Genomic DNA, 108,227 nt, shown 5'->3' on the forward strand with positions numbered 1-108,227 from the left:
TTTGAACAGCATTTGGGAGGCTGTGGTTGCTGCTTAAGCGAAAGTTGATCGTGAACAGATCAAGAAACTGACAGACTCCATGGATGGAAGGCTCATGGCAGTTATTGAAAATAAGGGTGGCTATATTGGTCACTGAATATTTTTGAAAGGCCAAAAATATTATAGAATTGTCATTTTGTGTTACTTATCTGTTACACTTACTCTAAAAATTGAGAATCAATCAAGTGAGTTGAGAGAAATTATTTTTGTAATTTAGTTGCCTAATAATTCTGCACACTAATAGTTGCCTAATAATTGTGCACACATATATTTTCCTGAGAAAGACAAAAGTCACTTTTCCTTTGTTAAACATTTAGGTTTGAGGTTCAATAACATTTTGGATTGACTGAGAGCATTGTGTTTGTTCAACAATAAAATGAATCCCGAGGAATACAATTTGCCTAACAATTGTGCACCCAGTGTAGTTTTCATGCAAATGTTTTCACTTGAGAAATACTGCACCAAACATCTTAGTTCAATGTAAAATTGCATGACTAAGACCTTGGCAAAAAAAAGTCCAAATTAATTGATTTATCTTTGATTAATTCGAACTATTATGAGGAAGTGTATACTGGCTATTTGTTGCTATTGCGTCTCAAGGAGGGACAAACTGTAATATTGCTGCTTTCAAAATTGTCAAGCGAAGGTCTTAAGGGAGTATGCGAGGCACTTCTCCAAGCCGAGTTCTGCTAGGAGCAAACCAAACCTATGTATTCAGCCTCCTTAATGCCACACTTCTGTCTATGATAGGTATAACACCAAAACTAGACCAGCGGCATTGCGTGCGTGTTATACGTCATTGTAAATACGAAATTGTTCTTAACTGACTTGCCTAGTTAAAAAAAGGTTCAATGACAGCTTTGCAGATATCTCAACCAGCTTCATGAGGTAGTCACCTGGAATGCATTTCAATTAACAGGTGTGCCTTGTGTTTGAGCCAATGTGTTGTGACAAGGTAGGGGTGATATGCAGAAGTCCATACTATGGCAAGAACAACTCAAAAAGCTAAGAGAAATGACAGTCCATCATTACTTCAAGACAAGGTCAGTCAATACGGAACATTTCAAGAACTTTTAAAGTTTCTTCAAGTGCAGTTGCAAAACCATCAAGTGCTATGATGAAACTGGCTCTCATGAGGACCGCCACAGGAAAGGAAGACCCAGAGTTACCTCTGCTGCAGAGCATAAGTTCATTAGAGTTAACTGCACCTCAGATTGCAGCCCAAATAAATGCTTCACAGAGTTCAAGGAACAGACACATCTCAATATCAATTGTTCAGAGGAGAATCAGGCCTTCATGGTCGATTTGCTGCAAAGAAACCACTACTAAAGAACACCAATTAGAAGAAGAGGCTTGCTTGGGCCAAGAAACATGAGCAATGGACATTAGTCCATTGGAATTCTTTCCTTTGGTCTGATGAGTCCAAATTTTAGATTTTTGGTTCCAACCGCTGTGTCTTTGTGAGATGCGGAGTAGGTGAACGGATAATCTCAGCATGTGTGGTTCCCACCGTGAAGCATGGAGGAGGTGGTGTGATGGTGCATTGCTGGTGACACTGTCAGTGATATATTTAGAATTAAAGGCACCACAGCATTCTGCAGCGATACGCCATCTCATCTGGTTTGCGCTTAGAGGGACTATCATTTGTTTTTCAACAGGACAATGACCCAACACACCTCCAGGCTGTGTAAGGGCTATTTGACCAAAAAGGAGAGAGATGGAGTGCTGCATCAGATAGACCTGGCCTCCACAATCACCCAACCTCAACCCAATTGAGATGATTTGGGATGAGTTGGACCGCAGAGTGAAGGACCGCAGAGTGAAAAGCAACCAACAAGTGCTCAGCATATGTGGGAACTCCTTCACAAGACTGTTGGAAAAGCATTCCTCACGAAGCTGGTTGAGAGAATGCCAAGAGTGTAAAAAGCTGTCATCAAGGCAAAGGGTGGCTACCTTGAAGAATCTCAAATATTACATCAATTTGGATTTGTTTAACACTTTTTTGGTTACTACATGATTCCATATGTGTTATTTCATAGTTTTGATGTCTTCACTAATTTTCTGCAATGTAGACAATAGTAAAAATGAGTACGTGTGTCCAAACTTTTGACTGGTCTGTATATATATATATATATAAAAAACATTGGAATTGGAAATGATGCAGACAATTCCAGTCATAGAAGCCACAAACCATCTACAATATTAAAGGCTATCCACCTTCTTCCCCTCTCATGTCATCTGGAGATGTTTTTCTTCAATAAGAGAGCCTCCCTTCAAGTGGACCTTTATTTCTTTCATGTTAACAATTTCTGGAACTCCTGTAATAACTCCTTTCACCCACTGCCGTCCAGTTTGATCCGGCATGCTACTGTCAACCACACGTTTACATACTGTGGCAAAGAAGGGGGTCGAGTGATAAATGGCAGATATGTGAGAGCAGAACTAATAAACGGCTCTGCCCGATCACTAAAATGGCCACCCCGATCAGAACTACAGATCACAAAATGGCCGACTGCCAAAACTACAATTCCCAGAAGCAAGGGGAACCCTCAGAAGGTGGAGCCGACCCACAGATAAAAGGTCAAGAAAAACCAGGAAGAGGGAGAGAGGGCGGGAAGGATCTATGAACCATAGAGAAAGAGACAATCTACATTGGCTGGATTTACCGTGTACGAGCTGGACTGTTTTGGACTTACCTGTTGGCGTTTAGACCTGGACCTACCGAGAACCAGATTTGTGTACCGAACCCTGCTATCCTTTACCTTACCTGCGGCCTGGGTGGACCAGGACAGCGAAACAAACACACAGGTACTGTCATGTTCGAAAGAACTTTCATTCTGGGCTGACTTTGGTGACAGTTTCCCACTTAATTTGTGACAAACGCTCCTAACTTTGAAGAGGTTTGCCACACGTGGTGGAGAATGTGGGCACTGGATTAACCATACTGCTGGTTAGGTAGAAAAAATTTAAAAAATGTAAAAAAAAGTTTAGTTAGCACTCCAAAGGGGAGTCAGGTTTTTTTTGTGGCTTTGTTTGGTTAGGACAGTTTTTCAGGAAAATGAGTATGGAGGGAGCCATACAGGCCCTGTTACAAGCGGCGGCCGCCCAACAAGAGGCAACTAGAGCTCAACAAATAGCTCATCAGGATGCAATGCGAATGTATCAGGACACGTTACAGGTCCAGCACCGCACCAACCAGCTGCTCAGAGAAGAGCAAGAGAGAAACACCCGGGAGTTAAGAGAAGGCCTAAAGGGGCTAGCGGACCAAATTGGGGCTCAGTTACCAGCTGCAAATCCCCAAAGGTGGGCCAATCATTTTCTTCAAAAAATGACAGTGCAGGATGATGTGGAAGCATATCTTACCACCTTCGAAAGGACGGCAGAGAGGGAGAAGTGGCCGAAAGAAGAATGGGCAGGGCTTCTGGCACCATACCTGGCAGGGGACGCTCAAAAAGCATATTTCGACCTGGAGTTGAAGGATGCACAGGATTACAATAAACTCAAGGGAGAGATTCTGACTAGACTGGGAGTGACCGATACCGTGAGGGCACACCGCTTCCACCAGTGGTCCTACAGACCGGAACAACCCCCCCGAACACAGATGTTCGACTTGATTCACCTGGCACGGAAATGGTTGCGACCGGAGACCCGTTTGTCCGCCGAGGTCGTCGAGACCATCGTACTCAACCAGTTTCAGCGAGGTCTACCCCAAGAAGTGCGACGATGGGTTGGCCAGAACGAGGTACTTTCCGCCGACCATCTCGTGGGCCTGGTTGAACGGTATTGTACGGCAGGAACAGCTGAGCAGGCGCAGGAGGAAAGATTCCCATTCCCCAGGCCTGGGCGAACCAGCGGACAGGGTAAGACTGTCCCAACAGGGGGAGGGGGAGGAGAGCAGCGTGGGGCCATGAGGAAAGAATCAGAATCGGGCCGAGACACTAAGGGAAAAACCGGAAACCGGGACTGGGGGTCGAGGAGGTCTCCCCTTCGGAACCCTATTATCTGTTACAATTGTAATCGACCGGGACATATTGCAGCCTACTGCCCTATTAAAGAAGAGCCAATGCAATGTAACCTCGGTGAAAAAGAAGATGAGATATGGTATGCATGTCCCGTGGTAACCACTGTACTTGAAAGATCAAGAAACAAACATATGTGCAGGGTGAAGGTTGAAGGGAAGGAGGTTGAAGCACTACTGGATTCCGGCAGTATGCTAACCCTGGTAGTTGCAAACCTAGTGCCGACGCATAAACTGGATACAAGTCAGGATATCAGTGTTACGTGCATTCATGGGGATACCCGTCTGTACCCCACAGCATTAGTGAGCATACAAACAGAGGACAGTCTGCTGGATTATGAGGTCGGCGTGGTCCCAAAGATGCCATGTGATGTAATATTGGGTAGATACTTTCCTAACTTTGCGAAATTAGGTCAAAAGAATGGCATATTTGAGAAGCCAACAACCCTGACCAAGCAGGAAGAAGCATGGGGCCTTCAACCAAGGCCAAGAAAAGAGGTCTCCCAGGGGCCAACATCACAGGTACTAGTAGGGGAGGATGAGGATGAAGTGGCAAACCTCGTTGATAATGAACAGCCCAGTACTAGTGGGGCTGGGGTCGATCTGAATCTAGAGGACGACTATCTAGAACCAGCAGACCTGGCAGGGTCCATGACTAATTTCGGGACGGCCCAAAACCAGGATCCAACCCTGCAGCAAGCCAGAGCAGACGTGCAGGTCGTAGATGGTACTCCCATAAATGATAGGATGATGCCTAATAGTTTTCCCCACTTCATCATGAAAAATGGTTTGGTGTACAGAGTCTCAAAAATAGGGGTTGATGTGGTGGAACAGTTGTTGGTCCCCACCCGGTACAGGAAGACAGTACTGGATCTAGCTCATGGGCACATTCTGGGTGGACACCTTGGTATCAATAAAACCCGAGACCGGATTGTAAGGAGGTTTTACTGGCCAGGAATTCAGGCTGAAGTGGCTCGGCATTGTGGAGAGTGCCCGGAGTGCCAGGTAACAGCTCCCCGACCAGCGTTTAGAAGCCCGTTAGTGCCACTCCCCATAATTGAAACGCCATTTGAGAGGATAGCGATGGACATAGTGGGCCCACTACCCAAATCTGCCAGAGGGCACCAATACATTCTGGTCATTCTAGATTATGCCACTCGCTACCCAGAAGCCATTCCCCTTCGGACAATTGCTTCCAAAAATATCGGCAAGGAACTAGTGCTATTGTTCACCAGGGTTGGGGTCCCAAAGGAGATCCTTACTGACCAGGGGACCCCCTTTATGTCCCGCCTTATGGCGGACCTTTGTAAATTGTGGCAGGTGAAACAGTTGAGGACATCGGTTTACCATCCACAGACGGACGGGCTGGTTGAGAGATTCAACCGGACCCTGAAGTCAATGCTCTGGAAGGTAATCGACAAGGATGGGAAAAACTGGGATTGCATGTTGCCATATCTGATGTTTGCCATTAGAGAGGTTCCTCAAGCCTCGCTGGGGTTTTCTCCCTTCGAGCTGGTATATGGGAGGCACCCCCGGGGAATCTTAGACATCGCCCGGGAAACCTGGGAACACCAATCCACCCCGTATACTAGTGTCATAGAGCACGTCACGGCAATGCAAAACAGGATAGCCACAGTCATGCCCATCGTCAGAGAGCACATGAGACAAGCACAAGAGCACCAGCGGCACACTTATAACCGGCAGGCTACCCTGAGGGAATTTCAACCGGGAGATAAGGTGTTAGTGCTGATCCCCACGGTAGAGTGCAAACTACTAGCCACATGGAAAGGACCATATGAAGTACTGGAGAGAATAGGAGAAGTTAATTATCGGATCCGACAGCCAGGTCGACGGCCCCAGGAACAGATCTATCACATAAACCTGTTAAAAGCATGGAGAGAGAGAGAAACACTAATGGTCACGTACCCCACACACACTCAGGAGACAGCTGAAGTAAATATTTCACCTACTTTGTCCCCAGCACAAGTACAGGAAGTAAAGACCCTGATCCAGAAAAACAGAGATGTGTTTTCAGAAGTACCCGGCCGAACTGAGGTTACAGCTCATGATATCGTTTCCCTACCAGGGAGAAAAGTGAGCATGAGGCCATATCGGGTACCCGAGGCTCGACAGGCAGCGATTAGAGCAGAGACGGAGAAAATGTTGACAGCTGGAGTGATCGAAGAGTCACATAGTGAGTGGTCTAGCCCAATTGTGATGGTCTCCAAGCCCGATGGGTCTTTGCGGTTCTGTAACGACTTTCGGAAGGTAAATGAAATCTCCAAATTTGATGCCTACCCCATGCCCAGAGTAGACGAACTACTGGAGAAAATTGGTAAAGCTCGGTACATTACAACCCTGGAACTGACAAAAGGGTACTGGCAAATTCCTCTGACCCCCAGGGCCAAAGAAAAGACAGCCTTTGCAACCCCTGACGGTTTGTTTCAATACACCGTCATGCCATTCGGCCTACACGGGGCCCCAGCCACCTTTCAACGGCTCATGGACAAGGTCCTAAAACCGCACCAAACATACGCCGCAGCTTATTTAGATGACGTGGGGATCTACAGCCCAGATTGGGAATCCCACTTACCCCGGGTACAGGCGGTGTTAGACGCCCTTAGAAAGGCAGGGCTCACGGCGAACCCTGCCAAGTGTTATGTGGGGTTAGAGGAAATGGAGTCTCTGGGATACACAGTGGGAAGAGGATTAATCAAACCCCAACGTAAGAAGGTGGAGGCAATTAGAGAATGGCCGAAACCAGTAAATAAGAAGCAGGTTCGAGCCTTCCTAGGGCTGACCGGATACTACCGGAAGTTCATCCCAAGTTATGCCACAGTGGCCGCCCCACTCACCGACATAACTAGAGCCAGAGGGCCAAACATGGTCAAGTGGGATGAAAGGGCCACCAAAGCATTTAGGACATTACAGGAGGCCCTCTGCTGTAATCCAGTGCTGGTGGTACCAGACTTTGAGAGAGAGTTTGTGGTTCAGACGGATGCTTCAGAGGTCGGCTTGGGAGCAGTGCTGTCCCAAGAGGCAGAAGGGGTGGAACACCCCATCCTGTTTTTAAGCAGGAAGCTGGAACCACGGGAAACCAACTACTCAGTTGTTGAGAAAGAGGCGCTGGCAGTAAAGTGGGCTCTGGAAAGCCTGAAATACTACCTGCTGGGGCGCCACTTCACCCTCATCAGTGACCATGCACCACTCACCTGGATGCATAGGGCTAAAGAGAAGAACGCTCGGGTGATGCGGTGGTTTTTGAGTCTCCAACCATTTCACTTTGACTTGAAACACAGAGCAGGAAAGGAAATGGGAAATGTGGATGGGTTATCCCGCATGCACGCATATTTTGCTGCGGTAGCCCGACCTAGGGGGTCGGATCTAGGGGGGGGAGATGTGTGGCAAAGAAGGGGGTCGAGTGATAAATGGCAGATATGTGAGAGCAGAACTAATAAATGGGCTCTGCCCGATCACTAAAATGGCCACCCCGATCAGAACTACAGATCACAAAATGGCCGACTGCCAAAACTACAATTCCCAGAAGCAAGGGGAACCCTCAGAAGGTGGAGCCGACCCACAGATAAAAGGTCAAGAAAAACCAGGAAGAGGGAGAGAGGGCGGGAAGGATCTATGAACCATAGAGAAAGAGACAATCTACATTGGCTGGATTTACCGTGTACGAGCTGGACTGTTTTGGACTTACCTGTTGGCGTTTAGACCTGGACCTACCGAGAACCAGATTTGTGTACCGAACCCTGCTATCCTTTACCTTACCTGCGGCCTGGGTGGACCAGGACAGCGAAACAAACACACAGGTACTGTCATGTTCGAAAGAACTTTCATTCTGGGCTGACTTTGGTGACAGTTTCCCACTTAATTTATGACAAACGCTCCTAACTTTGAAGAGGTTTGCCACAATACCTTTTGAGTTTGAGCTCCTTCTCATGCTGTTCAGCACTGATACACACCACCGCCAAACTTCCGTCACGAAGGACCTTAGCAGACACAACCTCTCCTACTTTACTCTCCAAATCCCTCGTCAACATGATCGGACTCAGCGCCGTGACTCCACCCTCATCCCTCGCACCTCTCTGATTTAGAGAGGTTGGATTAAATGCAGAAGACACATTTCAGTTGAAGGCATTCAGTTGTACAACTGACTAGGTATCTCCCTTTCCCTTTCCATCCTTAAATTTCACTAACACCTTGAACTCCACTTCTCTCAGTACAACACTGCAAACAGAACTTCCCTCATCACTACTCTCCTCTGACAAAACCTGCAAAGGGTCCTCAGGCTTCTTCTTCTTTACTCTCACTATTCTACCTCCACCTTTTTCCACTCCACTCCATCCCATCCTCAACTCATTATCCCCCTACCTTCCCATCCATCTCTGCGCCAGTCGCAGCCCAGTGTTGCTCCACCACAATAGAGAGCAATAGCAATGGTGTCTTTTTGTTGCCACTAACTGGGTCATTCGTACAATCCGGTGCATTTTGGACCTCATAATTTTTGGGAAGAAATTTATATATTTTTCATTTTAGAAAAAAAACATGTTTGACTATCAGAAAAACATATTGGTCAAGAACAAGCACTGAAATCCCTGTTCGGTGTATAATCCCATACAATCATTTCATAATCCTAACAGAGTGGAATTTAACAGGGTAGAAATTTGGAGCCCATTAGCCATAGCTCTGTTGGTGATTGAGATTAAAAAAGCATAATGATAAACACTTAAAAAAGTGTTTAACTTCTATGTAAAATGTGTTTTAACATTGTAAAATAAAAATAAATGGCTCTATAATTTAGCCTAACAGGGTGTAAAATATGAGTGAGGCAGATTAGCATCATGAAACACGGAATAATAGATAAAACAGAGTGTTTATATTTATTTAGCTTTGCACCATTGTTTTACCACAAAGACAATGATGACACTTCCTGAACATGTCACTGTGGTAAGGGGCTGTTTTCTTAAAGGAAAATTACTATAAACTAACAGGGTGGAAAATGATATCAGGGACACACAGAAAATGTTAAATACAATAATAACAATAAATACAATAATCATGAAAAAAAAAACATTTTTGATGAGATATTTTAACTAGGACTATAAAATAATGAAAAAAGGTTTTATATAATTATTTCTCTTAAAAGTTGACGAATAAGACCTGGGGAGGTGGCAAAAATGCCTACATCCACTGAATAAAATATTCGAAATGCATAACATTCCCCTTCAAAATCCATATTTTGTGTTTTCAAGGTAAAGGATAACTGGCCTTATATTTAAAGCGTTTTAGAATCCAAATTTTAAACTATTTTACAGTAAATAAGAAGTGATATTTCCTGGGGACAGAAAAGGCACTGCATGTTAGGAATGACACAACTCTGCCATGGTTTTTTGGGCAAAGCCTATGGAGAAAGAGCTGTTGTAGGGTTTTAGATAAACGCTGAAAATAAGGTCTGTGGTAAACATAGAACAAAACATATAAGATTTCCTAAACCTATGAGATAATCTTCATCAGAAGACATCTCGTTTTAAGAATATGTCATAAATAATATCACATAAATACTTCATAATTCAAAGTTCATGTTTGCCGACTGATATTATCTCACAGAACAAAACATATAAGGTCTCCCTAGCCTGTGTTAACCTCAGACCTTACTTTCTGTGTTTATCCCAAACCCTTTTCTTTCCCCATTCATTTTACCGATAGGAATGGCTGAACGAACCACAAGTAATCCATTTCTGGATTTTAGGACTACAAGTTGGTGGGCTCTATATAGAGGTAAGAAAGAAATCGATTTTGAGACCACGTAATATTTTCATACTTTAGTATATGCTTTTCATATTAATGCAAAATTCCTCTAAAAAACAAGCATACCGCAAGCTTTCTATTTTCAAAGCTTTTTAGATTTAATTCAGTTTGTGGCATGCTAATTTAGCGACTCGCGGAAACACCTTTTTACATGACCACCACCACCACATGTAAAATCCGCTGTGAGAAAGCGGCACCGCCCCGTCAACAGAGCTCAGTGCTTATTATCGGATGTACTACATTATGAAATCTGACTTTTTGGATAATGTTAATGATATGTTAGAGAAAGACCCCATTTAACAATTCAGAACATGAAGAATCATATTTGTTTTGGTAAAATATATTTTATAGCATAAGGAAGTGAAATTTCACATCGCGTTCAGCCAATCAGGTTGCAGTAGTCTTTTGTTTATCCCTGGCTGAACACTGGGTGCAACATCAGGAAATAGCATTCCTAGGCATTAGCCACTCCAGCATGGTGGTGGAAATGGTGTTTTATAAAGCAGGTACGCATATTTTCCAAGTTTTTTTTGTTGCCTTCTCGCCATTAAATCAAGGAAAGGGAGAATGATTTATGTTGGAACCGGTTGCCGGGGGACACGTGTGTATTACCAGCTTTGCACATCAAGCCCAGACGATAGTGAAAATAAAGCCCACTAGCGGCTAACCTGCTAGTTTCAGGTGTGTTTCCACCTGCCCCAAAATTAATATAATTTATTCACAGTTGATTTTGGTATTTTGTCCTGATCGTGTCTGGTGGGGATTGACAAAATCAACATGCGCACGTGCACGGTCGGTGTACTGATCATATAAAGCAGGGAGCAGTATTCTGATTTGACAGCTCCAACACAATTACAACTCTGACATCACCTAAATAAAAACAATGAAACTGCTATAGAGTTGTCGGTTACCGTGCATTAAGGCAGAACTGATTGAATATAGCCCTTGCTGACAGTCTTTGAGTGCAAAACCAAAAATCAACATACAAACAAAGTATGTTCTTGTGATCGTGTCAGGTTGAATGTGTTTGTACCTGGTCATGTCATTATGGGGGTAGAGACATTTGAATGGCACTTTTACAAATGTCTGTACATATTACATTAATAACAGATGCCCATAGAACCCACAGGAAAAAGATTTCTAGAACAACATAGGAACATTAAGTATAACATAGAAGAGCAACAATGATCCACTTACAAAATGGCAGCAGTTCAAATGATCAAAGTTTATAAAAAGACGATGGACGAATGAGCACCGAGTCAGACATTCTTTTGCTCTGAGTGACAGTGATTGTGTGTGTGTGTGTGTACACGTGTGTCTAGATTTCATTATTCTCCATCAGACTTGGGTCAGCTAGTTGGAGAGTTAGATCTGAAAGAGAAAACACAACAGAAACTGGAATTAATACATAAAACCAAGTAATAAAATTGGCTGGGGATCAATAAAGTTAATTTAAATGTTATATCCCATGACTGGAAAGGTCTCTCGGAGGTAGGAGGCACCATTTCGTAGAAATAGAACATATGTGTAACCTATATCATATGTATTACATATCTGTATGCAAACTTACCTCGGAGAGCAGGTGGAGGACGTGTGGGCTTTATCAAGTTACTCTGAGAGAGAGCCTGCGCCATCCAGGAGAGGGCACTAGAACAGTACTCCACCTGGGAGCGAGACAGAGACAGGGAGACAGAGACAGGGAGAGAGAGACAGGGAGAGAGAGACAGGGAGAGAGAGGGAGGGAGTGAGAGGGAGGTTGAGAGAGACAGTGAGAGAGACAGTGAGAGAGACAGTGAGAGAGACAGAGAGAGAGAGAGAGAGAGAGGGAGGGTGAGAGAGACAGTGAGAGCGAGAGAGACAGAGAGAGAGAGAGACAGGGAGAGGGAGGGTGAGAGGGGTGACCATGATGGATGGACTCTATACAGTGCTGAGCAGGCAGATTCAACAGCTACAGTCCAAATGTTGAGGGTGAAACCAGGGGAGGCGCATTGAGCCCCCGTTATGCACACACACACACACACACACACACACACACACACACACACACACACACACACACACACACACACACACACTAAGCCCCCCCCCCATTAAGAACCACTGAAACTTCAGACACGTGTCTCGTTGCCACTGCGCAGATAAAGCAGGGTGTGTGTGTGTGTGTGTGTGTGTGTGTGTGTGAGAGAGGGAGCTGCGGGCAGCAGCCCAGGCTGACACTGACCTCTGTCTCCAGCATTCTGAGCCTGTGGCCGTGGTCCCGGATCTCTGCCATCTGCTTTAGGACACTGTCCACCCTTCAGACACAACCGCAACACAGATTAGCGGTCAATTCACTTCTCAGTCAATTTAGGAAGTGTAGTTTGATTCATAAATGTAAAATGTCATTGACCCGATACCTAACACTGGAAGACAATCAATCTACACCATTCTATTCATAGGCCAGATCAAGCCGAGCTGTTAACTGAAGCTTTTAAATGAATTTGGCATTTAGTCGATGACATAAATAAGTGGACGAGGGTGAGAGATGGAGTGATGTCTCACTTGACAGAGGTGCGTTTGAGTCTCTCTGAGTCTTTCTCTCGCTCTCGTTTGTTCTGGGCAGACAGTATATTCTCCTTCTGGATGGCCTCCCATGTGTTCAGTCTACTGGCCTGCCTGCCACGGATATCCAGAACTGAAGGAGGGATAGAGGAGGAGGAAAGAACAAAGAGAAAATGAGAAAAATACTCTTGAAGGACAATGGAAGTAGACTTCTAAAATACTGGAAGTTCAATACTTGAAGTGAATTATCTGATCATTGGTCTCCCTTCCTCTGTCTCCCTCCCCCAGTCTCTCACCAAAGTGTTTGATCTTGACAGAGGGGATCCTGCGGATGTGTCTCTTGATGAAGAGGTGGAGGTGGGAGAGGATGATGAAGGGTGGAGCCAGACAGGGTCTAGAGTGGTACTCTGCAATCAAGTTGTAGCGCTGGAACTTCCAGTGGGTGTCGCTGTGCTCCTGCACTTTGGAGAATGTGTAACTGCAGGAAGGAAGGAAGGAAGGAAGGAAGGAAGGAAGGAAGGAAGGAAGGAAGGAAGGAAGGAAGGAGAGCGAGAAGTGGTTAACAGGCAGAATATCAGGGAATAGGTGACTCCCACTCATATAACAAATTATTGATTTTATTATACTTTTTGGTTAATGATGTTTTGGGCCCCAATGACACACATGAAAGAAGAGCCAGAAAAAGATATGGCATTTTGACAACACTGAAACATGCAGGGCTAGTATCAAATACAACAACAGTAAGGAACTAGATAAGATGAATTCAGCCCACGGATTAAAGAGGCCTACTGAATGAGTGATGATCTCTCAAGGGGAACACAAATAGAGTGAAAACAGGCATATTGGGGGGGGCTAGATGGGAAAGAGGGACAGAGTATGAAAGAGGGACAGAGAGTGAAAGAGGGACAGAGTGGGAAAGAGGGACAGACCGAGAGGGTCCGTTACCTGAACATGGCAATGAGCAGGTTGACCAGCAGGATGTTGGTGACCAGCAGGAAGATGACCAATAAGATGACCACCAGCCAGTTAGCATAGGTACTCGTGCATGGCTCTGCCCCTGCCTCGATCAGGGTGACGTTATTGGTGCACTCTATCCCCTCCTCCAGTTTATCAGCTACGGACAGACAGAGGGAGAGGAGGGAGGGAGACGGTGAGAGTTCAAAACAGATGGGAAGAAGCAGGGGGAGGGGTGTGCAGAATAAATATTTAAAATGGTACGACAAAGTGGGTAGATTGGGCAGGGGTTGGAGTAGGGAATTGAGATGGGATACAGAGATAGAGGAACCGAGAAAGAGAGAGGCAGGTATACACACACACACACTGAGTATACAAAACATTAGGAACACCTGCTCTTTCGATGACATAGACTGACTCGTGAATCCAGGTGAAAGCTATGATCCCTTATTGATGTCACCTGCTAAATCCACTTCAATCAGTGTAGATGAAGGGCAGGAGACCGGTTAAAGAATGATTTTCCAGCCTTGAGACATGGATTGTGTGTGTGTGCCATTCAGATGGTGAATGGGCAAGACAAAAGATTTAAGTGCAATTGAACGGGGTATGGTAGTAGGTGCCAGGTGCACCGGTTTGTGTCAAGAACTGCAACGCTGCTGTGTTTTTCACACTCAACAGTTTCCTGTGTGTCAAGAATGGTCCACCACCCAAAGGACATCCAGCCAATTTGGCACAACTGTGGAAAGCATTGGAGTCAACATGGGCCAGCATCCTTGTGGAACACTTTCGACACCTTGTAAAGTCCATGCCCCGACGAATTCAGGCTGTTCTGAGGGCAAAAGGTGGGGGTGCAGCTCAGGTGTCCTTAATGTTTAGTACACTCAGTGTGCATACAGGTATACACAGGTAACTGCCAAAAGAAAGGAAACACCAGCATAAAGTGTCTTAATAGGGCGTTGGGACACCACGAGCCAGAACAGCTTCAATGCACCTAGGCACAGATTCTACAAGTGTCTAGAACTCTATTGGAGGGATGCAACACCTTTTAATCCATGAGAAATTCCATCATTTGGTGTTTTGTGGACACACACACATTAAATCTCCTATCCTCCTTTCAGACCCCTCTTTCAAAGTCACAGATCTCTTCTAGCCATGGTAGCCAAAATAATGGCCAACTGGGCATGTTTTAAGTATGATGGGATGTTAATCGTTTAATTAACTTAGGAACCACCTACTTTCAATATACAGTACTTTGTATCCCTCATTTACTCAAGTGTTTCCTTTATTTTGGCAGTTACCTTGACTATGTTACATGCAAACCACATTCGTACACAAACATTAACACACCATCCATTTCATGAATGGGGATATGTCCAAATATGTGCAGGTATGGCCTGTAGAACACTCGGCGGAAGATCCAACCGGGACGAGGATCGTAGGAGTAGAGCAGTGCCTGATTGGCAACGCCATAGGCCATGAGCCACACCGCCAGGAAGAAGAGGAAGAAGAAGACGTCCTTCATCTGCCAATCAGGAGGGGAACAGAATATCAAGGGGAGAAAATGACATTGACTGTTTTTTCTAGTGCAGTTTTTAAACTTGTTTTTGGATATTAGTTGTCACTGCCAAAACCAGCACCTGGATCTAGACCATAGACAGTGCTTTGCAAGTATTCAGACCATTTGGATTTACAAAGTGGGATTGAAAAATATTTATTTGTGATTTCTTGTCAACAATCTATACAAATTACTCAAAATTTTAAAGTGGGACATTATTTTTTTTTTTTAAGATTAATAGAAATTATATATATATATATATTCCACTTTGACAGAGTATTTTGAGCAGATTGTTGACAAAAAAAATACAATTAAATCAATGTTAATAAAATGTGAAGAAATACAAGGGGTCTGAATATTTTTGCTAGACAGGTTGGGGACTCTACTTCCCAAAAGCCCGTTTTAGCATGGCAGCGCCAATATGGACTTTCACCATTTTTAAGTAGTCAAATGGGTGGGACTTCCTATGGGTTAATAAAGGATTACATGATTCCATCCGGGTATTAGGAGGGATCAGACAATGAATTATACTTGTGAGCAAATATTCCATAACTGCAGGTGGCAGTAAATCGCAAACCTTTTTTTATTTCACCTTTATTTAACCAGGTAGGCTAGTTGAGAACAAGTTCTCATTGCAACTGCGACATGGCCAGTTGCTGTATACTTGTTCAAACAACAAACTCAGGGTGGTTTGTTTGCACCCTTTCAGTTTGTTTGCTAACTCATAGAAGTTGCAAAAATTGGAAATTGACTTCTTCAAAATGGAGATGGCCTCAATGGCGCTGCCTATGCTATCAGACTCAATAATGACACACACACACACACACACACACACACATACTTCGGTATTCAAACCCCTTGACTTTTTACACATTTTGTTACATTACAGCCTTATTCTAAAATTGATTAAATGAAAAGAAATCTACACACAATACCCCATAATGGCAAAGTGAAAACAGGTTCTTAGAAATGTTTGCAAATGTATTAACAATTAAAAACAAAAATATCTTATTTACATAAGTATTCAGACCCTTTGCTATGAGACTCGAAATTGAGTTCAGGTGCATCCTGTTTCCATTGATCATCCTTGAGATGTTTCTACAACTTGATTGGAGCCCACCTGGTGTAAATTCAATTGATTGGACATGATTTGGAAAGGCACACACCTGTCTATATAAAAGGTCCCACAGTTGACAGTGCATGTCAGAGCAAAAACCAAGCCATGAGGTTGAAGGAATTGTCCATAGAGCTCTGAGACAGGATTGTGTCAAGGCACAGATCTGGGGAAGGGTACCAAATCATTTTTGCAGCATTGAGGGTCCCCAAGAACAGTGGCCTCCATCATTCTAAAATGGAAGAAGTTTGGAACCACCAAGACTCTTCCTAGAGCTGGCCGTCCGGCCAAACTGAGCAAATCGGGGGAGAAGGGCCTTGGTCAGGGAGGTGACCAAGAACCCGATGGTCAATCTGACAGAACTCCAGAGTTCCTCTGTGGAGATGGGAGAACCTTCCAGAAGGACAACCCAAGGCAAATATAACTGAACTAAATGACTACCGCCCCGTAGCACTCACGTCTGTCATCATGAAGTGCTTTGAGAGGCTAGTCAAGGATCATATCACCGCCACTTTACCAGTCACCTTAGACCCACTTCAGTTTGCATACGGCCCCAACGGGTCCACAGATGATGTAATCGTCATCGCACTGCACACTGACCTATCCCATCTGGACAAAAATAATACCTATGTAAGAATGCTGTTCATTGACTACAGCTCAGCATTCAAAACCATGGTACCCTCCAAGCTAATCATCAAGCTTGAGGCCCTGGGTCTCAACCCCTCCCTGTGCAACTTTAATACTTTTCGAAGGCACTGTATACACATGCATATATACAATACCAGTCAAAAGTTTGGACACACCTACTCATTCCAGGGTTTTCATAATTTTTACGTTGTAGAATAATAGTGAAGACATCAAAACTATGAAATAACACATATGGAATCATGTATTAACCAAAAAAGTGTTACACAAATCAAAATATATTTTATGACATTCTTCGCCACCCCATCTCATTTTTTTTCTCTCAAATTGTAGCAAACTTGCTTTAAAATTGCAACATTTTCTCTACGCCCATGACAAAATATGTAGAATTGCAGGAAATGAACTCAAACTAAATTTCGCTAGGGCTCCCAAAAAGCTTTAAGGCAAGGACTTTGACTGCATGTATGTGGGTACGCAGAGCCCCTCATTACCATTTTTTTGTGGCCCTCACAACCATGAAAGTTGTCCATCCCTAATCTAGACGTACTGCAGTAAAAAGGGTTTTATCCCTCTTTTTAGAAAGCCCTCACCATTTTTTCAACGATGATGATCTTGGGTCCCAGCTGTTTGTGGATGGCGAATATGTGGATGAGACGGAGGGTAAACACCATGTAGTCCACAGCCATCACAGTCCGGCCAAACTCATAGGACCATGGGAACATTCTAGAACACACAACAAACACCTGGTTATAGTCGGTTCTGAATGAAAGTTGAAAATACTTAATTTATAGATGTCTATGTTTGGGACAAATCAAGGCTGGTCCAGATCGGACAAAATCTGAATCAAACATGATTGGTTCAGATTTGGTCTGGATGATGGACGTTGAAATCAAGGCTGGTCTGGACCGCAGGAAAAAAAGAAATCGGATAAGGCATCGGCCCATGCTTACTGAGGTGTAGCCTACAGTGTCCCCTGACATTGAATTTTATGAATGCCCATCGATGTGCTAAGCCTACTATTTGTAGAACACCAAAATAATACATCCAAAACATGTTGGCTTGTGCTTACCGGGTTGTTGCCTACCATGTCAACAGCAATGGAATTTTATGAATGCCCATCATTTGTAAAACAGGCCATTGCATTGGATTTATTAGTCCTGATTCCTGTGACTAATCAATTTGGCTATTTAAGCTCTGAATATCAGCTACCCAACTTTATCAGGATTTATCGTGAGCCTATTTGCAATGTGTTTACACAGCGGGAAATGTAGAAGTATTTTCTTTTTCGCTATGATCAGCTTGTCGAAAATACACATTTGAAAACCACTAATCATGACAATGGGGTGAAACTCCTGAACAACAGCTGTAATTGTCCATTCCATATGATCAATTTAACTTTGAACTGTCCTGTTTTTAAGATACGTTGTTTGTTAACATTTTTTATTTGATTGGGCGCCATTTAGGTTAGGCTATTTTATTGGAGAAACCAGCATGATGTAAAAAGTGTCCGTCTCATTACATAGTCATAAATGTTCATCTCCAGTCTGTAGGCTACAGAAAAGGCCACATACTCTTTCTACCATATCCTATATCTTCTACATAATTTATGTTAGGTCATTTTTTGACGGAATCGCAGCGATGCATTTTTTGACGGAATCGCAGCGATGCGTCTCTCCAACAGGACCCTGAAGAGGCGCGCTGGGAATGGACAAGCACCCCTGCCTTTGACAAAGTGGGCACTGTTTATCACAGTGTGTCATCAGCACTCACCTAAAAAGCCCATATACCACTGGTTGAGAGAAATTGTATTTGTTTTTGGGCAGAATTAAAATCAAAATGTTGTCACATGCGCTAAATACAACAGGTGTAGTGGAATTCTTACTTACAGTGGAATGCTTACTTACAAGCACTTAACCAACAAAGCAGTTAAGAAAATACCAACAAAAAACAAACAAGTAAGAGATAAGAAAAACAAATAATTTAAGAGCAGCAGTAAATAACAATAGTGGGGCTATATACAGGGGGTACCGGTACAGAGTCAATGTCAATGTGCAGGGGCACCGGTGTCGAGCTAATATGTACATGTAGGTAGAATTAATAAAGTAAAGGGGGGGCAATGCAAATAGTCTGGGTAGCCATCTGATTAGCTGTTCAGGAGTCTTATGGCTTGGCTATTTAGGAGCCTCTTGGACCTAGACTTGGCGCTCCGGTACCGCTTACCGTGCGGTAGCAGAGAGAACAGTCTATGACTAGGGTGTCTGGAGTGGACAATTTTTAGAGCCTTCCTCTGACACCGCCTGGTATAGAGGTCCTGGATGGCAGGAAGCTTGGCCCCGTGATATACTGGGCCGTACGCACTACCCTCTGTAGTGCCTTGCGGTCGGAGGCCGAGCAGTTGCCATATCAGGCAGTGATGCAACCAGTCAGGATGCTCTCGATGGTGTAGCTGTAAAACCTTTTGAGGATCCATGCCAAATCTTTTCAGTCTCCTGAGGGGTAATAGGTTTTCTCGTGCCCTCTTCACGACTGTCTTGGTGTGCTTGGACCATGTTAGTTTGTTGGTGATGTGGACGCCAAGGAACTTGAAGCTCTCAACCTGCTCCACTACAGTCCCGTCGATGAGAATGGGGGCGTGCTCGGTCCTCATTTTCCTGTAGTCCACAATTATCTCCTTTGTCTTGATCACGTTGAGAGGTTGTTGTCCTGGCATCACACGGCCAGGTCTCTGACCTCCTCCCTATAGGCTGTCTCATCGTTGTCGGTGATCAGGCCCACCACTGTTGTGTCATCAGCAAACTTAATGATGGTGTTGGAATCATGCCTGACCGTGCAGTCATGAGTGAACAGGGAGTACAGGAGGGGGCTGAGCTCGCACCCCTGAGGGGCCCCCGTGTTGAGGATCGGCGTGGTGGATGTGTTGTTACCTACCCTCACCACCTGGGGCGGCCCGTCAGGAAGTCCAGGATCCAGATGACGAGGGAGGTGTTTAGTCCCAGGGTCCTTAGCTTAGTGATGAGCTTTGAGGGCACTATGGTGTTGAACACTGAGCTGTAGTCAATAAATAGCATTCTCAAATGGGTGTTTTTTTTGTCCAGGTGTGAAAGGGCAGCGTGGAGTGCAATAGAGATTGCATCATCTGTGGATCAGTTGGTGCAGTATGCAAATTGGAGTGGGTCTAGGGTTTCTGGGATAATGGTGTTGATGTGAGCCATGACCAGCCTTTCAAAGCATTTCATGGCTACAGATGTTAGTGCTACGGGTCGGTAGTCATTTAGGCAGGTTACCTTAGTGTTCTTGGGCAGAGGGACAATGGTGGTCTGCTTGAAACATGTTGGTATTACAGACTCAAACAGTGAGAGGTTGAACATGTCAGTGAAGGCACTTGCCAGTTGGTCAGCGTATGCTCAGAGTACACGTCCTTGTAATCCGTCTGGCCCTGCGGCCTTGTGAATGTTGACCTGTATGAAGGTCTTACTCACATCGGCTGCAGATATCTTAATCACAGTCATCCGGAACAGTTGATGCTCTCATGCATGTTTCAGTGTTACTTGCCTCAAAGCGAGCAGAGTGGTTATTTATCTTGTCTGGTAGGTTTGTGTCACTGGGCAGCTCTCGGCTGTGCTTCCCTTTGTAGTCTGTAATAGTTTGCAAGCCCTGCCACATCCGACAAGCGTCGGAGCCGGTGTAGTACGATTCGAATCTTAGTCCTGTATTGATGCTTTGCCTGTTATGGTTTGTCGGAGGGCATAGCGGGATTTCTTATAAGCTTCCGGGTTAGAGTCCTGCTCCTGGAAAGCAGCAGCTCTACCCTTTAGCTCAGTGCAAATGTTGCCTGTAATCCATGGCTTCTGGTTGGGGTATGTACGTACAGTCACTGTGGGGACGATGTCCTCAATGCACTTATTGATAAAGCCAGTGACTGATGTGGTGTACTCCTCAATGGCATCGGAAGAATCCTGGAACATATTCTGTTCTGTGCTAGCAAAGCAGTCCTGTAGTTTAGCATCTGCTTCATCTGACCACTTTTTTATAGATTTGTGATTCCTGCTTTCATTTATTTATTGGGAATAGCATGGCTTGCCGGGTCCTTCATATAATGTCACACTCCACAAAAACATTTTCCAATATTGACTTTGGCACTCTGATCGTTTTTTTTTAATAACTTGAAAAATAGAAAAGCGACGTGTAACTTCATATTGAGACTATTGATATGTATACTAATGCAAATCCATATGTTACATGTGGTTACGTTTAAGCTACCTACCCTTTAAGTTGGAAGGTAAAACCTAATGGTATATGGATGTGGCTGTAAATACTCATCATTCTCCATCAGCCATTGTTTTCAATAGGACACAGTGGAAAGAGTGCTACCCTTTGGAATTATAGTGTAGTGTAGAATGCACTGCTGAAATAACTGGGTTGTATATAATATATTCCACTCATTATCTGATGAGCTGGTGAATTTCAAGCAGAGAGACAGACAATACTGAATCAGTTGACAAGTCACATAAAAAAGGTGATCTTGTACAATGTTTCATGGGGCAGAAAAGACATACATCATCATTCTACGTTTTTACAGTAGCCAACTGCGTTACAATACCCCTATTTCTGATGATTTGTCCTACGTATGTACTGTATAAGAATAATGAAACTAAGTCTGACATTTCTCAACATGCTCAAAACCTGCCATTGGATACAAATGATTGTAAAAAAAAACAGTGCAATGTCAAGTTAGTCATATATTGTATGGAAAAAAAAGTTTTCTTCAGTACTTCAAAAAGAACAGTTTTGAAATGTTTATCTTATATTTTTTGCTATTGGATTAATGGTAGTTAAAATGACTAAATGGTGAGCCTATCATTACCTGATAAGCTGGTGACAAAAAAATGTAATGGTATTTCACGGACAAACTTTGATTTTGCATGAATGACTCAGGTGTGAAAGATGTGTGAAACCCCAATGAATGCTCAATCAAAGGTTCTGAACATAAGACAGGGAGAATTACAACTGTTATCAGTTTGGAGTTTTGTACTTACCCGAGTTTTGAAAAATATACCACTTACATCAAAAATGTGCCAAAGTGATTGAAAAAAACGAATATTAGAAATAAAAAAAAGCTGTGTTTACATCGACACAGAGACACATATACATGTAAAAACACACACCTGCAGCACATGCCCAGTGCAAAGAGTGAGATGGCTGTGATGTCACACTTATTCCACATGTCCTGGATGTAGAGCTTCATCCTCTGATATAAAGTAGTGCTGCCCCTGAAGAACGTCTGATAGATAGAGAGAAGGACAGAAAGGGAGGGAGAGAGCAATACATTTATTTTATTGTCACCTCCAAAATTAAATGGCAGCCTTGATAATGATGACCAAAAAATACATAGAGCTATATATACACAAAGTGCTAAGAAAAAGTATGCCTCCTTTCAAATTTTCTTTACTTTTGCATATTTTGGATGTTGAACATTCAACCAAAAGATAATATTAGGGAACCTGAGTGAACAAATAACAACAATTACATACTTATAAAATGTATTTCATTAACAAAGTTATGCAACACCCAATGCCCCTGTGTGAAAAAGTAATTGCCTCCTTACACTCAATAACTGGTTGTTCCACCTTTAGCTGCAATGACAGCAACCAAAAGCTTTCTGTAGTTGTTGATCGATCGCTCACGTCGCAGTGGAGGAATTTTAGCCCACTCTTCCATGCAGAACTGCTTCAACTCAGTGACATTTGTGGGTTTTCAAGCATGAACTGCTCTCTTCAAGTCCTGACACAATTGGGATAAGGTCTGGCCATTCCACAGTAATAACCTCATACCAACGGTCAAGCATGGTGGTGGTAGTGTGATGGTTTGGGGATGCTTTGCTGCCCCAGGACCTGGACAACTTGCCTTAATAGAAGGAACCATGAATTACACTCTGTATCAGAGAATTCTACGGGAGAATGTCAGGCCATCCGTCTGTGAGCTGAAGTGCAGCTGGGTCATGCAGCAAGACAATGATCCAAAACACACAATCAAGTCTACATGAAAATGGTTAAAAAGCAACACATTTGAAGTGTTGGAATGGCTTAGTCAATGTCCAGACCTAATCCCAATTGAGATGTTTTGGCAGGACTAGAAACAAGCAGTTCTTGCTTGAAAAAAACGTAAATGTCGCTGCGTTAAAGCAATTCTACATGCAAGAGTGGGCCAAAATTCCTCTACAGCGATGATCAACAACCACAGGAAGCATTTGGTTGCAGTCATTAAAGGTGGCACAACCAGTTATTGAGAGTAAGGGGGCAATTACTTTTTCACGTAGGGGAATTGGGTGTTGCATAACTTTGTTAATTAAATAAATAAAATAAGCATACATTTTTGTTGTTATTTGTAAACACAGGTTCACTTTATCTAATTTTAGGTTTTGGTTGAAGATCTGATAACATTCATTATGAAAAATACAGAAAATCTGAAAGGGGGCAAATACTTTTTTACGGCACTGTAGAGCGAGCGAGAGCAAGAGTGAGAGCGATTCAAGTTTTTCGGTGTCCACATCACTGAGGACTTAACATGGTCTTCTCAACCCAGCAGGAGGCTGAAACGATTTGGCATGGCCCCTCAGATCCTTTTATAGCTGCACCATCGAGAGCATCCTGACTGGTTGTATCACTTGCATGGCAACTGCACCAACCTCGACCAGAAGGCCCTACAGAGGGTGGTGCGGATGGCCCATCGCATCACTGGGGGACGAGAAAGGCCCCAAACAATTGCTGAAGACATATACACACACTCACCACCACGCACACACTCAGCCACGATGTATTGTACCCTTTTTGGTCCACCAGCTTCAAACAGCTGTAAAAACTATATTTTGTGCTATTGAAAAAATATTTCACAGCGATTTAGGTGGTACAATCATTTTCACCAGATAACACAGCCACAAAGTCGGAACAGCTTTCCCAGTTTGACAACAGATGCCACTCTGGTGGGAGAAATGAATAGGCAAATATCACAGCCAATCACAACACTGGCGGATAAGTAATACTGTGAAACACTATCATTCCACTATTACCAGCAGATACAGTATATTATGGACATTTTCTGAAATTACAATGCAAAAATTCAACAACAAACAAATCCCGTATAGCACCTTCTACAAGTAATACAACAAAATCTCAAAAATAACCTGTCAAAATGATTGGCAATGGTCGCTGTTTTCAATACTTTGTGCACCCCCCGTTGCGAGGATAACGGCACTTAGCCTTTTTCTATAATGTTTTATGAGATTGGAGAACACATTGAGAGGGATCCATCTTCCATACAGAATCTTTCTAGAACTTTGATATCCTTCGGTCTTTGCATAAGGACTGCCCTCTTCAATTCAAACCACAGGTTTTCAAATGGGGTTTTCAATTAACCATTTCTTTGTGGAATTTTGATATATGCATTGTCTTGATGGAAGATCCCCTTACAGTCAAGTTTCAGCCTCCTGGCAGAGGCAACCAGGTTTTTAGCTACAATATCATGGTACTTGGCAGACTTTCTATGATGCTGTTGAACTTAACAAGGGAACCAGGACCAGTAGAGGCAAAACAGCCCCATAACATAAAAGATCCACCGCCATATTTTACAGTAGGTTCTGCATATGCATCCTTCTTTCAAATCAAATGTTATTCGTCACATGCTTCATAAACAACAGGTGTAGACTAACAGTGAAACGCTTACTTATGGGTCCTTTTCCAACAATGCGGAGTTAAAGATCAAGAAAAATATATATATATTTTTAAATACTGACATGAGGAATCAATTCACAGTGAATAATAAATAACAATAACAATTAAAAATAACAATAACAAAAATAACATGATACAGTACAGGGAGTACCGAGTATGTGAAGCAGTAGCAGCAGCGTATGTGAAGCAGTAGCAGCAGCGTATGTGAAGCAGTAGCAGCAGCGTATGTGAAGCAGTAACAGCAGCGTATGTGAAGCAGTAGCAGTAGCGTATGTGAAGCAGTAGCAGCAGCGTATGTGAAGCAGTAGCAGCAGCGTATGTGAAGCAGTAGCAGCAGCGTATGTGAAGCAGTAGCAGTAGCGTATGTGAAGCAGTAACAGCAGCGTATGTGAAGCAGTAGCAGTAGCGTATGTGAAGCAGTAGCAGCAGCGTATGTGAAGCAGTAGCAGCAGCGTATGTGAAGCAGTAGCAGCAGCGTATGTGAAGCAGTAGCAGCAGCGTATGTGAAGCAGTAGTAGCAGCGTATGTGAAGCAGTAGCAGCAGCGTATGTGGCGAGTGTAAAATTTGAGCATACAATAGAGTTCAATATTTGCGTTATTTATTTTGCTAATCTTTATCAATGGTGCCAATAATTTTTGAACTGACTAAATATGTATATGTTTTAGTGTGTGTGTGTGTTTACATGCGATGCGTCCTACCTGTCGAAACTCCTCACAGACCAGGGTGAAGACCCAGAAGTAGAGAACAAACTCTAAGGTGGACGGGCCGTGAGGGGGCGGGGGCTTGAAGTCCAACAATAGAACGTAAGCAAACAGGCTGAGGAACAGGAAGTACATCAGCACGTTGCCTAGAAACGCTGTGACGGGCGCAAACCAGAACTCCCTCCAGCGTAGCAGTATAAAGGGCCTCTTAGGATTGGAGGAGGGGGCACCTTTCAGATTGATCCTTATAGCAGCATTTTCCTCAGCATCCTCATCCCTGAGAGGACAAGAATGAGAATAATTACTTTTTGTGTGTGCATGCATGTGTGCGAGCGTCCATGCGTGTGTGTTTACATGATGTCGGTGAGGGAGAACATGGTGGCATCGACTCCGTCCAGACTGTCTGTGTCTTGACCATGGGGCACCTGCTCAGTCTTCCCCTCTTCCTCAGGATCCCTGAGAAAGAGAGATAGAGGTAGAGATAGAGAGAGCTGATAAACCGACAGACAGACATTGCGCAGAGGAAACCTTCCTTCACCACCAGCCTAATTTCTCCAATTCACACCCTATGAGGAAAATAACGAATGCTTTACATAATGGCCATTTGCCACATATTGGAAACTTTTTTCCCCTTCACCACCAACCACATGAAAAAATACTATAGTTTACTATAGTGTAAATCTTTAGTATTACTATATTTCTATAGTTATTGTCATTGCAGACTGTATACTGCAGGGGTTTTCAAACTGGGGTCCGTGGACGTACTGCAGGGGTCCGCGAAAATAAAAAATGCCCATTTGAAAATGTTTTTTTATGAATATCACTAGCTGTAACAGAATACCACCGTGGATAAAAATGGAATGTCTCTGTGTCCAGTATGAAGAAAGTTAGACGTAGTTTCACAAGCCAATGCTAACTAGTGTGTGACTGGACGTCTACAGGAACAGTTAGCATGCTAGCTAGTCCTGTTCATCCAACTCTGGCGAAGTAGATACATATATTTGTAATATGGAGAAAATGACTATCATTGGAATTAATTACAGGTTTTTTTCTGAATAGAAAATTCTTATGCGGGCCGTCTAAGTGGTAATTTACAGATGGAAAAACAGTTTGTGTCTATTGAGCTATACTGCATATAACAATCAAATAAAAGCTAGACAGTCAGGGAGAACAGAACATTCAGGATACATACCCATTGATTTTGTTTTGCTGGAGCAGAGGAATACAGCATTAGCTCCATGCCAAACTGTGTAGAATTGCTGGAAATGTGTTTAAAAACTGCAACATTTTCTCTCAACTCAATGAATTCAGTCGATTTGCAGAACATTTTATTTACAAAAGAAAAATGTTCTCTTTGCCGCCAAGATACCCTTCTAGCTAATAGACTAGGTTAGAGTTTACACTTCCTCTTCCAATGAACTGTAACATTTACTATAGTGTTTTTGTTTCATTACCTTTGACATTGAAGTGGGGGGCTTTCTCCTTGAGGAAAACTACTGGACAAATACTAAAAGAGCACATTTTCCAAATCCTCTATGTAGGACTGGGGTCTGAATGGATAGTTCATAGCTTCCGCTCTTTTCTATAACCTTTAGGGAACACAATATTGTCTATACTTGGTATGTAGGTTTCTTACTTATGGGTGGCACAAATTGGAATTTGGGGGAATGGGCAGGTTATATGCAAATTAAATGCTGTACTGGCAACTAATTAGCTAAATGAAACAAGCAACATTGCATTTATTCTGAGAAGTCCTCCATCAGCTTCAACGGTGATTGATGACTAAGAAAGCGGTAACTGGGTGCGCTAGGCTACTATAGCATGACAGGAGCCAAGTCTCGTAACCCTTCTTCACCTCTGCAATCGTTCACACCCCCTCAACGATTTAAAAGCAGTGGATTGGTGTAACTGTATTGGTATACATTTAATCTACACCTACCCAATGCTTTTACATATTTTTGATCACTTTTCATGTTATTCTATACAGCAAATAACCAAAGATCAAAGCAAGCAAATTACACCGGCAATAGAAGTGTGAACCTCGTTATGAATGGACAGAATGTTAGCGCCATAACTTTTTGACTATATGAAAATTGGACAACTTGCATTCATAACTACATCATTGATTGTAAATGACAGCTTTTATAGTACTGCATTACTAGATAGCTAGCTTGCTAATTATTTTGTGTCCAAACCAGCCTGATTTCATTGATCTGTAGCATGTTATCTTGATATCTACTTCAGTTAGCTCATACCCCTGCACAACCACTTGGAACTGGTACCCTGTCTATATAGCCAAGTTATTGTTACTCATTGTGTATTTATTACTTTTCTATTTTTTCCTAGTCTTAAAATAATTATTATATTATTTTAAACATTTTCTCAAATCTTCTTTTTTTCTCCCTTCATTGTTTGGAAAGGCCTGCAGGTAAGCATTTCACTGTTAGTCTACACCTGTTCTTTATGAAGCATGTGGCAAATACAATTGTATTTTATTTGAGTGGCCCAAGTCAGCTGCAACAAATGGAACGTTTGAGCTAGAGTATTCACATTGCATTGGGCATAATACAATGTTTTTTAAAAACTTAGAAATGAACTGTTTCACTTCAGTAATCATTAAATATATGTACATTATAATTAAATAAAAGGGTGTGAAGTATTAGAAACCACCAAAATAACAATTACTACAAAAATGAATTTTCATTTAATTTAGGCTTTTTCCCTACAATGGTTATTGTAGGCCACATCAAAAGCATCTTAAAGCTAAGTTCATCGTTGGAACCTTGTTTTTCCATGATTCCAACAGTTCACCCAAGTGTTTTGATCTAAATCGCAAGTCAAATCGCAATTGTAACATTTGGTCAAAAATAAAGCCTAGATTATTTTTGGTTGAAGTTTAATTGAACAGTATAAAACAAATCAGAATGGAGACACATTCTAACGCATTTCAATGGATGTGTTGCCACAGTAGTGTCAGGTACTACTCAAAGCAAATGTAGTGGGGACATGTTCCCCCTGTTCCCTGGCTCCTACGCCCTTGGTTGAGAGCTACTTCCAAAATAAATGGTACATACTCACAAAAGTACAGTAGATGGGGTTAGTTAAATTAAGTTTTTAAACAAAAATGAATGGAGCGAATTTGGAGTGGCAGTTATTTTTTCCTGTCAGCGGTGAGTGTTTTTAGCGAAGCGGGGGAATGTGGACGTTAAGCGATGAACGGGATTTCCGACCGATCAATTCCGCTCACATCCTCTGTTAGTATAGTATTCGACAGTATAGTAAAGTTAACTACAGTATTCTATTGTAAGTACTGTAGTATTCTATAGTAAACTGTAGTATTTGTTCAAAGTGGGCAGCCAATCTTCTCTATATCTTAATGCTTAATGGATTGGAAATTCTCAGACAGGTAGCCACTAACCTGAAGCTGATGAGGTTGGTGTAGATGAGGGGGGGTAAGAAGAAGGTGAGGATCAGTTTCCAGACTTCCGTGCTCCTCTCCATGTCTCCCCACCAGATCTGAGACAGCAGAGACTGCCAGGGGAAGAGGTAGGAGCAGAGTTAGTCCTGAGAAACTTCAATTAACCACCCTCCACATTCTAATACACACACTCTGGAAATCTGGTTAGTTTTATAAAGATGAATGTGAGCATACAGATCACACGTACACACAGATTCACACACATACGCACGCGCGCACACACACACCTTCACCTCTGATCCCTTGGTTTAATACAGACCTGCAAGCCATCGTGACCGAAGAAGAGGCGGGCATCGGCTGCGGTGGCCATCTCCAGACAGGTAGCTTCGCCCCACACCAGAGACTGCCTTATAAGGAGGTTGAAAGAGCGACTCTCACTGCTCTGATAGCATTCACTGAACACATCTAGAGAGACAATTAAAGGGTTAATACTCAACACTCACTGAACAAGTCTAGAGAGGAAACGGGTCACAGGTTTTCACATTAGGTTTCCCATTAGGAATAAGGGGTGTGAATTGGTTTGCTTCCATCCTCATCCTACAGGCCATGAGTGTGAAAACATTGCAAATGGCCCCAGACTTGGATGCCCTACAGCAGACTTTTCGAACAGGTGGTCCCTTGCATTCTGATCCGGAGCCGCTACTAGGCATTATGGGGTATAACTTCACTCACAAAATACAAGATGCTCACTTGTATGCAAAACAGATAAATGCCCATAGGCATTACATGGATACATTGACTGTCTAGGCTTTAATTGGGGAATCAGGATGTCAGGGAGCAGCCCATCACATTAAGTGTCAAACTAGCTAAACATTTGGAATAAGGCTAGCCCACCATTGGCCAAGTTCTCAAACTTCTGTGCTAGCTCCTTCATAGAGAGCTTGGCCGCCGTCTCACTCTCAAGCTTAGACAGCTCCCTCAGAATCTTACAGCCTGCCAGAGCACTGAGGACAGACTCCCCTGCCTAGAGAGAGAGAGAAAGCAAGAGCGAGTGAAAGAGCAAGAGAGAGAAAGAAAAAGGGTATTGTTTTAACATCAGTAACATGTCAGAGTTTCTGTTCCGGGGGCATGCATTGAAACGCTTGGCTTTCTTGTGGCTTTCTTTTTTCAAATAATTGTCAACACATACAGTATCATCACATTAAGGTGTGGGACATTCACTGTATTACAAGGAACAATAGCAGGTCTATTTCGCTCCAGCAGCTGGCATATTCTGTCTGTTCACAATTCACCTGTGGTAACATGGTGGCTTTCAACACCAGAAAACAAAAAGAGTTGGCCACTACTATCTGAGAGATTGATTATGAGGAAATAACCATCAGCCCTCAAGCGAGGGGGGGGGGTGGTGGATAGGGAGGGGAGAATTGTTCACAGTGGGGTTTCTGGGTGGGGAACCACTAAGGGGGGGGGGCTTCCCTGTGCGTCCTGCTTTTTGTTTCACATTCATGGATCTTATTAACACTTAATTTTTTAACAATGGCAACACTAGCTCTACTCTCTTGGAATCTGGAAGGCCCAAACTGTCCTATTAAACATTCCAGCTGTCTTGATATCCTAGCAACAAACCATGTTGATATAGCAACGCTCAAAGAAACACACTTTTTCCAAAAGGACTCACATAGAATAGAGAACCATTTGTACAAACTGGCTGCTTTTTCATCAGCCCCAATCAAAACTAAAGGTGTAATCATAATGATACATAAGAAACAAAACATTACCTTCTTTGAGTAAAGGCGAATCACTTTCCTTAAATGTATCCATAAAGATAATTAGTATTGTATTCACATCTCTCCTAAATGAACCTTTGTAAATGGCTGTACTAATCATTTTGAGCAATAGTGGACCTAATTGATTCAAAACCATTGCCAGAAACTTTAATAGAATGCTCAAATCAATTCAATCCAACTTCAGTAGATTAAATAATATCCCAGTCTCTTTAACTGGCAGAATATCTATAGTCAAAGTGAATATATTGCCATGGCTGAATTTCCGTAGTTCAATGCTTCCCATGGCACCCCCACCCCTTAAATCAGTTAGGCACATTCCTTCATAGGACATGGGAGTGCTCTCCAGTTAAATGCTTCTGGGGCAAAGTTACAAAAATGAATTCTAACTGTTCACTGTGTCCCCTAAATCAGTTAGGCACATTCCTTAATATGATGTGGGAGTGCCCTGCAGTTAAATGCTTCTGGGGCAAAGTTATAAAATTTATTTTTAAGTACATTAATTTAAATATTCAATGCATTGCATGTATTATGTTACTTAACAATGATAGCCTGGACAAATATACTTGACTCTGTAAAGAACAATCTCAGCTAAAGCCCCCTATCTACCCATCCATCCATCCATCCATCCATCCATCCAGACTTTTGTTACTTTCTTTGCTTTCAGGCCCATGGGGAAGGCGTGGTACGGGTTGGGGGGTCTCTGGTCATTGTGCGGGGAGGGCGTGGGGGATTGGGGGGATGTAAGGGGAGACTCAGGGGATGGATGGGTGGGAGGGAGGGGGACTGATAAGCAACCTCGGATGCTGGGTGGGAACTGAGGTGGGGAATGGTTTGGGGTTATCTTTGTATGTATTTCTTTAATTGTTGTTGTTGTTTTTGTTGCTGCCTGGACCCATACATTCTTAACTGACATACCTCGTCAGATAAAAGTTTAATAAAATCATGAATTAATAAATTACCATCTCCCAGAAGTAGACAGCCATCTCACTGCGGTTCTGCAGCAGAGCCCAGATAAACAGAGAGGCCCAGGGATAGACACAGCGCTGCTTCCTATACGGACAATCCCCCAGTAACAACTTATTCACTTGCTGAGAGAGGGGAGAGAGGGGAGAGAGATACAGTACATAAAGAGAGATAGGGTGAGAGTAAATACAGCTTGGTTAGCACAGCAGTCACAGTTACATTCTATGGCCAGTGATAAAGTGGGTTCACCGTAGCAGTGTTGATAATTCAACTATATTGGTGGAGTCTACAGGCCTAGTAAGTAGGCCTAGTTAGTACACATCACTGGACCTTGTCATTGACAACAGATGCATTTGTAATTCATGTGCTCTTGTAGTGCCCTAAACACTCTTAGAAAAAAAAAATCTATATATTCTAATCAAATGTTTTGTCACATGCACAGAATACAAGGGGTATAAACTTGACCGTGAAATGCTTGCTCATGAGCCCTTACCGAGTTTTTAGAGTTATAAAATACACAAATATGAAGCGATATACTGGGTGTAGAAGTATCATATTACTGTGCAGGGGTACGAGATATGTGTGGTAGATATGTACATGAAGGCAGGTTAAAGGGACTAGGAATCAGGATAGATAATAATAAGGTATTTGAGGTAGATATGTACATGAAGGCAGGTTAAAGGGACTAGGAATCAGGATAGATAATAATAAGGTATGAGGTAGATATGTACATGAAGGCAGGTTAAAGGAACTAGGAATCAGGATAGATAATAATAAGGTATTTGAGGTAGATATGTACATGAAGGCAGAGTAAAGGAACTAGGAATCAGGATAGATAATAATAAGGTATTTGAGGTAGATATGTACATGAAGGCAGAGTAAAGGAACTAGGAATCAGGATAGATAATAATAAGGTATTTGAGGATGATATGTACATGAAGGCAGGGTAAAGTGACTAGGCATCAGGATAGATAATAATAAGGTATTTGAGGTAGATATGTACATGAAGGCAGTATAAAGTGACTAGGAATCAGGATAGATAATAATAAGGTATTTGAGGTAGATATGTACATGAAGGCAGAGTAAAGGGACTAGACATCAGGATAGATAATAATAAGGTATGAGGTAGATATGTACATGAAGGCAGGTTAAAGGAACTAGGAATCAGGATAGATAATAATAAGGTATTTGAGGTAGATATGTACATGAAGGCAGGTTAAAGGGACTAGGAATCAGGATAGATAATAATAAGGTATTTGAGGTAGATATGTACATGAAGGCAGAGTAAAGGGACTAGGAATCAGGATAGATAATAATAAGGTATGTGTGGTAGATATGTACATGAAGGCAGGTTAAAGGAACTAGGAATCAGGATAGATAATAATAAGGTATTTGAGGTAGATATGTACATGAAGGCAGGTTAAAGGGACTAGGAATCAGGATAGATAATAATAAGGTATGAGGTAGATATGTACATGAAGGCAGAGTAAAGGAACTAGGAATCAGGATAGATAATAATAAGGTATTTGAGGTAGATATGTACATGAAGGCAGAGTAAAGGGACTAGGAATCAGGATAGATAATAATAAGGTATTTGAGGTAGATATGTACATGAAGGCAGGTTAAAGGGACTAGGAATCAGGATAGATAATAATAAGGTATTTGAGGTAGATATGTACATGAAGGCAGGTTAAAGGAACTAGGAATCAGGATAGATAATAATAAGGTATTTGAGGTAGATATGTACATGAAGGCAGAGTAAAGGGACTAGGAATCAGGATAGATAATAATAAGGTATGAGGTAGATATGTACATGAAGGCAGGTTAAAGGGACTAGGAATCAGGATAGATAATAATAAGGTATTTGAGGTAGATATGTACATGAAGGCAGAGTAAAGGGACTAGGAATCAGGATAGATAATAATAAGGTATTTGAGGTAGATATGTACATGAAGGCAGAGTAAAGGGACTAGGAATCAGGATAGATAATAATAAGGTATTTGAGGTAGATATGTACATGAAGGCAGGTTAAAGGAACTAGGAATCAGGATAGATAATAATAAGGTATGAGGTAGATATGTACATGAAGGCAGAGTAAAGGGACTAGGCATCAGGATAGATAATAATAAGGTATTTGAGGTAGATATGTACATGAAGGCAGAGTAAAGGGACTAGGAATCAGGATAGATAATAATAAGGTATTTGAGGTAGATATGTACATGAAGGCAGGTTAAAGGAACTAGGAATCAGGATAGATAATAATACGAGTAAAATAAAGAACAGAGTAGCAGAGTAGCAAATAATGAGTGTGAAAGTGTGTGTGTGGCATCACTATACACACATGTGTGGGGGGAGGGGGACGTATGTGCGTTTGTGTGAAAGTGTAGTGTGTGAGTGTATATACAGTACTGCGTATATACACAGTGTACAAAACATTATGAACACCTTCCTAATATTGAGTTTCACCCCCTTCTGCCCTCAGAACAGCCTCACTTCGTCAAGGGATGGACTCTACAAGGTGTAGAAAGCGTTCCACAGGGATGCTGGCCCATGTTGACTCCAATGCTTCCCACAGTTGTGTCAAGTTGGCTGGATGTCCTTTGGGTGGTGGACCATTCTTGATACACACAGGAAACTGTTGACTGTTGTGCCTGGCACCTACTACCATAACCCGTTCAAAGGCACTTCAATATTTTGTCTTGCCCATTCACCCTCTGAATAGCATACATACAAAACACATGTTTCAATTGTCTTAAGGATTAAAAATCCTTCTTTAACCTGTCACCTGCCCTTCATCTACATGGATTAAAGTGAATTTAACAGGTGACATCAATAAGGGATCATAGCTTTCACCTGGATTCACCTGTCATGGAAAAGCAGGTGTTCCAAAAACCTGTTTTACTCAGTATACAGCAGGGGTTGGAACCGGTTTAGGGAGCAGAACAACATTTCTCAAGCAACAGAAATGGAGCCTGGAACAACAGTGATCTATACTGCTCCAGAACATAACCGTTATTTTAAAAGCATGGGAACCGGTTAATATCATTATTTTATGTTCCAGGCATTTTTTCTAGTCCCACAAAAAAAACACAATAAAGCACCTATGCAAAACCCTCAGTCACTCATAAACTTATTCCAGTGTCTGCTTGCAAGCTGAAAATTGTCAGTGTGTGTGCGTGCGTGTTTAGGCTACAAACATTACAATCGTGATTCAGAAGATAGGGAAAGAGATTTTTAATTCGCTTCTGATATAGAGGTCCTTGATGGCAGGGAGCTCGGCCCCAGTAATGTACTGGGCTGTCCACACCACCCTCTATCGCGGTTGAGTGCGAGCATTTGCCATACCAAGCGATGTTGCAGCCAGTCAAGATGCTCTCGATGCTTCAGCTGAAAAACGTTTTGGCCCATGCCAAATCTTTTCAGCCTCCTGAGGGGGAAGAGGCTCTGTCCTCTTCACGACTGTGCGGGTGTGTGTGGACCATGTTAAGTCCTTAGTGATGTGGACGCCAGGGAACTTTAAACTCTCAACCCGCTCCACTACAGCTCTGCCAGCAGTCTTTTTCCTGTAGTCTACGATCAGCTCTTTGGTCTTGGGACGTTGAGGGAGATGCTGTTTTCCTGGCACCACAGTGCCAATTCTCTGATAATGGTGTTGGAATTGTGCGTGGCCACACAGTCATGGGGGAACAGGAAGTACAGGAAGGGGCTGAGCACACACCCCTGAGGGGCCCCCATGTTGAGGGTCAGTGTGGTGGAGGTATTGTTGCCTATCCTCACCACCTGGGGCTAGCCTGTCAGGAAGTCCAGTTGCAGAGGGAGGCGTTCAGTCCCAGGGTCCCGAGTTTGGTGATGAGCTTGAAGGGGACTATGGTGTTGAACGCCGAACTGTTGTCTAGGAACAGCAATCTCACATAGTTATTTACCCTCTTGTCCAGGTGGGAGAAAGCAGTGTGAAGTGCAATTGAGATATCGTCATCTGTGGATCTGATGGGGATGTATGCAAGTTAGAATGGGTCAAGGGTTTCTGGGATGATGGTGTTGACGTGTGTCATGAGCAGCCTTTCAAAGCACTTCATGAGTGCTACAGGACGATAGGTATTTAGGCAGGTTACCTTGGAGTTCTTGGTAACAGGGACAATGGTGATCAGCTTGAAACATGTTGGGATTACAGACTGGGACAAAGAGAGATTGAAAATGTCAGTGAAGACACTTCCAGTTAGTCTGCGCATGCCCAGAGAACCCGTCCTGGTATTCCATCGGGCCCGGCGGCGGTTTAAAAGTGTTACTCATATTGGCAAACGAAGAGCAAGATCACTATAAATTCCAATAGGAATTACACATCACTTTACAAGCCAGCATAATGTGATTTGCAGGCCTAATGTGGCCTGTAATCCAGGAGCTTCAGACCACTGTGTTAGGGTATATAGGCCCTCAAAGTAAGGCATTATGATATACAGCATGTAATGTATTGTCAAAAAGAGGTGGTTCATTTTAAAGGCTAATAAGGCTGGTAGAACCGTTCAAAGATAAAAGGGTTCTAGGAAGAACCTTCCCACTGGGGAAAAAGTGGTTGAATCAACGTTGTTTCCACATCATTTCAAGAAAACAATTCTATGTGATGAAGTTAAATCAAATGGGAAAAACTGATTGGATTTGCAAAAAGTCATCAAGGTAAGGGAATTTTGTATTTTTTTCACCTTACTTCTAATCTAAATACAATGTCATAGTGACATTTGTTCTTGATTTTACGTTGAATTCAAGTTAGTTGACAACTCAACCAAATGTAAATCAAAAATAGATATTGAACTGACGTCTGTGCCTAATGGGTTTAGACGATAAAAGGGGTTCCTGGTAGAACCATTTATTTAACGGTTCTAGATATAACCAAGAAGGGTTTCCATATGGAGACAAGCCGAAGAACCCTATATGATTCTTCTTAGCAACTTTTTTTCTGAGAGTGAATAGGGGATAGAGTGCTATTTGGAACGCAACTATGGCAGCCACTACCTTCATTGTTCTCCAGGTGCTGGTGCTCTGGTCCAAACCCAGAGGACTGTAGTAGAAGGGCTGACACACATCTCCCAGGATGTCCCATAGTAGCCGTGACACCTGGAGGGAGAGGCGAGTCACATATAACAGAACAAAACACCTAAATTAGAGGAAATGCGCCTCAACTCCACACAGAGCGAATGACCCCATACCTCCCCTCTCACCCCTCCTATTTGACCAATTCACCATGTAATTTCTCAATAAATACCAGGTCATTTCTGTACCATGTATTAAAGTGCAACCCCTCCTCACCTCATACAAGCTGAGCTCTTTGGCAGAGGAGGGTCCTGATATGGGGCTCATAGGGCTCTGGGGCCTCTTGAGGGGTGTAGGCTCGTCCGGAGTGCAGGGGACAGTGGGCACAGATCTGGCCAGGCTCTGCCTCTCTGTGAGGCGTCGCTGGAGAAGCGTGTAGGCCAGAGAGCTGTTGGACAGCGAGCGGTACAGGCCCTCCAGACGCTGGTAGGTCAGGTAGTCCAGGATGTTGAGGCCGTTCTCGTTGAAGAGACGTACAAACTGGGGCTTGTTGTTGATCAGTGCGTCCGTCATGGAGTCCTCCAGGTCCTCGTACTGCGGGAGGATGGGAGGGCGTTTTTATAAACAAATCTATCTCTGTCTGTCTGTCAAAAGTGAAACAATAACATCCTGCCGAGTGAGAAAATAAAGAAACGCTTCACAAATTGCAAATTGTTCTGATTTCCAACTTCCCTTCACCACAAGCCTACTTTCTCTGTATTGTTCCAACTTCCCTTCAACACCAGCCTACCTTCTCTGTATTGTTCCAATTTGTGAAGCTGTTCCTTATGTTCCTCACGTTATCAGATACAGAGAAGTTGGAAAGGTAAAGTCTGTCTGTCGTTTTGAATAGAATAATTGCCCTGTCAACTAAATAACATAAAAGAAAAGAAATGGAGTTAAAGAGTGGCGTCAGAAGTGAGGAGCAGCTCACCCTCCATTGGATGTCTCCGTTGAAGAGTTCACTGTTAGCGATGTCCACCCTGTTCCAGGCTACTGCAAGCTTCAGCTCCTCTGTGTACTCACTGGCGTCACTGGACACACGTTTACTGGCTGACAGACATTACATTGAACGAGTGAATAGTTTGACCAGGATCATGTTCAACATATTTGTCAACAGACAGCAAACGCACAACTCACGCACACCTACCTCTGACCAGAGCCTTCAGTAGCACAGTGTCAAAATCATCAGGACTGTCCTGCTCCCCGTGGAACACTGTGATCAGATCTCTGTTCTGATAGATACTCAGAGCCTGGGGAAAGAAAGAAAACAAATGAGAGAGAAAGAGGAGAGAGAGACAGAGAGGGGAGAGAGACATAGAGAGATAGAAAAACAGAGGAGAGAGGGAGAGAAATAAGCAGTATGATGAAGTGATCACACTCCCCACCCATCCCACACGCACCCTGTCCACAAGCTTCTCCCGGTCTGCCTCGGCAGGGAAGTGCCTCTTGACCCTCTCACGGGTCCTTTCGCGCAGCTCCGCGCTGGGGCTCTCGCTCCCCTCACCCTCTGGTGGGGGAGAGGTGCAGCTCATGGGCACAGCTGACAAGGCATCCAGCAGCTCACAGATAAGGTCTGCCGCTGGACCAGAACCATTCAACACCAGCCAGGGAGTAGCCTTCCTCAGAGAGAGATCCACCCTCTGGAGGGAGGGAGAGAGAGAGATTTGGGGGGAGAAGGGAATGTTCTGGACATGGACAGTAAAGTTAAGTGATGATAGTGATGTTGTAATAGCTTACCTTCAGCATGGCAGCTTCCCCTGAGATGAGCATACACAGCACAGGAATCTCTATACTGCCACTACCTGGAAGATAACAGGTACAGGGAAGGGGTGTGGGGTGTGGGGAGAAATCCATCAAATTATTATCAAGTTTTTAGTCATGAGTCATTGATCAGATGTCATAGTGAATGTCCATCATATTAATGTCAATGTGTGAATGTTTCATGATGTACTACTCATATGAATATCCACAAGCATTGTGGGTTTAGAACAGTTAGTTAAATGTATTTCCTTATTAAAAAATATGTTTTAAATTGTGGCGCTTCACGGTAGTGCACGTTATGCTTGCGCAGAGAATTTTTTTGCAGTGAGTATTATTATTATCATCATTATTTTCTTCAGGGGATCTAATAATTTGGCCAGGTGAAAATGTAGCTATTTCAACATGCATATCATGATCTGACATAATGGTAGCCTCATTTTTGGGATTTACATTTGAGATGTGCGCATATTTTCAGAATTTCAAGCATTTTGAATGAGGAGCCATTTGGAGCTAAATGATGCGGCTCTTATACAAAAACGGAGCAAAATAACTGCCCATGACTAGGAGAGATTGCAAGTCAGAAGGGCAGTGGACTTGAACCCATGCCAACTCTGTTCGCCTAGGCTGTGGATGTGTGCCGGGGTCCGCGGCTTTAACCGTTGGACCAGACAGGCCATGTGATGTGTAATTCCGGCCAGAGTGAGACTATACAACAATTGGCACTTTGAATCACCAGCATTGAGAATGGCTGCCAGGGCAAGGAAAATGTATGGAGACTACCTAAATCATATAACTGGAACAGCCATCTCAGAAACAGGTGCAAAAAGTCCAATTACTAACAGATTAGGTTCGTTTAGATATTTGTTTTTATGTTTGTGTAATTAACCAATCAATGTACATGCAAAAACACAGGTATTGAAAGAAAAAACATCTGAAAATCAACCTGCAATAGAGCATGCTGGGAGACACTGTATGATAATGATAGGCATGGTTTTGAGCAAACATACATTTGTAATTTTACTCAACAAGCTTGTTCAAATTCTTCTCGCTTCAAATTTGTTGATTGAACGTACAATTGTAAGGCAAACAAATGAAATGTTATTGGTCACATACACGTGTTTAGCAGATGTTATTGCGAGTGTAATGAAACAGCTGCAATAGGATTGTGAGTTTGCTCAACATTTGGGCATACAGTATAGCTGAATCAACATACAGTGTTGCCTACCAAAGGCAAATATGAATGTAATTTTACTCCAACTTTTTCAAATTCAGCTCACTTTGAACAGAGTTTGTTGAGTAAACAAACTTTATTAGCTCAAATTCTTGTCCATTTGAAGTCCACTCAACTCACAGAATAACGCTGTTGGTTACGTTGGCTTTTTTACAGTGTATAAATACAAGGAAATCTCCTCTTCTCTTTTGTGACCGATCCATCGGGGCACATATTAAAATTGGATTGATACAGAGAAGATTAGCATGGTCTTCCTGCGCATGCACCAGAATGATGTGCTCTCCCCACTATTTATTGTTTCTGCAGTGATGATTCACCATCTTCAGACAATGATTGTGTAACTTATTTGTAGATAATCGTTGTTTGAAGATCAAAAAGCAGTAGTAGCAGTATGCAAATCAGAGAGCCAATTGAACGTCTTTTTCACCAATGAGATTCAATTCCCGACGTTCACCAAAAAGAGCCTTTCATTCGCGAACGACCATCACTAATCTCTCCTACCTTTCCTGTCTCCTCTTCACTATCCGATCTCAATAAAAACAATCCCCTGTCCCCCAAAAAAGGAATTACACATCACTTTGCTTAATGTGACTTGCAGGTTTGTTGTGGCATGTAAACCAGGACTTTCAGACCACTGCATTAGGGTGTAACTGGGTCTTCAAAGAAAGGCCTTGTGATTACAATGGGAAATATGCAAATAAAGTAGAATAAATTCTCAAGTTGAATTGTATATTCACTCAACCTAAAATTCCAAGTTGAGTGAATATACAAATAAAACTTGAGAATGTATGTTGGTTCAGCTATATGCCCAAATGTTGAACAAACACAATCCTATTGCAGCTGGTTGCCTTACAATTGTATGTTGAATCAACATAGTTTTTCTTTACAGTGTAGCCATGATGTCAACAACAGAAACTCCCATTGGTTGCTCACCAGACATTGTTAGTCAAACATTGTTAGTCTTTCTTACTGAAATATATAAATAACCCACCGAATATAATCAACACAAAAGCGTTACATGAGCATCACTGAGTATTATAGGCTATGTCATATCGCATAGGACGTTGGGTGTGAAATGTAGGTGAAAACTCGTACTTGAACGTTACGAGAAATAAATCAGGTTTTATAATTGTAAACACGTGGGAATAGGATAGGGGCTTTAGATGGCAGATAATGACCACTCCATAGACAGCATAACTTTGGCTTACCGTAACCTCACACTTGCATGCTGAAATCTGTGCACTAGAAACATGATTGCTGATTAAAGAAAAAGTCACACTGTGACCTGAACTTAGTACACCTTCACTGGGCGGCTTGAACATGCTGCAGTTCACCTGTACACCTGCAATATATTTTATAAAGTTTTAGGAGATGGGGGCTAGTCTTACCAGTATGTATGTATTTATTTTATCTTTATTTAACTAGGCAATGACGGCATAGGAACAGTGGGTTAACGGCCTTGTTCAGGGGCAGAACTCAGGGCTTTGATCTTGCAATCTTTCGGTTACAAGTCCAACGCGCTAACCACTAGGCTACCTGCCGTGTGTGTGGTGTGTGTGGTGTGTACTGTGTCTCACCCCAGATGCCGGTGCGCTGGTGGGAGATGTAGTCTTCCATCTTGGACCTGAAGGCCGTTTCCCCTCCCCGCCGGCCTACACTCCCATCATCCACCAGCAGGAAGGCCTGGTAGTTATTATCCAGGCAGCACGAGTCACGGGATGCGTTCTGGACATAATACCGCGCTGGGAAACTACCCTGAGAGAGGAGAAGGAGGGGGGAGGAGATGGAGAGAAAGAGAGGGGGTGGGAGCAAGGGTAGAGAAGGGGATCAGTGAAGGTAAAGCGAGAGGGGAGGTGGAGAGAGATCAAGGTAGAGAAAATAAAGGAGGGGAGACAGAAAAAGAGAGATCAGTGTGATTACCATCCATTGTGTATTACAATGTCCTTGTTGTTACTAATTACATTTCCTGTGGTTTTGCTTGGCTGAGTGAGAGAGGGTGAGAAGAAAAGAGGGGAGAGATGAAGGAAAGTCAAGGACATTAATTTATTTGTATTCAGTGTACAGTAGTGTGTTCCTGTGCCGCCTTATGTGTGTGTCTGTGCACATTTAATTCTGTATACATTGAACATTGTGTGTGTGTGGTCATGACATGTGTGCGTCTATTCGTGTGTGTGTGTGTGTGTGTAAGTGTATTTGTGTCTCTGAGCGTGTACCTGTGTGTTAACTAGCTTCTCTCTGTTGTGCACCAGCCCCCAGGGGGCCACGCCCACAGCAATGACTTTCTTCTGGGAGAGGGAGGAAGCCGCCGCTGCATGATCTCGCACTGCCTCCCCAACACAACAACCCACCCCCTCCCTCAGCCCCCCCGTCACTATCCACGCCCCTGGGAGAGAGAGAGAGGGAGTGAGAAGAGAAGAGGAGGGAGAAATGCAGGGAGAGAAGGGGGAGGGGAAGAGAGGGAAGTGAGAGAAATGTTAGTGACACAATAGGTGCATACATTTTTAGAATGAGTCTGTAATCCCTGCAGGAATTGAACCCACAACCTTGGAATAGCAAGCACCACATGCTTACCAACTAAGCAACATAGAATCATAGACAATAAACAATATACAGATAAGGAGCAGGAACCTGTTGGTTAAAATCAAATTTTATTAGTCACATGCGCCGAATACAACAGGTGTAGTCCTTACAGTGAAATGCTTACTTACTTACGAGCCCTTAACCAACAATGCAGTTTTAAAAAATACGGATAAGAATAAGAAATAAAAGTAACAAGTAATTAAAGTATAAAAATATGTGAGATGCATCCATCCTTTAAAAGTCAATTTGTCCGTTTAACGGCAGTGAAAGACGTATTGGAATCAGGCCTAGAAAGGGTTCTTTCAAATACTGAATTTGAATGCTCACTTATGCCCCTATATGAAACTACTGTTCAGTATATCCTGTTCCTTCTCTGGATCAGCTGTCATCTGACCTACTGGTTTGCCTCTCACCATTGCTGTGTCTGCAAACTTTATTATGCTTTATGGCTGAACTTGCTTATTTCCCGGCCTTGATTTAATGAACCTGGCCTAGGTGGTCATGTGTCCTGTGAATATCTAACCAGTACAGCTAGAGGAAGAGGAAATGCAGAGCTTCAAAATGGTACAGTATATCATACTGTAAGGCGTCTGTGTGTGGCTGGTGAGATGAGTCAGGCCCAGGACAGCAGATATGAGTAATGAAAGCAATTTTACTCAATAATATAACAATACACGTCGTATAAATACAAGGCCACAAATACAGGCCGCAATACAATAAACAATTACTCACAAATAAACATGGAGGAACAGAGGGTTAAATAATGAACAAGTAATTGGGGGATTGAAACCAGGTGTGTAAGACAAAGACAAATAGAAAATGAAAAGTGGATCGGCGATGGCTAGAAGGCGGTGACGTCGACTGCCGAACGCCGCCCGAACAAGGAGAGGGACCGACCTCGGCGGAAGTCGTGACACATACACTGTAGTTGGAGGAAAAATGGGAAAGTTATGCTACTTTGAAAGATAATAAACCTGTAAATCCACTTAGGAGACATGTAGGAGAAAAAGCCTTTGAAAGTCTCTTCTTTGTTCACGTCCCTTCAGCATTGTTCACGCCTGCATTGTTCAAACCGCACTTAGCCCCAACCACACATTAGTCCGCATGTGAGTCAGTGTAGTAGAGTTAAAATGGTTATTCCAGCAAACTTCAAATTATTAGAATAGTACACAACGCAGAACAGAACAATCAGGTTGAGGGTCAGTGGCCAAAGCCCGCGAACAGGAATATTCCAAGTTCAGACAGAAGGGGGGAGTCAGATCGCCAGGAACTTAACTTTTGGTTTCTAATTTTAATTGTTGCGCTACTGGTGATGCCTGTTGATGTTAGGTAGGCAGCTACAGTAGCTGAATGATGTTAACATCTTCAGGTTTTGTTTCATTAAATGTATTTTATTTTGTCTGGGTGCTTACGTCACCTACTAACACCCTGGTACTACCCTTAGCTCCCGCTCTCCTCAGTCTGAGAAAACACTGAGAGAGAAAGGTACGGGTTGCAGATTACTCCTTTGTAGAAGTCCGTAACGTGAAATAAATAAAACGTCCCAAGGTTAATGCTGTAGATATTGTTATAAGGGGATGTGAGACTATCGAAACACGTAACTTTCAGAGTTTTATTGTTGTTATTAATATAGTTACAGAGTGCTAAAAGTGTTGCTAGCTAGCATGACTTTCTGTGATGCAGAAGGCTAGCTGAGCTGCCGACTAGTGATGGTGGTGCATTATGGGGGATGTAGTTTTTGCCCTCTAAGGCGATTTTACGTTGTAACTTGTTTGTGTTGCAGTGGTTTTGTACATCGAGTTGTTGTATTTTGCTACTATCAACACTGAAAGTACCTAGCAATGTATTGGGGATGTGAGACAGGATATGTGTTTTACCTTTCTTCATGCTCCTGTGTAGAACAACTTGTCAGGCGTTGCATTGGAGACTGATGTGTTCCTGTCCTGTCTTTTCATAATACTATTGCAGGTATGGTTCTATTGTCTAAGAATTAAGATTATACATTCTTTGTATTAAGGACTGGTTATTATTTTATACTATACATTATGGCTTTATGTATGAGTGTGATTGTGAGAGTCTGAGAAAACACTGAGAGAGAAAGAACAGCTTGTCAGGTGGTGCATTGGAGACTGATGTGTTCCTGTCCTGTCTTTTCATAATACTATTGCAGCAGATCAACATAAAAGCCTTAAAGACAGCCGTGGTGTCGCTCTTCAATTCTGGGTTCTCCTGTGGTGCATAAGAAACCCGGTACAGATTGGTGCCGTGACCCGGATCAACAGATCAGCTGCAGCAGATCGTCGGGGGACTCCTACACAGAACTGGATCGACATCACACGTTTAAAACATTTGAGGGCAAGGTGAACTTTGGACAATATGTTGCATATGCCTCAGTTGTGTGAGATTACAGAACAGGAGAGAGAAGACATATCAGGTGTTGGTGATAACAATGTACATGTTACTCCGGTTGGTGTTACTGTGAGAGGTTCACAAGGTATGGCCACTGGGGTGGGGCGGGGGGCTCAGTTGGCCAGTATGGGGGAACATAGTGCTAGAGCCAGTCCTCTTAGATACCCAGCAGTCGACACTAGAGTGCCAAGTGTCAGTAGTAGCCAACCAGAGCATGTTAGCAGTAGCCAACCAGGCAACGATGACAGTGAAGAGTCCCAGAAGGCCATAGGGGGTGAAAATGAAAACCGAACCCAATTGCAAGCCCTAGCAGAGTTAGTCAAACAACTGGGCAGTGAAATAGGTAATCAAGTTGCCGCTAGTCTAGCAGGGGCTGGTCCAAGCACTTCCCCTCCCCAACCAATAGTAGAAATACCTGATTGGTCAAAGGTCAACCTAATTCTGAAGTCAGACGTCAGAGAACCACCCCACTTCCGGGGTGATAGCACAGACCGGTGCACAGTGACTGAATGGCAAGAACTAATGCAAGCTTACTTGAAAAAGAAGGGATGCAGTATATCAGAACAGGGACAAGAAATACAGGACAGACTAATGGGGCGGGCTAAAGACATAGTCAGAATTGGGCTCCGTGGAAACCCTCTTGTTAACATAAGCAGAGATCCTGAAGCCATATACAATATCTTGAGGCAGCACTTTGGAGAGGCAATCTCATCAACAATCCCATTAGGATACTTCTATGAAACCTTACCAAGACAGTCAGAGAGCTGCTTGGATTATTGGGTTAGACTGAACAAAGCAATTGACCTTGCCAATGAGTGCTTGCAAAGACAGGGAAAAAGAGTGGATGATCCAGGTCACGAGGTGACCATGATGTTTGTTAAGCACTGCCCTGATCCGGCACTATATGCCGCTCTTAGGTGCAGGCCTATTGAAAATTGGACCGTTGGAGATTTGCAGGCAATGATTGACAGCCATCACCGAGACAAACAATCAGCCAGACACAGGGCGCAAAGTACTGCCAAGGTAGAAGTTGTGATGACCCCCGACGCTTGGTGTATGACTCAACAACAAGCAGTCGGTCAAAATTATTCAGCCACACCCACTAACAGTGATCAGGCTCCATTGAACAAAGTGATTTCTCTCCTGGAAAAGCTCCTGTCAACCCAGGAACAAAATCAAAGGAGAACTTCAGCCAGAACGCCACAAACTAATACTGCTGCTGGTCCCTGTAGAATTTGTAAGGCCTCAGACCATTCAACTCAGTCGCACTGCTTTAAGGAGGGGTTATGTTTCAAGTGTCACAGGACAGGCCACAGAGGCTTTGAATGTCCAGCAAGAAAACAAGTTGGAGAGGCAACTGCCGAGGCTCCCCCTGGCCCCGCTTTAAACTAACATGCTCACGCCAAGAGGGGGGCGGTGTGGGCGAACATGTTACACCTCCACAGAACACTACAGATATAAGGACTGGAAACACAATGAAAACTGAGGTGATTTATCCAAAAATAGAGAGTAATGACAGTCTTTTCTATGTTCCAGTAATGGTGCAAGAAATTGTAGAACTTCAAGCTCTGATCGATAGTGGGTCTATGACCTGCACGTTAAGTGAGTCAGCTGAAGACACACTTCTGAGATGTAATGTGATAAAACCAGAGTCTAGAAAGTCAACTCAAGTAGTTCTTGTAGGCTGTGGGGGCAACCAGGCACAGCCTAAGTATGAATATGACTTGAACATTGATCTTTTAGATTGCAAGATGGCAGTGTCTGTTTTAGTTGTACCTGGACAGACAGATGACATGATAGTTGGATCGAACGCCATAAAACACATAATGCAACAGGTTAAGAAAACAAAGTGGTATTGGGACAGCCTCTCCAAACCTGCCAAAGGAGATTCACATGGACTTTTACTCAGCATGCTAGCCAACGTGAACTGTTGGCACGGTGACAAAATACCAGACAAAGTGGGAACTGTAATGCTCAAGCAGAGTGTGACTCTCATGCCTCAACATGAACATTTGGTCTGGGGAAAACTGAAAGAAAAGGTGCCGCTATCAGTCGGTAGTACTGTAGTCATAGAGGCCACTACAGCACGATCTGCACCAAGAAATGTCCTAGTAGGACGCACTGTATGTCCTTTGAGGGGTGACAAGTGGGTCCCCATGAAAGTGATCAACATGTTGGACCACCCTATTATTCTCCGCCGTAACACCAAGTTGGCCGATGTGCACCCATGCCTAGCCCTAGAAGACCTAGAGCTCTATGCCAGCCATGCTGAGAACCCCAGTAAGGTCCAGTCTGCCCTTCAGAATGTCACCCAAGCTGGGGAAGAATGTTCAGTTAGTGGGAAAAGGGCAAAGAAGGAGTATCTACAAAAGTTGGAAGAGTTGGGCTTAAAAGAAGTTGACATAGGGTCCTGTGAAGTGTCTGACATGTGGAAAGGAAAACTAGTGGACCTTATTGCTCAGTATGAAGGCATCTTCTCCAGGGACCGACTTGACTGTGGAGAAGCGAAGAACGTCATCCACCGTATCCGACTCAAAGATGAAAAGCCTTTCCGGCTGCCGTACAGGAGGGTCTCTCCATCCGACTACCAGAAACTGAGACAGACGCTGGAGGAAATGGAGGAGCGGGGCATCATCCGAAAGTCCAGTAGTGAGTGGGCCTCCCCCCTTGTCCTGGTTTGGAAGCCGTCAGGAGAGTTGAGAATTTGCACTGATTTCAGATGGTTGAACCAGAGGACAGAGAAAGATGCATACCCATTGCCCCATCAAGCCGATGCTCTCGCTGCTTTGGGGGGGAACTGCTTCTTCAGTACTATGGATTTGACTTCGGGATTCTACAACATCCCCATACATGAAGATGACCGCAAGTACACAGCGTGCACAACACCCACGGGTTTATTTGAGTACAACAGAATGGCTCAGGGGTTATGTAACAGCCCAGCAACATTCGCCAGAATGATGACCTCGATCTTCGGCGACCAGAACTACTTGTCCCTCCTATGCTACTTGGATGATCTCCTGGTTTTCGGGAAGACTGAGCAGGAAGCCCTGGACCGTCTCGAAATGGTGTTCTCCCGCCTTAAGTAACACAACCTGAAGCTAGCGCAAAAAAAATGTTACCTCCTCAGAAAATCTGTCAAGTTTTTAGGCCATATCGTCACGGCAGAGGGCATTGCAACCGACCCAGGAAAAGTGTCTGCAATCAACGACATCACAGCAGCTGACCTGATGGAAAATGATGGGAAAACACCTTCACCCACCAAGGTCAGATCATTTCTTGGTATGGCAAACTATTATTCCCACTTCATTGCGAGTTTCTCAGGTTTAGCCAAACCACTGTTTCGTCTGATTGCAGGACAGAAAAGTAAGCGGAAAGGAGAAAAAGGAAAACCTCATGGCACGGCCCATAAACGTCTGAAACCTGAAGACTGGACTTCTGAATGTGGGGAGGCGCTGGAGAAGCTAAAAGCTGCTGTCTCCCAAAAAGCCGTGCTGGCTCACCCAGACTTTAACAGACCATTTCTCCTATCAACAGATGCATCAATGGATGGCTTAGGTGCAGTACTTAGCCAGACATTTGAGGGTGAGAGTAGACCCAGACCAGTAGCTTTTGCAAGCAAGACTCTGTCGAGGTCCCAGTCCCGTTACCCAGCACACAGATTAGAGTTCTTCGCTCTTAAGTGGGCTGTGTGTGATAAGTTCACCCATTGGCTGAAGGGGAATAGATTCACAGTCCTAACAGATAACAACCCCCTGACATATATAATGACGAAACCAAAGCTAGATGCCTGTGAGCAGCGGTGGGTCTCTAAACTGGCCCCCTTCGACTTTGACTTGAAGTACATCCCCGGGCCCCAGAATGTCCCAGCAGACCTGCTTAGTCGACAGCCGTTCATTGGAGCTAGGAAGGCAAGTGAGTTCCCAGAGTATGTGACTTCAGAGTCCATCCAGGACGCATTCAAACTGTCAGTCAATATCCAAGGTGGTGAGATCCTGGCTCAAGTCTCTTCTGAAGGAGTGAAAGCAGTTTTGGAATCCTGTCTGGAGTGGGATGCGAGTGTGCCAGTGCGCAAATTCCAATTAGCCCAGTATTCTGCCAGCATCCTTCAGCATGAAGGGGGAGTGGCTACTCTTCCAGTCCTTTCTCCTGATGTGATACGGAGAAAACAGAAGGCGGATCAGGTGCTGGCCCGAGTGGTGTACTTTGTTGAGAGGAGGAGGAAACCTTCGCGGAGAGAGAGGGCTCATGAGACTGCCCAAGTGTTGAGAATGCTGAAGCATTGGGAAAAACTCGAAATCAAGGATGAGATCCTCTACCGAAGATCTAAGGACAGAGTTGTCAAGAAGAGGTACCAGCTGGTGGTGCCAGACTCCCTTAAAGCCATCGTTCTGAGGGGAACCCATGATGAAGCCGGCCACCAAGGCCAGACTAGAACACTCCATTTGGTACGTCAAAGGTTCTTCTGGACTGGAATGGAAGGGGAAGTGAAGAAGTATGTCTCCTACTGTAAGCGCTGTGTGGTTGGCAAGACAATGGAGCCAGAGGCTAGGGCACCGTTGGAATCTATTCAGACCAGCACAGCGTTGGAACTGGTGTGCATAGACTTCTGGTCAGCAGAAGGAAGGGATGGAGAGAGCGTTGATGTACTCGTCATCACAGATCATTTTACGAAGCTGGCACATGCGTTTCCTTGCCCGAACCAGACAGCAAAGGTGGTTGCCCAGAAGTTATGGAACCAGTTCTTCTGTGTCAATGGGTTTCCCCAGCAGATACACTCTGACAAAGGAGCAAACTTTGAGAGTCACTTAATCGCAGAATTGCTACAAGTCTCAGGAGTCAAAAAGTCCCATACCACTCCATATCATCCTATGGGCAACGGTCAGACGGAAAGATTCAACCGCACGCTCGGAAACATGGTCCGATCATTGCCAGCGAGAGCAAAAGAAAGATGGCCCCAGATGATACAGACGCTCACCTTCTCGTACAACTGTACCACACACGAAACGACAGGATTCGCACCGTTCTTCCTGATGTTCGGCCGAATTCCACGGCTGCCAGTGGACATCATGTTTGGAAGTACCCTGAAAAACGAAGACGTGTTGACTCATGACGAGTATGTTGACTCGTTCCAAAAGGACCTGCGAGAGGCTGTCAGGATCGCTCAGGCCAACACCACTGACGCTCAGAAAAAGCAAGCAAGGCAGTATAACAAGAGAGTGAAGGGTACTGTCCTGGAGATTGGGGACCGAGTTCTCTTGGCAAACCGAAAGGAAAGAGGAAAAGGTAAACTTGCCGACTTGTGGGATTCAACAGTCTATGTGATCACATGGAAAGACCCGTCTGTGAACATCTACAGAGTCGAAGATCCTACTACCAAGAAGAGTAAAGTAGTTCATCGAAACTTCATACTGCCAGTGAACTTCCTGCCGGTGGGACAGACAGACGAGATGTCCACAGTAGCCTCTACTGCTTCAGAGGAGGACATAAACGCAGACAGCGGTGACGAAAGACCGGTATTCGATGTGGATGAGGATTCAGAGGATCGAAGGACTGCTGTCTGGATTCTCGAGGGCCAGAACCCTGAGGGGCCCACGGAAGCTGAAGGTCAAAAATCTTCGGGACCGGAAGATGGCGTGAACATGAGAGAAGCTGCTCCTCAAAGCCCAGCGAAGGACATGATCTCAGGACAAGCAGCTAAATCAAGCACAGGAAGCTCCTCAATGATGCCTGGTGATGATTCAAGTGATCCTTCTGAAGATGACACAAGTAGAGAAGCAACGTCAGTGAGCAGTCTAGATGGCATCAGCAGTAGAAGTTCATCATTCAGCGGCTCTGTATGCATAAGATCTACTAAGAAGAGAATGAGTAACCAGAGAGAGGTAGAGCGCAGAAACAGCCAGACATCTGAGCTCACTGATACAGTCCTGAGACCAAGTGAAGGCACTTTGAGAACTCGAACTGGAAGAGTTGTGAAGCCTGTCAGAAGACTTTTAGAGTCAATGAGTCAAGTGATTGCTGAGCCGGACAAAAGAGAGCATCTAGCCGCCCTGATCCAAGCCTTATCAACTTTTGTTGAAGTGACAGTACCCCAGTGACACAGAAGCCAGAGGATAGATTAAGGAAATGAGAAATACTTTATTAGGGGGTCATAGGTTGTATGTATATGGGCATATTTCTACCTGGCAAAGTCTCTTTGCTGTCCTTCTGGACGACTCTTGGTCAAGGTTACCCCTGTGGAGGAAGAAGTCTTACCTTATGTCTTAAATTTTGCTGAAATCAAGAAGGGGTGAGTGTAGTAGAGTTAAAATGGTTATTCCAGCAAACTTCAAATTATTAGAATAGTACACAACGCAGAACAGAACAATCAGGTTGAGGGTCAGTGGCCAAAGCCCGCGAACAGGAATATTCCAAGTTCAGACAGAAGGGGGGAGTCAGATCGCCAGGAACTTAACTTTTGGTTTCTAATTTTAATTGTTGCGCTACTGGTGATGCCTGTTGATGTTAGGTAGGCAGCTACAGTAGCTGAATGATGTTAACATCTTCAGGTTTTGTTTCATTAAATGTATTTTATTTTATCTGGGTGCTTACGTCACCTACTAACACCCTGGTACTACCCTTAGCTCCCGCTCTCCTCAGTCTGAGAAAACACTGAGAGAGAAAGGTACGGGTTGCAGATTACTCCTTTGTAGAAGTCCGTAACGTGAAATAAATAAAACGTCCCAAGGTTAATGCTGTAGATATTGTTATAAGGGGATGTGAGACTATCGAAACACGTAACTTTCAGAGTTTTATTGTTGTTATTAATATAGTTACAGAGTGCTAAAAGTGTTGCTAGCTAGCATGACTTTCTGTGATGCAGAAGGCTAGCTGAGCTGCCGACTAGTGATGGTGGTGCATTATGGGGGATGTAGTTTTTGCCCTCTAAGGCGATTTTACGTTGTAACTTGTTTGTGTTGCAGTGGTTTTGTACATGAGTTGTTGTATTTTGCTACTATCAACACTGAAAGTACCTAGCAATGTATTGGGGATGTGAGACAGGATATGTGTTTTACCTTTCTTCATGCTCCTGTGTAGAACAACTTGTCAGGCGTTGCATTGGAGACTGATGTGTTCCTGTCCTGTCTTTTCATAATACTATTGCAGGTATGGTTCTATTGTCTAAGAATTAAGATTATACATTCTTTGTATTAAGGACTGGTTATTATTTTATACTATACATTATGGCTTTATGTATGAGTGTGATTGTGAGAGTCTGAGAAAACACTGAGAGAGAAAGAACAGCTTGTCAGGCGTTGCATTGGAGACTGATGTGTTCCTGTCCTGTCTTTTCATAATACTATTGCAGCAGAGCAACATAAAAGCCTTAAAGACAGTCGTGGTGTCGCTCTTCAATTCTGGGTTCTCCTGTGGTGCCCGAACAAGGAGAGGGACCGACCTCGGCGGAAGTCGTGACACATACACTGTAGTTGGAGGAAAAATGGGAAAGTTATGCTACTTTGAAAGATAATAAACCTGTAAATCCACTTAGGAGACATGTAGGAGAAAAGCCTTTGAATGTCTCTTCTTTGTTCACGTCCCTTCAGCATTGTTCACGCCTGCATTGTTCAAACCGCACTTAGCCCCAACCACACATTAGTCCGCATGTGAGTCAGCATGGCATTGTCCTCCAGAAACTAGTCTCTCCAGTTCCTACTCTAGTCTCCAGCTAATTTATTACCTGATTTACTTAACAAAAGGCACATCTCCAAAAGTGGTCCAGGTGTAATCTGACATGGCACAAGTGGGGGGGGTCCTCTTTTGTTCTCTATTGCTCCTCTATTGTTCCTCAAGCAAGGGGGGATGCCAATGACATCAGAGGGCACCATCAGGCCAACTCCATGAAGTTTGTACTTTTGTCTAAAAAAACACATTTTGCTCAAAACATATATTTATTTTTAGCTTACTCTATAAGTGGGATGTTGTTTTAAAAAAAATAGCTGGACTGCATCTTTAAAAGAAATCAGAAATACTGTTAGAATGTTTTTCAATTGACTGCCATAGGCCCAAATAAAGAAGTAAACTTTGGCTATTAATAACATATTTTTTTTCACATGGTTGGTGTCACGACAAGGTTCAAATATAAAAATGGGGCATTGGGCCAAAAAAGTTTGAGAACCTCTGTACTATAGTATTTACTGAACTGTTTTTACAGACTAGTACGGTAGAGTTTTTGCAGACAGTAATCTATGTACTGTAGAGTTTTTGGGGACATAAGTGTAATGTAGTAGGGGGCTTTCTCCTTCAGGAAACCTACTGGACAAATACTACTCTGAACAAAAATATAAATGCAACATACAACAATTTCAAAGATTTTACTGAGTTACAGCTCATATAAGGAAAACAGTTGATTGAAATAAATTCATTAGGCCTTAATCTATGAATTTCACATGACTGGGAATACAGATATGCATGTCTTGGTCACAGATCAGGCGTGGATCAGAAAACCAGTCAGTATCTGGTGTGACCACCATTTGCCTTATGCAGCGCGACACATCTCCTTCGTATACAGTTGATCAGGCTGTTAATTGTGGCCTGTGGAATGTGGTCCTACTCCTCTTCATTGGCTGTGAGAAGTTTCTGGATATAGGAAGGAACACGCCGTCGTACACGTCGATCCAGAGCATCCCAAATGTGCTCAATGGGTGACATGTCTGGTGAGAATGCAGTCCATGGAAGAACTGGGACATTTTCAGCTTCCAGGAATTGTGTAGAGAATTGTGCGACATGGGACTGTGCATTATCATGCTGAAACATGAGGTGATGTCGTCGGATGAATGACACGACAATGGGCCTCAGGATCTCGTCACGGTATCTCTGTGCATTACGATTGACATTGATAAAATGCAATCATGTTCATTGTCCGTAGTTTATGCCTGCCCATACCATAACCCCACCGCCACCATGGGGCACTCTATTCACAATGTTGACAGCAACAAACCGCTCACCCACACGATGCTATACACGCAGTCTGCCATCTGCCCAGTACAGTTAAAACCGGGATTCATCCGTGAAAAGCACACTTCTCCAGCATGCCAGTGGCCATCGAAGGTGGGCATTTGCCAACTGAAGTCAGTTACGATGCCAAACTTCAGTCAGGTCAAGACCTTGGTGAGGAAGACGAGCATGCCGATGAGCTTCGCCGAGACGGTTTCTGACAGTTTGTGCAGAACGTTTCAGTTGGAGAAACCCACAGTTTCATCAGCTGTCCGGGTGGCTGGTCTCAGACAATCCTGCAGAATCTGGATGTGGAGGTCCTGGGCTGGCGTGTTTACACGTGGACTGTAGTTGGGAGGCCGGTTGGATGTACTGCCATTTTTTTTATGTGGGTTTGTAAGGAATGATCTGTTTTTGATCACATTCTCAAAAATGCACCACTAATGTTCATACAGTGAGCCTGTAGAAGGGGCTCTGGTCTCAATTACTCTGAGAGGCAGGCCTGTCGTGACCAGATTTAACCTCTCATGGGCCAGGCCCAGAGGGCCATGGTCTATGGGTAAGGTTGATGCATTTCTCTGTTTACCTGGGTCAGGAGATCCGTGCGTAACGGGAGTTTCCAGGGCTCTTTGCAAAGCATAAGAATGATCTCTGCTAGCCAGAGCTTGCCTGGCCATTGAGGGGCTACCGGGATAAGGGAGAAGCCTCCTTCCTTCATTAGGGCTGTTGCGTTGACTGTATTACCGCCACACCGGCGGTCACAAGTCACGAAGGCAGTCACGGTAATTAGGCTTCTCCAAGCTCTGATGCCCCGCTGTCCCTCTAATCACTGTAAATGTAATCAAAAATCTAATCAAACACTACATGAGAGCCCATGAGCTCAAAACGGCCTCCATTAAGAAGAGGAGAATCCCATCAGCTTTCTATAAGCTAGGCCTACTATATTTATTTATCAACTTTCCTAATATTAAGCACATTGCTTATCTTTACAACAGGACTATAGCTTACCTGGCTGGCATTCGCTATTTAAGTGCAGAGATGGCATGTATTTTTCCCCCTGCTTAAATACAGGTGCATGATAATGGTCCATTCTAAATCAAAACGAATTTCACAAACTCATCAACCAAAAAAAAGTCCCTTTTTCAGGACCCTGTCTCTTTCAAAGATAATTCGTAAAAATCCAAATAACTTCACAGATCTTCATTGTAAAGGATTTAAACACTGTCTCCCATGCTTGTTCAATGAACCATAAACAATTAATGAACATGCACCTGTGGAATGGTTGTTAAGATACTAACAGCTTACAGACGGTAGGCAATTAAGGTCACAGTTATGAAAACTTAGGACACTAAAGAGGCCTTTCTACTGACTCTGAAAAACACCAAATAAAGATGCCCAGGGTCCCTGCTCATCTGCGTGAACATGCCTTAGGTATGCTGCAAGGAAGCATGAGGACTGCAGATTTAGCCAGGGCAATAAATTGCAATGTACGTACTGTGAGACGCCTAAGACAGCGCTACAGGGAGACAGGACGGACAGCTGATCATCCTCGCAGTGGCAGACCACATGTAACAATACCTGCACAGGATCGGTACATTCGAACATCACACCTGTGGGACAGGTACAGAATGGCAATAACAACTGCCCGAGTTACACCAGGAACGCACAATCCCTCCATCAGTGCTCAGACTGTCCGCAATAGGCTGAGAGAAGCTGGACTGAGGCCTGTTGTAAGGCAGGTCCTCACCAGACATCACCGGGAACAACGTCACCTATGGGCACAAACCAACCGTTCCTGGACCAGACAGGACTGGCAAAAAGTGCTCTTCACTGACGAGTCGCAGTTGTGTCTCACCAGGGGTGATGGTCGGATTCGCATTTATCGTCGAAGGAATGAGCGTTACACCGAGGCCTGTATTCTGGAGCGGGATCAATTTGGAGGTGGAGGGTCCATCATGGTCTGGGGCAGTGTGTCACAGCATCATCGGACTGAGCTTGTCGTCATTGCAGGCAATCTCAAATCTGTGCGTTACAGGGAAGACATCCTCCTCCCTCATGTGGTACCCTTCCTGCAGGCTCATCCTGACATGACCCTCCAGCATGACAATGCCACCAGCCATACTGCTCGTTCTGTGCGTGATTTCCTGCAAGACAGGAATATCAGTGTTCTGCCATGGCCAACGAAGAGCCCGGATCTCAATCCCATTGAACACATCTGGGACCTGTTGGATCGGAGGGTGAGGGCTAGGGCCATTCCCCCAGAAATGTCCGGGAACTTGCAGGTGCCTTGGTGGAAGAGTGGGGTAACATCTCACAGCAAGAACTGGCAAATCTGGTGCAGTCCATGAGGAGGAGATGCACTGCAGTACTTAATGCAGCTTGTGGCCACACCAGATACTGACTGTTACTTTTCATTTTGACCCCCTCTTTGTTCAGGGACACGTTATTCCATTTCTGTTAGTCACATGTCTGTGGAACTTGTTCAGTTTATGTCTCAGTTGTTGAATCTTGTTATGTTCATACAAATATTTACACATGTTAAGTTGCTGAAAATTATCACAGTTGACAGTGAGAGGACGTTTCTTTTTTTGCTGAGTTTATTATTTAGTATATATAAAGACAAGATTAAATCAAGAATAATCTGATGGGTGACAATATTAGCCAATCACTTGTGAATTCTATATTATCACTTATGAATGATGCCCAGCTTAAGGCAAGAATAAAAAAAAAATCATAATCACACACCTCATGTAGCTTAGCCCATAGGCCTATAATGTTTTGACAAAGTTTGTATCACAACTAAAGTGGCCAAATAACTCCTTAAAATTAAGCACATTAATCCACTTTACAAGGGGTGTAGAGCTTAACTGACATACATAAGCACCGCGTGAGTTTCAAGTTTGTGGAAGATCATTTTCACGATAAAAATGCACCTTTATAATAAAAGCATTACATGCATAATTGCATTTGCAGTCACTTTTGATAATGGTGTTTTTCGCTAACAGAACATTCATGTTTATAGCCTACTGCCGCGTGCGCATTGCTGCGCTTATAACGTGAAGAAATAGCCTAATAGTTTATCAACATTTTACGCTAAACGTTCTGATCTGTTGCGTCAGCCTCATTGCATAAATTTTTTTGTTGTTGATGCTAATGGTTGTATTGATTTGGGATCTATCGCATTCCACAACTGTCCCAGACTATGTTTGGAATATTTATTTCTCACACAGAATAGGTCAACTTGTGTACTATGCAGGATAGTAGATTGACATAGGCTTGTGCTTTTGCTGTTCGTTAGGCCTACTCATCTCGTTTGCTGACGAAAATTAAATGTGGACAGTTCTTCCAATATCTTCAATATGCACCTCGGAATTGGATAAGGACACGCCCAGTTATGTCCCTGATGTGTCGGTCTTCACTTGTAGCCTGTGAGAAAGACCCGATCACGTGATGGAGAGCCTCAGGGAGAAGGTCTACAAAAGGCATAGATTTTTTTTAGGGTGCATTATGGCCACACAAAGGGGCTGCCGCCGGGATATTCGAGGCATTATCAAGTGCTTCTCAAATTGTGAATGAGAGAATGACGAAGTGTGTAAAGCCTTCAAATCATCATTAGAGTCGCATCATGCAGCCTTGCAATGTATTAAAAATCTAAACATATAGCCCAATGTTTGTAGAACAACTAAAGTTACATTAATAACTCTAAATCAGTGGTTCCCAACCTTTTTCGGTTAATGTACCACCAACTGAATTTTGCTCTGCTCGGGGTACCCCCTGAAGTACCCCCTCATGTGCATTTTAACAGGAGGTCTATGGTATCTTGAGTCTTCTCAAGTACCCCCTGTGGATAGGCCAAGTAGTACCCCTGGTTGGGAACCACTGCTCTAAATTAAATCATATAGGAGTACCTATTTCTTTGTTAACCTCTCTACACAGAATAGCTGAAAGTGTGCATTCCCTCAAATCGTTTGGATAAAATATCCTTTCTATTTTATTCAGCTTTGTTCAATTGCATTCTTCATACTATAAAATAATGGCATGGAATTCTAAGCAAATCTTGTCTGCTAAATGAACTAGTGAAGCCAACAGCCATATGGCATAGCAATGGTGGAACAAGCTCCCTCACGACGCCAGGACAGCGGAGTCAATCACCACCTTCCGGAGACACCTGAAACCCCACCTCTTTAAGGAATACCTGGGATAGGATAAAGTAATCCTTCTAACCCCCCCCCCCCTTAAAAGATATAGATGTACTATTGTAAAGTGGTTGTTCCACTGGATATCATAAGGTGAATCCACCAATTTGTAAGTCGCTCTGGATAAGAGCGTCTGCTAAATGACTTAAATGTTAATGTTAAATGTTAAGATCAGGAAAACTCAGACTAGACTACATTTTCTTCATATCATGTTTCTTTAGACCTGTCTAAAATAAATAATGGATTTATTGTGATGGCGTAGGCTATATTACATGGATTTATTAGACTTTTTAAAATGTAGATGTTCCAAAGGTCTGCATCAGTGGCTTGTAGGAAGACAGGAGATGCTAAATGTGTTTATGTTAATTAATGATCAATTACCGTGAGACCGACAGTTATTTGCTTGACAATCACAGGCGGACAAAATGTCTTGACCGCCACAGCCCCATTGGGGAGTATGAGTCCTGTAGGGGGAAAAGCGTTGAGCAGTTTGAGAGAGTCCAGTCCTTGAGGTGCATAACCTGATATCGCAAAGAAATACGGGTAATGTGCCTTTTCATGCGATGCAAAGAGATCTACGGATGCTTGTCTGCATTTCTTCTCGATTCCCTCCACTACTCGGGAATGGAGTTTCCAATATCCGTAAAGGGGATTCCCTCTGGACAATAAGTCCACTCCTACATTTAGTACATGAGTCGCGCATAAGGAGTTTTGCTCCACAGAATAATTGTCTTTGCTAGGCTGTGAACAAGTGCAAACCTGGCAATTGACAGTACTGCGTGCCAAGTAGTGTTGTCACAAAACCAGAATTCTACATAATTTGACTTTGATATCAGGTTTAGTACACCAAAACGATACCACGGCAAAAAAGGAAAATTAGCCAGACAAAGTGACAGAATGGCACTTGATCCAGACAGATCTTTTGAGGTCAATATTACATCATGTACATTTTTCAAAGATAGCCATGTATGCATTAATTATTCAATTATACCATCATATAATCCATTTGACTTTGTTTATTACAAGGTAACTAGATAACATAATGGCAATTGAATTTAATTGTAAATAGCTATTGATAAACTGGGTTAATCCAGATGTAGCCAAGGCCAATTCACAATTATTTTTTTCTTTAACCTTAATTTAACTAGGCAAGCCAGTTAAGAACATTAAGAACAAATGCTTATTTACAATGACAGCCTACACCGGCCAAACCCAGACAACACTGGGCCAATTGTGCACCGCCCTACGGGACTCCCAATCACGGCCGGTTATGATACAGCCTGGAATCAAACCAGGGTGACTGTAGTGACACTTCAAGCGCTGAGATGCAGTGCCTTAGACCGCTGCGCCACTTGGGAGCCCAATACAGGTGAATGCATTTTCAATAGGAGTGTGTTCATGTATTCAGTTATTCAGCTTGTTTTGGCTGATTTCATTGGGTTACAGATGAAAAAGTATCTATTTCCTTTCCATTTGGGACTAATGTTATTGTGCTGATCAACAACATTTGCATTGCTTCTTCAATCTCTTCTTTTATAAAAGTGTGTGCTGTCTCTAAGACCTAATGACATCATTCACACACACACAGTGAGAGAGATGGGAGGTGAGGGCATAGACATTAAAACCAGTAGATAGTGATAGCGTTGATGTCATCCACGTATTCCTATAGATAATTCCCGATGGCGCATGAAGCCGAAAGTATTTGAATTTGAAGCGCGCCATATTGCTGAATGGGGCTGAATGGCAACCAAAAACAAAATCGCTAACGATCATGGTGAAAGTGGCCATAACTAGCAAAGGATCATGGTCGATGTAGTCGATTTCATCCTGCCTGAGAGAGTCAACCCAACCAGGCAATCACAGGCCTGCCAGCCTGTGATTGGTCTGTGTCAGCACGTGGTCCTGTGTGACGACAAATGTAGTAGTCAGAACGGATCACTATTTAATTAAATATCACGATTTGTAGTGAACTTTATAATAATTCACTGTGGGGACCAAACTTGATCATAATAAACACATTTTAGTGGCCAAAATGGCTTCAAAATGTTTTGTTTGTTTTTAATCGTAATTTACATAGGCTTTCGAGAGCAGACCAGGGCTTGCTACGCAGTAGCCGACCAGCACTTCAGAGCTCAGGACTTCGCGCTCCAGACCAGACACTCGGGGCTAGGGAGAACAAGTGAAGGAATAGGTATTTTGTCAATGACTGTATGGTTTTTGGTGACAATCAGCTTTGAAATCAGCATACTTGCATTATGGTACTTAGTTATCGCAAACAAAGTTCTAGAATAGTGAATTAACGTTAGTGTCACGACTTCCGCCGAAGTCGGCTCCTCTCCTTGTTCGGGCGGCGTTCGGCAGTCGACGTCACCGGTCTTCTAGCCATTGCCGCTCCACTGTTCATTGTTCCATTTGTTTTGTCTTGTTTCCCCGCACACCTGGTTTACATTCCCTAATCACACTACATATATATATATTCCCTCTGTTCCCCCCATGTCTTTGTGTGGAATTGTTTTTGTTATGTGTTTTGTGTGACACGCCAGGCTGGTTTTTCTCCGAGTACCGTGTTCACCCGTAGTATGTTTATTGTTAAACATTTTTGAATCATTGTGACTTTGTCGCGCTTTCACTTTTCCTTTTGGCTGGAGGTTTATTTGACGCAGTTGCATCCGTCTGTTGTTTGCTTCTGCCAAATAAAGTGCGCGCCTGATCACAACTCTGCTCTCCTGCACCTGACTTCTACACCAGTAGCGCACAACCTGACAGTTAGCTTCAGTTGTAAGTTAGCAAGGAAAGTTAACCTACAAAGCTGGAAGCTACTGGTATCTTCTGGCATTGTAAAGTGTTGTAGCCTGTAATGGACATTGTTTTGCGAACAGTAATTAAAAGTTGAAACATTTTTACATGCCGTGCAGCATTATTGAAGTGTGTTAACATCTGTGCAGCATGAGTGGGGAGCTAACATGATGCAGCCCAGACTCCCAGTGAGTGCAGAGGTTCCTTGGGACAGGCTTGAGCTAGCAATGACTAAGTGGAGCAGGCACGATGCGCTTACCCTATAAGGGGACATCGGCAGCGCTGCTAGAGAGACTTGATCCTCTCTCAATCAGTAGATGACATGAGACATTTGACAGAATTACCAAAGGTTTAGAAAAATTCTAGTACCATGTTCTAGTATAAACAAAAAGTACCGAAGTTTCGGTATACCTTTCCAGAATGCCGTTGAAGGCAGGAGGTCTCATTGCAAACTGCAGTCTGTAGCCCTTGGTAACTGTGGATAGGATTCAAGGTTTGACTGCACATGCGTGCCAATTGTCTACTCTCTCGGCGAGTAGCCAACAGGGAGGCTGACTCTCACTCACCAGTGGTGCATTGTATTTTTGCTCTGTTTCCTTGGCAAGATGCCTGGTTGTGACAGGTGTTTTATTGAAAGAGAGTGTAGTGACACTGGGAACAGGTGACAATGCTTCGAAGCAACTGGTAATTTGTCTTCCTGCCTCGGCTGAAAACGAACGAGTGGAGGGGAGAGCTGTGGCACGGAGGGCACCCGGGGGTAGAGTGATCTCCCTTGTGTGCAGAGTCTGTGCTCCACCCAAGAAGGAACAGTGCAGGGAACCGAATGCCTCGTTGACTGCCCCTCTCTTCCGCAGGCGGCGTACCCATAGGTCTGACACCCCTTCTTCTTGGCAGGAGAACCAGAGGGGCGGGACTTAGACGTGGCTACAGGGGATGGCCGTTTGCACCAGTGTCACATGCTGTGTTTCTGGGGGCTTCCCCATTCCCCACCTTGGTTAGTGGAGGGCTAGCCCAGATTGCCACAGTTCCCAGGTCTACAGGGCAGACAGAAGTTGAAAGCTTGACTTTCCTTCTTGCAGAGTTTGCACTTCTGCTGCATGTTGGCAACAGAAGGCCCAAACAGTACCTTAGGCACTACTAGAGTTTCAAGGAAGTCTTCTTTGTCCTTGTCAGACCGGTTGAGCCTCAAGGCTCTCTTTCCTACCACCGCAAGATTCATGACAGCATTGGATGGGACCTCTAGAGGCAAGGAGGTTGAGCTCTGTGATGGCATTGGGGTTGAGGTGGTAGGCCAGTGAAAGCTCAAATACCCAGGTCCTCCATGTCCTTGACCTCCATGTTGGAAAAATGCCTGGTTTGGACCCTGGAGGTAAAGGGATTGACCCAGTAGCGCTTGGGTTCCGGCAAGTAGGCTGGGACAGCCAGGAGGAGCTGCGGTCACACTTTATTTGCATAGTCCGGATTTTCTACAGATGGTCAAACTATCAACAAACTGTTGATAAGCAACTGCTTGCTAAAGTTAGGGTTAGGTATAGAATACAGATTAGGGTAAGGGTTAAGTTTAAGGTTAGGATAAGGGCTAAAGTTAGGATTAGAGCTAGGATTAATAGATAATTAGTTGAAATGTTACTGATAGCCTGTAGAGCCTCTACAGATGGACTATCCAAATAAAGTGCTACCAGAGGTGCTTGCCTGGGACAGCACGAGAGGAGAGACGCCTCCCATCGTAAAAGTCCCCCTCTGCGTCTCAGTCACCCACGGGTTCGGCCCACTCAATGTCGAGTCTGGCCGCTGCCCATTTGCAGACATTGAGCAGCGAATATTTGTCGTCCACTATCGATGCCCGCTAAGGACGGAAGATGATCTGTCGGCTTACGCCTCATCTTCCATCTCGTCTTCCTCTCCTGCGTAGAGGAGTCTTATCCCGTCATCATAGGGCGGGAGGTCCTCCTCCCAATGGGGGTCATCACGAAGCATTTAAGGAAAATGTCAATTTTCAGTGTACAAACTTAACATTATGAACAATTATGACATTTACTCAAACAGGTGGTCAAAAATAACTATCTGAAACCCACGGCCCCGATAAGCCACACCTCTCCAATCTTCTAATAGGCTGCCACCTCTACAATATATTATTAAAAATATTCAAATTGTACCCCTCCCATTACAAAAAGGTTCCAGTTTGAACCTTTACACTGGGGTTCCTCAAGAAACCTTTTTGAACTGGAAAGGTTCCCTCTGTGTGGCAATTTTTTGAATCCCAAAAAGGTTCTTCCAGGTTCCTTTACTTCTAAGAGTGTATGAATTAATTATATTTTAAACAAATAGATGAAACAGAGTGGGCGTTGTCCTCAGCTGTGCTCTGACCAGCCTCAATCACAGCACACCATGGTATGTGTCACAGTTGTCATCGGTGAAGGAGGACCAAAACGCAGCAGGTACGTGCAGGCTCATCTTGACTTTTATTTAACTTTCAAAATGAACGTACAAAAATAACAAAACACGAACGATCAACAAAAACAGTCTGGTAAGGCACAAGGCGAAACACAGAACAATCACCCACACCAGACTAAACATAGAAATACATGAAAACCAAACAGTGCCCAAAAACCCCGGAATACTTATTCAAACACCCTTTTAACAAACACACCACCCTGAACCACATAAAACAAATACCCTCTGCCACGTCCTGACCAAACTACAATACTAATTAACCCTTATACTGGCCAGGACGTGACAGTATGTCTGTTTGTGTGTATGTGTGCGTGTGTGTCTCACCGGTTCTCTGTGCCGCCTTGACCAGCCCCTGTCTCAGCACCTCCCTGACCCAGGTCTTGACCTTCTCACACCCCCCACCCCCCACAACAGAAACCACCAGGTTGGGGGAGGGCACCCCCCAGTGGGCCGTCATCAGACTGTACACGATCTGAGGTGGGGTGTCGCATGACAGACGCAAGAACTGACCAATAGGAAGAGAAAAGGAGAAGAGGATGGGGAAGGGTCAATGATTATCGCCACACAAAAAGTTATGATGCTCAAGAGGCTACATAAAGTGCTGCTTGCTAGTTGCTTGTTTTGCCTATATGGTGTAGCTAATCGAAAGTGAAGAGATATCAGTACAGGTGAGAACATTCGGCCCACCATGGTTCCATAGAATGCCAGACACACGTTCTGCAACATACAGCCCAACCAGACCTGATGTAGATGAGCAAAAGACTGAAATGAACTACATTCACATATTTGTCATTTAGTGTCAATGAATGGCTATGTGACGTATTCATTTCATAACATATAGCATCATGAGATTAGCATGAACTCAATCTCTCAGTAGGATCATGTGGTAACATAGCTGAGTCAATTGATAGTTATGAGTTGACGGGCACTAAGCCAGCTACCTAATTTATGAATCAGCCAGTCACCATACTGACAGATATGCATGTGTGTGTCCTAATGTTATTTATACTTTAGTAATACCCTGGGCTGATTGATTGAGTGCGGGACACGGCTGAATAAACACACTGTCCTCCATGAGGTCATCAACAAGGGCCAGAGGCCAAACCCAAGACACCAGTGTTGTGTGTGTGTGTGTGTGTGTGTGTGTGTGTGTGTGTGTTAGTTTGCCCTTGCATGAGTGTGTGTGTGCTTGCATATGTGCAAGTGTATGCACGCACGTGTGTGCATATGTTGCTATGTGCATGCTCTTACATGTGTGTGTTACTCACATGGCTGTGTCTCCTGCCAGCCCCTGTGAATTCCAGCTCTCCGAAGGCGTCGGTGGGGTACTCTGAGGAGTGCTGGGAGCTGTCCCACTGGCTGACGATGGCGGCTCCGAAATAGTCTCCCGTAGCGTTGGAGCCGTGAGTCTCCCGCATGCCCCCACACTGACACAATGCCCCATTGCTGACAGGGAGAGAGAGAGAGACACACACACACACAAACAACACACACACACATTTGCATAGACCAGACACATTTTGCATTGTAACTGTAACTATATTGTGTCAGATAAAGGGACAACTCAGTGACCCAGAGAGAGGCTGTACCTTAAAGAGTCCTCTACGAATGTGGTGCATACTCTCTTCCTGATGATGTTGGGGATCCAGCTCTGGGAGAGAAAGAGTTGATTAAGAGTAAACTCTCTCGGCTACAGATGTTGAATTTTTTGTGAAACTGGATGTATAGTAGCAATTAGCAAAAAGCCAAGTCAACTCGATAAAAAAATAACTAACTAAAAGCCACGACTCCAATACAACAAGGCCCTGCATTACAATATTTAAATAATGTCACTAAGATAGCACAGGTGGATTCGTCATTGTACACAGCATATTCTCCAGTGCTGAATCAACACAGTGTTATATTTCAGCAATAAGGCCCGAGGAGGTGTGGTATATATGTCCAATATACCACGACTAAGGACTGCTCTAAGCACGACGCAACAAGGAGTGCCTGGATACAGCCCTTAGCCGTGGTATATTGGCAATTCACCACAAACCCTCAAGGTGCCTTATTGCGATTATAAACTAGTTACCAACACAATTAGAACAGTAAACAAGTAATTGTGTGTCATACCCATGGTATATTGTCTGATAAAGCACGGCTTTCAGACAAATCAGCATCAAGGATCCAAACTACCCGGTTTATAACACTGTTCCATTGTCTATAATATGGGTCCACACTTTTCAGTGTTAAATTAAAGGTTGAGTAAGTTAGAATTTTGTCCACAAATGTATCCAATTTTCTATGTCAATAGTATATGAGTAAATACCATAATGCAGTTATTTTGTTTGATACTTCTCTTCTTAGCTTGAATCATATTTTTTCAGCGCTAGCTGTTTGGTCCGAACACATTAACAAATCATAGGATTTTATCATAGGAAATTAACACCTGTAATAAAGTAGCCTCTGCTTCCAGGCCTCAGCACATTGTTCAAGAGTCTGGGGAAGTTCATATTGGAAAGGTAGGTATGAGTGGAACACTGTTTACCAGCGGCTGCTGGCTAAATTGTCTGTGAGAAGCACAAATTATCCAGATTAAGATAATTTACGGTGCTAGCATTGTTGGCATACTATATATTGTTTTGAATAAATTTTGTATATAATTTCCTTGAAAATGACACTACCCCAAGTGGGCACCAGTGAAATTGATTGGCTTTTCGTTTCGACTCTCCGCCTTTGTTCATAGCCATTGTCACGACTTCCACCGAAGGTGGCTTCTCTCCCTGTTCGGGCGGTGCTCAGCGGGGAGGGTTTGGCCAGGGTAGGCCATCATTGTAAAATTTTACTGACTTGCCTAGTTAAATAAAGGTTAAATAAAATTTTAAAAAGGCCTGCATTGACTCTTTTTTGCACTAACTATGCACACACACGGAACTCTGCCCACAAACTTACACTGACATCCCAACACACATACATCCAAACACTTTCACACTCACCACATACGGTGCTGTTACTGTCTATTATCTATCCTGTTGCCTAGTCACTTTACACCAACCTATATGTACAGTTGAAGTCGGAAGTTTAAATACACTTAGGTTGGAGTCATTAAAAACGTGTTTTTCAACCACTCCACAAATTTCTTGTTAACAAACTATAGTTTTGGCAAGTCGGTTAGGACATCTACTTTTGTGCATGACAAGTAATTTCTCCAACAATTGTTTACAGACAGATTATTTCACTTATAATTCACTGTATCACAATTCCAGTGGGCAAGAAGTTAACATATACTAAGTTGACTGTGCCTTTAATAAACAGCTTGGAAAATTCCAGAAAATGATGTCATGGCTTTAGTGCCTCTTTGTTTGACATCATGGGAAAATCAAAAGAAATCAGCCAAGACCTCAGAAAAAAAATGGTAGACCTCCACGAATCTGGTTCACCCTTGGGAGCAATTTCCAAACACCTGAAGGTACCACGCTCATCTGTACAAACAATAGTACGCAAGTATAAACACCATGGGACCACACAGCCGTCATACTGCTCAGGAAGGAGAAGCGTTCTGTCTCCTAGAGATGAATGTACTTTGGTGCGAAAAGTGCAAATCAATCCCAGAACAACAACAAAGGACCTTGTGAAGATGCTGGAGGAAACAGGAACAAAAGTATCTATATCCACAGTAAAACAAGTCCTACATCGATATAACCTGAAAGGCCACTCAGCAAGGAAGAAGCCACTGCTCCGAAACCACCATAAAAAAGTGCCCATGGGGACAAAGATCATCATTTTGGGAGAAATGTCATCTGGTCTGATGAAACAAAAATAGAACTGTTTGGCCATAATGACCATCGTTATGTTTGGAGGAAAAAGGGGGAGGCTTGCAAGCCAAAGAACACCATCCCAACCGTGAAGCACGGGGGTGGCAGCATCATGTTGTGGGGGTGCTTTGCTGCAGGAGGGACTGGTGCACTTCACAAAATAGATGGCATCATGAGAAAGGAAAATGATGTGTATATATTGAAGCAACATCTCAAGACATCAGTCAGGAAGTTAAAGCTTGGTCGCAAATGAGTCTTCCAAATTGACAATGACCCCAAGCATACTTCCAAAGTTGTGGCAAAATGGCTTAAGGACAACAAAGTCAAGGTATTGGAGTGGCCATCACAAAGCCCTAACCTCAATCCTGTAGAAAATATGTGGGCAGAACTGAAAAAGTGTGTGCAAGCAAGGAAGCCTACAAACCTGACTCAGTTACACCAGCTCTATCTGGAGGAATGGGCCAAAATTCACCCAATTTATTGTGGGAAGCTTGTGGAAGCCTACAAAAAAACGTTTGACCCAAGTTAAACAATTTAAAGGCAATGCTACCAAATACTAATTGAGTGTATGTAAACTTCTGACCCACTGGGAATGTGATGAAAAAAATAAAAGCTGAAATAAATAATCCTCTAATATTATTCTGACATTTCACATTCTTAAAATAAAAGTGGTGATCCTAACTGACCTAAAACAGGGAATTTTTACTGGGATTAAATGTCAGGAATTGTGGAAAACTGAATTTAAATGTATTTGGATAAGGTGAATGTAAACTTCCGACTTCAACTGTACATTCTGTAGCTACCTCAGTTACCTTGTACCCCTGCACATCGACTCAGTACTGGTACTTCTTGTTTATAGCCAAGTTACTGTTATTCTTTATTGTTATTCTTTATTCACTGTGTATTTATTCCTTGTGTCATTATTTCTATTTGCATTGTTGGAAAATGACCCGTAAGTAAGCATTATTTCAATGTTGTTTATGAAGCATGTGTCAAATAAACTTTGATTTGATTTGTTGGGAGTGGCAAACAGCTTGGATACACTCCACCTTCTTTCAGCCTCTCAATGACAAGAAGTTCCACAGGCTTTATTACCGAAGAGGTGAAAGCGTGGTAGGGACTAATAATCAAAGGTACTATCTTGTCCCCTAAGGTGCACTATTGGCTGTTTTGCGGTCACACTGCAAACTTACAATTATGTAGGGGAGAGTTGGGTAAGTTGAGCCATTTTTTACAATCAGCATCACTATGTCAAGAGAAATAGTGTCTTTTTTATAAAGAATACTATCTACATTAATTTTCGGATGTTGTGTATCCCTGGAAATAATCACAATTGATGTAAACATAACAGTTTTGAAAACATAGCTTGTCAAAAGTAGTCTCTTGAAAAAAAATGACCTCAGGTATGGGGTAAATTGAGCATAGAGAAAAGGGTAACTTGAGCCACCTTGGTGTAAGTGGGTGATGGTGTTCTGTGACAGTGGGTGATGGTGTTCTGTGACAGTGGGTGATGGTGTTCTGTGACAGTGGGTGATGGTGTGCTGTGACAATGGGTGATGGTGTTCTGTGACAATGGGTGATGGTGCTGGTCGGTCAAAGTTTAATTAATGGATTGGGGGTGTGATATATTGTGCATCTTAAAAGCATGCCTATATTCATATATAGATCTCTCTGTTCAATATCACTTATCCTTCCATTTCTTGAGCAGTTGTCTGGGACAGGGATGTTGTTTTGATGTGCAAATTTGTAGGCAAGTTCTCTCCATAAAACTAGTCTGCGAGATTCTTGACATGTTTATCAAGCTCAGACTCCATGTCATCAGATAAGACCTTGTGTGCCTCTGCTACTCTATCATAGCTCTCTTTCACACAGGTACATGGTGCTTTTCTTTTTTGTCAATAGACCATTCAATCTATTTTTTCCATCTCCTGCTGCTGCTGAATGGACTTCTTCCCTTCTCTCAATTCCTTAGGGGGCTAAATGTGCTGGTTTTACATTTGTATACACTGGGCATGACGATGTCTACTCTTTAACAATAGTTTAAATGCATGATACATTGCATAAAACTGACAAAATGTTATAATTTGTATGGTCTATGGTGGCCATTGGCTCAACTTACGCCAAGGCAAACATATTGACTATATTAGCACATACATGATACACTTTCATGATAGGTTTAGGATCTCACATTGTCGCTTGATTTACAATTACATTTTTTTTCATATGGTTTAGATACAAACATCCTTAAACCTATAACACAATATATTAATTTAACTATGAAAATCTGTTTTTTGGACCCAACTTGCTCACCACTTTTTCCATGTTTTCTTCCTTCAAATACTCCATGGAATGATTTCCTATTTGGTGTATGGACGGTTTCCCAGAAACAAGGGGTGGCTCAACTAACTATTTGGGTCAACTTACCCCACTCTCTCCTACCTATAATTAATGGTACAGTGGGCATACCTTACAGGGTACCACTACAGTGACAAGCATTTGTACCCCTTTAAGTATAATGTGCAACCTTTTTTTCTGAGACTGTGGGATACTGTAAGTGTTAAAACAAACTGTAGACCAATCAAACTGGTAGAACCTGACTAGCAATAGCTGCTGAAAGGGGATTGGCATTCAATTCAGAACTCATATCCCATTGACCCACACCCTAGTACCTGTCATAGCATGCTCAGTGCATATAGAAGTTATACTGTACCAGAAGTGCATTAAGATGGCTAGTCTCTCTCTCTCTCTCAAACTTACAGATATTGTTATGATGAGAAATCAGGCCTGGGCTAGAAAAACGGACTCTAGCTGATTGGCAGCTTTTCATGCAATTGAGAAAGAGATGTACTACCTCAATCCAGAAAGCTAAATCTAGCTGCTTCCTAAATTCTATCTCCGACTCTACTGGTGATCTGTTAGAATTTGGGAAAACAGTAAATGCACTGAAGTGTGGAAATTCCTCTCCTTCCCTTCTTAAGCAAGTTGTGTCAAACTCTGGCATCATTACTGAGAAAAATAAGAATTTATGTTTTTAATCAGTTCCGTCAACTTCTAGTTAATCTTTGCTTTCAATACAACAGCTTTGGACTGGTGATGTGCTACACACCTTGTGCAAGATTGATGTAAAAAAAATATTAAAAAGCCACAGCGGCTGATTTGCTTGATCCTTTCTTACTGCAGCTTTCTGCTGATCTGATTGCAGAATCTTTAACACTCCATTTTAACCTAACAATTATTTCTGGTATCATCCCCAGGGTCTGGATTATCACCCCATTTCAAATGATCTTGCCTAGCAGCAAAAGTGATAGAATCCTTTGTAAATATTCAACTTAGATCCTTTTTAACTATGAAATAAAGTACCTTCGGAAAGTATCAGACCCCTTGACTTTTTCCACATTGTTATGTTAGCCTTATTCTAAAATTGATTAAATAATAAAAATCCTCAGCAGTCTACACAATACCCCAGTATGACAAAGTGAAAACAGGCTTTTAGAAATATTTGCTAATTTATTAAATATAAAAAAACAAATACCTTATTTACATAAGTATTCAGACCCTTCGCTATGACACTGGAAATTGAGCTCAGGTGCATCCTGTTTCCATTGATCATCCTTGAGATGTTACTACAACTTGATTGGACATGACTTGGAAAGACACATACCTATCTATATAAGGTCCCACATTTGACAGTGCATGTTAGCGCAAAAACCAAGCCATGAGGTCGAAGGAATTGTCTGTAGAGCGTTGAGATAGGATTGTGTCGAGGCACAGATCAGGGGAAGGGTACCAATACAATTCTGCAGCATTGAAGATCCAAGAACACAGTGGCCTCGATATTTCTTAAATAGAAGTTTAGAACCACCAAGACTCTTCCTAGAGCTGCCCCCTCGGCCAAACTGAGCAATAGGGGAGAAGGGCCGTGGTCAAGGAGGTGACTAAGAACCTAATGGTTACTCTGACAGAGCACTAAAATGTTATTTGTGGAGATGGGAGAAGTTTCCAGAAGGACAACCATCTCTGCAGCACTCCACCAATAAGGGCCTTTATGGTAGAGTGGCCAAATGGAAGCCACTCCTCAGTAAAAGGCACATGTCAGCCCGCTTGGAGTTTGCCAAAAGCCACCTAAAGACTCTCAGACCATGGGAAACAAGATTCTCTGGTCTGATGAAACCAATATTCAACTCTTTGGCCTGAATGCTAAGCGTCACGTCTGGAGGAAACCTGGCACCATCCCTACGGTTAAGCATGGTGGTGGCAGCGTCATGCTGTGGGGATGTTTTTCAGTGGCAGAGACTGGGGTACTAGTCAGGATCGAGGCAAAAATGAACGGAGCAAAGTACAGAGAGATCCTTGATAAAAACCTGCTCCAGAGCGCTCAGGACCTCAGACTGGGGCGAAGGTTCACCTTCCAACAGGACAATGACCGTAAGCACACAGCCAAGACAATGCAGGACTGGCTTCGGGACAAGTCTCTGAACGGCCTTGAGTGGCCCAGCCAGAGCCCGGACTTGAACCAGAACAAACATCTCTGGAGAGACCTCAAAATAGCTGTGCAGCGATGCATTTGTGCAGCAGTACACATCATTGCATTTTGTATCAGAAAGTAGGCTGACCGTCCTTGAAGTCTAAGAGCGAAACATTGTGCTCTTTTTGTCTATAAAGCCCTCTTGCATATGCTTCCGCCATACCTTACCTCAGTGTTAACCTTCACACTTATAAGTTACCAGACCCGGACTCAGGAATGGCCAAACCTTGAGATTCCTTCAATATGCTTCACTCTCCTTCCAGACTCACATTAAGCATCTCCAATCCAAAATTAAATCTAGAATTGGCTTCCTATTTCGCAACAAAGCATCCGTCACTTATGCTGCCAAACATACCCTCGTAAAACTGACTATCCTACCGGTCCCTGACTTTGGCAATGTCATTTACAAAATAGCCTCCAACACTCTACTCAACAAATTGGATGCAGTCCATCACAGTGCCATCCGTTTTGTCACCATAGACCAATATACTACCCACCACTGTGACCTGTATGCTCTCGTTGGCTGGCCCTCGCTTCATATTCGTCGCCAAACCCACTGGCTCCAGGTCATCTATAAGTCTTTCCTAGGTAAAGCCCCGCCTTATCTCAGCTCACTGGTCACCATAGCAGCACCCACCCGTAGCACACGCTCCAGCAGGTATATTTCACTGGTCACCCCCAAAGCCAATTCCTCCTTTGGCCGCCTTTCCTTCCAGTTCTCTGCTGCCAATGACTGGAACGAATTGCAAAAATCACTGAAGCTGGAAACTAATATATCCCTCACTAACTTTAAGCATCAGCTGTCAGAGCAGCTTACAGATCATTGCACCTGTACATAGCCCATCTGTAAATAGCCCACCCAACTACCTCATCCCCATAATGTTTTTTTCTGCAGATCTATCACTCCAGTGTTTAATTGCTAAATTGTAATTATTTCACCACTATGGCCTATTTATTGCCTTACCTCCCTAATCTTACTTCATTTGCACACACTGTATATAGACTTTTCTATTGTGTTATTGACTGTACGTTTGTTTATTCCATGTGTAACTCGGTGGTGTTGTTTGTGTCGCACTGCTTTGCTTTATCTTGGCCAGGTCGCAGTTGTAAATGAGAACTTGTTCTCAACTGGCCTACCTGGTTAAATTTAAAAAATCCACCGATTTAGGTTAATTTGCTTTTAGTTTTTTGCGCCTCTCATGTGGAATGATCTCCAAACATCCTTAAAGTTGGTCCTTCTAGGGCAAATCAGGCGGTTGTTAGAGGGCATTTTTACTGAAGAATGTGTTTGTTTCATGATTGTATTTAGGTGTTCGTGTTTTGTGTTTGCTTTTCCATGTGTATATACTGTAGATATGTACAGTATAGTGTAATCATTTGATGTTTTCATGCTGGGCTCATCTGAGAAAGAGGAGCGCAGTTTCAGCATGACTCCATGCTTAAATAAAGGTCAAATAAAAAAAAAACACACACACACCCTCTCTCTCTATATATATATATATACACAAATATTGACTGTCCACTCATTCAACAGAGTACATTAGAGAGAGGAAAATGAGTGGACAAGATTAAAGGTATCACTAGACAAGAGAAATACCTTCCTCTCTCAATAGGCAGGTTTCCAATGACCCAGGTATATTCAACAAAAACAATGTCGCAAAATAAACTTGTGACACGTGTAATGGAAAGGGCAACTAAATAGGAGAAAGGTTATAAAATATCCACAAAATGTTTATCTGTTTGACAGGAACTTTTTTTGTAGTGACAAATGATGGAAAAGTGTTTCTCTAATAAATAATGAATTATATAACACACTTATGTTCTTAAAATGCTCATAAAAGTGCAGTAAATGTATGTACACAAAACAAGCTGCTCAGTTACTACTCTGCCAGCAGGAGCTCCGGGTGCCCAGGCTGTGCGCCCAGTGCTTGGATTGTTTTGTCAGCTATTTGCTATGAGGGGGGACTGCAAAGTAAATGGACATCCTGGGGTGCTGAAATGTGCGCTCAGTTCTTCTGGATCTGGCCTATCAGGTAGTCAACTGATGGCGCTAAAGAGCAAATTGTACTTGAATTTTTATTTTAAAAATCAGAAAAAGTAATTGGGAGCCTGCTGGATGGAATCTGGGACTTGATAAACTGGACAGCCACATCCAACAACAGTCGAATAACAGTCAGAGGGATACACTAGCTAGAATCTTCTCACAGACCAGGTAAGACAAAAATGCATGACTCTGTGAATACCCAATTCACAACACCGTATTTTGTTTCAGATGCTAGGTAGTGGACAGGGTGTGTTAACTAAATCATTGTAATTGACATAGGCTACATTTCCATTTTCCATATTTTAGGGGTTTTGTTAGTTCTCCTTGAAATGGTCAAATAACTTAAGCATAGATTGTTAACTTTTTTTCTAATTTGGCACACAGAAACTAGAGGACATAGTAACTTGGTCAAAAATAATGGCACCGATTGGCCTACAGGGGTCGCTGTTATAAGCAGTCTCACAAACCCTCATATCTGTTTCCCCGTTTGACCTAGAGACTTTAAACTTTGTATGTAGGCTGTTTCCGCATGCTGAATACATTTGCCACAAGGACTCATAAGGTCCATCAGGATAGATTTTCCTCCATCTTGGATATTTTGGAAAACGTATTCTCATGAACCAAATAGTATCAAATTTGACAGTTTGATAAAAGCCAAAGGGATTGGTAAAATCTATCAGTCCCAAGACCCAAGCAAAGAAAATATTATAATTCTGACCTTCATATCCAGACCTTATATTTTGCCTCACAATGAACTGAACTGTTTTACCATTTTCTTTTCAGGACAACCAGGACTACACATAGAACACAAAACTATATCATGAGTTTTATTGACAAATGTCAACAACAAAAAAGGTCCGCCAAAGCAAAAACCTGATAAAAATCTATTTATTTGAATGCTGTAGTACAAAAATTGTTTCTTCATTGAGAAATTAATATCCAACTAGTCACTGACAACTGTGTGGAGTTTGTGACAGCAACTACGTGAGCTTATTAATGTATTATAGACACTCTGTCCCGGGATTTCCTATGATATTCTATGTTGAAGAACCCCTTACCTTCTAACAACTATTGTGTAGCTTGTGAGCGTCATAGAGCAAAACATGTTACACGTGTTCATGAGAGTCTCAGCTTTTTCATAGATAGCTACAAACTATTAAAAGCGCAAACCATTCTTACTCTACAGGCGTTTTTGTAAAAAAAGACCCGGCCCGGGGCCCCTTCTGGGTCCGCCCTTGTCTCACAAAAACTGCTCTAGCTCAGCCCCTTTCAATAACACATAATGGTTGTTACCAACTGATGTAGAATAAATAGACAAATCCAAATGGTACAACCCAGCGGTATGTAGCTTAAACACACAATGTTTAAAAGGGGTTAGAAGCCCTAAATCACGCCGGCCTTAAGGGTCGGCTGAGTTATCGATAAATCAGGAAGTCCAATTTTACGTGTCCATTTAAATCCTTTGTAAATCCACTCCAATGGCCTGTCAACTTGAAACATTTTAGGGTCATCAAAAACATTACCATGTCATAGCATATGTTTGGCATTGATATTATAAAAAAGGAGGAAGCTTAACAACTCACTTTTTTGACTACGAAACACTTTAAAATAATCATAAAAATCTTCTTCTCTTGGACTAAGAGTCAAATTCACTCCATATGTGTTCTTTAGACTCATCACAATAGTTCCTAAAGAGTTTGAAAAAATAACATTGATGCATTCAAAGATGACCACACTATACCAGTAGATGCTTATTAGCACATACGCTAATATGCAAAAAAATACTTCTCATGAACTATAGGACTAAATGGCACAATTTGGAATGTAGGCCTTTGGTACGTCTTAAATTAGCTTTTCTCAAACTAAGGGATTGTCCATTTAAACCACTGTAAATCCACTCCACAGTGGCCTATCAACTTGTCTCATCACTGTTATGGCCAGTACCTAAGATGAACCACAATGAATTTGCTATTGACATAAAAATAAACAATTAACTACTAAATCATATATGTAACGCTAATACTCAAAATCATCTGCAATCATCATCTTCTCATGAACCATAAGTCAGATTCACTCCAGATTTTGTATTTAGACTATTACATCAGTCTAATGGTTTTGAGAAGAAAAAAAACATACATTTTCTTCTCATGAATGATAAATCATATTAACTCAATGAATTTGAGAATGATTAGTTGCTGCATTTTAAGTGGGCCACGCTACACCACTAGATGACACCAAGGATATAAGAACTGAACCGAACAACATGGGGCCATGAAATTTGGTATGTAAACCTTATGTATATGTACTTAGAAGCTGTGTGAATATAAAGTCACTGCACCCTTTGATGGCTGCACTATGGATGTCATTAGTATCCCACTTAATTCTTTATTTAACTAGGCAAGTCAGTTAAGAACACATTCTTATTTTCAATGACGGCCTAGGAACAGTGGGTTAACTGTCTTGTTCAGGGGCAGAACGACAGATTTTTACCTTGTCACCTCGGGGATTCGATCTTGCAACCTTCCGGTTACTAGTCCAACACTCTAACCACTAGGCTACCTGCTGCCACTGGTGCCAGAGCAATGACTATTGTCTAATGCAAAAAATATATATAAAATATGGGCAAGCCAAAATAATTATTGTGATGAGTATATCTGTATCAATCAAATAATAGAGCAACTATGTGGTATGAACATAGTGAAAAGTGGATCTATTATTCAGGAAAATTAGAAACCCGGAAGTCTGCGTATTACAGCTGTGAGATTGTATTGATGTATTTTGGAACGCTGATGTGGAGTGTATCAACTGAGATTTAAATCATTTACACACAAATATTGAATTCCTGGACTTTATTTTGTCAATGATGACCACAATATAGCTATATACACACACTAATGCTGAAAATATTTCACAAATCTTAACGTAAACCATTAGTCAAATTGACCCCAGAATTGCTATATAAACTCATTACATTAACTAATGACTAAGAATGATTACCTGTTGCATTCAAAAATAACAAACCTACAGCACTAAACTAAACTTCACTTGCATCATCCTTGTGGTATTGAGATAAACATGGTAAGGATTTCACATGATAGTTCCTACATGATAGAGTGCTTTCTTTGATAACCAACTGATACTGTCCTTTCTATCATCCTGTGAACCTTGTTGAAGAGGACTTATGGACTTAAATTATTGTGCAACATCATGGGTAAGTTCTGGCCATTGTCTTTCAGCTCGAAAAATAGGATTTCTACTGCTGTGAGCGTTTCAATTCTGCCTGTTCAATGTATTTCCATCACATTTTCAAACTGTAGGCTACTGATGGTTTTGTCATAAAAACTGTTGTGTTAATTAGCAAATTATTAGATTATTATGGACAAGAGCAAGATTATTTATATTTGTCAAATGGCTGCCAATCATCGATCATCATGTCTCCTGTGAAGTTCATCATAACTTATTTCCTCTGTAGCATAATAAACCACATGCTTTTCCGAGTTGTAGTGGGAGGACCACATAACATACCATCATGTAACTCCAAGTTTCCTTTAACGTCATTCATTTTACCGGCAAAAAGATCCCACCATGTGGAATGAACAAATTGTCTGTCGACATTTATGAAATGATCTCCTGTTTCCATCATCTTATTCTTGGCTTTTTTTATGCTTCATATAATTTATCCGCATGGGGTAATCGTCTTGGTAGCCAACTTGATTCTTCTTGCATGTCCTACTGAGGTGAAAAAGCATTGGATTGGTGTAAACATGGGCGAGAGAGTTTCCTTCCACCAGTCTTAGCATTATTATTTTTGAATCCAAGTCACATTGAGTTTGACTTCACATTTAAAGGGCCAATCAGCAGTTGAAACAAAAACAAAGCATTATACCCTTCTAAAATAAGCTTGGTGCACATAAATGGTCAATTTTCGCTTACATTTTCAAGTATAAAATTACATTTGTTTTCATTGCTTTTTAATAATAAATGTGCCCACTCTGGTCTTGGCACATGTGGTCCAGACAACAGTTCACAGATAAAGTGCCGATAGGCTAGCCTACATGATGAGATCATAATGCATAAAAGAAGAATATTTGTATTTGTCAAATGGCAGCCAAGCAACATGCCACCCGGGGTCTATTTATAGTCCCCAGGTCCAGAACAAATTCAAGGAAACATACAGTATTATACAGAGTCATGAGTGCATGGACTTCCATTCCATCTTATATAGCACAAGTGACCAGCAAACCTGGTTTCCAAAAACAAATAAAGCAACACCTCGCGGCACAACACCTCTCCCCCATGTTACCTACTTGTTGTGTGTATGTAGTAACATGTGTAACTGATAGATGCACACAAACACACTACATGTTCATGTTTTTAAATGTATGTAAATTGTAAAGTCTTTGTCTGTAATGTCTTTTTCGTTATATGTCGGACCCCAGTAAGATTAGCTGTTGCCATTGGCTAATGGGGACCCTAATAAATCAAAGCATCGATCATCATGTCACCAGAATAAGACCCTGGGTATTTATTGGAAAAGAGCACCAAGCTCATCACTGTGCACTTTCACCACTCTGAAGTTCATCATAACATAATCTGTAGGGTAATAAATTGCATCCAAGTCATAGGAGGACAACACATATAATCATGTGAATCCAAGTTTACTTCAATATAATGCTTTTATATCAGTATTTGCACATAAATGCATTTTCCATAGCCATTTCATGCGGATTAATTTTACAGACACAAAAATATTTCTCCATGTGGAACGAACAAATTGTCACATTTATATAATTATACCGCCACTTCCTGTTTCCATCACAGCTGTTGTGATTTTCTATTCGGTATGACAGTAGTCCCATAGAAACTGTGGATGGAAACGTGGTCTTTGTCTCTATTTGCTCTCTCTTGAACAGAGTTTTGTCCAGTCTTATCTCTCCTTTGTTTCTATTTCTCGGGAACAATGAATGTAATGCATAGTACTACCATACCAGCATGTGGGCTATCATGCCTTATCTTTTGTGACTGACACAAATTGTGTAATTTAAATTCTCAAGTTTAGTTTGAGAGGCTGCATATATATACAGAACTTATGGGACAATTGTCACACAGTTTTGCTTTTTCACTCCTTTCAAATAGGGGTAGAAAAACCTTTCAGCTTTTGTATGTCAAGAGACCAGAGGACACTAAAAGTCATGTTTTTTATAAACTACTTTGTGGGACAGTTGGCAGCTGCTGTACAACTTAAATTAGTCGTATGTCCAACCTCTCGTCCTATCAGTTCATGCATGAAAAAGATGGACTAGCCTGCCCTGATGATTCGAGACGCGCGTGTCACAACAGCGTTATGTTTTTACAACAACGCAGACATTATCCCGTCATTGCCACTCAAAAACCGGTTAAACGTCAACAAAAAAATGCAATAAAGTCATAAAGAACCTTGTTAGAAGGTATGAACAAAACAGCAAGCCTACAGTAGTAGGCCTTGCCTACATTGATGAGTAAGTAACTGTCACAAGGATTGAGAATTCAGCTATTCTTGTCTCCCATTTGCAGTTGTGCAGATTTATTAAAACAATATTTGCCAAACGCAATAGCTTTATACTCTAGAGCCTTGAGGAGGTAGATTTTTGCCAATGAATATAAAGCTACTGGCATTGATGAATGTAAAGTTACTGGCATTGATGAATGTAAAGCTACTGACATTGATGAATGTAAAGTTACTGGCATTGATGAATGTAAAGCTACTGGCATTGATGAATGTAAAGCTACTGGCATTGATGAATGTAAAGCTACTGGCATTGATGAATGTAAAGCTACTGGCATTGATGAATGTAAAGCTACTGGCATTGATGAATGTAAAGCTACTGGCATTGATGAATGTAAAGCTACTGGCATTGATGAATGTAAAGCTACTGGCATTGATGAATGTAAAGCTACTGGCATTGATGAATGTAAAGTTACTGGCATTGATGAATGTAAAATTACTGGCATTGATGAATGTAAAGTTACTGGCATTGAGTAATGTAAAGCTACTGGCATTGATGAATGTAAAGCTACTGGCATTGAGTAATGTAAAGCTACTGGCATTGATGAATGTAAAGTTACTGGCATTGATGAATGTAAAGTTACTGGCATTGATGAATGTAAAGTTACTGGCATTGATGAATGTAAAGCTACTGGCATTGATGAATGTAAAGCTACTGGCATTGATGAATGTAAAGTTACTGGCATTGATGAATGTAAAGTTACTGGCATTGATGAATGTAAAGTTACTGGCATTGATGAATGTAAAGCTACTGGCATTGATGAATGTAAAGTTACTGGCATTGATGAATGTAAAGCTACTGGCATTGATGAATGTAGGCTATATCAAGATTAGGGTACAACAGGTTAGGTGGAACTGTAAGATCAAGATTAAGTTACAAGTTTACTGGTTCTGTAACACTTTAGCCTACTGAATTTCAGCAACAGAAAAGAGAGCAATTGGTTAAATAAAGAAATACCAGGAAATGGAGAGGAATGACATAGGCTACTGCAATTTTACATCTAAATTGATTTATTTTGTGATAAACGTTATTTATTCTATAATAAAAGTCAGTTAATACTATACTTTCTGCATTCAGTGAAATATTTAACACAGAAACAGAAAACACTTTCTGCATATGCTATAGTAGGCTACCGTTCACACACAATTTTGGCTTGCCAATACCCAAAGAAGAACAAAAAGAACACCTTATGGCACAACGGGGACTGATGAGACATTTCTATGCATTTTGTATTTTTTTATAAAAAATATTTTTCACCTATTATATTTCGCATTTGTATTACATAGCCTATGTGATATGTGGTTGGGATACAACTGTGATATGTGGTTGTCTCACCTAGCTATCTTAAGAAGAATGCACTAGCTGTTGGTCGCTCTGGATGGGAGCGTCTGCTGAATGACTAAATAATAAATGTACACTACATGACCAAAAGTATGTGGACACCTGCTTGTCGTACATCTCATTCCAAAGTCATGTGCATCCATATGGAGTTGGCCCCCCCTTTGCTGCTATAACAGCCTACACTCTTCTAGGAAGGCTTTCCACTAGATGCTGGAACATTGCTGCGGGGACTTGATTTCATTCAGCCACAAGAGCCAGGTCGGGCACTGATGTTGGGCGATTAGGCCTGGCTCACAGTCGGCGTTCCAATTCATCCCAAAGGTGTTCGATGGGATTGAGATCAGGGCTCTGTGCAGGCCAGTCAAGTTCTTCCACAGCATCCAGAGTGGAGCAGTGGCCCAAGGCTGTGCCACTAGACATCCTGGTTCAAGTCCAGGCTCTGCCGCAGCTGGCCGCGACCGGGAGACCCATGGGGTGGTGCACATTTGGCCCAGCGTCGTCCATAAGGGGAGGGTTTGGCCGGCAGGGATGTCCTTGTCCCATCACGCTCTAGCGACTCCTGTGGCGGGCCGGGTGCATGCACGCTGACACGGTTGCCAAGTGTACGTGTTTCCTCTGACACATTGGTGTGGCTGGCTTCTGGGTTAAGCAGGCATTGTGTCAAGAAGCAGTGCGGCTTGGTTGGGTTTCGGAGGACACACGGCTCTCGACCTTCGCTCTCCTGAGTCCGTACGGGAGTTGCAGCAATGAACCAAGACTGTAACTACCAATTGGATACCACAAAAATTGGGGGAGAAATAAATAAAAGTTCCTCCACACCAATCTCGACAAACCATTTCTGTATGGATCTCGCTTTGTGCACGGGGCATTGTCATGCTGAAACAGGAAAGGGCCTTCCCCAAACTGTACTATAGAATGTCAATGTATGCTGTAAGATTTCCCTTCACTGGAACTAAGGGGCCTAGGAAGAACCATGAAAAACAGCCCCAGATCATGATTCCTCCTCCACCAAACTTTACAGTTGACACTATGCAGTCGGGCAGGTAGCGTTCCATCCACCAAAACGCGTTTCCAGAGTCCAATGGCAGCGAGCTTTACACTGCGCATGGAGCATGGTTAGGCTTGTGTGTGGCTAATAGGCCATGGAAAGTGATTTCATGAAGCTCCCCACAAAACAGTTATTGTGCTGACTTTCCTTCCAGAGGCCGTTTGGAACTCGGCAGTGAGTGTTGCAACCAAGAACAGACAATTTTTATGCGCTTCAGCACTCGGCAATCCCATTCTGTGAGCTTTTTATTTATTTATTAATATTTTTTTTTTTTTACTTTCATTTAACTAGGCAAGTCAGTTAAGTACAAATTCTAATTTACAATGACGGCCTACCAAAAGGCCTCCTGAGGGGACGGGGCCTGGGATAAAAAAATAAAAATGAATACAATATAAATATAGGACAAAACACACATCACAACAAGAGAGACAACAGAACACTAGTAAAGAGAAACCTAAGACAACAACATAGCAAGGCAGCAACACATGACAACACAACATGGTACAAACATTATTGGGCTTGTGTGGCCTACCACTTCGTAGCTGAGCAGTTGTTACCCCTAGACATTCCACGTCACAATAACAGCAATTACAGTTAAACTGGGCAGCTCTGGCAGGGCAGAAATTTTACGAACTGACTTGTTGGAAAGGTGCAGCATTGAAAGTCACTGAGCTCTTCAGTAAAGCCATTCTACTGCCAATGTGTCTAGGGAGATTGCATGGCTGTGTGCTCGATTGTATACACCTGGCTGAAATAGCCGAATCCACTCATTTGAAGCGGTGTCCACATACTGTTGTATATATACAGTGTATATTTATGTATATTTTGTATTTGATATGCTGTTTTGTTCACTTTTTGGTCCACGGGAAGAGTACCGCTGCCTCAAAAGCAGCTAATTTGGGATAAAATAATGCTAAAAAGACACGGGCTATTTAATGTACGAAATTACGTGACACGTGTTTGGAATAGTAAACCAAACCTGATCTTTGTCGGATGTTCTTCTTCCCGTTCTCCCGTCGCCTCCTTCATGCTCTTTATCCGTCATTACGCACTCTTGCCCCCTCCCTCTCGCCTCTTCTCTGGTCATGTCTAGATGGATTACAGCTTTTGTCAAATTGACGTCAAAGTACTTTTTTGTGCATTTTAGCTAAACCTAACCCTTCTCCTAAATGCTATGAAAAGTAAATTTTTACAAAAGCTGTATCCCTCCTAGACAAAACCCTCTTCTCCGGCAAGGGGCAAAAAAAATCTCGAATAGGTCCGACGCCAGGACAGTAACAGTTAAAACCTCCTTTTTAAATTTGAAGTTGACTGCTGAAATTGCACCGCATATAGAGCTAGAGCTGCGCTCCCCCACAACCACCGAGCTTCCTAAATACGTTTACAGAGAGCTCCATGTAGCTGTGTGTAGACCTATGTAGCCAAGCCCACGACAAGTATGTTGCAGACACGGTGTAGAGATGCGATGATATAGAGTGGGAGGAGACCAAATGGTAAATTAATATTTAGGAAGTCCACCATTCTAAAACCAACTGAATCACTCTACAAACAAACCACAGGAGGCTGTAGAGGGGAGAACGGCTCATAATAATTACCAGAATGGAGAAAATGGAATGGCATCATACACCTGGAAATCATGTGTTTGATGTATTTCATAGCATTCCACTATCACCGCTCCAGTCGTTACCACGACCCAGTGCCACCAACCTCCTGTGAAATAATAGCAAAATATGTTGATAATGAAGTTTCACATGACCTTCCCCTTGTACTGTAAAATAAATTGCACCCCCCATATAATTGATTTAAAATTATGTTTACGACCAGAGATAACAATAACTAGCGACCCTGCTTATAAACGTGCATATCGACTTTGCCACTTCAGCATACTTTTGTGGCACAGTCGATGTCACGCAGGGCTACCGGCCAGAAGGTGGGGGTTTCACCGACCTCCATGGGCGAGCTCACTCTCGCTCCCTGTTTCATTACACTACGATGTATTACACTACGACACTACGGCTGCAGACAATGATCAGCTAGGGGGAAATCAGATTTAACATTTTGATGCCATATTATTATTATTATTATTATTTGTATTTTTTAACTAGGCAAGTCAGTTAAGAACAAATTCTTATTTACAATGACGGCCTATTTATAATTATATAAAATATATGCAACACATTTCCCCCCAACAACTTTCTGTGGCAATGGCAACCAATAAACAAAGCATACAGACTTCGGCCACTTCAGTATCATGGTTTGCTTTCTCAACACCACAACAAATAGACTATGTCAATTTCGACAAACAGAAAGTACTTCCTCCCCTACCTTGTAGGCCTACGCAGTATCGAGTCCTTGCCTTGACAATCTTTGAATGTTATTAAACTTTTAGTTTTTTTGTAACAGATGTCGCTTTCCATTCATCAGATGGCCGTTGCACAGTTTGGATTGATTGATAATTGTGACAGGTAAAAAAATACGTATACAGTATACACAAAGTACAAAGATTGTTGTGACGGGGATTGCACAATAAAGTCGGGAACTTATTTCCATTGTGGTCCCTGCTTTTTCTGTACATAAATACATATATAATTACATAGATACAAACAAATTACAGAGGTACATACCAAAACATGCTCGACCTCAAGTTGACTATGAGGGGGGAGTTTAAGAACAATTCTTACAAGCTTGTTTTGTCTGGCCTGTAGCTTATTCTTTACATATTTGGGGCTGCTGGTGAACCATGATCTTCAGGCATAATCAAAGTGACACTGGACCAACACATTAGCCAGTCTGTAATAGGTATGAAGGTGTCTGGTCAGAGTTCCTGACAAATCGTACTGGTTTTATTCTGTCATTTCTGTTCTTTTTTCTTTTTTTTCTTGTATTTTTCCTGTGGCGTTATCCAATTTGTATTCTTATTTAGACTTGAAATATTTGCTCTGTACAACCAAAATGTACCTTAACATGTGAATGTAATTACGGCCTTTGTAAAGACAGCAAAGATATATTTTGTATGTTTAGTACATGTTCTTTATATGCTCTTGCAGCGTTGGCTCTTGAATAAAAATGTATGAAAGAAAGGTATGTGTGGAAATACGTAGTGCACATAAAGTTAACTTCTGCTGTTAAATTCCCATGCACCGAATAAAAAACAACAAGTTAAATGGGTTTCCATCGCATTTTTAACTTTAGGCCTACTGATGGTTTTGCCACACAAAATAATGTAGCATAGGTATAGCGAATGTGGCCACTCTCGTACTGGCACCTGTGCTCTAGCCAACAGCTCACATACAGAGTGGGTATAGCCAACATGAGACTATTATGGACAAAAGTGCAAGATTATTTTTATTTATCAAACGGCACCAAACATCGATCATCATGTCACCAGAATAAGACTATCGATATTTATTGAAAGGAGCATTAAACTCATCAGCATTCACTTTCACCACCACCCTGTGAAAGTCATCATAAATGATTTAATCTGTAGCCTAATAAACTGCATGCTCTCCCGTGATGTCGTGGCACTCTTTACTCGCATAAAAAAGTTGGATGGAAACCTGGTTAATGTTAAACCATTTTGAGGAGGCTGGAATCATATTTGTAGGTTATATTAAAGTGTTAGGTTCTATGTGCACGAGGAATAGACCCTTGGATTGGAGAGGAGACAGAGCGCGCATTAAGTGTTCCTGAATAACTGGACCTACCAGGAAGAACGCTGATCTGCAACAGACAGCGAGTCTCAGTATCAAAAGTAAAAATACACCCAGACTGGCCTGCTACCGCGCCTTTCGAGACCTTATAAACGGTCTAGAGTAGACTCACAACTGATCCAAATGCAATGAAACATTCAAATCACAGGCCTTTGTCGCCGTTATTCAAATGGGATTTTCACTGCAGCCTAGAGTAGAATTTTGTATTCGCTTGAAAACAGTAATGCAATTACAGGTAACCTGAAACTGGCCGAAACAGGTAACCCTAATCGAGTCTTGTATTATTCCACGTCCTTGTTCAAGGCATAGACCAAATTGCACAGTTCTAAGCTATCTTTTTACTATAGAATTTCAAGCCAACCCCATGGCCATTTCATATAGAGGGTTACCTACTGATCACAGCATGTTTGTGTTAGAGACTATCTGAAATCCCACAGCTGTGGTCTTGGGCTGATTCATGTAAATATCAGAAGTTTGATTTCGAAAACGGATCTTATTGAAATTCTGGCTTCTCAAACTAACTCTGACATTTTGTTAATTACTGAGACTTGGTTAAAAAGGTATGTGCCAGACTCTGATATGTCTCTAAATGGATATAATGTTTAAAGATCTGACAGTGCTGGCAGAAGTGGAGGTATCTCCAAATTCATGAAGAACAACTTGAATGTTACTGTGTGTATTACCACCTTTGTCCCCAAGCAATTTGAATGGATTGTCCTAAATGTGGGCCTTTGTCATAATGCCCAACTAACTTTATTGGGAGTTTATTGCCCCCCAAATTGCTCTTAGCAAATTATCGGACTTGCTGACTATACTCATTCTGAATTCTGAATTTTGGGTGATCTTAACCTGGATTGGTTGATGCCAGTATCAGTTAGACTGACATATATTTGTACTGAGCTAAATTTAACTCAACTGGTAACTAAATCAGCTTCCCCCAACTTAAAACACCCTGAGAAATCAACTCTTTTGGATATCATTCTGAAAGTATAGAGCTAATGGAATCTTTGCTAACAAGCTCAGTGACCATTGTCCCATTGCTGCATTAGCGATACTAAGCTACCTAAATCATGTACACGCATTATTAAAAAGAGACATTATAGAAACTTTCAATGAACAACATTTCCTGTATGACTTGGGGTTGCATGATTGGGAGGGTGTGTCCTCTATCTCTGACTCGGATCAGGCCCTTAAACGTTTTACCTCTCTATTTAACGCTGTTGTAGATAATAATCCCCCACATAAGAGATGAAGGGTAAAGGACATATGTAACCCATAGTTCATGCATGAATTGTCAGAAATATTTCATGAAAGTCAATCTAAGGCTAGATTGACTGATTCTTCCTGTGACTGGCAGTTCTTCAGACATTTGAGAAATAGATGTCTTACTCTGGTTAGATAAGTAAAGTCAATATACTTTTTGAATTGTGTATCTGAGTGTGGTGGAAATCCAGGTAAATTCTGGAAAGTGGTAAAGTCTTTGAGAAAAAAATCCATCCCTCACTACCCAAGCAGGTTATGACAGCCTCTGGACCCATTTGGAAAGAAGTAGAGGGTGCTCAACCAATGTGAGTCGAGGTGCAACCTAAAAATGTGTAAACATCATTGGAAAGGAAAAGGCGCAAGGCTCGCTCGCCATTAAAAATTCCTACTTTTATTAAGCAAGTTTAAAAGATTTACGTTTTCGGCCTTCAATGGCATTTTTCAGAATAATCACAAAGGGAATGGACAAGTTCATATGGGGCATGGGGCAGACAATTAGGGAGAAAACTCTTAAACTGGTGGTGTTAATGAGAGATGGTGTGGTAGACCATACAGGTTGATACTCAGGGTGTGAGGTACTGTGGTCAATGTCTCCACCTAGTGATGAACTACACAAGTGGAACCAGTAAAAACTGGTTTCAACTGCAGTAGAGAAACTGGTTTCAACTGCAGTAGGTGTAATTGATATACAACCTTTACTATATAATACATGTTCAATATGTTGGGTATTGGAATATAAACAACAGGGCTAAGCAAAACTAGGGATAACAACAAAAAACATCAAAAGCTTAGGAAAAGAGATCTAAAACTGGTTTGGGGGGTTGTCACTTGACAAACAAAGGGATGCAGCCCTTCACAAAATAATACTATAGTCCTTCTCTAGGTTAATACCTCTGGGGACTAAAGTATCTAAAGAATGGATTCAGATCATCTCTCTGGAACTTCCGTGTTAGTCAACATCGGCACTGCGTTTGTTTTTGCTGACTTGTTCAATTCCAAAGTAGAAGAACTCACTAAGTGAGTGTCCTCACTCTTTGAAATGGAGGGCCACTGGGCTGTTGGGGTCAGCATGTCAAAAGGCACTTCAGTGCTCATACATTCTAGTGCAGGGATCATCAACTAGATTCAGCCACTTGCCAATTTTCTTTCTTAAGTGGAAGGTCGGTGGGCGGAACAAAATGACAAATAATTTGTGCATTGCAAATTGCCTGCAAGAAGCCCAAACAGATATAATGTTTGACTAAAACATTATAATTTTAAACCTTGTTTACATTTGAGAATACTTGGGAACAGATTTCTTAAATTAAAATGACTTGGAGCTGATTTCCTGGTGTTTTTACAGTCTTTCATGCCCCCAAAAATAATACAAAAAAAATATATAACAATTTGTCTCAGAAAGATTGGGGGGCCAAATAAAACCACCTGTGGGCCAAAATCAGTTGGGGAACCCTGTTCTAGTGCGTAACTCCCTTGAGGTTCTCCTCCAAAAAATAGGCCGCACAGGCAGCGAATCACGTAGATCACGTTGCTAGAATTGCAATTGATGGTACTTTAGATTTCTATATCTCAAACCGATCTGGGGTGGAAGAAACTTTTCACATGTTTAGTGTACTGGCATTGAGTATACAATGCGCAATAATTTATAAAAATCTGTTTTCACTTTGTCATTATGGGGTGTGCAGATTGCTGAGTGGATTTATTTATTTAATCCATTTTAGAATAAAAAATTTGGAAAAATTCAAGGGGTCTGAATACTTTCGAAAGTACTGTATATACATATATATTTTTTTTTTGTTCCCTGTTTTGAATGTTATTTTGTCATTAATACGTGTCACATATCAGTTTGCAAACAATGTAAAAATGTAAAATCATTGAGTTAATAAAGCAGCATGCAAACTTGGTCTCTTTTTTGCTTTCTTGAGTAAAGCAGCTCCAAAATGCAGGTGTTTCAGCCTAGCTGTGTGGCTCAGTTGGTAGAGCATGGTGTTTGCAATGCTGGGATTGTGGGTTTGATTCCCATGGGGGACCAGTATGGAAAATGAAATGGATGAAATGAAATGGATGCATTCACTACTGTAAGTCGCTCTGGATAAGAGCATCTACTAAAATGTAAAATGTAGCTCAGTGCTTTCTGTGGTGGTTGGGCAGCAACTGAAAAATACTGAGCATAGGGGTTGGTAGTGTTCTCTAGTTGCTGTGATTGGCTCAGTGTTTTGTCACTCATGGGGACACTACGTCACCGCCAAATCTACTGGTAGAGCTAGAAAATTCAAGCCCCTTGGGTGCTGCCATAGAGTTACATTTGAAGTGCCCATCCAAGAAGGCTCAAGGTCATTGGCCACAGATAAAATGATGTAAAATCACATATCTAGCGTATCTTTATTGGACTGATCATGTCAACATCAGACTTTTAAAATCTTAGCTAGCAAGCTAGGAGTTATCATCATGAATCAAGTCGACAATCTACTGGCAAATCCTTTTCAATCCTTATCATATGAAATTGTAGATAAACCGTATCTGTGCTCATCGGCCATTGGACATGAACATTACACAACAAATTGGAAATCACAAATTCACCAATGAGTAGTTTGGCAGGAATCAGTGGCTAACAGCAAGCATTGCAAAGAAATCACTAGCCTGCTATTCAGTGGAGTGGGTGTGTGGTCCAAGTTTTCCAAGCTTAAAAGGATAAACACTCAACGTTGGCCATGCTGTCAATCCACCCTAATAATTTGGTCCCTTTCCCCCTCATAATTTAGCCTACTGTTCTGACTTGGTGTACAGGCCTATAGCCTGTTTTAGCAAAATGTCATAATTGAATATTGTAAGAGCTTTCATTGTCTGCTTATATGCCCCCTTTATTTATCCTACGGTTCTGACTTGGTGTACAGGGAGAATACTGTAAGAAAGGTCCATGTTCTGAATTCTGTTGCTGTACATTTCAAAAGTGCTGAGCAAATAGTTATATTGACTACGTCCATCCTACCTCGTTCATTAATGTCAATCAAATTACGGATTGCCTCTTGTTCGCTCGTCATCCCCTTATGCCATAGTTTGTACATCTCAATTGTCAGTAGAAACCACATTTGTTTAAGCAAGTCAGCCATATAAGATGTTTTTTTTTAAAGGAAGTAAATGAGGCTGAATTAACTGTTTCGCTGCCAAACAAAGCTCCGCTGAAAGCCAGGTGTAGCAGTGGTAAGGTGTTGGGACAGCTTTATGTAGGCTCTAACAGTTTGTTGGCACCATTTGTAACCGTTATAGTGCATTTAATGTATTGTTTATTGTTGTGTTGTGTAGTGGCTTTGCTGGGATGGATCAAAAAAAAAAAAAATGTTGTTTGCCCCACCAAGATTTGCATGCTAAAATCGCCACTGCACTGGACACAAACTGGTTGAATTACTGTTGATTCAAAGTTATCACATTGCATTTTTTTGTTGGTGAAATTATTCAACCAGTTTGTGCCTAATGGGCACAACATTTTCGATGACCGAAATGTAATACTGTGTGTACAGGTATGTCTGAGTGGATGTGTAGGGCTTTGAGTGGATGAGTAGTGTTGAGATATAGCGACTGAGAGTATTGAGTAGATATCTGATAAATCAGTGGGAATAAATTTGCCTAAAGCCAATGCGTTGCATTGTAAATCTATTTTTTTTAATTTAACTAGGCAAGTCAGTTATTAAGAACAAATTCTTATTTACCATGATGGCCTACACCGGCCAAACTTGGACGACGTTGGGCCAATTGTGTACCAATCACGGCCGGTTGCGATACAGCCTGGATTCAAACCCGGGTGTCTGTAGTGATGCCTCAAGCACTGAGATGTAGTTCCTTAGACTGATGTGCCACTTGATGTATAGTGACAACAGAGTATCTAAAGGTACTGTCTGTGGTGCAATGAGGATGAATTGATGGTGAACAAAAGGAGTTGTAGGATAACTGTACAGCTAACTATAGTTAGAAGAACATACTCATAGTGCCTACTGCCTCAGGTACTGTTCTTGTTGCTGCTGTGCTTGTTGCTGTTGGACCTGTTGCTGTTACTGTTGCTTCTGCTCAGCCAGCATCTGGTTTGGTCTCGTGCCCCAACTTGGTCTCAGTGCATTTCGTAATATTCTGTATGTAAATCCGACACACCCCTTTAGTGTGATATGGTTCATATGGTATGTATTCACTTGTGGATGTCCACGTTATGTTATATGTTATGAATTTGCAAAACACACTATATGTTACGAATTTGCAAAATGCAGTATATGTTACAAATTCTAGCTAGGTGGCTAACCTTATGGTTAGGGAAGGGTTTGCTAAAAGAGTTAAGGTTAGGGTTAGGGGAAGGGTTAGCTAACATGCTAAGCAGTTGCATAGCTAAAAAGTAGTAAGTAGTTGAAAAGTTGCTTATTAGCTAAAATGCTCAAGTTATCCCTGATGAGATTTGAACTCACAACCTTTGGATTTGTAGACATTCATGTTATATGCCTACCCATCCACCCCAACCAACACCCTAATTTCATAACCATAATAATAACCATCTGTCTTATGTAACCATACCAAATATAACATATCATTCGACTTTGATATTCCCGAATTTACGTTTACTATGTTATGTCTAGTCTATGAGACCAGGCTACATGCCCAGGTTGAACCCATGCGCCACCATGTAGGGAGCCTGCTGGATGGACTGTTGGAAGAGCCACTCAGAGCATGATTTCACCACGTATTAAATTGAGTTAAGCGCTGTCAAGTATTTCACTACTGCTTGAAAAAAACATTCCCTGCAATTTTATTTAACATTTATTTAACTAGGCAAGTCAGTTAAGAACAAATTTTTATTTACAATGACGGCTTAACCCAGACGACGCTGGGCCAATTGTGCGCCGCCCTATGGGACTCCCAATCACGGCCGGATGTGATTCAGCCTGGATTCGAACCAAGGGACTGTAGTGACGCCTTAGACAGCTGCGCTACTCGGGAGCCCAAATGCAGTGTCCAATGTTCTAATCCCTCCCAATAAATTTAGAGTGCAGTATTAGAGTCGGATTGATAACGCTCAATCCAGATAGGCAGCGATGGCAAAGGTGGCACGTTCTGGTGGAACTGTTCTATCAAATATGCCTATGCTCCGCCACGGTAGGTAGCAGTAATGCACCATAGAAGACCACGGCGCTAGTACAGGAAGAAGAATCTACCATTCATTTCCGTAAATAAAATCGGTCACCATTTTCTCTTCCTGTTGTGAAGTTAGCGGCATGGAGATGGCACGTTTCATTGTATCACGATCGAAACAGCGTTTTGCGTTGCAAATAGAATTGTAGCTATTTGTACACTATTTAATTTGATTGGTAAGACTGAAGCCTTTCAAATACGTTGCTGTAAACGCATTACCATCAAACTAATGGTAGCTAGCACATTTATAGCAAGCTCTTGTAACTGTATTGTGTTGTCATGCTTTATGGTTCACAATACTTGCTTACCACTCTGTATCTCAGTCAATTTACTCGCGTGCTATTGTCGCCATCCTCCCCTCCCCAGCGCGTGTGTGTAAAGCATGGAGATTGAGGGGAGAGATTTCATGAACACTCCCCCCTTGAAGACGGTGCGGTTTGGGGGCAACGTTGTTGCCACGTTAGCGAAATTCAAACAGGTGAGATTTCCAATCCAGTGACACCAAACATGGATGCCTTAAACACTTATATGATTCACTCTGGAATGTAGTTATAACCTGGTATACGTATGACAGTATTTGCTGCTGGTTGGTTGTTTTTTAAGGGAGACACCAGTGACTATGAGTTGTTGAAACATCAGCTGGCAGATCCAGATATCAAGGTAAATGAGCACGACTAGCAGTTATGCTACATGTACTGTGTAACAAGGAAGTTTCCAGAGGTCTTAATGATAATAGAATGCCTTCCTTTTTTTGACAGGATGCCCAAATCATCAACTGGCTGCAGGAGTTCCGGAATTGTGTGACACAACTCAGCAAAGACCATGAGCAGCTGATCTACGTGGTTCTGGTGAGGATGGAACACTTGAATCAAGAGATGGACAGTACTGCCCAGGCCAGGAAGAGTTTTCTAATGCTGTATCTACCCCTTGTCTCTGTGTACCAGAGGCTGCCGTGGCTGGGTCGAAGCCCTGCCGTGGTGGAGGAGTATCTGGCCTTCCTCAGTAACCTGGTATCTGCTCAGACTGTCTACCTCCGGGCCTGCCTCAAGATGGTGGTCTCCAACTTCACACCCAGTGAGTTCCTGTCTGTCTGTGTGGACATTCTGATAACTCAATATGGCTACTTTGAAGACTTATTGTTTTTCCTTCCTTTCCAGAGAGAGTGAAGATTTGTGAGGGAGGAGTGGACATCTCCGACTCGGATGATGACGATGAAAGTAGGTGTTACTGTTTCATTACTGTTTCATTACTGTTTCCAATGGAAAACCAAGATTGTTCAACGGACAGTCCCTGAAATGTTTCATTGCAATACACACTGCAGTAAATTCCTAGCCTTCCCTGTAGCTCAGTTGGTAGAGCATGGTGTTTGCAACACCAGGGTTGTGGGTTCGATTCCCACGGGGGGCCAGCACAGGAAAAAAAAAAGAAAATGTATGAAATTGTATGAAATGTATGCATTCACTACTGTAAGTCGCTCTGGATAAGAGCGTCTGCTAAATGACTAAAATGTAAAAAAATGTAAATAGTGACCTGAGAATGCGGTTGGTAAAAGGCTGCTCCGCTCATCCTTTTAGGGAAACAAGGCACACTTCTAAAGTCCCTTGAAGAGTGAGGATGATAAGAGGGGAGGTGTAGATAAGATAATGCACGGAGACTCTAGCACTGGGGACTTTCACTGCAGGAGTCTCACCCCTTATGGTTACTGATTTATCAGGCTGACAGACCTCTTCATAAATCTTAGTTTTACTTCAATGTTACAATTTGTTTTTATTTCAAACGTTACAGAATCAATGTTCCATTCCAATATAAAGGGTATAATGACACCCAGTTCACAGATCCAACTTGTTCAACGTTGGATGTTAGTTCAAAACGGCAAATACTTTTCCATTTATGCACAATTTTAACCCTTTGTCTTCTTTCTTGATTTTTGAAGACCTTCCAAGAAATTTTGACCAGTGTCATCAGGCCCTGCAGCTGATTGCCAGATATGTCCCATCGTAAGTAGCCATAAGACAATCCTACAACATGTTGCTGGATCATTTTCAGAACCAGGTCTGACTTTGGGAATTGTTGACCCCCAATGCAAACTGGTAACAAAATGTTTTCTTCGTCCTTCTCATTTCAGCACCAGCCGTTTCCTGATGCCCATTCTGACGGAAAACTTTCCTTTTGTGCAGAAATCTTCCAGAACCCTGGTAAGCAGTGGCTACGGTAGGTAGCCTCATGTTTGTTGTTTTAATTGTCAGATTGTTGTACAGTATGGTTGTCTTTCTCTCTCCCCAGGAGTGTTATGTCCATAACCTTCTGCGGGTGGCAGTGTACATCCCCTCTCTACGACGAGACGTCCTAGAACTCATCATCAGTAGGATGCTCAAACTGGACGTAAGTGTGTGTGTGTTAAGCCACAGTTGCGTGTGTGTGTGTGTGTTGGCTTTCCAGTTCTTCACTGAGAAATAGGTGTTTTTTTGTGTGCTAACACTGTGTGTTGTGTTCCAGGTGAGTGCTTCTCGGGGAGAGATAGAGGAGGTGGAGGAGAACGCTGTGCAGCAGGAGATGAAAGGAGAGCAGGAGGAGGAGGGCCTCTTTGACATGGTGACTGACTAGATCTGCTAGGGTTTACATACAGCACTCACTGGTGTGATAGTTCTCCATTTTGTGACTGATGGGGTGTGACGTTTCCCTCATCTCTCTCACAGGATGAGGATGTGTGTTCAGTGAAGTCCAGTCCAGCAGGGACCAATGTGATGGTCCACCCTGTCGCTGAGAGACTGGACACTCTCATGGTTGTGCTGCTGGCCTTCATCAAGGACATGTGCCACGTCAACGGTGAGCACAGGGTCTTCACACACACTCACTAGACATATGACAAGACAGTGCTTACTCTGCTCCCTTTCTCTCTCCCCTTCCACCCCTCCATCTCTCCCCCCCCCCTCTACTCTCTCTCTGGCAGGTTGTCTGGATGTGGAGCAGACTAAGGATCTATACAAGGACCTGGTGTGTGTGTTTGATAAACTTATCCTACCTACACACGCCTCCTGTCACGTTCAATACGCCCTCTTCTACCTCTGCAGCTTCAGACTGGTCAGTACTCACAACAGTGTGCATCCGTGCGACTTTATAGTAGTGACATTCTATAGAACGGTTGAGTGGGTAACTGGATTGATTGGCTGTGTGTTTGACCCCTCTCTCAGGCTCTGGCAGAGGCGTTTCTGGAACACCTGTGGAGGTTACTGCAGAGCCCGTCTCACCCGGCAGTACTGCGCCAATCTGCCGCTGGCTACATGGGTAGCTTCCTGGCCCGTGCCAACTTCCTGCCCGTCGCGTGAGTCACACCCTCTGTCCTCCTAAATATTCAAAAGTGTACTTTTGCTGTTCAGAAAGGGCTTCTTAGAGCATGTTGGGGTGTGGTTGGTTCTACGCAGCATACTCTCTGGTCCCTCCTAACTCCCTAACTAAGATTCTCTGACTGCGTTCTCCGTCCTGCAGTACGGTGCGTGCGTGTCTGGACCTGCTGGTCCCCTGGCTCCACCTATACATAGACAGCCAGGACTCTGGCTCCCGGGCCTACTGTGACATCACGCTACACGGGCCCTTCTACAACGCCTGCCAGGCTGTCTTCTACACACTCATCTTCAGACACAGGAGCATCCTGGAGGGCGACATGAAGAAAGGTAGGGGATTACACATGCTTGTAAAACAATGTTTTATTGTATCAGTTGATAGATAGATTGATAGATATCTATATATCCATCTATCTATATTACTGCTCAAAAAAAGAAAGGGAACACTTAAACAACACAATGTAACTCCAAGTCAATCACACTTCTGTGAAATCAAACTGTCCACTTAGGAAGCAACACTGATTGACAATAAATTTCACATGCTGTTGTGCAAATGGAATAGACAACAGGTGGAAATTATAGGCAATTAGCAAGACACCCCCAATAAAGGAGTGGTTCTGCAGGTGGTGACCACAGACCACTTCTCAGTTCCTATGCTTCCAGGCTGATGTTTTGGTCACTTTTTTGAATGCTGGCGGTGCTTTCACTCTAGTGGTAGCATGAGACGGAGTCTACAACCCACACAAGTGTCTCAGGTAGTGCAGCTCATCCAGGATGGCACATCAATGCGAGCTGTGGCAAGAAGGTTTGCTGTGGCAAGAAGGTTTGCTGTGTCTGTCAGCGTAGTGTCCAGAGCATGGAGGCGCTACCAGGAGACAGGCCAGTACATCAGGAGACGTGGAGGAGGCCGTAGGAGGGCAACAACCCAGCAGCAGGACCGCTACCTCCGCCTTTGTGCAAGGAGGAGCACTGCCAGAGCCCTGCAAAATGACCTCCAGCAGGCCACAAATGTGCATGTGTCTGCTCAAATGGTCAGAAACAGACTCCATGAGGGTGCTTACAGCCCAACACCGTGCAGGACGTTTGGCATTTGCCAGAGAACACCAAGATTGGCAAATTCGCCACTGGCGCCCTGTGCTCTTCACAGATGAAAGCAGGTTCACACTGAGCACGTGACAGAGTCTGGAGATGCCGTGGAGAACGTTCTGCTGCCTGCAACATCCTCCAGCATGACCTGTTTGGCGGTGGGTCAGTCATGGTGTGGGGTGGCATTTCTTTGGGGGGCCGCACAGCCCTCCATGTGCTCGCCAGAGGTAGCCTGACTGCCATTAGGTACCGAGATGAGGTCCTCAGACCCCTTGTGAGACCATATGCTGGTGCGGTTGGCCCTGGGTTCCTCCTAATGCAAGACAATGCTAGACCTCATGTGGCTGGAGTGTGTCAGCAATTCCTGCAAGAGGAAGGCATTGATGCTATGGACTGGCCCGCCCGTTCCCCAGACCTGAATCCAATTGAGCACATCTGGGACATCATGTCTCGCTCCATCCACCAACGCCACGTTACACCGCAGACTGTCCAGGAGTTGGCGGATGCTTTAGTCCAGGTCTGGGAGGAGATCCCTCAGGAGACCATCCGCCACCTCATCAGGAGCATGCCCAGGCGTTGTAGGGAGGTCATACCGGCACGTGGAGGCCACACACACTACTGAGCCTTATTTTGACTTGTTTTAAGGACATTACATCAAAGTTGGATCAGCCTGTAGTGTGGTTTTCCACTTTAATTTTGAGTGTGACTCCAAATCCAGACCTCCATGGGTTGATAAATTGGATTTCCATTGATTATTTTTGTGTGATTTTGTTGTCAGCACATTCAACTATGTGAAGAGAAGTATTTAATAAGATTATTTCATTCATTCAGATCTAGGATGTGTTATTTTAGTGTTCCCTTTATTTTTTTGAGCAGTGTGTATATATATATCTCACTGGCCTGGCAATCTCTGTGTGTCTGTGGGGGGGGGCTCTCGACCAGTGTCCAGTATTTTATAACTATGTCTGTTTCCCCCCCCCAGGGCTGGCGTACCTGCAGGGTCTGAACCTAGAGAGGATAGTGATGTGTCAGCTCAACCCTCTGAAGGTCTGCCTGCCTGCCGTCACCAACATGTTTGCTGCCATCACCAGGTACCGTGGTACACCAACCAACCACCCTTTTAGCCAGTCACACATCAATTACACTCTGCTACAGCACTGTGTTAGTTTCTGTCTGCTTCTAAAAATGTGAAGTGGTTGTTTGACCCAGACGTGTATCCATCCATCCACAGGAAGTACCAGTTGGTGTTCTGCTACACCATCATCGAGAGGAACAGCCGCCATGTTCTCCCCGTGGTCCGCAGCTCCGTGGGGGGCGACTGTGTGTCTACCAACACCAACCCCCTGGACAGTTTCTTCCCCTTCGACCCCTACGTGCTCAAGAGGTAACCCCTGAACCCTTCTCAGGGACCACTTATCAGTAGGCACAAAACAGGAGCAATTGGTTGGAAATGGCAGTAGTACAACCTGAACTCTAAGAAGAGAGTTCATTTTCCATTTCTGATCATGTTTTACTTCTCTCCTCTCCAGGTCAAGTAAACTCATCGAGCCCCTCTACCAGGTATGGGAGGAGCCAGCAGACACTGAAGTGGACACCGTCACCACCAAGAGAGTCAGACAGGTAAAACACAGACACTCTTGTATTATCTCAGGCACACACATGATTGGATGCTGTGTGTCTCCCTATTGGTTGTTTTGTGGTTTGATTGGCTGTTTTCTCTCTGTCTCAGTGCTCGGATGCAGATGAGGATGACTTCCTGCGAGGGGAGACGCCGGAGACAAAGGGGGTGATGGGTATGACCCCTGGCTCGTATGAGTCACACCTCCACAGCCCCAGCAGTGTGGGCTCCCCGCCCATTGCCTTCCTACAGAGACCCTTCTGACACCCCCGTATTTAACATGGACTCATCCACAACCCCCTGAAAAATGGACTATTCCACAACCCTGAGCGCCTTCATACAGAGACACCCAGCTTTAACATTTTCAAATGGAATATTAAATGAGCTTACCATAGACCGTTCTGATTTTGACCCCCTGCTGTTTTAAAATGGATGGGTCCATCCTTCCCTATCATCTCTGAAGAGAAGTATCAGTCGGAACCATCTACAATCACCACCCCATCAAGAACCTACTCCAGGATGCAAAAGATTATGAACACAAGGTGTACAATGCGTGGCTAGAGCTATTCATTTTCTAATAATGGTTCTATGTTATAGCAGTTAACATGTTATAACTGGTTAATAGTGAATAAGTTCATTTAACTCAACTATCGAAAGAAAATGTATTTGTTTTATCTAGGATGGGAAAATCGTAAGTAGATTTTGTGTTCTCAGCGACGGTAACTGTATTTACAACAAAAAAATATCTGACACTTTCAATGGTTAATTGATTTTGGTTTTCTCTGATCTACAATTTGTATCAAGTTCTGAACAACACATTTTATGATTTATATAATTTTACAGATTGTAAACATGTTCCCTTATTGAAATCCTTCTTAACCAGAACAGATACTTGTAAGAAAGGTCACCTGCAGTAGATGAAAAGGGAAACATTATTTCTGTAAACTTGTGCTTGTATGGAGTATCAATTACATAGTTTACATACACTACCCTGTAAATTAAAGTCTATTTGTGGGTTGACAGAAATTAATTTATTGTAAAAAATGATCAGTTGGGAACTGTACAAGGATGTCCTGCCCCACTATGTTGCACTGTAACACACATCCTCTCAGGTAGGATTCTCAGAGGGTGTTTGCTTTGCGTATAAAAATACGGAAACACTTTCTCTGAACTTGTGTGAGAAAGAGTAAATGGGTGTATCGTCATCAGCAGGGTCAAAGAAAGACACTTGGCCCTTGACCCAGTCCAGCTGCACTCTGACCCTCTTGAGTTTCTCTGTGACTGTCACGGCTGTTGGGGGTTAGGTCATCGCTCTTTACGCCCTGTCTCGCAGACACATGGTCCAAAACCCGTTCTCGGGCCTGGCCTGGACCTCCACATTCCTGGTGACAGACGTACAGGCCACGCCCAGAATCCAGTCGTTGTTACATCCAATATCCACTACCCAGCAGTGGCTTCCTGAGCTAAGCCCGGTCATGCCCAGGACTTCTGCACTCATGTGGAAGCGCTCAGGGTTGTCAGGGAGACGGTGGGGCTGGCTGGTGTACTAAAGGGACGTGAGGTCATGTGACAGTAAAAGGCAGGGGTGGGCTGTGTTTGGGTCCAAGGTCACGAGCTGAAGAGGAGAAAATGGGCCAGAGACTGGGTTAGAGACAGGAAAAGGGTTTGGGTCACTCACCACTGTTTTAGCTTCCCTCCGCCAGGTTAAAATGCTGTGGGAGTTAACTTCCTTATCTCCTCATCTCTGTTAACCATTGAAATTGACTTACTGTATTCAACATGCAGAAGCATTTTCTTCCAGACTCTGTACTTGAGGTTACAGAGGTGCTTGGCCACATCAATCAGCGCCCCTGAAATCCTCTCTGGACCCTGCCCTGTGCACTGGGCTCTGAAATGACAAAATAATACAATTGTCCTGTTCAGTATTCCAAAGCAGAGAGAGAGAGAGAGGAAAAAATAGAATGATAGACAGAGGTGGGGGATTTCAACATACCTCTCTATAGTGGCTTTAAAGTTCTGAAAAACAAAGAAAGTGTAATATTGTGTCTGAATAAAAAAATAAATCTCATCCTCAAAATTATTATTCTGGCTTTATTTAATTTGTGTATAATGTGTAAATTATGCCAGTACAAACCTGGAGCAATGTCATGTCTTCAGCATCTGTCATCTCCTGTGTCATGACTGTTATAGTGTCTTTGAGGTATAGCATCCTTGCTGCAGCCTTTGTCACCATACTCTTCATCACCCCTATCGTCTCCTCTTCCTCCTCCTTCAGAGCAGCTAGCCTCGCTGCCTCTTCATCATACAAAAACTGGTGGAGTTCAACAAACAGATCCTTTATCTGCCTCTGTCTCCAGGGCCTGATTCTGAGGGGCAGTTAGAGCACAACTTGATGGATTTGAGTTCATTTTAATGAAAAGGAAACATAGATGACATCTGTGGAGATTACCTTAATGGGCTCGAGCATCTCTTCAGAGGTTCCCTTCAGTCTAATGAGGGAGTCCAGAAGAATCCTTTAAGGTTTTCAGTTCTACGTTGAGCTCATCCTACAAGAGGGTATTCTGACGGGAGGTTTCTTATGAAAGCAGCAAGCTGTAACTCAATTAGACGTCTAGATTTAATTATGTGAAATAAATTAACAATAGGTTCAATGCCAGGTGTGTCGCTTGACTAAAATAACCCTTTCAATACCCGAGATAATTTACTATGTTTAAAGATGTTTTACTCTGCAAACACACTATGTCCATCAACACCACTCACTGACGTACAACCAGCAGATCAGATATTATCCCATAGGAATATAGATATAATACTTTACACACTTTGGAATTTCTCTGCTATATTTCTCTGCTAATACTGTGCACTCACATATACTGTCAGGATAGACCTGATTAACAGCATTCTACTGCCAGGGGCCACAGGCTCCTTACATGAGAAAATGGCAACGTTAACTATGAAAAAAGACGTTGCCAAGTTATTTCATGCATATACATACTAGAGTCATTTCAATTATTATTCAGTCTCTCACCTTGCAACCCTGTGCTGCCTTCTCTGTGGGTACGCAGTCATGGTTCTTGTGTATTTTCGAGGCATGGCACACTACACAGACAGGCTGCTTGTCCACCAGACAGAAGAGTCTGAGTCTCTCTCCATGTAGACTACAAAGTACCCTGTTCCCCTCCGCTGAGCTCTGAATCCTGCCCTGTTGCAAAACTTCACAGAGGTTCTTCAGAGCCAGGTTGGAGGGAGGGGTGCGCTTGGAAGCTCTTCTCCTGCAGACAGGGAGGGCTCTGTCTGAGGGCTGAGGTGTTCCAGTAGCGTTGTAAGCAGGTCTTACAAAAGCTGTGGCTACATGGTAGGAGGACAGGGTCCCTGAAGATGTCACAGAACACAGGACAGGAGAGATCCTCCTCTGGGAGACACACACTGGATGACCTGATCAGGTACCGGGAGTCTGTGAAGAAGATATCCTCTGGCTTAAACAATACTACATTCCCATGTCAAGCATAGAGATTATTGGAGATTATTTACTTTTTCTTTCAGAAATCACCTCCCTTTTGATTTTCAAAACAGATACTCAAAGTGCCTATTCTTCCATTGTTCTTGTTCTAATGCCAGACCTTAAAAGTGCAGGCTGTTTTCCTGTCTGTTGAGTTGTGTTTGTGTGTGACTCCAGAGACACACAGTACTGTGTGACAGACAGCAACGTGAAACAGGAAGTCGAGCCCTATTGGTCACATGTGTAATAGCTGCAGACTGGTTTAGCCTAGAACCTGTTACATGTTTTGAATAGCAACATTGTTAAAGGTTGTGGATAGAGATACACAATCAATAACTTTAAAAGCCTTTAAAAGACTGAAAAATGAAAGACGACTGTCAAGATATATCTTATGAAGCAGGATGAAAATATGATCAACCAAAATAATACAAAAATTATTGGTAAAATCCTCATAAATAAAATTGGCCTCACATTAACTTGTGCTCCTAAAACATATGTATTTACATGGTTATCACAAAGGCAGGTACAATGTAGACCTAACGTAAATACCATACACATCATTACCTATTGTATACAACTGTTATACCTGTTTGTACCTTGCACTATATTAATAATTTGCAAATAAAACTTACAATGGGGATAACTGTGTAATCTAAAGCAATAATTATATGCCAGTGCTTTTGACACAGATGAATGCTCATATAGGGCAAAGCATCAAAAGGTATTCTGTAGGCCTAATCTTCCCCTTCCACAACCTCAATGGCAAACCAAGTTTCTTCCCCAAAAGCCTGTGCAGTTTCATTGCATTTACATTAGGAAAGGGGATGAAGAGGGGTTCATAGGGGGAGAAAAGGGTTTGGAGAGGCTAGCCTGTGTTTCCCTAGAAAACTCAAGGTTTCAGGATATTGGTTAAAAACAAATCAACCATCTGCCTCCACCTCCAGTGTGGTATTTGAAAATATTTGTTATTGTTGCTTGGTGTCAATATCAAATCAAATCAAACTTGATTTGTCACATGCGCCGAATACAACAAGTGTAGACCTTACCGTAAAATGCTTACTTGCAAGCCCTTAACCAACAGTGCAGTTCAAGAAGAGTTAAGAAAATATTTACTAAGTAGACTAAAATAAAAAGTAATAATAAAAAGTAACACAAGTGACTATGCATAGATAATAAACAGCGAGTAGCAGCAGTGTACAAAAGGGAGGAGGGGGAGGGGTCAATGTAAATTGTCCAGTGCCGATTTGATTAATTGTTCAGCAGTCTTATGGCTTGGGGGTAGAAGCTGTTGCGGAGGCGTTTGGTCCTACACTTGGCACTCCGGGACCGCTTGCTGTGCGGTATCAGAGAAAACAGTCTATAACTTGGGTGACTGGAGTCTGACAATTTTATGGGCTTTCCTCTGAACGGCCCAGTTCGCACTACCCTCTGTAGCGCCTTACGGTCAGATGCAACCGGTCAGGATGCTCTCGATGGTGCAGCTGTAGAACCTTTTGAGGATCTGGGGACCCATGACAAATCTTTTCAGTCTCCTGAGTGGGAAAAGGTTTTGTTGTGCCCTCTTCTCGACTGCCTTGGTATGTTTGGACCATGATAGTTCGTTGGTGATGTGGAGACCAAGGAAATTGAAACTCTCAACATCAGTCCACAGTATGTGGTTTGTAGCTTGTGTATCACTACATGTGATTGTGACCACTTTATATTATTGGGGAAAATCTATGAACATTAATTAGTGGCTTGATGACAATGATAATTTCAGGCTACTCCCAAGTGATTTTATTGTAGGATGCATGCAGCTATCACTACACCTCTCAGGGACTATAGTCGTGTAACTGCGCATCTCTGGAACACTCATTCATCTCTGGAACAATCTCTTCATTCAAAGACTCAATTATGGACACTCTTACTGACAGTTGTGGCTGCTTTGTGTGATGCATTGTTGTCTCTACCTTCTTGACTTTTGTGCTGTTGACTGTGCCCAATAATGTTTGTACCATGTTGTTGTTATGTTGTGTTGCTACCATGCTGTTTTGTCATGAGTTGCTGCCTTGCTATGTTGTTGTCTTAGGTCTCACTTTATGTAGTGTTGTTTTGTCTCTCTTGTTGTGATGTGTGTTTTGCCCTGTATTTATATTGTATTTATTATTATTACTATTTTTTTTTTTTATCCCAGGGCCCGTCCTCGCAGGAGGCCTTTTGCCTTTTGGTAGACCGTCACTGTAAATAAGAATTTGTTCTTAACGGACTTGCCTAGTTAAATAAAGGTTAAATAAAATAAAATAAATAAAATGGCGAGATCCAAATCACAGCATCCTATCCGCTCTCTCCACGAGCCTAGGATGATGTATCCCTTTTTCCTCCGGTCTGTCGTTACCATGGGGATGACGTCAGGTTGCACCACCGATTCGGCCCAGTAGTAGCAGGAGAGGCGGGTCCATGATTCAGTCAGCTGGGTAAGAAGACAAAGAGAGTCCTCCAAGCCCAGTACCTTCTCGTTCCACCGTCGAATCCTCAACAGCTAACGCCCTTTCTTCCATCCAAAATGCGCGAAATAGTGCATCTGCAAGCCGGACAGTGCGGAAACCAGATTGGAGCCAAGGTATTACTCTTCTCTTGTTTGTATATCAATAAAATAGATTGCTTCATTTGGGGATTGCATGCGACCTAGATAAACCTCTCGTTCTCTCTGCGTAGTGCGTAGCTAAATTAAGAATGGCCGCTTGTAATCCACCCATAAGACTGCATCCTCGATAGGCTATAATAGGTTTATAGGCTACCATGGACGAAAAATGCATGATCATTCCGTGCACAAGATAAACTACATTTTAATCGCTGTTGCATACGATATGACATGTTCTGATTTTTTTTCCCGCTGATTCATTCCCAATGGTTATTTGGGGTCCTTGTAAATATGGGCGTTGAAGGGAAAGATATGGTAGCCTACTAGAATACCTCCGTCCTCCCTCTTATGACATTACATATTCAACCTGATTAATATTTCGGTCTAAATGGCATTTTAATGCATCATTTGAAGCATTTAGACGATAACATAATTATGTAAAGGAAATATTTAATGCAAGTCATGCTATTTGTGTTGCTCTTGAAAAGGTAAATGTCCATGCAACAGAAAATACACATTGCATTATCTATTTATTTGTATTCTAACTTCTAGCGTTTTAAATGGATGCTTCTGTGTATTGCTATTGACTTGCATCTCATCCCCCTGTACCCTCCCTCGCTCGCTCTAATTCTCTCTCTCTCGCTGTCTCAGTTCTGGGAGGTGATCAGTGATGAGCATGGCATTGACCCAACTGGCACCTACCATGGAGACAGCGACCTGCAGCTAGACAGGATCAATGTGTACTACAATGAGGCCTCAGGTACAGTATGCACATTATATAGCATTGCATACATAAACCACAATGTCTCCAATTATTGAAACATGCGCAATTAAATAAACTGCTGTTTTAATTAGGAAAAATTAACTGAGTACACTTATACAAACAAATAATACATACATAAAACATGTACAGCAACAATAGTTTCAGTATGCCCAACATTTCCCTATTCTTATTTTATGTACATACACTTGTGTGTATAAGGTAGTTGTTGTGAAATTGTTAGATTACTTGTTAGATATTACTGCATGGTCGGAACTAGAAGCACAAGCATTTCGCTCCACTCGCATTAACATCTGCTAACCATGTGTATGTGACAAATAAAATTTGATTTGATTTTTCAGGTGGGAAGTATGTCCCCCGTGCCATTCTGGTGGATCTGGAGCCGGGCACCATGGACTCTGTCAGGTCTGGCCCCTTCGGACAGATCTTCAGGCCAGACAACTTTGTCTTTGGTGAGTGGTTGGTGTGTTCAGTGCAGATATGAGATTTGGTGGTAGACTACTTCTAAAATCTTGTCCAGGAAATAATGGGTTATGACACTTCTGTCTGCAGGCCAGAGTGGAGCTGGAAACAACTGGGCCAAGGGCCACTACACAGAGGGAGCAGAGCTGGTAGACTCTGTCATGGATGTAGTGAGGAAGGAGGCAGAGAGCTGTGACTGCCTCCAGGGCTTCCAGCTCACCCACTCCCTGGGTGGGGGTACTGGCTCTGGCATGGGCACCCTGCTCATCAGCAAGATCCGCGAGGAGTACCCTGACCGAATCATGAACACCTTCAGCGTGGTGCCCTCTCCTAAAGTGTCCGACACAGTGGTGGAACCCTACAACGCTACTCTCTCTGTGCATCAGCTGGTGGAGAACACAGATGAGACCTTCTGCATCGACAACGAAGCCCTCTACGACATCTGCTTCCGCACTCTCAAGCTCACCACACCCACCTACGGAGACCTCAACCACCTGGTGTCAGCCACCATGAGTGGAGTGACCACCTGCCTTCGTTTCCCTGGCCAGCTCAACGCCGACCTCCGCAAACTGGCTGTCAACATGGTGCCCTTCCCCCGCCTACACTTCTTCATGCCCGGCTTCGCCCCCCTCACCAGCAGGGGGAGCCAACAGTACCGCGCCCTGTCCGTGCCTGAGCTCACCCAGCAGATGTTCGACTCCAAGAACATGATGGCGGCCTGTGACCCTCGTCACGGCCGTTACCTCACCGTAGCCGCCATCTTCCGTGGCCGCATGTCCATGAAGGAGGTTGACGAGCAGATGCTCAACGTCCAGAACAAGAACAGCAGCTACTTTGTGGAATGGATCCCCAACAACGTGAAGACCGCTGTCTGCGACATCCCACCCCGCGGCCTCAAGATGTCTGCCACCTTCATCGGCAACAGCACAGCCATCCAGGAGCTGTTCAAGCGTATCTCTGAGCAGTTCACTGCCATGTTCCGCCGTAAGGCCTTCCTTCACTGGTACACCGGAGAGGGTATGGATGAGATGGAGTTCACTGAGGCTGAGAGCAACATGAATGACCTGGTGTCTGAGTACCAGCAGTACCAAGATGCCACCGCTGAGGAGGGCGAGTTTGAAGAGGAGGGAGAAGAGGAAGCCGCCTAAACCATCCAGTCACTCAACTGCCAAACAGTCTATCACTCCCCTCCGTCCTATCCCCAAAGCACAACTTGATTGATTTAAGTTAATTTTAATGAAAAGGAAACTCAGATTTGTGATAATTAAATTAATGTGCTCAAAGATCTCTTCCCTTCAGTCTAATTAGTATCCTGTAAGGTTTTCAGTGCTCATCCTAGAAGTCAGAGGGTATTCTAACATGAGGTTTCTTATGAAAGCAGCAAGCTGTAACTCAATTACTAGATGTCTAAATTGAATTATGTGAATAAATGAACGATGTGTTCCAATGCTAGGTGTGTTGCTTTACTTAAATCACCCTTTCAATACCTGAGATAATTTTCTATGTTTACAAATGTTATTTTTTTTCTTTCTGTAAAAACACTATCAGTCCATCATCTGACGTGCGGTTGTACGTCAGTAAGTGGCACTGACGTACAACCAGCAGGTCAGATATCCCATAGGAATGCAGATAGAATACTTTGGACCATGGTAGGTAAATTATGGTGCAGTTGGAAAATGTTGTGGGCGGGGAAAGAATTGCTGTATTTCGAATGGTACTGTAATTCCTTCCCACAAAATACAGTACCGTACTGTATTTTTGGAGTGCCAAAAACGTTTTGTTTATGGCACATTTAATATATTTTGAGGCGTGTCTTGTAAGGTACTATATTTTTTTCACCTGTTAGTGAGAATGCTGTACCGATCTAACTCCTATGTGGTTACCGTGCCCCTTCAATTTAAAATATATAGGGGACAGATGAGTGGTAGCAAGTCTTCAACCTTTAATGTTTGAGCATTTTGCCATGTCCCTTTGGCCTGCTTTGCCCTGTAGTCGCTGCCGGTTTGGAAGCCTTTGTTAAAGCCTCTAGAAGTGCAAGTGGTACACAACACCAAATATTCATTGATATGCTGTAATGTATTTATTTTTTCACCTTTATTTAACCAGGTAGACCAATTGAGAATAAGTTCTCATTTACAACTGCGACCTGGCCAAGATAAATCAAAGCAGTGCCACACAAACGACAATACTGAGTTACACACGGAATAAACAAACGTACAGTCAATAACACAATAGAAAAAGTCTATATACAGTGTGTGCAAATGAGGTAAGATAAGGGAGGTAAGGCAATAAATTGGCCATAGTGGCGAAATAATTACAATTTAGCAAATAAACACTGGAGTGATAGATGTGCAGAAGATGAATGTGCAAGTAGAAATACTGGGGTGCAAAGGAGGAAAAAAACAATATGGGGATGAGGTAGTTGGATGGGCTATTTACAGATGGGCTATGTACAGGTGCAATGATTTGTAAGCTGCTCTGACAGCTGGTGCTTAAAGTTGGTGAGGGAGATATGTGTGGGGGTGACTAGTGAAATATACCTGCTGGAGTGCGTGCTACAGGTGGGTGCTGCTATGGTGACCAGTGAGTTGAGATAAGGCGGGGCAGTTTTACCTAGCAAAGACATAGGTGACCTGGAGCCAGTGGGTTTGGCGACGAATATGAAGGGATGGCCAGCTAACAGCATACAGGTCGCAGTGGTGGGTAGTATATGGGGCTTTGGTGACGAAACAGATGGCACTGTGATAGACTGCATCCAATTTGCTGAGTAGAGTGTTGGAGGCTATTTCGTAAATGACATCTACAAAGTCAAGGGTCGGTAGGATAGTCAGTTTTACGAGGGTATGTTTGGCAGCATGAGTGAAGGATGCTTTGTTGTGAAATAGGACGCCGATTCTAGATTTAATTTTGGATTGGAGATGCTTAATATGAGTCTGGAAGGAGAGTTTACAGTCTAACCAGACACCTAGGGTTTGTAGTTGTCCACATATTCTAAGTCAGAACCGTCCAGAGTAGTGATGCTAGGCAGGCGGGCAGCGATCGGTGAAGAGCATGCATCTAGTTTTACTTGCATTTAAGAGCAGTTGGAGGCCACGGAAGGAGAGTTGTATTTCATTGAAGCTCGTCTGGAGGTTAGTGAACACAGTGTCCAAAGAAGGGCCAGAAGTATACAGAAGGGTGTCGTCTGCGTAGAGGTGGATCAGAGAATCGCCAGCCGCAAGAGCGACATCATTGATGTATACAGAAAAAAGAGTTGGCCCGAGAATTGAACCCTGTGGCACCCCCATAGAGACTGCCAGAGGTCTGGATAACAGGCCCTCCGATTTGACACACTGAACTCTGTCTGAGAAGTAGTTGGTGAACCAGGCGAGGCAGTTATTTGAGAAACCAAGGCTGTTGAGCCTGCCATTAAGAATGCGGAGATTGAGAGTTGAAGGCCTTGGCCAGGTCGATGAATACGGCTGCACAGTATTGTCTTTTGTCGATGGCAGTTATGATATCGTTTAAGACCTTGAGTGTGCCTCCTCATGCACCCATGACCAGCTCGGAAACCAGATTGCATAGCAGAGAAGGTACGGTGGGATTCGAAATGGTTGGTGATCCGTTTGTTAATTAACTTGGCTTTCGAAGACC

At 42.9% G+C, this 108,227-nt stretch overlaps 3 protein-coding genes, 1 long non-coding RNA gene and 1 other non-coding gene across 8 annotated transcripts; 2 read left to right on the forward strand and 3 right to left on the reverse strand.

The window, feature by feature from the left end:
- Positions 1–8,920: 8,920 nt before the first annotated feature.
- Positions 8,921–82,451, reverse strand: LOC115171552 (transient receptor potential cation channel subfamily M member 4). Its single transcript, XM_029728492.1, has 27 exons — positions 82,028–82,451; positions 64,337–64,398; positions 64,016–64,193; positions 63,072–63,252; positions 41,553–41,722; positions 40,917–41,094; positions 38,085–38,149; positions 37,748–37,987; positions 37,495–37,597; positions 37,279–37,397; positions 36,582–36,899; positions 36,288–36,389; positions 31,277–31,405; positions 29,425–29,554; positions 28,850–28,995; positions 28,531–28,643; positions 25,467–25,568; positions 25,110–25,389; positions 21,849–21,964; positions 17,274–17,406; positions 14,717–14,891; positions 13,361–13,529; positions 12,712–12,893; positions 12,416–12,548; positions 12,096–12,168; positions 11,445–11,538; positions 8,921–11,245 (listed from the first exon to the last, which is right to left on the reverse strand). The coding sequence occupies exons 1-27, from the start codon at positions 82,133–82,135 to the stop codon at positions 11,193–11,195; spliced, it is 3,852 nt and encodes a 1,283-aa protein (XP_029584352.1). The 5' UTR covers positions 82,136–82,451; the 3' UTR covers positions 8,921–11,192.
- LOC115172010 (U7 small nuclear RNA) lies at positions 26,583–26,635 on the reverse strand. Its single transcript, XR_003871350.1, has one exon. It is a non-coding gene; the product is annotated as a U7 small nuclear RNA (small nuclear RNA).
- An 8,768-nt stretch (positions 82,452–91,219) lies between the features above and the next one.
- On the forward strand, positions 91,220–99,312 carry LOC115171553 (RNA polymerase I-specific transcription initiation factor RRN3). Of its 3 annotated transcripts, none has more exons than XM_029728495.1 (18): positions 91,220–91,419; positions 91,554–91,665; positions 91,791–91,847; positions 91,946–92,035; positions 92,132–92,261; positions 92,345–92,404; positions 93,121–93,184; positions 93,313–93,382; positions 93,471–93,569; positions 93,684–93,779; positions 93,884–94,013; positions 94,138–94,268; positions 94,379–94,509; positions 94,674–94,858; positions 96,597–96,705; positions 96,846–96,998; positions 97,144–97,234; positions 97,344–99,312. In XM_029728495.1, exons 2-18 carry the CDS (start codon positions 91,570–91,572, stop codon positions 97,494–97,496), a joined length of 1,845 nt encoding a protein of 614 aa, XP_029584355.1. In that variant the 5' UTR covers positions 91,220–91,419; positions 91,554–91,569; the 3' UTR covers positions 97,497–99,312. The 3 variants fall into 3 exon arrangements, with proteins under 3 accessions (XP_029584355.1, XP_029584356.1, XP_029584353.1); XM_029728496.1 differs by having other exon boundaries at positions 91,220–91,363; XM_029728493.1 differs by having other exon boundaries at positions 91,220–91,665.
- A 4-nt stretch (positions 99,313–99,316) lies between these two features.
- LOC115171555 (uncharacterized) lies at positions 99,317–100,912 on the reverse strand. 2 transcript variants are annotated; one of them, XR_003871213.1, is made up of 3 exons: positions 100,261–100,912; positions 99,682–99,824; positions 99,317–99,543 (listed from the first exon to the last, which is right to left on the reverse strand). It is a non-coding gene; the product is annotated as an uncharacterized LOC115171555 (long non-coding RNA). The 2 variants fall into 2 exon arrangements; XR_003871212.1 differs by having other exon boundaries at positions 99,317–99,598.
- A 2,259-nt stretch (positions 100,913–103,171) lies between these two features.
- Positions 103,172–106,044, forward strand: LOC115171554 (tubulin beta-4B chain-like). The gene is made up of 4 exons (XM_029728497.1): positions 103,172–103,330; positions 104,003–104,111; positions 104,474–104,584; positions 104,685–106,044. Exons 1-4 carry the CDS (start codon positions 103,274–103,276, stop codon positions 105,740–105,742), a joined length of 1,335 nt encoding a protein of 444 aa, XP_029584357.1. The 5' UTR covers positions 103,172–103,273; the 3' UTR covers positions 105,743–106,044.
- The last annotated feature ends 2,183 nt before the right edge of the window (positions 106,045–108,227 follow it).

Source organism: Salmo trutta, chromosome 32, assembly GCF_901001165.1.
Source record: "Salmo trutta chromosome 32, fSalTru1.1, whole genome shotgun sequence".
Classification (NCBI taxonomy): domain Eukaryota; kingdom Metazoa; phylum Chordata; class Actinopteri; order Salmoniformes; family Salmonidae; genus Salmo; species Salmo trutta.

Bases quoted from the DNA above. Each gene is read 5' to 3' on its own strand.
- LOC115171554 (XM_029728497.1), top strand. From the start codon at position 103,274: ATGCGCGAAATAGTGCATCTGCAAGCCGGACAGTGCGGAAACCAGATT. The intron at 104,112-104,473 runs GTACAGTATGCA...TTGATTTTTCAG, and splicing joins GTACTACAATGAGGCCTCAG to GTGGGAAGTATGTCCCCCGT. The intron at 104,585-104,684 runs GTGAGTGGTTGG...TTCTGTCTGCAG, and splicing joins GCCAGACAACTTTGTCTTTG to GCCAGAGTGGAGCTGGAAAC.
- LOC115171553 (XM_029728493.1), top strand. From the start codon at position 91,570: ATGGAGATTGAGGGGAGAGATTTCATGAACACTCCCCCCTTGAAGACG. The intron at 91,848-91,945 runs GTAAATGAGCAC...TTTTTTTGACAG, and splicing joins TGGCAGATCCAGATATCAAG to GATGCCCAAATCATCAACTG. The intron at 93,780-93,883 runs GTGACTGACTAG...TCTCTCTCACAG, and splicing joins AGGAGGGCCTCTTTGACATG to GATGAGGATGTGTGTTCAGT.
- LOC115171552 (XM_029728492.1), bottom strand. From the start codon at position 82,135: ATGACCAGAGAAGAGGCGAGAGGGAGGGGGCAAGAGTGCGTAATGACG. The intron at 25,390-25,466 runs GTAAACACACAC...TTGTCCTCTCAG, and splicing joins TTCTCCCTCACCGACATCAT to GGATGAGGATGCTGAGGAAA. The intron at 11,246-11,444 runs GTAAGTTTGCAT...TTTCTCTTTCAG, and splicing joins TCCTCCACCTGCTCTCCGAG to ATCTAACTCTCCAACTAGCT.